At 36.1% G+C, this 109,474-nt stretch overlaps 1 protein-coding gene and 1 long non-coding RNA gene across 3 annotated transcripts; one reads left to right on the top strand and one right to left on the bottom strand.

Moving 5' to 3' along the window:
- The first annotated feature begins 4,614 nt into the window (after positions 1 to 4,614).
- Positions 4,615 to 8,406, top strand: LOC116417803. Its single transcript, XR_004228050.2, has 4 exons — positions 4,615 to 4,787; positions 4,923 to 5,995; positions 7,695 to 7,739; positions 7,833 to 8,406. It is a non-coding gene; the product is annotated as an uncharacterized LOC116417803 (long non-coding RNA).
- A 23,834-nt stretch (positions 8,407 to 32,240) lies between these two features.
- Cox7c (cytochrome c oxidase subunit VIIc) lies at positions 32,241 to 99,181 on the bottom strand. Of its 2 annotated transcripts, NM_001163460.1 has the most exon segments (3): positions 32,241 to 32,437; positions 53,072 to 53,190; positions 98,726 to 98,941. In NM_001163460.1, coding segments are annotated over 2 exon segments (219 nt in total). In that variant the 5' UTR covers positions 98,831 to 98,941; the 3' UTR covers positions 32,241 to 32,437; positions 53,072 to 53,076.
- Positions 99,182 to 109,474: the final 10,293 nt, after the last annotated feature.

Genomic DNA, 109,474 nt, shown 5'->3' with positions numbered 1-109,474 from the left:
AATAAGAGTCACAAGAGGTCTACAAGAGGACATTTGTAAACATTGGTAAACCATATAACAGTTGTGCACTTGCAGCAGCAGGATCATATTTTTTCTCAGTTTAATCACTTCATCTTACATACTATGTATCTTAATTCTTACGGTAGTTATTGTTTTTAATTTATTCTATTAGGATATTTATTTTTATTTCTTTAGGTTCACTGAATTATTTCATTTTATTTCTAGGTTAATTTATCAACAGCATACATTGTCAAAATCCAAGAGAGTTCGTTCTCCAGTGCTTAGTTCTTCATTTCAAACTTTTAATTTCAAAAAGGTTGCTGCTTAACGTGCTACTACATAAGCCTGATAAATTCATGCTGGTAGCAATTTTTCCTATAGAAAATTTAGGTGTGGAACTGTGATGTACTACCTATCTACTACTGGAAGTAGTGCAAACTTTTATCTGATTCGTAATTTCAGTACTGGGAACAAATTGAAAGTTTTAATTCAAAGTGCTAAAACTTTTGGATCAGCTGGACTGCAAAAAATTCTACAGAATAAGATCAATTTGAGGATAAGAAGGAGCCAAATATTCCATTACAAGGTTGGTTTTTGCATAGATTTTTCTTGGATAAACTAGTGAACGAATCACAATAGTTATCGATTGCTTTATAATTGGTATCATCTTATAACTATTCAAAGTGACATCGGATCTTAAGTCTGTATGGAAACATTTAACCTACAAAATTTATAGGACTTCAATATTTTTTACCAGCAAAAGGAAGTCTTTAGCAAGGAGTTATCATTGTAAACTTATCCAGACAAAAAAAATTGACAATTATGTACAACTATTATTACTTGAATTTGAAACTCTCTACCCTTCTGATGCTGTACCTTCCAGGCGCCTTAAAACTAGTAAAGCTACTGATATCATTGTGTGTGCATTCTCAAATATCTTGAGAAACTTGGATCAAGCTAACCAGTGTTTTTGAGTAAGCTCGAGATCCTTACAAAATTAAGTCAATGCCAAAATATTACAAAGTAAGCTGCATTTTATTTTATTTTATAATCGTTATTTTATTGAGTATAAAAAGTGTTACATAACAAACATTCCTTTTTTGCAGCTATCAGGAATGAAAATAAAAACTCAATTCAAGAATGAACATATGGATTTATTCAAAGTATGAGGATGCTATACATAAAATATAAGAATAATATAAAATAATTCAAGAAGTCAGCGAGAGCTTGTTATAAACTATCAGCATTTAATAAAATTAAAAGTTGAATCTGTTAATGAATTATATTCCGTACAAATAGCAAAATTATCAATTAATTTATATGAAAAATTCTTTGTAAATAAAATAAAAATTTGAAATGATATAATCGCATTGTATTTTTACTCATCTACTTATTTTTGGCAAATGATACAACTTTATAGTTCTCAGTTAAAATACAAAATTCAAATCTAAATCATAAAACATCTACGATTTTGCTGTTAGAGAGATCATAAAGAATTTTAACATATTATATATTAATACATGAAATGATATCCAAATATAACTTTTTGAGAACTAAATTCATCATTTTTACTGATTTTATTTTTTTCTCTAATGTACGCAGGCTGTTAATCAAAATTTATTATTTTTAGTATTGATTAGCATAAATTAATAAATAAAGTATTAACTATAATTTTCAAGTATTATTTTATAATAAAGTAAAAGATTAAATATAATGACATTTAATAGCCATGCATTTAGTCACACCTTTTATTGAAATATTTAGACTTCTTTAAATGCATGCATATTTTCTGAACTAATTTTTATTTTATTTTTCTTCTTCTTGTTCGTAATCTTCTTCTTCTGCTTCAGCCAACTCTCTCTCTCTCAACTCCCTTTCTCCTTCGAGCCTTGCCCTTGTGCGGTTGGTGCTTTCTTCTACCATGTTAAGAAATAGTTCTGCCACGTTTTTTAATCCTTGTTGATAAGGATTGAGTGGAATTTTTTTTCTTAGTTTACGACCACCCTAACTCCTCGTTTTCCACGTTTCATACTACAATTATAATGAACATAATAAGTCATTAACAATTCAAAAAAAAAATTATTCTGTAAATATGGGTTAATATTTTGGTATTAAAAATTTTACAAACCATTTTGAGCTGGTTTCTAAGAGGCAACTCTTCTCTAGCGTTTTCCTTGCACTGGCTTCCCTGATGATCTGCTTCATCCTGTTGTCTTCCTCCAGCGTTTCTTCCTTGTCTTTCAACACCATTATTGTTAAGGTTCTGTAGAGGTCTTCGTTCACCAGCAGCAGCTCTCTGGGGCTGTAATGGTCTTTGTCCAGCAAAGCCATTACGTTGACCCTGCATAGGCCTTCGGGCACCAGCAGCAGCTCTCTGGTGCTGTAATGGTCTCTGATTTCCAGCGATGCCATTTTGCTGACCCTGAATACGTCTTCGGGCACCATTAGCAGCACCTTGGCCCACTACCAATGGTTCCTGTTCAGCGACATCATTGCGCTGGGCCTGCAAAGGGCCTTGAGCTCCATCAGCAGCACCCGGGCCTACTAGCAGTGGACCTTGGCCACCAATGCCATTGCGCTGAGCCTGTAAATGTCCTTGAGCTTCATCAGCGACACCCTGGCCTAGAAATGGTCCCTGTCCAGCTATGCCATTTTGCTGATTCTGCAGAGGTTCTTGTGCATTACCAGCAGCACCTATGCCTAAGAATGGTCTGTGTCCAGCAATTCCATGTACTGACCGTGCAGAGGTCCTTGTAGAATAACTGACATAAATTAAAAATAGAATAGAATAATATAAATATAGCAAATCAACATAGTTAATAAATTGCAAAGTGTGACTTACAACGATCTGGAGGTTTTCTATCAACTCCTCCATTTCTCTCATTCTACGTCTAAATCAGCATCAGGACGATCTTGCTGGTTGCCATTTAAGCTATCATTATCCACTTCGAAGTCGGAATCATCAAGAAATTCTTCTTGATTACCATTCAAGTTTTCATTTTCTGTAAATTTAGATATCTTTTTATTCTTTTTGAATGATTTATAATTTAATTTAATATTAAAAAACGATCATCTAAAGGCTCTTTTTGCGTACGCGAAGAAACGACGGAAAATCAAGTTCAGAGTTCCCCAAAGGATTATTATTAAATGTTTATGTTCACGTAAAAAAAAATAACTCATGTAACTGTAACACCGCCCTTGAGAAACACCGAACTTGGTTTTCCCTTTATTTTACAGATTTTCTGTACGATTTTGCGAACGCGAAAAGGGCTTTAGACAGTCTGATCAAAAAACCATTGTTTTGATTGCAATAAAATGAAGAATCGCAATAAAGAAATTACAGAAAAATTGCAACTGGACAAGATTTTACACTTTTTTAAGAATACGTGCGTGCGTTTACTTTGAAATTGTTACTAATACTTTTATAAAAGGACCTTTTCTTACCTTCATTCCTAATTTTCAAATCAGCCATGTTATTCAATAGGCCTTGCCTTTCGCTCATTTTTCAAGAAGAAAACAAGAAGCTTCACAAATCTCTCAGTGCCGATATATGTGCACGTCCGAATCTTTTTTTGAAATAACGGCCGGATAGAGACAAAGGACAATGCGGGAGATCATCACGTGCGCTAGGTTGCCGGCTGCCGCGCCGATTTTATTACTATAAGGAGCAATCAGCGCCACGCGTGGTCAAAATTTGAATCATAGTTCCGCGTTCCGAGTTCCGGCCGTCGGACTTTCCCCCATGTACAATGCATGTGACGCAAGACACGGTCTATTCGGACCTCCGAGCTCCGCTTGAGGGCACTGTTGGGTTACTCTACAGTTTGTACTTGCAATAGTACCAATTTTCTTCAACAGATAGTTTAAAATAAACTGCTCAGAACTCAAAACTTAACCTACAAATATTGAATTTGAATATCAGTTTGTTTAATACCCCTCTAACATTCACATATTTGTTTATATTTACTTGAATGTTTGATATAATCATGATGTACAAATAAAAGAGTAGAAAAAAGAAGTCGCACGAATTTTGAACAAGGAACAATATTTTATTTATCAGATAAGTTAAAACTTTATAATACCTTTTTATTGATTATTATTATTGAACTGTAATACTTTGTGTCATTTTTATTGGTATTTTTTTTAGGATTGTAATAGGATATTCTAAAAGGTAATAAGTAATCAAATTCAATGACATAAATGCTGTATGCATTTTATAAATCAAAACGACAATTATTCAACAGCTGATAAATGTGTTCATGCGCAACTAAGTAATACAAAAAAATATAATTTGCATGGTGTTGTAACTACTGCGAGTCAAGTGGATAAGTTGACCTTGTTAGGTAAGGTAAAAACAATAATATTTGCATCATAACAAAGAGAAGCATATACATTTTTTATTCGCACACAAAAAATGATCTGTAAGGCTTATTGAGAATCAAATCATACAAGTATTTTTTCTTTCTTTTTTATGCATCGTGTATTTCATTTTATGTGTTTCATTATCGTTCAACAAGTTTATAAATTGTCACAATCATATTCAATTACTGTTTTCATCTTAACGTGCATGCATTTTTATGATAAATTCTAATTTTTATTTTTAAATTTGTTACAGTTGCTGGCAATAGTGAATAAAATACTGTTGGAGATTGTTGGAAAACTGATCAGTGATGCGTGTCTCATGCACTAACTTTGGATGAACTCTACAAAAATTGTATACGTTACTCATGATACTAGAATTTTTGTCAATGGAGATAGACGTTAATCTATTTTATAGTATTGTTGGGGTAAGGAAATAATGTCATGATTAAGAATGTTAAGCTTGAATAATCATAAAATAAATATTTATAATAATACTTATAAACAAAAATTCTTATATCTCACAACGATAATTTAAAATGTATATATTATTTTTCAAATAGATCACTCAGATGCGCCCTTCCCAGTGCTCGGATAATGACTGGATCAAATAAGAACAGGCTTTATTTGGTTGACGAATGAAGTAGAGAAGATTTTTTAAGTGAAGGGAACATTTGTATAATAATTCTTTATTAATTTTCCTATACTTATGTCGAAGAAGTTATAATAATAAGTGACAATAGTTTTGGTTATTTTTATAAATTGAGGAAATGATTTCAAAAGTGAATAATTTGAACAAACATCTTGCTGTAACTATATACAAGTTAATATAACAATTAATTTAAAATAATGTAACAATATATGAATTAAAACATTTTCTGATTTTTTATTTAAACATTTATTTGTGTACCATTCTTTTCATACGCACTGTAGCCTACTTAAGTGGACTATATTTTTTAGATGATGTTTTTTTTTATTTTCTCCTTACTCCATCATTTTTGTAGATACATAATATATATATCTTTACATATATTTTATTATATACATATATCTTTTCCATCGGTAGACATCATTTTAGAAAAGGTGCATCAGGTATTATTATTTTATTGATTTTTTATTTTAAAAAACTGATCTTACACAAATCATATATGTATCGTACGTAAATTTTAACTGGATTATTTTTAGATTTAATAGTCTTTTTTGTCTGCCTGTGTTTCTTAAAATGAGTATATATGAATTAAAAATTATAATATAATTCTGCACACATTACACATTACTTAGCTATCAATAAATATGTATACTAGTCTTCTCCGTCTGTCTGTGTTTTTTAAAATAAGTAGATAATGAAGTTGTTTAATTTACACTACAGTTGTAATCTATTTGAATTTGGCGCTCCCCTAGCAGATGGCGCGCGTGCAACCTTTGTTTGCCGGATCGCGGATAATCAGCTAATACATACAGGTATATATATAGTCGAATCTGGTGGATATACCTGAACGTAAAACTAAAATCGGCATGTTATTTTAATGGTGCCTATCGCTAGGTGCGGATCTCTTTGTTTCCAGAATCCTCCTCAACAAAAAATCGTGAGAAAACTCCTGTGCATGTGTGAAGAAGGATATTTCTTAGTATCAAAGTAAGTAATTATTATATAATTATTATAAGTCTAGTTTCTTTTTATTTTTTGAAAATTGTATATAAGCAGATTATGTGCTTTGCTAGAAAATTGAGGCTTATTATAAGTGCCCAAGTGTTAATTTTTCTGCTGGGTTGCTCGGTGGGATGATGGGCAGTATATATATCTCAATCAATTATTTCTAATTTCGAAAAAAACAAATTTGGTGCAGGTAGAACAACAATATGTTGAGGTTAGAATTTAAGATACGGACTAGAGTTTTGGAAAATCACCAACCATTCAAATAATAAGCATAACTTTTTGTTGTAATCTTGATGAGTATAATATATACATCATATACATGTATAATGTACTGTATATAATATCTTTACCTGTTATAATCCAATACTACCTATTTGACGCATATCAATTTGCCAGCTCCATAAATTACATTTTAACGTTAACCTCTGCTAATTCATCCATATATTTATTTATTTTATTAGAAAATAACAATAATCTACACGATAGTCGTACATTATCATTTTATAATTTAATAAATAAAGATTGATCACTAGGACCAGTTAAAAACATGAAACATACTGGTAGATTATAAGTACATACATTTTGTAAATATTGTGGATTAGGGTTACTTTCGAATGAAGAAAATTGACATTGATAAATTCGAATGGATATATTATCTGTGATCATTAGTTAAATGTTGTTTATTGACATACCTGTAGAAATACTGTAAAGATCGGGTAGTGGACTATAACAGCCTAACCACCTTAAATTATAAAAGTAATGTATATGTATATTATATATATACTAAATTATTTAAAAAATATATATTATCAACTATTGAATATACTCAGGTACACTTTAAAAAACTTAAAATTTTTATAAATGCCATTTACCAGGTAAAACATGACTTCAAAGGCAAAAATTCATAATTTTCATTTTTTAACTCACCGCATACTTTAATTCTGGGCATCGAAGAACACTAAAACTTTGCAGATAGGCATGAAATATATACATAATTCTGGTCCGAGTGTGGGAATTTGCAAATAAGTTCATTTTTAAAAAGTTATCTACACTTTAAACAAAATATTTGTCATTTTTAACATTTTCTTTAAATTATAGATAACAGAATTATGTGTGTTTCAAGCCTGTTTGTAAAGTCTTAGGGCTCTTCGATCCCAGAATTGAAATAAAAATAAAATAATACAAATTTAAAGTTTTTTTAAGTGTACCTGAGTATATTCAATAGTTTAATATATATTTATTAAATAATTTAACATATATACAAAAATAAATATCATTTTTTATTTTATAATTTATGGTTAGCTTTACTTAAAGAATATGTACATGTACAATAGGGTGTCCCTTATTTACCAAACCGCCTCTAGCGAAGAGCGCCGGGCTCAGATCAAAAAATGTTTTCAATTTTTTTGAAATTTTTTTGGCCCTTCTAACAGGTGCCTCTACGAGTCCTACTTTTCCCTTGAAAAAAAAAAACTTTTAAGTTTGAAAAATCCATATTACCAGGATTATAGTCGCTAGAGGTAGTTTTCTAAATAAGGGACACCATAATGTACAATGTAATTTATCATGAACTGTTTAATTAAAAAATATTTTGTCTTATGAACATTATAAATTATGTAGTTCTTTCGTATAAAGTAGTATGTCTTATTTCATTACATCATTCATAAAACTTTTACAGGAATACTTTGGATCGAAATAAACGGAAGATATCATTTGAGAGAAAGTAAGCTACTTTTTTTTTAATTTTCGCTCATAAATCCTTCAAAATAATCAATTGAATAATTTGTCACTACTGATATATAATTTATTTTTTCAGGGTTTGGATCGCCATCAAGTCTCTACCATAATCATTTTGGTAACTACGTGCATCCCAAACTTGGCAGCTTCGCGCGCCCCTAAGTTGGCAGCTTCGTGCGCCTCTGATTTGGCAGCTTCGTGCGCCTCTAAGTTGGCAGCTTCGTGCGCCCCTACGGTGGCAGCTTCGTGCGCCCCTAAGTTGGCAGCTTCGTGCGCCCCTACATTGGCAGCTTCGTGCGCCCCTATACGTTGGCAGCTTCGTGTGCCCATTTTTAGTTTTGTATGTTCTAAAATTTTAATAAATTTCTGTGTTTTTTATTATTTGAAATGGAAAAACAAAAAAAAATATTTGTTCTTGAAAATGATGAAATGTCAAGAATTCTTGATGGATCTCGGTTACAGGATACACATATTGATAAATTTCATAGCATGCTGTCTAATGAGACTATTTTTGAACCACGTTCTACGTTGTATCTTACAAATGTAATGCTTGATCCTAATTCGAGCCGTATAAAACCTATATCACGAAACGTTCTCCATGTCCAAATATTACATAGCTGTGATGATTTGTGTAATAAATGTATTAATGGTCATTGGATTTGTTGTTACTATGATACCAAATCTATTTTTATATATGATTCTTTAAATAAAAAGTATTTGCACGAGTGCAATCAAATATTTTTAAGAAAGTTATTTCCATATTTTGACCAAATTCCTATTTATTATCCTACAGTGCAGAATCAACCAAATTCTGATGATTGCGGTGTTTATGCAATAGCATTTGCAACGTCGTTGGTTTTCCAAAAAAATCCTGCTAAAATTTGTTATGATTCTCTCAAATTACGTAAACATCTTTATGAAATGTTTGAAAATAATCTCATTACCCATTTCCCTATAATTTTTGACAATAACAAGCATATAAGTTCACAACCTTTTTTGAAAAGACAAGCAAATAAAACTTCTTTATTAAAATCTCTTAGCACAAAAGCTGGTCAAGTGCAGAGCACGGTACTACAAAATAACACGTTTCAGAACAAATATTGTTCAGTAATGACTAAAGTTCGTCCTAATATATCTAATGATTGTGTTCATGTTGTTGGGCTACTAAATAATGATAGCGTATCTTGTTATGCAAACTCATCTTTACAAAGCTTATTGCACTGTAAACCTATAAGACTGAGATTCAATGAAACTTTAGATTTAACAGGGATTAATGTTTTTTTCAAAAATTATATCAGAAAAGAGATTGTTGATGTTTTTGCTCTTAGAGCATATACTCATAAGCAGTATACCATTAGAGCTCAACAGGATGTTGCTGAATTTATTATGCATCTGTGTGAGAAATCTATTATTTTACATGATCTATTGAATCATAAATTGAATACTGTTCTAAAATGTCCCGATTGCAATGAAACTAATTTTTTAAAACCTACTCTAAACTATATATTTCCTTTGGCACTTCCACAAAATGAGGAGATATTAAGTTTACAAGACCTCGTGAATTATAATGTAGGAAGTTGGAATGTTACAGACATTACTTGTAACAATGGATGTCAACATAAAAAAATTGAGAAGACGGAATTGACTACAGATAATGAGCTTTTAATTTTGCAACTGAACTTATTTAAAATTAACGAGAACGGTGAGCCATCAAAATATACTAATTTAAAAATTAAAAATGTGCCAGATGAAACAGTTTCAATAAATAATAATTATTTCAAAGTTATAAGTGTTATATTTCATCATGGCGACAGCCTTTACCATGGTCATTACACAAATATGCTACGTGACAAAAATAAATGGTTAAAAGTGAGTGATTCAGAACTGAAGCAATTCTTATGGCCTTTGTATGCCAAAGATGCATATTTATTGTTTTTAGAAAAAATAGAGGAACCGTCCATTAATGTAGTGCCAATTATTAAAGCTGAAAAACAACATGAACGGCACATTGACAATTTCTCTAAATCTAATATTTTCACTGTTAATAAACAACATAATGATACAAACGTAGGTAAGGCCTCGGTACATAATAACTCACATATTAATGAAAAACAGTTGTATGCAATTAATAATAAAATATGCAGTACACAGAAAATGGTTCAAGATAACCCAATTTCACAAAAAGTTGGACTAACAGAGAAAAGCATCTCTTCAAAATCAAATTCATTTTTTAACAACTGCAGTTTAAGACACTCCTTACCTGCTAATCAATCAAACATTAATTTTTCATCTGACTGTAACAGTTATAATGAAAAAAAAAGTCAATTATCTACTGTTTATTTGGATTTAAATTCAAAAAATATTGAAAGTGACGTTAATTATGAACCACCATTTTTAGAGTCTATTTCAAAAGATAACGGGCTTTCAAAAAAACGTAATCATTATAAGCAAAGCAAAGAAAACAAGTCAAAAAACAACAAAGCTTACTATGAATTTAAGAAAAATAATATCCGACAGAAATCAAAATCTCCTTCTGCTGTTTCACAACTTCTTCGTCAGTTTGATATTGACAGAGCTGAGAAATTATCAAGAAAACGTAAGTATTATCAAGAAAATAAAGAAGAAATTTTGAAAAAGCGAAGATTACATTATCACTTAAATAAAGAGAAACGATTAGCTAGCGTGAAAAACTATTACGAATCGAATAAGAACAAAATTTTGATTAGAAATAAAACCAAGAGACACGAAATTAGCTTAAAACGAAGCGTAGTTGCAAATAAAACTAGTATAGCTAAAAAAATAGCAAAGAAATACAAATCTATCATGATAAAGCAGTCTACTAAAAATTTAATACAAACAAAAGAAAAATATATTCAAAATGTTATGCAAAAATTAGATTGTACATCTGTATTAGATCGTAGGATAGAAGCTGATAAATTGGTCATGTCTGCTTTTTATGTTCGAGATAATCATATTTCAAAAGTAAAAAAAGAATTGCTTAATGTTAAGGAAAAAATTGAAGTTTCCTTAACTAGACTAGGTGGTGAACCAATAATAGATGACGAAAACTGTTCTTATGCACTTACTGCTTTATGTGGTTTACCTAAACATACTTCTTCTTCGGAAGGATATTTTGGAGAATCAACATACGATTTCACGAGTGGAAAAATTAATGATAAAATAGAAACACATATTATTGTGAACGAACAAGGACAAACAATGAATATTTTACCGACTATTGAATCAAATATTAAAAGTAAAATTTGGCAATGTAATGATTATTGTAAAAAAGTTGATCCGGATGTATTGAATGAACTTAACAATTTATTTCAAAATTTAATCGATGTTACATATATCAATGCTTACAATTTTTTGAAAACAATTGATAATTGTTCAGCACAATCTCATAATTCAGAGAAAAAAGGCCATCCGATTATTTGTTATAGTAAACCTTTGTCATGCACATCAAAATTTTTAAAATTAAACATTTTATCCGTCCATTATCCAAAACTCCGCACTATCAAACGATTTTTATATAAAATAATTGATAATTACAAACAAATTGAAAAAATCGAAAGTGCTTTGAATAATATTGATATCGAGGAATTGAAAAATATTGCATTAAATGCTGAACAAGCAGCAATATTGATTAATAGCACTAAGTATGAAATTTGCTTAAACGAAACTCAAATAAAAGACAAACATAGCGAGGGAATAAAAGCGTACACAAAAATAGATATGGATCCACCTAAAATTCCTTGCGTTTCTTGTGAAAAGCTTTGTTGTGAGCGCAGTATAGAATCTGTTGATAAATATTTCGATAAAACGAATTTGGTGGAAGAATTGCTCGATGTTAATATTCCTGAAAAACTAAATTACTGGAAAAGATTAAAAGAATTATACAATTCCCCAAATTTCAATAATGAATTTATTTGTAAAAGCTGTAGTGGTAAGTTAAAAAAATATACATTACCATCTACATGTGTTTTAAATGAACTTTATGTTAAAGAAATCCCTGATGAAATCAAAACTTTAAATACTTATGAAAAAATGTTGATACAACGAGCCAAAGCTTTCCAAACAGTTGTTAAAATGGGTACCGTGATGAAGAAAAATTTACTTAATTATTGCAAAATTGATAAAGTGACAGGTCGAACTTTTCATTTACCGTTACCTTTAGAGGAAACTTTGAAAAAAATTTGTCCAGATACCGATCCTCTAAACATTAATCATGAAATGTTTATTTTAATACGAGGTAATCCGACAAAGGGAAAAATTATTTGGGAAGATTATGTCGATGTTAAGAAAATTTGGCATGCTTTGCATTGGTTAAAACGTTGGAATCCTTTGTATTTTAATATACAGATACCGTCTTGTCCTGAACAAATTAAAGACATTCTTGAAAATCTTAATTTACAGTATGAAGATTTGGCTGCAGATAATGAAAATGATAATACACAAAATAATGTGCATGAGCACGATACTGAAAATAACAATATAGCTAATCAAAATGGTGACAAAATTGATCAGGAAACAAACATAAATGAAAAACCGCAAATAGCTGCATTGCTAACACAGAAGTTTCAGTCAGATCCATATTATGAACAGTATACTATTTATCCATTACATACAAAAAGAATTAATGAAACTGATTCAAAATTATATCAGATGCTCCAGATATATGCTACTGCTTTAGATGTCCGTGCCGAAGATTTAGATTTAAAATGTTTTCCAGACTTGTATCCTTATGGAATGTATGGGCAGCATGAAAAAAGATCTGTAAGTTTGAGGGATTATGATTATATAAGAGCAAGATTGACATCTAAACACCCACGGTTTAGATTGAATATTCAGTACCTATTTTATTTGCTATTTAATAATAACATAAGACAAATCAGCGCTGGAATCTTTCATAAATTGAATGTTGTTAATCCACGCTATAAATATACAGTAAAAGATCTCACAGAAAAATTAGAACAAGATCAATTAGATTCCAATTTACAAAGTATTTTTTCTCGTTTGCGAGGTACTGAAGCATATTGGAAACAGGTTAGAAATGATTTAGAATGCATGATGAATGAGTATGGACCAGCTACGTTTTTTATTACTTTAAGCCCTGGTGAGTGGATGTGGTCGGCATTAGCTGAATACATACGCGAAGCTAATGGTTGGGAAAACGATAAAAGATCTATTAGCGAACTTATAGCTGCTGATCCTGTGTCAGCTTCAAGGTATATTCAGAATAGATTCCAAGCGATGCTAGCTTATATACTTTCTTCGGCTCATCCAATAGGAAAAGTAGCTCATTATTATTATGCTTGTGAATATCAAGGCAGAGGATTACCACATTATCATTGTTTATTTTGGATTCATGACGCACCCGTTTACGGTAAAGCCCCTAATAAAGAAATCCAAAAATTTATTTTACAAAATATTACATGTCGAATACCTAATAAACATGTTTCACCGGAACTTCACAGACGTGTTATGGCTTATCAACGCCATACACATAATAACTATTGTATGCGTAAGAAAAAAACTAAAACAGGTTTCAAGAGCGCTTGTCGTTTTGGATTTCCCCGTCCAATAACGTCTAAATTAGTTTTAAGAGAAGTTTCTGTAGCTATTGCGAACAAAAGAAAATTAAGAAATAAGAGCAGATTCTATGATTTACCACGAGGGCCAGATGAACAATGTATTAACGATTATATGCCTGCTTTGTTGGTACTTTGGGAAGGTAATAATACGCGCAATTTATTTGTGAGTCTTCTCACCTGTTAACAAAATATGTATCCTCTTATGGAACTAAAGGAGAAAAAAGTACTGTAGATTTTTCCGATATTCAATCCAATAAGTCTTTGTGCAGTCGGCTTTGGTCTTTTTCTATGCGAGCCCTAAATCACAGGGAGTGCGGAGCAATAGAAGCAGCTGACACATTGTTAGGGCATCCTCTTCATGCTACAGATACTGATACTGTAATTAGATGGTTAGACGTTAGAATGATACGAAATAGAAAACTTAAACCATTCAAAGAAATAAAAAAACTATCACCGGATTCAACAGATATATTTTATGATTCATTAATTGACAGCCATTATCCAAACCGACCTCAGGAATTACATTCATTGTGTTTGTACGACTTTGCAAAATGGTTTGATATAATAAAAAAGAAACCAGTGTATAAGGCAGAATATTATGAGATGCCAGGAGGTCTCTTTTGTAAAAAGCGAAAAAAGCCCTATCTTATAAATCACTGGAAATATAATCCAATTAATCAACCAGAAGATTATTATCATTCACTACTACTGCTATTTCAACCTTGGAGAGATACCGATGAATTGAAAAATGGGGAAGATTCTTTTACAATGGCATTTCAAAAAAAACAATGCGAATTAATGGATGCAATGAAGTATCATGATAAATGTGAAACGATACGAGAAGCTATGGAAAAGATGAATGAAATTATTCAAAATCAATTGCTGGAAATGCAAGAAAATAAATCTAAATCAGATAATTTGCCAGAAGGCTGTGTTCCGATGGAAATAGAGAATGCCATAAAAGATTTTAAAGATATGGCCGAAAAAATCGTCATGAACGAAACAGATATAGAGAATTCTATCTCAAGGTTTAATATAGATCAATCAAATATTTTCAAAAAAATTACTTCTGTCTTACAGTCTAATGACAAAATTTTGAGAATTTTCATAAGTGGCCCAGGTGGTACTGGAAAAAGTTTCTTGATCGAAACTATTGTCGCATGGAATAAAATAATACGTAACAAAGAAACAGCTGTTACAGCCCCTACTGGGATAGCAGCTTACAATGTTTCTGGTTTAACTATTCATAGACTTCTACATTTACCAGTGGAGCATGGGTGTACAGCGAAATATAAAGAACTATCGCCTGCAGCTTTGAAACAAATACGGCAAAGCTTGGAAAATGTTGACTTGATTATTATTGATGAAATATCCATGGTATCTAATATTACATTAATGTATATTCATTTACGTCTTACTGAAATCTTCAATACTTCCGAATGCGATGATGGTTGGTTTGGAAAAATACATATTATTGTATTTGGTGATTTGCTTCAACTTCCACCTGTTCGAGAAAATTTTGCTTTCGTTGAAGTTGCGAAAAAAGATATTGAAAAATATATCGGAGCAATAAATTCATTTAATTTGTGGACTTTATTCGAGTACGATGAGCTGACAATTAACATGAGGCAAAAAAATGATAATCAATATAACGAAATACTCAGTAGACTAAGGTTAGGATTTTTGACTGATATAGATATCAATGTTCTACAACAGCGAACACTAAAATTTTCAAGTACAAATAGTCTTGAAATAATGCAAGAATTGTGCGCGGTATATGAAAAATTACCTACTGATACTGTATGTTTGTTACCAACGAGGAATATGTGCGATATTTTAAATGATGCTATGCTGCGTAGAATTGATTCTGAAGATATAAATCTTATAGCTAACGATTCTTTCAAATGTCCGAAAAATTTGCAAAAGAAAGTTTTAAAAATGTTAGATGAGGACAAAGATAATGCTTGTGGAATTGAGCGCGTAATCAAAATAAAAATAAATTCAAAAGTTATGATAAGGAGGAATATTGATGTCTCCATTGGATTAGTAAATGGCACTATTGGTACCGTAATTTCTATTGCTAAAGATAAGGGAGATGAAATTATCAGTGTCCGTATAAAATTAAAGGATGGTACAGAACATTCAATACCTAAATTAGAATACAAATTTGTCATTATGGATAAGGTATATATAATACGTCAACAATTTCCGATCTGTAACAGTTACGGGATAACTATTCACAAAAGCCAAGGCTTAAGTTTAGAAAATGCTATTGTAGAAGCAGGTAATTCTATATTTTGTTCTGGACAAACTTATGTCGCTTTATCACGAGTAACGAAATTGCAAGGCTTACATCTTATCAATTTTGATCCAACAAATGTTAAAGCTGATTCATCCGCGATCCTGCAATATAATAGATTAAGACAAAAATATCGCCCCGATCTTCAAAAATTAACTATTCCAAATGATTGCATGTTTAGTAGACCCAATCCAGTTCAAGATAGACGGTGGACGGTATCAAAACACACTTTAGACGCACAAACTAATAATAGTAAATTAAATATGTTATCTGACAGTAATTGGGTTATTCATGGTTTCCTAAATGAGGATAATGTATCTTGTTATGTTAACGCTTGTATACAGAGTTTGTTTCATTGTTCATCTGTTAGAAGGATTCTATTGGAGGTCAAAGGTTTTGATCTCCTAAAACATTCTTTTAATCAATATATAGTAAAAACACCTGTTAATATTAAAGCATTAAGAGAATATACAAACAAAAAGTATGCCGCTTGTGAGCAGCAAGATGCTGCTGAATTTCTTTTACATCTTTGTAATGCATCTATGTTTTTGCAAAATGTTATCAAACACGAAATTAATGTTGTTACAAGGTGTCCGAATTGCGATGAAAGGAGTTCTACCACAACATCAAATTACATTTTGCCACTTTGCCTACCTGATCCTATGCACATACATACGTTACAAGAAGTTTTTGATTATAATATAGATAATTGGAAAAACGTCGAAGGGGAGTGCAGTAATCATTGTGCATGCAAAAGAATACAAAAAACTACCGTTCATGTAAAAAATACAATTATAATTTTACAACTACTATTGTTTTTTGTTGACCATGACACGACAACAAAAATAACTAATTTCAGAATGAAAGATATACCAAAAGCTGTACTTAAAATCAATAAAAAAAAATATAAAGTAATTAATTGCATTTTTCATCACGGTAAATCTATTGAAACAGGACATTATACTAATGTGGTACGTCAGAATAACCATTGGTTTGAAATAAATGATATGTATATTAAACAAAGACCATGGCCTCGTTGTGCAAAAGATGCCTACTTATTATTTTTAGAAGAAATCACTGGCAATTAAAAAATTAAAGTTCTAAAATCTTTTTTAAAAAATCTTTCACGATGTAAAATGTTGGTTTTACTTTTCTGTTTCACCGTTGTTTCATAGTTAAATACTATCGATATCACCTTCACCTTAAACTAAATTTTAAATTAACGAATTAAAATTTATATAAATATCTAATTTCACTTCATTTTACGAATATTTTGTTAAAGTATAATTTAAGTTTTACAAAAATATCAAGAATATGTTTCAAAACGCTTTGAATCATTGCATTATAATTCAATTGCATATAAAATTTTTAAATTAAAAAAATGTTATCTTTATGCCTTTTCCCTTTATTATTAGTTTGATACTTTTCAAAAGTTGTGAAATCTTTCTAAAAAAAACCTTTTACAAGGTAAAAATGTAGGCAAGTATAATTTTCTCTATATACTCCCACAGTTAATTTTCTATAAAATTCGAGTCTATATTTTATGTATTGATATATTTTTATTCCAATAATTATAAAATTCAACAATGAAATCTAATAATAAATACGCTTATGATAGTTTACAATTTCAGGTAACAAAATAAGTGAAATCTAATTTCTACTTATACATTGTCAAGTATACTATAAAATTGTTTATGACGATGATAATTTTAAATTCCAGTTAAAAAAAGGTGTGAAATCTGTTGATACATTGTCAAGTATTTTTTTTTGCTTTTGCGTAGAAAAATGAAAGCTAACTCAAAATAATAATTATACCTTCAAGGTAATTTCAATTTCATACATTATTATTTTTATAAATACTTGACGGACCCGTCGTCTTATAGTTTTTCGGTGAAAAAAAAAATAACCGACATACTAATTTATATACGGTACTCTAATATTAATAATATTTTTATCAACAAGTTGAAATTATAACTAATTGTTCCTTTCAAGTTTTCAAATATTGAGTGAAATCTCAATGACTTTACTATTTTTTTTAAGTCGCGAATTATATATCAAGATTGTTGTATAAAGTTATGAAAGTATGAAACCGATTGAATGAATTACCCAAAGTGAATCGTGTTCTTATTATAATATTGTTAAAAATTGCAATAATTAAATAATAGTTGAGAAATTCTTTCATTTTTTACTCGATTTATAATTGATAAGGCCATGAGAATGGTTAATGATGACAAAATCTTTTTAAAGGCTCACTCATTTAAGTTAAAGTTTCAAATGCTTCAATAAACAATAAGACTGCTGTCCTCTCTTAAAAAAGAGATGACCGGATGTTGTGAAGCCTTTTAAAACTCGATTTGATTGGTTATGGCTAGCCATCCGGTCGAATGGCGCCAAAATGTATAATGTTTCAGTATGGTTTAAGTTTAATATCATGATTTTGGGTTTATTATTCAGTTGATTCTTTTTACGATCATAATTAATAATATGATTGTTTCGTTTATAATCATTCTAGCTTATTTTGTGTCATATATTTTCTAAGTTAGAATTTCTAACCTCAAAAACTATAATCTGCTTAGTTTTAGAAGATACTTCTTATCTTCTTAAGAAAAAACATCAAGCAAATACTAATGCTTACTTAATTGTGAAATATATGTTAGAATTTTGAATACTTTTAAGACATTATAATAAACAAACCGCGTGCATTAAAATTGAGCGCGCGAAGCGCGCTTGAATTTAGCTAGTTTGTCAAAAACGCTCGTCTTTAACATATAAACATACACCGTGAACTAGAAGACGACGGGTCCGTCAAGTATTTATAAAAATAATAATGTATGAAATTGAAATTACCTTGAAGGTATAATTATTATTTTGAGTTAGCTTTCATTTTTCTAAGCAAAAGCAAAAAAAAAATACTTGACAATGTATCAACAGATTTCACACCTTTTTTTAACTGGAATTTAAAATTATCATCGTCATAAACAATTTTATAGTATACTTGACAATGTATAAGTAGAAATTAGATTTCACTTATTTTGTTACCTGAAATTGTAAACTATCATAAGCGTATTTATTATTAGATTTCATTGTTGAATTTTATAATTATTGGAATAAAAATATATCAATACATAAAATATAGACTCGAATTTTATAGAAAATTAACTGTGGGAGTATATAGAGAAAATTATACTTGCCTACATTTTTACCTTGTAAAAGGTTTTTTTTAGAAAGATTATTGACACTTTAATTTGATTATCCTTAGCATTGTCTTTTGCTTTTTTATTGTTATCACTTTCAAGTGTTTATACTTAGCATTGAAAAAACTTTAGAAGAGTATATGTCTTCATTATTTATTAAAATTTTTACAAAAAATAAAGTGGTATCCCCGATAGGCCTAATCCACTTTTTCAAAAAATTATTATAGTTATAGATTCGAATTTAATAATATGGCCAATGCATCGATTGTTAATATTCTGCAGTATTGTTAATTTTAATTATTTTGATTGGATAAATAGTAACTGTTAAATTTTATTTTGTTGTTAAATTGATGTGATATACAATATTAGCAATATTCAAAATATATGCTACATAAGCATCAGGATCATTAATCAAAGATTATTTTATATTAACATAAGATTTTTTTTTCACGTAGTTTCAAAATACGTTAAATATTTAAAGTTATATCAGTAGGAATTTTATCTGAACTAGAAAAATGTTGAACAATTCCATTATTAAAAATTTCATAAATTTCAATCTTTCCATTGAATATATTCGATTCATTTTTGTCGTGTTCTTGTAGCAAATTAATCAAATAATTTTCATGATTTACCTCACCGCGTTCATGTTTTGTAATTTGATTATTTACTTCACGTAAAGAATCCGTATTGTCCATTTGGATCACAAAATTTTAAACCGGATTCCATTACATGCTGAAATTATTTTGCATAAAAAGTGGTAACATTAAACATATTAGTGCATCATTATTTTATCAATTTATGTTAAATTATATATTTGAAAAATCTCGTTGATAATTTTCTATGAATTAAAAAGTTTTTTTAACCAAAAATTTTATTCCAAACTATGTTTTCGATTTCTGAATCGTTTTCATCTCCAATTTGAATAAATAATTGATTAGGGTTTTTGGATCTAGATAAAACTACATACAATTGGCTATGAGAAAATAATGGTTTTTTAAGTATAATCCTACGTTATCGAAACTTTGACCTTAATATTTATTGATAGTTATAGCAAATGCTAAGACTAGAAGAAATTGTTTTCTATATAAAATAAATGGCAATGAAGACGAATTTCCAGTATTTAAAGTAATTTTAGGTATAAAAACTTTATTCCCAATTTTGTCTCCAGTTATAATTTCTGATTCAATATTATACTTTAATAATTTGCTAACTTTTAATCGTGTTCTATTACATAAACCATCTGCTATACTCAAGTTTCTTATTAACATAACAATTGAACCAATTTTTAAATTAAGTTCATGAGGGGGTAATCCTTTGTGAATACTATTTTAATGTCCCACGTTCATATATTCTTGGCATGTAAGTGTGTGTGTGTGTAGCGCCTGTATCACTGGATTTGTGCACTCGTGCAGACGACATATACTAGACCGATTGCGACAGTATGAGACCGATCGTCGAACATCCGAGCGAGTGCTTTGACGTGTCAGTCAGCACTTCTCACACGAGTATCACTGACTAACTTTTGTACATCATCCTTGCACGTCAGATGTTGATTGGTCGATCGTTGCCGCGTTTCAATTAATTTCACAACTCCTTGAATCGTCACCGAGGCTTTAAAAGTCCAGGAAACGATCCACGGAGCGCCTTTTGTACAAGTAACCTGTTGTCGTGCGGCTGTACTTGGTCAGCGAGTACGAGTGCTATTTCTCAGTGCACATCGCTTATTAATTGTGTGCAAACCACTCAAACTCTGCGTGCGATATATAGTAGACTCCTTGTTTTCTAGTTGAGAGTCTCCATAGTGCAATAGGCGAAGGGCCCGTCAATAAATCTGGCGTTAGTGGTAACTCGTAAAACTTGCCACGAGTAATCGTGTAGAGTAAGGCCAATCAGTATCTGACGTGCCACGGACTATCCAGTTCCAGGTCACAAAAGAGAACGAATATATAAATATATTGTAAGTTAAGTTTAATTGTACAAACGTCAAAAGTAACTATAAATAAACCACCGCACAACGTAATAACATCAATACTATAATAACTGAATTATACAAAACTGTAACATCTGCTGAGTTCCGGGTTGTCTCCAATAAAACAAAAACCATAACGATTAATCATTAGTGTATAATTATTATTAATAATTTATAAAACCCGTAAAGCAACCTAAAACCATCGAGACGAGAACAGAAGAAGTAAACACGCTTGCTGACAACACCATAAGCCACACCAGGTAAGGGTGAGCGAGATAATCGTGCACAGATCCTAGTCCGCGATACTACTGCGTGACTATACCGCTGGGACACTAACAACGTCCGCTTAGCAGGCACCGGGTCAGAATATCGTCCGTGCATAAACACGCGTCCGCGCAGACGCGAGACATACTTAGATCTTTGTGTTCGCATGTGACTCTAGTAACATAAGGCTCTCGAGCCGAAGGCTAGTTCCTTTTAATTTAAATAATTATTCGTAGACTCGCGCAGCATGTCCTGATAACTAGTACGGTCTTTACACTATTTAATATTTCGATTGGAAAATTTATATAAATATTGTCATCAGACTTATCGACACCTTTATACGTTGCAGTATTTATACTATAATAGGTTTTTGTCTCCCCTTCCATTTGATTTAAAAAATAAGTGTATTCATTATGAGAGGTGAGTATTACGCTATTTAATGAAAAATAAATCTTGTTTCCAAAAATTTTTGAACATATATCATTCGTTTTCCATTCTTTGGGAATTTTAAATGTTTTGATTTTCCTTCTCCAATTTATAACAATAATTTTGAAAAATTTTCATTCAATGACTGCATATTTATATTTAATTTTAAAATATGGAAATATGACCAAAGGTATGATGATTTTATAGTTTCTGCTATAATAATGCTTCTACTGCTATCAAGTGGCGCGGGAGCGCCACGAAGGCGAGTTTGAGAAGCAGACGACGCCTCGGCGCCCGTGACACTATTTACTTCTATATTGGTCTCTCGAATTTTCAATTAAGGAAATAAATTATTTATCATTCATGTAACCAGCTAATTTTGATAAATGTTTATACTGGTATGCCAAACTATGATTTTAAACCAAAATATCAGCAATAAACCAGCTTTAACATAATAAACAAGTATGCAGGTGAACAAAAATGCTGAAATCACTTGCTTAATTTTTCTTCAGCCCAAAAAGTGGTAAGACCGTTAAGTTAGCTGCGTGCAGTTTGACCGAGTGGTTAGACTGTGAAGTTGGCCGCACAAGCTATTGAGCCTACATTGTCTGCTCCTCTGCTTGAATTATAAATGTGTGCTCCGTAGTATTCGGTGTTTTGGTGTAAAAATCTTTCAAGGAAGGTGTCTAGATAAATAGGGTAGCTGATGACGACGTCTAGGTGGTGCGCTCCGTGATTTTTGGTGTTTAGATAAATAAATCATACGAGGACGGCATCTAGGTGTACAGGGCGGCCGATGGCGAGGTCTAGGTAGTTCGCACCGTGGTTTTTGGTGTCTAGGTGTTGAAATAATTCGAGGGCGGTACCTAGGTGTACAGGGTGGCCGATGACGAGGTCTAGGTAGTTCGCTCCGTGGCTTTTGGTGTTGAAATAATTCGAGGGCGGTGTCTAGGTGTACAGGGTGGCCGATGACGAGTTCTAGGTAGTTCGCTCCGTGGTTTTTGGTGTCTAGGTGTAAAAATCATTTGAACGCGGTGTCCAGGTGTACAGGGTGGCCGATGACGAGGTCTAGGTCGTGCGCTCCGTGGCTTTTGGTGTTGAAATAATTCGAGGGCGGTGTCTAGGTGTACAGGGTGGCCGATGACGAGGTCTAGGTAGTTTGCTCCGTGGTTTTTGGTGTCTAGGTGTAAAAATCACTTGAACGCGGTGTCCAGGTGTACAGGGTGGCCGATGACGAGGTCTAGGTCGTGCGCTCCGTGGTTTTTGGTGTCTAGGTGTAAAAATCATTTGAACGCGGTGTCCAGGTGTACAGGGTGGCCGATGACGAGGTCTAGGTCGTGCGCTCCGTGGCTTTTGGTGTTGAAATAATTCGAGGGCGGTGTCTAGGTGTACAGGGTGGCCGATGACGAGGTCTAGGTAGTTTGCTCCGTGGTTTTTGGTGTCTAGGTGTAAAAATCACTTGAACGCGGTGTCCAGGTGTACAGGGTGGCCGATGACGAGGTCTAGGTCGTGCGCTTCGTGGTTTTTGGTGTCTAGGTAAATAAATCATACGATGACGGCGTCTAGGTGTACAGGGTGTCCGATAACGAGGTCTGGATAGTTCGCGCCGTGGGTTTTGGTGTCTTGGCGTAGAAATAATTCAAGGGTGGTGTATATCAACAATCAGTGATCTCATGTTAGTGATAAAAATGTTACAAAAAAGCTTTGATCTAAAGGTGCTAAATATGCTTATATTTTATTTCTACGACGTCGAATATGAAATACTCAAAAAAATTTACTAAAAAGGATTGAAATCTCTAAAAAAAATAACTTTTAAAAAAGTAAAAAGTAAGGCAAGTTTAATATATTTCGCAACAAAATTACAGATTGAAAAGTACTAAGATCAATCAAACAAAGTCAAGTTTATTATATTTAATCGTGATGAAGCAAGGAACAACTCTCAAGATAATTACTACGTAACTTACCATGCCCGTTTCATTGTACTTATGGTGTTTGTATGACGTTCTAATACATAAAAGGAAATTTTAGTTGTTCACCAATAAACAAAATTAAACGGGCATGGCAAGTTACGTAGTAATTATCTTGAGAGTTGTTCCTTGCTTCATCACGATTAAATATAATAAACTTGACTTTGTTTGATTGATCTTAGTACTTTTCAATCTGTAATTTTGTTGCGAAATATATTAAACTTGCCTAACTTTTTACTTTTTTAAAAGTTATTTTTTTTAGAGATTTTTTAAAAAAGGAAGAATTCGCCAACAGTCTCCTCCTATAATTAATCATTTATTCCCAAAAGGAATTTCATTACCACATATATCACGATTATCGACTATTTCTAAAGCTTTTGTAGGAATCATAGAATGTAGAAGTCAACAATTATAAAATGAAGAAAACTGTTTTGGACTATGAAAAAACTGTTGTCTTCACTTATTAATAGTTATTGTCTTTGTATTTATTATTTTATATATTTTTAAAATCCTAAAATTTAATTCCTAAAAAAGAACAATCCAACTGAAGAATCTAGCTAACTAAATAAAACTGAACGTAACAAAAGATTACTGTTGTCTGTGTCTCAATTCCGACATTTTTCTGCTATCATCTGCAGTTCATAACTTTTTTCTTCAGTTGTTTTTATTTTTATTTTTCGCTAGGGATTTAAGATATTTTTATCAATTAATATAAAAGTGAATATTGTATTATGTATAACATTTCAGTACAGAGTATGAATGTTACGATTGTTATAATCCTACAATTTACATTATATTATAAATTTAAATAAAGATAAGTTCAATTTATATAATTTTATTGTTAGACTTTGTTAATATAATTAATACTGTTGTCAAATAATTACAAAGAGTTTAAAAACATTTTTTAATATTGAAAATTTGTTTCTAGTTTATTCCATAATTTTAAATCCGGTCCTGTGTACTAGTAGCTATAACTTCTTTTATAGAATGTTGGCTGTATTGAATATATTCATTTATACTCGACGGTAATTAATTTTCGTAGAACGTTTTTAAAATCGTGCTTTTGATTGGTTAGAATTTATTAATCTGGCAATATGATTGGAGCATTTTAAAAACGTTCCATAAGAATTAATTACTATCGAGTGTTGATCTAATATTTAACAGTATATATAATAATGACACGTCAAATAATTAAATGAGACGGCGGGTCCACCTTGCAGGTAAGAGACCAGCAACGGATAACTTGTCGATATCGTCAAGTTACCGACCATATGGCGTTAGCGTCGACTATGTATTAATCTACCTAAGCGCAGATGGCGTGCGAGTATAAAGCATTGGAGAGAGGGATAGCCCCGGGTATTAAAGGAGCTCCGCTGCGCTGGCGGAGTCATTCGCTCTTTTTATTGGGGGTCATTGAAGACTTGTTACTCAAAAGTATTTAGAAATCAAATTAAAAGTGGAGGCGTTTCAATGATTCCCCTGATACAATTACCGCTCGCGGAGCTGCAGATACATAAGCGACTCGACAACTTATGTGAAGCCATTTATGAACTAGCTAAACGCTATGATCGGCATCATGAATAAATCATTAAATTAGAACGCAAAGTGAACACTTGACACGAAAACGTGTTAAAACTAGACATTGGTGTCATCCGTCTGAAAAAAGAGCTAAGCGACTAACTTGAACGAGAAACAGAAATGATTAAAATAATCGAGAAACTATCACGACACACGGCTAAAAAATTCCAGAAAGTCAATGACAGGTTAGACTCATACGAAATCGAACTCTCGAAAATCACAGACGAAATGAGCAAGCTAACACTACGCGAAACGCCGTGTAACCTGTAATAATATTTCTCGAATATCATATGAAACTCCTTATCTATATGGCAATCTCAACAATCACAACATATAATTAAATCAAATATATAACATTTATGACAAAATTTTTGTTCTTACACTGAGAAAACTAGATATTAAAATTTACTACACATGCAGGAAAAATTACTATATTATATAGTAACGGACGGTTATACTTGCTTTGTATTAAATTTTACTATCTCAAATAGTAATTTCTATACTGAAATGAAATTTTTTTAAATTTAATTTTTTTTTGTGCTGGCCAATTTTACGCGCTTATTCGAATATTATTATTATTATTATTATTATTGATATTTAATGTTGTTAAGTGAAAGAAATAAACGAAAGAAAAAAATTTTTCTGCGGCGACGGGAATTGAACCTGGACCTCTGGAATGGGAGTCGAGCACGCTGACCACTTACCCAAACAGTACTGTTATGTACTACATTTCAAATCTGATATATTAATCACATTTACTCATGAGTTAATATTAATAATAAATTGACCAAAATTAATAAATAATAGCTGCGAATTATATTTTATCACTTAATAATACCAGATAAACAAAAAATTATAGATTTTGGTATCTGATTACTGCATAAATCAACTTTATAACCTCAAATTCTGGCACACGGAGAAATTCTTAAAATATTTTTTACTATATAATGTAGTAATTTCTAGTAAACACGTAACAAATTTTAATATAAGTCTAACAATTTTTACTATAAATATAGTAAAAATCGTCATGGAGCGAGTAGGACCTGCCGGTACTATCTAATATAGTTATTTTTCCTACATATGTAATAAATTTTAATATATAGTTCTCTCAGTGTAATACATATTACTAAACAGCTTATAAACCTTTCTTTAGCTTGGTCTGAGGTCTTACTATTTATTCTTCAAAATGGCTGAAGCCACCGGGGCAACCCGTAATAGACGTTCATTAGCTATACTGGAAGAAATCCAGAAATTATAAAATGATCATAAACCAGACACAGGGAAGAAAGAGTTTGAATGAAAAAGGCTAGGTCTATGAGCTTGCTATATTAGATAAGAAACCAAGCACACTTGAGGAACGACTAGATACTATAGAATCTAACGAGGAAACCGATTCACTCGGAGAGCTACTAGTAAAAACTACTTTTTTAAATACAAGTAAAGATCTAAGTAAAGATAATAAACAGTTCGATACGATTAAGCGCATAGATGCCTTGCCTCCACGATTGAAAAAATTAAAAAGAAAGGAGAAAATAATAAAGAAGAAATACGAAAATTAATCGAAACTAAAGCCTCTCAATCTTAACTATGCACACGGATGCAAGAAATAATCGAAGCTCATGCAAAAGAATCTACGCGACTCGAATATTTGATAAAACAGTAGCTCTTCGGACCCAACGACAGGTATCGCCAGACGGGTAAAAATAGTAACACCAAAATTCAAAGGTTCATCGAGCGAACGGCCAATGAAATTCTTGTCAGAATTAGAAAGATACATTAACATAGTAAAACCGGAAGACCACGAATTAAAGTATGTTATTTTTCAAGCCTTAGAAGGCGACGAGCACAACTGGTGGTGTCTGCTCCAAGCGCAAATAGATAGCTTTGAAACGTTTACGACGCGCTTCAGGGGACGATACTGGAATAATCAAATTGAAAGAATCAATGACAGAAAAGTTGAATTCGGTCAGTACAACCCTGGGCAGCGAAATCGGGTCAACTACGCTACATATATGTTCTGTCTATCCCGCGAGCTAAAATTCAATCTAGAAGAACACGAACTCGTGAAAAAGATCGCGGAGTATTTCGACCGATTCATACGGCGGAAGATAACGGGTCACGAAATAAAATCGGTAAATAAATTCTTAGAAATACTCGCCGATTGTGACAACGACGATACGAACCGCAACCAAGCCAACGCTCAAAATAATTCGAACACACAAAACAAACAAAACAATCAAAATCAAAAGCCCACCACCCCTTCCACGGGTAATAACGAGACAAAAAATTCTCAATTTAACAAGCCACCAGGCAATAACCCGGGACAGAAAAAATCGTGGATGGGACATAATATAAACGCCACTCAAACCGCGGACGGCACATCCGATAAGGGGTCGGGATCGCAAAACAAAGGCAAAAAACAAGGAAATAACAAATCTAAAAAAGATCCGTACGATATTGGTGTCTTGGATTGTTTCCAAGATATAACAAAATCAGCTTCGGGAAAGTTGCAGTAGCTGCGTCAAAAACGGATGCGCTTCCACCTCAATCACCTCAAAGGAAGACAGACGCAGCTACACAAATCGCGTCCATCACGGAGAACCCGCGTAATGAGCTTTGTTACACGATATTAATCCGGACGGTCGCGAAGTAGAGATATCACTTTGCCCAGAAATTAAGATATTTATTGAAAATATCGAAGTCGATGCACTCGTTCATACGGACAGCGAGGTAACGGTCATATAAGAGGAATTCTATCATCAAAATTATGAATCTTTCAAATCTTGTCCAACACTACCGGTATGTAGTAAAGTCATTAAAGGCGCGACGGGTAGTAAATCGCAGCGATTAAACATTGAATTACGGTTCAACACTAAGTTCGAAAAATTGTTTGAAAAAATTATTTTTTAGTAATTCCAAAACTAATCAAATCCTGTATCATAGGATTCGATACCATTAAATTATTAAAAATGTTGATTGACACGGTTCACGGACAAATTCTCTTTTCGATAAAAAACATCGACAGAGTAATATCGTACGTAGACAAAAAGATTGCGCGTAATGAATTCGTCACTTACAATCCAAGACACCGGTAAATACACCGAAAAAGGGTGTCAAATGGATCTTGATAATCTTTACGAAGATTATGAAAATAATTATGATAATTGTGAAAACCTCAATGAGGCGCGAATATCAATATTAAAAAATTTAATTATTAAAAGAAAAAAAGTATTTGAGAAAAAACCTGGTCTCTTAACGGCATACGAACATGAGTTAATAATAACAGACAATACACCTTGATTTTGCCACCCACACCCTATACCCATAGCCGACAGACAAGACGCGCTAGACGAATTCGATCGTAAAAAAACGCGACGGATCGGTAAGGCCGTGCCTCAATACACAAAAACTCAACATCGTTCTCCAGAACAATTATGAAGGACCACCGGGTATCGACGAAGTATTACAAAGATGCACTGATAGACCAATAACAAGCTTAATAGATTTCACAGCTAGTTACTGGCAAATCAAGCTGGCAGAAAACTCGCTTAAATACACCGCATTCAAAGTCGACAGTCACGTATATGAATTCAACGACGTACCGTTCAGAATAAAAACAAGCGCATCCGTGTTAATTCGAGGGCTTGCGGAAGCCACGTGGGACTTTAACAATTTTTTGATGCTATTTGTTCTCTTGTTCTCATCTTATGATCAAATCGCGAACTTTCGAAGAGCACATCGAGCATCTAGATAAATTATACGAAAGATTAATCGAACATAATTTACGGTTAAATTAAAAAAATTAATTTTTTTTTGTGAAGAAATAGAATTTCTCGGGCATTATATCTCCGCAAAAGGAATAAGACCGGATCCGAAAAAAATCCGCACAATTCGCAACTTCAAACGACCAATAAATCTCAAACTATTACAAATCTTTATTGGATTCATAAACTTCTACTCCAAATTCACAAAGCACTTTGCAGAGAGTTTAGTTCCATTGCTTAACTTAATGAGAAAAAATGTATTGTTCCATTGGACAACAGAGCATCAAGAAGCGTTCGAAAACATTAAAACGCATTTTGATGACAATATATTCCTTAAATATGCAAATCCAAAAAAGCCTTATATATTGACAACAGACGCGTCAGACTTCGCACTAGCCGCGGTTCTCTCTCAATTGTTGAATTTTCATATTTCACGACAGAGAAAGAAATGCTTGCCCTCGTGTGGTCAGTCAATAAGCTTGATACATACCTGAGGGGGGCAGTGGAAATAAAAGTTCGTACGGATCACGAGGCTCTAACATTTTTGAGAACATGCAAATTTAATAATCAGAGAATATTTATTTGTCTCTAGCGGTCTTCCCGAGGCAGGTTGTGTGGTGAGAGAGGAGAGAAAAAACTTTAAAACATTTTCTCTTTTCTTTTCAACGTTGCGACGGACAATGCCGCCCTCATAAGAAGAAATTATAGAGAAGAATAGTACAAAATTTTGTCACGAAGGCGCTTCCCCGCTACGCGGCGATATATACGAAACCTGTAGGTCACAAAAAACGTACCTCTCAATATTTCTCTCTCTCTCTCTCTCTCTCTCTCTCTCTCTCTCTCTCTCTCTCTCTCTCTCTCTCTCTCTCTCACGCGGGCGCATAATGTCAATAAAAATAAATTTTCTGTATAGAACCGAGACGATAGACGTTAAATGCTATTGCGTTTGCATGGGTCGGGTCTCGCGCTTCGTTGGTGGAAGCAAGAGCTTCGTGAGGGGCTGGTGCTACCAGACCCCTCGTCATAAGGGCAGTCATGAGTGCACGCAAGTCAATGAGATTTTACTGCCCGCCATACCGCCGTCCCTACCCACGCCGGCCGTCACCATCCCGCCGCCGCCAACACCACCGCCGACGTCTTCCCCGCCACAGCCGCCCACGCCTCAGCTAATAGACAGCCAGCTGATGACACCGCCACCACGTGACGCCGGGACTTTTTCCCCGCCAGCACACATACCCAGCCCCACTCTCGGTTACAACAACCCAGCCCGAGCAGTAGAAGCCGGGAACGGCTAGTGGGGACTGGAAGGAAGAGGGGAGACGGCTGTTAGCGGAGAAACGCCGCTGCATCACTCTGCCACTCACGACGCCACTGACACCTTCTCCGCCGATGGAGGCCGTAGAGGCCATATTAGAGGCCGTAAAGAAGGCCGTGGACGACGGAATGTGGGCGTTGGAAGAATTTTTTAAATTCATAGACGATGACACCGACGTGTAGGCTCATTTGTTACGTCAGGATTTATTTCTTTTTTGTTCGAAGGCATTGACGCCAAAGTTTTGTTCTTTCTTTCTATTAAGTGTAATAAGAGTTTTTCATGTTTTTTAAATTTTTATATCCGACCAATCGTCCGGATGCTTAGTATGCAACGAGCATAGCGCTCTCGAAAGGTTATCCGGGGGATTATCCCTCTCTCCACATAGTATATCAGAGCTGTTCAACCTGATTTTATTCACCTTCCACCCTTTCGTCTTTCTCTTTCATGGACAGGACTGCGGATCCCTGCCTTGACTGAGCCGGTACTAACTAGATGTGAACGTGAGATAGTGGTTCCTACCAAATCATCTCTTAATTTCGCAGACCATTGATGATCACCCGTAGTGTCGAATGATCCTTAGTCATTAACTACATTCGTTAGGTGTGCTTATATCTTCTCTAACAAATACTTGGGCACAGAACTTACACGCGGTTCGCGGCTAACATAAACCGGACCGTTTCATAAATATCATTACAATTAATTTGTAAATCGGGAGCGAAGAAAGCGTTTTTTGCTAGTTTTTAGTAATAAAGATTTGAAAAACGAAACTTACGTATTGATTTATGATAGAAGGTCAAATTTTGAAACTAAAAATATTAAAAAACTGTGACAATCAAAAAAATAAATTTTTAATTCTAAGTTTAAAACTAAAATACTCTGAACTCTTGTTATTTTATATTTACTAATATTTTAATTCAACATTTTCGTTTTAGAAATTGTTTAATTTTATAATTTCAGTTTCTTCAATTTTTGCCGCCAAGTTAAATTGATTATTCAATCACTGATTATCATGAAAATAAAGACGTTAATGTTTTAGTAAACAAGGGCGGTATCTAGGTGTACAGGGTGCCAGATGACAAGGTCGTGGTAGTTCGCACCGTGGTTTTTGGTATCTGGGTAAATAAATCATACGAGGACGGCGTCTAGGTGTACAGGGTGGCCGAGGACAAGGTCAAGGTGGTGTGCTCTGTAGTTTTTGCTACAGCACCTTGACGATTGGTCTGGCTTCACCCTGGTTAGTCTCTATGGCCGCTAAACGGGACGTGACCATCGGCTAGAATTGGAAAGAGCCTTTCTAATCTCTTCGCTTTATTCTATCTTTCCTGCTTCCACTTCTCTCTTTTCCTTGTAACGTCTCTATAGGCGTTGCCATGGCCAGCGCGCTCTATAGTCGCGCTGCTTTCTCTATTTTCTCGCTCTTTTAAGAAGTCTAACCTTACCTCTATGCTTTGCGTGCGACTCCTGCCGCTTCGATCATCGTCTCGTCGCGCGTGAGTGTGTGCGTTGTCTGTGTGTATGTGTGAGTGAATGTGTTGTTACGCGCGTACTGTGCTGGGCACATGCTGCGTAGTGTGTGTGCATGTGCACTATCAAGAAAACCTTTTCTTTATAACATACATCAAACAGTGTATTTTCTATTGTCACAGACGAATAATCATATACGGTTATGATTTGTAGGTTAGAGTGGTGTTGAAAAAATTAAAAACGGCTGCATGCATGCGAGACGTTTCCCGCATGAGCCAAGGTTCTGCTCCTCGACAAGAGAGAGGAACGCGGTTCCTTGATATGTTTTGAGTGCCTGCTCCTCGAATTTCGACTAGCTGCTACTCAAAGGTAATGGTGGAGCAGCTCCACGACTTTGGAAGCGCTGCTGCATGAATCTTCTATTAGTGTAGGAAAACAGAACGACAGATGAGAACGTCTATTTACTTGTCACCTGAATTTTTATTTCAGTAAACTTGATCAAAATGAAATTTTCGTTTGACAAAGCGGTAAATTCTTAACGTAAATTGGCTTAAAGTTTAAAAATCAAATATGCAATTTAAAAAATAATGTAATCTTTGTATATGTAGTATCAAAAATTAATTTCAATTGGAAAAGATGAAGACTAAAAATTAATTGTTCAAAATATAATTTATTTTTTTTCAGTGTATTTTGACAGTTTAGATAACATCAACATTGAATTTGAACAATATTAAAGATGACAAAGGTTATATTTTTATTAGCCATAGAATAAATTGTTTTATTACAACTTTGATGATCTTTAAATTAAATTTTGCTAGACTGGCATAGCTGACTTCCATTGTTCCATCTGAAAAAGTAGAATAATTATTAAGAATGCACGTAACATAGAAATAATACATAAAACATGAAAACCAAAACTTTATTAGTCTATTTGGTATTTTTTAAGTTATGAAATGACATATGTTATAAATGTGATAATATTTGTACTCAGGTCGCGAATGCGAGTGCGATCTCGACCTTAATACGAATATAATAGAAAATAAATTTTTACAATTTGAACCTGTTCAACAAATAAAAGTCATCGCAAACTGATGTACTAATATTGAATTTTTAAAGCGTACTATTAATTTTTTGAGTACCATATTTGGTTAGAGGGTCTAAGCTTGAAAATAAACTTGCGCGCCGTTAATAGTTCAAGGTTTGATGTTGCCAAAACAAGAACTAAAACCGAATAATATAGTATGAAACGGTCACCACTCTTCTTGGTCTTGGGTGCATTGATAATATGAATGATTTTAATGATTGATGAAAAGTATTGCACATTTTCTGACTTGCGCCGTAATTCTGACGCCAGATCAAGTATATTGAATTGATTTTAAGCTGATTTATTTTAATAATTATAAAGAGGCTCGGGATACCAGGTAATGGAAGATTATCCCAGCTGTGGCTAGCTGCTCAGCTGTGGCCCGGAATATCAGCGGAAAGAGTGGGGGAGCGAAAGAAGCGTGTGTATTTGCTAGAATAAAGTCAAAAGTATATAGTTTTTTTTTAAATTTAAATTAATGTACACTGCGGAGCTAGTGTGGGGTATTACAAGTGCGGGATTAGCAGCACGAGACGATGCGAGACAAGTTACCACAAGCCGTAGACGATTACTGCAACCGCGCGAGATTTAAAAGTCTGTCCATAAAAAGGATGACCTAACTACTAAGGAATGGAATAAAATTTATGAAATAAGCTAAATATTTGAAAAAAGCTTCTTGTACAAATGTGAATTTTCCATATTTTTAGATCTGAGGACCGAAAAAAAAATTATTTCTTTGTGCTCTTGGAATCAATGAAAAATCATGAAAAATAGCCATTTTTCACGAAAAATCAGCTTACTTAATTACGTGAGTGATATAAACGATTGTTAACATTTTCAAAGCATTTAATATTCCTTTTTTGATTAAAAATTAACAAAAAAGTCATACTTAAATTCTGAAAAAAATGTTCCGCCCCGAAAAATTATTAGAAACCCGCATTTTACACGAAAAATCTGCATTTCGAATAGGTAAAGTGATATAAACGTTTTTAATTACTTCCAAATCACTAAGTTTCATTTTCTTTTCTGTTAAAAATTAAGGGGACAATAATATTCAAGGGCAGGAAAAATTGTCTGTTTCGGAAAATCAGCGGGAACCCGCATTGTACACGAAAAATCAGTATTTCGAATAGGTAAAGCGATATAAACGATTTTAATTACCTCCAAATCATTAAGTATCAATTTTTTTTGTTAAATGATTAAAGGTCAATTATATACAAGGTCTGAGAAAATTTTCCGGCCTAGAAAATCAGTGTTAATCTGCGTTAATCCGCGTTTAAGGTAGAACGTCCAAAAAACAAAACACTAGATATATCCAAATAAAACTTTTTGAAGGCTATTTAAAAACTTTAAATATACCTTGTCCAAAAATTTCAGACCTGGTTACCGACCAATATTTTGAGAAAAAGTAAGTTAAAAATTCTTATTTTAACACAGGGCTTTATGCAAGTCGTATATATAAACAGATTAATATTCGCATTAGTTTACACAAACGTTACAGATCAAACTGGAAAACTAGAATGTAATAGAATGAATTTCGGTCTTCTGATGAACCGCAGATAAATATAGGAATCCGAACTTATTAAAAAATTACTTGGCGTGAAAATGAAAAAAGTGATTCTTTCCTAACCTATGAGTGTGACTCTCAAGTGTCATGCAGGCGTTCGAATGTAAGTTAAACGACGATAAAAATATAAGTTAACATATTATATCATATACTAGAGCTTGAACAACGCGCTTTGCGCGTCCTAACCTACAAGACGTTTAGGCTTTCTGACTTAAAGACATGCGCACTACATGAGCCAATCACAAAACGTCTATCTTGGCTTCACAACATCTGGTCATGACTTTTTCATATAGGGATTAATGAAAAAACGTTATAAATATTACTTAAATATTTTAAACAATATGCTCACATTTATTTCCACTCTCAGTTGACTAGAGATTCGCGTGCGATCTACCTTAACACGAAAAATCAGTCCTGTTGAAAATTTTATGCTCAGACATAAGATTTTACATATATATAGTACTCTTACATAAGATATTTAGTAAACTAGCAAAATCCAATCGCCATGCACGTCAAATATCAGTTTTATTTATGTAAAAAATGTTCAAGAGCTTTTTTTAGAATTTGAAGTATTGAACTTTGTTCATCTTAGATTGATAAAAAGATTTACCATTAATTTTTTATCTTCAGTCGAAACCTAGTGCGCAAGAGACTTTTGTAAGTAACCCCATTATTAAGTGTTTTTTTTTTGCAATATTTTATTAAATAATTTATACAAATTGCTCAAAATTCAGGTTTTTCTCTTTTTTATATCAAAATGAGTGCAACATTTAAGAAAATATAACAATTAAATAAAAAAGTTAAAATTTTTTGTAAAACCCCAACTTAAACTCTTTACCATTTAAATTTAAATATTAAATATTAAATGTTGGCACCATCGTAACCGAATATTTACATCTGTCGACCAATCACGTTGAGCACGGTACACAACCAGGGGCGAATTGGCTTTTTCAGACTCATTATCACCCTCTTTTGAAAAAGCCAACTTCTGCTTCTAGTTGTGTAATGTACTATTATTCTTAATGGGTAGGTAAGCTCCTGTATAAAATCATATCTTATATAAGAACTTGCTTAAGAACTTGTATAATATCTCGTGTAAAATATTGTGCAAGATATTACATAAAATCTTGAGTAAATTATGAAAAACAAAATATTTTTTCTTAATGTATAAGCAAGCTCCTTATATTAGATCTTGCATAAGAAAAAAAAGACAACAGATCTTTTATAGGATCGGTTGTAAGATCTTATATCAGAACAAAAAACCGCTGTCAATTCTTTGGCACGTAGCTTCCTTCAACGTTAGGTATTGATTCAATATCAATAGTACATTATGCTCGCATCGCTCGGACAGTAAACCCATCCGTGGAAATAATCTACGACTTCAGACCCGTGATGCAAAAAGTCCGCGTGCTACAAAAAGTACATTTTGTAAAACATGCACAATTTCCGTGTTTTTTAGACCTAAAAAGCGGCTCTAAAGCGACCTTTTTTCGATAAGGCTAAAAAAAGCAGACAAAATTAACCATTTGCCCACTTTTTGAAAAATTTGTAAAAATGATTAAAACATGTACTGATACACACACGCGCGCGCTCACACACACACACACCCATACACACATGGGCATGCGGAGACGCCGCTTTCCAGGAAAAAATAACAAGATGTAATGAAGGATTCGTACGCGTTAAGGTCGCAGTCGTACACATTTACAGCTGCTATGCTTCTCCTAACGCATCGATAGAACAATTCAGAAAACTGTTGGACCGGCTAGTACAGGATGCTGTAAAAAGAAAACCGGTACTGATAGCAGAGAATTTCAACGCCTGGGCAGTAGAGTAGGGCAGCCAAAGGACGAATGAAAGAGGACGAGCGCAATCGGAAGCATTCGCCCTCCTTGACTTGGTCTTAGTTAACCAGAGATGTTCCTACATATTTCAAAGAGGAGACGAAGGGTTTATCATAGATCTCAGTTTTGTTAGCAGCTGCCTGATTGGCTTAGTTAGATCGTGGAAGGCGAGCGAATATTACACAAATAGTGACTACCAAGTGATAATAATAGAGATAGGAATATCAAAACAGAGATCCAACGGGAGGGCAACGACGAAAAGAGTCAGTTGTAAAACGAAGGATTATGATAAGAAGACATTTCTGCTGGCTCTAGAAGAAATACAGCTGTTTGGATCTGCGAATGATAAGGTCGAGCGGGTAATGGGAAATATTACTTGAACCTGCGACGGAACGATACCGAGAAGGGCTCCCAATGATAGACGACCGCCAGTATACTGGTAAAATAACGAAATTAACGCTGCCCGCAGCGAGTGTCATCGAACCAGAAGACGGGAATAGCGGGTTTGGAAGAAATACTACAAGACTGATCGAGGTAGAGAAGTAGTAGACGCCCTAAACAAAGAAATAAAGGATGCTTAACGGATACTCAAGAAAAAAAATCCGAGAAAATAAACGACGGTGTTTTAAAGAGTTACAGGACGAGGTTGAGCTGGATACCTGGGGGCGACCGTACAAAGTAGTAATAAAGAAGATAAATGGAGGTTATATTCCCCCTTATAAGAGCCCGGAATTGCTGGACCGTATTGTGACCACGCTGTTTCCCCTTCAACTGGAAGTAACAGCAACCCCTGAAGCGAAGGCGAATGACGAAACCATTCCAACAATCACCACAGAGGAATTACTAGCTGCATGCGAAAAAATTGGGAACAACAAGGCTCCAGGCCTGGATGGCATACCCAATATTGCATTAAAGCTATACAGGCATGCCCCAATGTCCCTGTAGACCTGTACAATTCATGTCTCGAAGAAGGGACATTTCCTAAGAACTGGAAGAGCAACGCCTGGTAATACTACCAAAAGGAGATAAACCACCTAGAGAAGCTGCCTCATACAGACCACTCTGCATGCTGGACACCCCGGGAGAAATTTTAGAGCGCATAGTCGGCGTTAGAATGGACTAAGTCATTGAAAAAACAAGTTCGACTAGCGGAATATCAATACGGCTTCAAGAAAAAACGTTCCACGCCTGACGCCGTAAGCTTAGTAGTCGACACCACTAGAACTGCAATAGAAGGAAAGAGATGGAAAGGAGAAGCCAAGAAGTACTGTACTATTGTTACACTGGATTTTAAAAATGCGTTTTACTCAGCCAGCTGGGACAAGATACACGAGGCACTACGGAAAAAAGCATATATAAGAAGGATTATGTCTGACTACCTGAAAGATAGAAACCTTTTCTATCACACAGAGAACGGCACGAAAACCTATCAAGTAACCGGAGGGATCACACAAGGGTCAGTGCTTGGTCCATCAGCTGTCAAAAGTTTATAGGAGAAGTGCATTGCGGATCGCTTCTGCCTACCGAACAGTATCAGAAGATGCAGTGTGCGTTATCTCAAGTATGCCACCTATTGACCTTCTAGCAATAGAACGAAAGAATACATACGAAGAAAGCTGGCGTGGTGACAATACTCAAAAGAAAGTTTGGAAATTCGTGAAACAAACCCTAGCTGAGTGGCAAAGACCATGGGACTCCAGTGGAAAGGGGCGATGGATGCACCGCCTCATACCACGTATTGTTGGCTGGACCAATAGACGACACGGGGAAGTGAATTACTACCTTGCGCAGTTTTTGAGCAGACATGGGTGCTTTCAAGCCGCTTCAAGACAGAGGACAATCCAAATTGTCCAGTATGTTTGGAAGCAAACGAAGATGCGAAGCATGACTTCTGTGGCTATTCGCGATACGAAATGAAACGAGAATAACTCGAGTGTTACCTTCAGATTAGGGTGACTCCTGAGTCAATGATGACAGCTATGCTAGCGTCGAAGGATTGCTGGTTCACAGTAAACAACTACGTAAGGACCATTCTCAAGAAGGTTAGAAATGACGAAGAGAATAGAAGGGAAGGACAAGGCGAAACAGCTGAGTAGAACTGTTGCCAGAAGAAGGTCACTAAGTAGTAGATACGAAATGTTCCTCGGACTGATACAGAGGAACGTATCTCAGAGAGTTGAGCTCTTACTCCCCTGTCCGATGCAGAGGAATGTAGGTGTCGGGGTTGAGTCTGTCCAGAGGATGACCGGTCGATGCTGCTCGAAGTAGACGGCTGGACGATGCAGAATAAAGAAGACGGCAGGACGATGCAGAATGAAGAAGACAAATTTAATCCTGAACTTCTAATCACCTTAGTGGATGGGGGATGTATGGAAATGTCAAACTTCAAAGGAGAAGCCAAAAAGGCTAGTTCATGGGCCCCACAGAAGTATTGTTCAACGTTAGTATCTGTGGGGATCCAGTGTCGAAAGGCCACTTTAGCAGAGCTTGCTCTGCCTACGCCACATAAAAAAAAACACACACACATGCACAACAATATTTTATTTATTAGACCTATAAATTTAGTTAAAGGAAGCTACGTGCCAATGAATCGGCAGCGGTTTTTATGTTGTCATCGTTACTTTTATTTTTTTAGTGATGATTTTTATTTAAAAAAAAATGATTTTTAACCTTAAACTTTTACCCAAGCATCAACAATGTATTGTTGAGTTAATTTTCCTAAATTTAGGCAAGGATTAAAATCGTTTCTAATGCTGAATTAATGACAGTAAAATTGTAGCATTGATATATTGATTTTGTTACTTTTATTTTTCATCTTGGGCATCCATCCAAAATCTCTATTAGGATACATAAGTGGATGTTTACTAATGTACGGTATATTATTAGGTGCTTTATGTTTTTAATATGTACATACATCCCGATCCAGGTGGTTGACCATTTTCACCTACAAATACCACAGCTACTTCATCCCATTTAGCTGCGTTTAATTTACTTTTATCATGATTAGAATTGCGTGTTAAAATACATATTCTTTACTATTGAACTCAACGTTGTTGTTTTTCAAACGATTTTGTTCTTTCATTTCGACTTGGTGCATCATTTTGTATGATTTAGCGTCCATGTTTACTTGTCAAAAAAATTATCCAATCCCTTGAATAGCATTAAAGAACATGACACATTAGTTGATAATAGTGATTGCGAGGCGATTTCATTATTAAATATGTATGTTGCTTATATCTTCTGGCTTCGTTTTCGTCTGAATGTAAAGTATAAATATTGTGAAAAATTTGACTACTTATTCGAATAACTTGAAGGCCTTTCCCGAAAAGAGCGTTAAATCTAGCTCTAAAACTTGCGAAGGCAGGTGCGAAGTGGTTATTTTATTTAAGTCGCGAATTAAACTTTTCTCAATTAATTAAATATATTAATAATTATATAACTCTCTATCTTATGCAGAAAAAGTAGATAAACAACGAGGTTATTTTAAAGCGTTTGTTTTGCAGGTAAGAAATCATCTGATCACGCTATAAATTAGGATTTTAAAACTCCATTATAGTATGAAACAATATACCCAGGGCCGGTTAAATCAGCCTAATAGTTTTTGCAACAAAGAATTGTTAATTAAGTCCCACGAAAAAATTGACGTTATTTTCGCGTTCATGCCAGGCTTATAATTTTGAATTTTAATTGGCACCGATTTTTCTATACCTTCCTGGACCTCTAAACTATAATACACAATAGGTATAATAAGCAATTTTTCATTTTTATTAACTTTTTACACCATGAAACGGTCCGGTTTATGTTAGCCGCGAACGTTAAGTTCTGTGCCCGAGTATTTGTTACAGAAGATATAAGCACACCCGACGAATGTAGTTAATCTCCAAGGATCATCTGACACTACGGGTGATGATCAATGGCCTGTGAAATTAAGAGATGCTTCGGGAGGAACCACTATCTCACGTTCACATCTATGCATTACCGACTCAAGGCAGAGATCCGCAGTCCTGTCCATGAAAGAGAAAAGGGTGGGAGGTAGATAAAATCAGATTGAAAAGAGAAGAGAATCATTTATATATTTGTGCATAATGTACAGAAGATCGCAAACTGATATTCTATTTGGAGAGAGGGATAATCCCCCGGATAACCTTTCGAGAGCGCTATGCTCGTTGCATACTAAGTATCCGGACAATTAGTCGGTAGATGACGCAACCTTTTCGACTTAGCTGCCGGGGGCCACCACCTCTGTGCGGAAGTAGTGCCCATTTCTATCTCTTTTTTTACGACACTATATCCTATACCTACATTTTTTCCACCCTGAGAGACTTCTCTGGTGAGGACCATATTTTCAGACACGCACCTTGCTGGTTAAGCCAGCACTCTCTGCTCCCGAGAGGGCATCGGGTCCGTCTCTCAGTTTAGCTTTCCCCAGAGAAGGTCCCGTATTATAGACTAGCTTCACACCGGTATGGCCGGTGCTCCCTGCCTAATGCATCGAGCTGGCTACCTTAATTCCTGCCTTACCTTCGGTCCCTACCACTAAAGGAAAATTCCGGGGAAAAACCTGCCTTGAAATAGCCGGAGTCTTGGGAAAGAAACTAAGAAAAAATCCGAGTGACTTTACCGGGAATCGAACCCACGACCCCTTTAGCGAACGTGTTTCGGACGGCTAGGGCGTGAACCTTAACCAACTGAGCCACGGACGCTCTTCGGAGCTCCTTATATACCCGGGGATATCTCTCTCTCTAATGCTTTATACTCGCACGCCATCTACCTGCGGTCAGGTGGGTTATTAATAGTCGACGCTAGCGCCATATGGTCGAAAACTTGCCACTATCGGTGAGTTATCCGTTGCTGTTCTCTTACCTGCCAGGTGGGCCAGCCATCTCAGCCATTTCTAAAAGTTGAAAAAATTTTTCTTATAAATAACTCGAAACTCTCTTATAAATAAAACTCAAAGAAAAAAAGTTCTCGGAAAATCGCTTCTGTTAAAGAAAAATGCGTTTAATTTGGTAAAATAGGTGCTGAGATACTAAACGTCAAAGATCGAGATTGTTTGCGGTATAACTATGATTGTTGTAACAATAAAAAAAAAATACCACCAGATAGGTTTTTCCGAGAACTTTTTGTATGTGTTTTAAAATATAAGATCGCCCTTGTGCATGAAGTAGGAAAAATCAATGAATGTTGTAGCGATAGCGTTCGGCGCGTTAAATCTGAGGAGAGTAGGGATAGAGTACGAAACTTGAAATCGATGTTTCCAATTGAGAGCGGCGAGTAATAAGAGAAATTCCTTTTTCAGAGTGGCGTCTCGATTGACTAAAAAGACGAGGACAGCAAGGGCATATAGATTGGTGGGATAAAGTTCTGAATTTGCGTTCTACCGTAAGTATAATTATGTAACTGAAGAGCCACAGCACGTAGCAGTCGTGGACAAACATCATCTGTCACGTAAGGCTGACAAATACTGCTATAAACCATCAGCACTCTCGGTAAACTATTTGCAAGATTTGCCGTGCAGACAGAAATTTTGGGGGAGTTGTGTGGTAAAGCGATAAGCAGTGTTCTCGGAGTAAACATATTTACTGCTACTACTGGACAAAAACCATGTAAAATTCATCCGTTATCATCATTGTTATTGTTTTGTAGATTTACAAGATCTTTAGCAGACACCTAAGAAATAAATTTTTCAGGGTACCCCTTCCAACTCACAAAATACTTCTTCTTTTCTTTGCCCTACTGGTCGATATAAAAAACGTCGACATACAAATCTTTGCTCACTCTACTCAGCTGCTGTTCGTAAAAATAGCCGTCAATTTTTTCACCCTCTAGATCCTCCAGTGTGTAGACGGGTGTCTGTCTCCTTGTATCGACCTTTATAATCCTAAATAATTCCAGAGTCCAGCCACCTTCGTATGCTTTTCGAAAGGCTGTCTGAGCACGACTGAACTCGAACCAAGTCTTGAAAATTATATTTATGGGTATAGCGTGACTGCGTCATTTGCGCTATGCTACGAATTATTGTATGACTGTACAATACGGTCCAGCACGTTAATGTAGCGTCTTATATTGAGATGTGTGAAGTAGCCCCATATTCGCTCTTCAAAAGTTCTGATAAAACGCCCGGCGATTGCTGCCTTAACGTCGGGGTCTTGCACAGCACAGTAAATAATGTTTCTTTTTTTCAACAAATTCTGCACTTCACGTCCAATGAATTCCTTGCCTTTGTCCGTTTGAAAGTATATAGGCTGTATGCCATCGTTTCGCTGTATCGAATGCTGTATCGACCAGCCTGTCTCATGCTCCATCCACGTGAGTCATTGTGCTGCTTTGAGCGGTTGGTTATTGGCTCGACGATAGCCACCCGACGGTATAATATTGATTGTATATTTTTTCAAAAACTGTTTACGGTACACACGCATACACGACGACGCATAGTGGCATACTCTAAGAACGGATCTGTCAAGTCGCATTCGATAAATGTCTTTCTGAAGGCAAGACATGCTAGCCTCAATATCTTAACGTCCTGCTTATACTTGATGATATCGTTTTGAAAATCAAAAATGTAATTTTGTTCTTTTCTATCGGCGTACCACTCTAAGAATGTTTTTCGCTCCTCGACACCCATCGAGTCGGGTGAGTAGCTCTCTACAGGCGGCATCTCACCCACATAGTTCTGATTCTCCGATCTGTTCAATAAGTGGGGGAATGTTCCCTTCTCAATACCGCCGCCGCGTCCGTAAGCTTTCGTTAAAGCGCTCAAAGCCAAATAATTTAAACTATCGAGAAACTTTATGTGGGCAAACTTCATCATAATTATTTTTGACCTGTTTAGAATTACGGAAGGCATTTCACGGAAATCTTTGCGCCCCACTAAATATTTCAGCACGAACTCTGCGTCGAATCCTTAAGCATTGTGCGCGATACAGATCACGTCTGCAATATTTTTTCTAAGATTCAAGGCTAAATCTACTATCTGTTTCACCGGATCGTCCTTGAACACATGCTCTCGCACCCCGCAAAAATTACACGACTCAGAAATATTTTCGTTATCCAGACATGTACTACATACCTGCTGTACTACACACAGATTGTCAACGTGTATATGTGTCTGATCATCACCCAATACGGGCTCCGACTGTTGTGTCTCGAAATCGTAAAATAAGTATAAAGTCTGTTTTTTCGTGGTGGTACTGGCCGCCTGCTGACGCTTTTCAGCTATGGGCCGCATAAAACAAAGATGACCGATTGGCTGCATCAGCTTACAAACTTTTCAAAAGACTGTATCGCAAATATGAGATGTTGTATCATTACTGGGGATTCTAATCGCTCTACAACACTTTGAACAAATTTTTAAACTGACACATACTGTATGATTCTTATTGAATGACCTTGGTTTCAGATGATTCGAAAGACACATTTGACTGAAAAAGATTCTATTACAGTGTGGACACACCACATGCCTGTCGGCTTGGTCACGTTCACAAGGCGGTTTCTGCAGATAACTACAACACTTGTTCAGACACCTATGATTCTTTTCATTTGTTACTTTTTTATTGCAAGGTATGCAATACCCCCTACTGCCGGCCGCAGCTACCAAGTTCAAAATAGGCTGATAATGTCGGCTACTCTCGTAATACATAATACGCAGAGTATACCTAACAGTATTACCGACATTATGAACATATTCCGATTCATCGTGTATAGGCTTTTCACCTCGAGCAAAACCTTGAACTGAATAGACTACTATTGCAACGTCTAAACACGCGTAGTATTCTTGAAAAAGTTTTATCTTAGGTATACCACGACCGGTCTCGGGTATAACAACTCTAGCACTGTTAACGGTTTTATAGCCTTCTCTTTTTGCCATTTGCCATTACATTTTCTGATTCTGTCCCACATTTTCTGCAGATACCCCGTACGAACGTGACCGCGGATAGCATGCATATGCGCGCAAACAAGCGATCGAGGCAGACAGAGATTATCCATATTTTGGATGAAGAAAATAGACCGTTTAAAAGTGGTTTCAGAAATGAGCAAAACCCGAACAGCCCTTCGAGGCATTGACACACTATTAACATTGACTAACAGTGTATTATCAATCTCAAAGTCCGTGTTTCTCTGTGTTACACTCTGCATTATCTCTGACATTTCAAATGCGCTCAGTTCTCGCACTCATCTATACGAAATCCACATTACGCCCTGTCTGAACTGTCTCTGTTTATTGTTATACCGACAAAGTCATAGGGTGTTGTGGTTTCGCACACATACCTGTACAGATCATGCATAGTGAGCTCTAGCCACTCTACGACGTTTGCATTCTATGGTGGCCGTCTGATGATGATCAGTGCCTCACCATTATTCAGACGGTAAAACGGATTATATTTCGTAAACTCCCGATGAATAATTATGTGCTGTCTCGGAGGCTGTTCAACGCCAGCGCCCTCCTGCAACCATAATGCTAATTTATATTTTTTATTAATTTCCACACTTTACATTTTACTCTTGTGGTAATATGCATGTGAGGGGGCTCTTACATTCATCGTCATCATCAGTATCACAAGATACACCCTCTGTGCTACTGTGTCCTGATGTTTCATCAACTACCGATTCGGTGGCTGAGGTTGAACCGACTGAGAAGGAGCAGAAGAAAGTAGTAGAGTCAGACGATGAGGACGATGCATCAGAGACTTCTGTGTCATTGTCATCATTATAATCCTCGTTAATTCCCTCGTCATCTTTTTTTTAAGCGTGGTTATCGCATGCACCCTAGATGGCGCTGGCTCAACCTGCGATGTATCGACATCCATAGCCGTGGTAGCAGCATTCGTGACGATTGATTCTGTCAGTGTCTTAGCAGCAGTAGCAGCAGTAGCAGCAGTAGTAGCAGCAGTAGTAGTAGCGTCATTGGAACTACCTGTATCTGCTGAGGCTATGTCAGCTGATGTCTCGTCAGCTTCCATCTTGACAACTACGGCAGTAACACCAGTCGTGTCTGCTGCTACTGCTGTGAGGTCCAATGGCGTCTCATTGGCCTCCATTTCGACGACTGAGGGTTTCTGCTCCCCCTCCTCATCATCTAGTTGTACGAGCGCAATCAGCGCATCTCCTTCAGTGGCAGAAATCAGTTTATCAAGATCTGTGCATTCAGATTTCACGATCAAAAATACGCTCACAACGAACTCTTGCACATGCTTTACAAGAGAGAGAGAGAGAGAGAGAGAGAGAGAGAGAGAGAGAGAGAGAGAGAGAGAGAGAGAATCTTACCAAGAATTTGCTGATATTGCTGCACAATAGTTTGAACTTGCCAAGCAGTCTGCATGTCACGACTCACGATAGACTCGCCGAAAGCACGGATAATATCTACCTCGCTCTCCAACAAGCCACGATTAAATAAGTACATAATAGTACGCAGACCATATAATTTAGTACGTATAAACGCTTGTACTAGCTAAATATCAGCACTTTTCAAGATAAAATATCTAATCTAGTAGTATAAAGAGGGATTATCTGCGCATTTATACGCTGAATGTCTATAAAACTAAAATTTGTTAGTCTGCATCCGTCGGTTGGCGGATACGCTCGTTCTTCACTTATAAAGACTGTTTCGGTTTATATTTATGTAAGTACCTCGTGTAGATGTGTATGCGCGCTAGCGCGCGTGTGTGTCTGTGCGTGTGTGCGTGTGTGTGTGTGAAGCGTTGCTCCTACATAGTATATAGTATAAACTGATTCCTAAAATGTATTGTTTTGACTCGTGATTGAGTGCATCGTATAGCTATTGGACTGTACGTAAAAAAGTTGTTATGTTGCAAAAATATCTGATCAATAGTTTCACAGATTTGGCCCCCTCATTTCGGAGATTTGTACCTGCACGTATTAGGCTAGTAGAAGCCCGAGGAGGTGTACTCGAGATTATTTTTTCAAAGGCCATTATGTCGTAGCGAGAGAAAAAACCGCTGCCAATTCATTGGCACGTAGCTTCCTCCAACTAAATTTATAGGTCTAATAAATAAAATAATGTTTTAATATACAGTATAATCTGCTTGTTTGACTACATTGTTTTAGAGATATAAGGAATCAAAAAATTTTCAAAAAAAATTGAAACCTTGATATCTTAAGAACCATAGGGGTTTGAAAGCTGCGCAATGAACTTAGCCAAAACACATAAAATACTTACTTCTTCCCAAAATCTCAAGTGCAATAAAGCCTTTTTACGTCCGTAATCAAGGCACCAAAAAATTCATTTTTTCAATTTCGATTTATTATTAAAAAAATAAGTAGTCAAATCACTTGAAATTTTAATAGGATATAGTTTGATACATGACCCAACGACATGATTTTTTTTGTGAGGTTATAATATTTAGTTACAGAGAAATAAATTAAACAAAAAAAAACCTTTTTCATTTTATCTGCCGAACAAAGCGGTCGATCCCGAGGACCAAAGACGAATCCCGAGAAAAAATAGATACTTTTATTCTTTTTTAAATGCATTTCAGCTGAATCGTTAGTAACAATGGGATGATAAAAAAATGACCATAAAAAGAAAATAATTGAGAAAATAATATATAACTGTTTTGCCCAAATTCAAAATCTACAAATAGATATGCATGTCAAATTTTATTGATATTGTCGGAGTAGTTCCAGAAATATCACGGTATACACACACACCCACACGCACAGGCACATACACACACGCAAGCACGCACGCATTCACGCACGCACGCACCCACACATATACACACAACTCCGCTCAGAGGTGGGGAAGGAGGAGGGGGAGGAGTAGCAACCTCGTTAAAATAACCAAGGCTTATCTGGCCCGAAAGACAGAACCTTGTTAAAGGGCTTCTTCCTAGGATACAGGATTGGGAAAGAAACCCCGAATATAAATCAATCATGGACAGTGAGTTAATTAAAACACTGCCCCAAGCGGGTCGAGCTTTACAGCCCACTCTCGACGTTGGTTCCGATCGGGTGAAAGCCCCAGTGGCCGACGCAGGCTCCATGGATGTTGGGGGGAGCCAATTAACTAAAACAAGACACAAGGTTATAGAGGTGGGTCACTCGGCCCTCAAAGGAAGATTAGCCTCAAGTGATGCATCAGCATGTGATGGAGTCATAAACAGGGGAATGCACGAGGTATGGTCTAAAATTCAAACAGCAGATCGTGCAGAAGAAGAGTTGATGGACAAGATTCAGAACCATCTGGACAAGATGGATGCTGTAGTAGGTCCAGCCAAAAACATTCACAAGAGTGTTAAGGATGACATTAGGAAGGTCATGTCTTTCCGGAAACGGCTCATCAGCGTAAGAGAAGCGTCGAGCAAGACCAAATCTAGTTTCAGACTGATGATGTCAAATAGCTCACGGACCTCGCTAACCTCAGAAGAAAATCAGGAGGTAGAAACGCTAAGGAAGAGAAAGGAACGGTCTCCTACACAGAACGAGACCAATAAGAAAAGAAAAGAAGAGGACAGGACGCCAAGGCATGGCCAGAGTGCGCCACTAACGACAACTTCCAGCACTATTCAGTGCCCACCGCCCACACATTACCACCCTGGCAGAGGGTGGAAACAAGAAAGAAAAAGAAGAAAAAGGAAAAAGAAGACGATAAGATTAACAATGGTGTTGTAGATCAGAAAGGCACTAGAAAATCTAAGCCGCCAAGGGCAAGACCAACCCGACCGGAGGCTCTAATCATAAAAGCTACCGACGGGAAGTTCTACGCTGATATTGCAACTCTCGGGGACGGCGAACAGCAAAGTGGAACAGGTGATGGGTAATATCATACGAGCCTGTGACGCGGCCATGCCGAGAAGAGTGCCCAATTGTACACGACCACCAGTATATTGGTGGGACAAAGAGGTAGAGAGTGCGCGCAGCGAGTGTCACCGGACCAGAAGAAAAGAACAACGGACAAGAAAGAAATATTATAAAACCGGAAGAGGCCAGGAAATAGTAGATGCGGACAAGAAATGAAGGACGCTAAGAGGAAGCTTAAAAAAACAATCCGCGAAAACCAGCGACGGTGCCTTAAAGAACTACAGGATGAGGTCGAACAGGACCCTTGGGGTCCACCTTACAAAATAGTAATACGTACCCCCTCTAAAATGCCCAAAACTATTACACCGGGTAGTGACCACACTGTTCCCCAGGCAACTGGAAGAGCCAAGCGTCATCGAAAGAGGTGCGAATGAAGAGGCTGTTCCACCGATCACGATTAAGGAATTGTTAGCCGCCTGCAGAAGGGTAGGAAACAATAAGGACCCAGAGCCGGACGGCATTCCCAATATTCCATTGAAGCATGCCATCTATGCTCATCCAGTAGTCTTCGTAGACTTGTATAATGCATGTCTAGAAGAGGGAACATTCCCCACAAACTGGAAGAAACAGCGACTCGTGCTTCTGCCAAAAGGAAAGAAGCCACCCCAGGATTCCTCATTATACAAACCGCTCTGCATGTTGGACACCCCGGGTAAGATCCTGAATCGCATAATCTGCGTCGGAATAGATCATTTTATAGAAGGAAAAGGTGGATTAGCGAAACACCAATATGGCTTCAGAAAGAAGCGTTCAACCCTGGATGTAGTTAGTCTAGTGATTGACACTGCACAAACAGCAATAAAGGGGAAAAGATGGAAGTGAGGGAAAAAGAAGTATTGCGCCATTGTTATATTAGATGTCAAAAATACATTCAATTTGGCCAGATGAAATGAAATACACGAGGCACTCCAGAAGCAGGATGTGCCCTTATATATAAGAAGGATGATGTCCGACTATTTGAAGGACAGAATCCTATTATATGACATGGAGGACGGTACCAAGACCTATAAAATTATAGAAGGCGTACCCCAAGGGTCAGTGCTTGGCCCACCGACGTGAAACATCATGTACGATGGGGTACTAAGCCTACAATTACCTGAAGGAGCAACAGTCGTGGGCTTCGATGACGACATAGCAGTAGTGGTAGTAGCGAAACATTAAGAAGAGGTGACAGAAATAGCGGAAGAGGCGACCCGTATGATACACGAATGGCTAACGGGGACGGGTCTAGAAGTAGCCAGTCACAAAACGTTATTCTTATCTCTAGTAAGAAGAAGATGAAGGAAATTAAACTGATGGTAGATGGACATGAGATAGCTTCTCAACCAACCATCAAGTACTTGGGCATCACCATTGATGGGATATACGGAGCCCCAATATGGGCAGATGCGATGCGAGTGAAATCGTATGCACGAAAGTTGACTACCGTGTATAGGCGAAGTGCACTAAGAGTGGCGTCCGCTTACCGTACGGTATCGGATGATGCTGCCTGCATTATAGCAGGTATGCCACCCATTGACCTCTTAGCGTTGGAAATAAAGGACGTATTCGAAGCTAGGAGACGATCGAGTGACAAAAGCCAAAAGGAGATCTGGGATGCCGCAAGAAACAAGACGATGGCTGAATAGCAAACAAGATGGGACGCTAGTGGCAAGGGGCGATGGACTCATCGCCTTATACTAAGGATAGAAGACTGGATTGGAAGAAGACATGGGGAAGTTAACTACTACCTCACGCAGTTTTTGACCAGGCACGGATGTTTCCGGGTGAACCTGCATCGGTTCAAACTAGATGACCATCCGAACTGCCCAATATGTTCAAATGCAACAGGATGTTGAGCACGTCTTTTATTGTTACTAGAAGTATATTGGATAAAGTAACGCGGACAAGTAGACAAGTGTCCGAGGTTCATGTGGACAATCTTCTGTCCGTGGACGCTATTGGTGTGTCCGCAGTTACGAATTGGGACTCGCGGACTCTTGTCCGCGACTAGAGAATCTCGGAGAGTGTATCATCACGCTGTAGAATCACGGACAACAAAATTTCCGCGACTATGTTGCTTGCTCTTAACTTGTGAGGCTTATAGTGTAGATAGCAAATTTACTTTCTCCTTCTATTCTATTCTCAATAGTTTTATATTGTTTTAAGGATGTTCTCAATTATTAATAATAATTATGGAAACTGATTAAAATGTTACTGTTTTGTTTTATTGGAGACAACCCATAAGTCAGCATACGTTCAGTTTCTTACAAGATGTTTTCGATAGTTTTGTTTGTTATAGTTATGGGATGGCTTATTTGTGAATACGCTAGATTTCTTGTATAAATTAACTTAACTTACAATATATATGTTCTTTCACTGACGTGACCTGGATGTTGAAAACTCCTTCGTGGCACGGCAGACGTTGATTAGTCTTAATTTTACACGGTCATTCGTGGCTGATTAATGTACGGTTAATTTAACTTACTCTATGGTTTCCCATTAACGCCGATATGCTATCAACGATCCCTACGCCTATTGCACGATGCAGACTCTCAAACCGTAAAACTGGGAGTTTTACTATATCTTGCATGCAGAGTTTGAGTGTTTTCTACGCACTCAATAGGCGATGCGTACAGAGATATAGCACTCGTACTCGCTGACCCGGTACAGGTATACGACAACAAGTTACTTATACAATAGGCGCTCCGTGAATCGTTTCCTGGCCTTTGAAAGCCTCGGTGACGATTCAAGGAGTTATGAAATTTAATGAAACGCGGCAACGATCGGCCAATCAACATCTGACGTGCAAGGATGATGTACAAAAGTAAGTCAGTTATACGCGCGTAAGAAGTGTTGACCCTTATGTCAAAGCACTCGCTCTGATGTTCCGCGATCGGTTTCGTACTGTCGCAATCGATTTAGTATACGTCGTCTGTATGAATGCACGAATGCAGTTGCACAGGCGTTATACATATATATAAATGCCAAAGTATATATGAACATGGGATATTACGCTGTAAATTAACTTATTTATTGCTGTCAAAAGCTTTTGGGATGTTTACTTCACTTAATAGCATTTTCATGTTTAGGTATAAATACAACAAAAACCGTGGTAGCAGCGTTGCCGAGAAAGTACCTGAAAGCTACAGAGATTTTTTCAATCTACCAAGTTTCCAGGCTAGAATCTAGATGAAAACCCCGATAAATCAGACATGAATTCTAAAGAAAATATCGGTAGAATTTTTTTCCCACTTGCGACGTGTCGTTAGCATAACGACACGCAATTACAACACAACAAGTCTCGAGTGGTTGATTCTCGGATGTATTCGTAATGAATGCATCGGAAAATCAACAACATTGCATTGTATTTTCTGTTGTCCTATGCGCCTGGGGCTCCTAACCTCACCTGTCAGCGCCGGAGCTAGAGGTGGCTCCCCGCTGCTGACAGGAAGAGCATCACTCGCGACAACAGCGCCAAACCAGGAGGATTCGCGTCACCCTCGGGAATAGGCGAGGATCCGCGCGCGATAGCCACGAGGCCGCAACTGACCATTGCGCATCCGCGCCACGCATCTCTCTCGCGAAAGCAGTCATACGAGTAGGTAAGCGCCGAGCCGCGAGCATAGCAGCCGCGATAGTGTATAGTCAAACAGTGAGACAGCGATAGCCGCGGAGAGAGGGAAAGCGCGCGCGAGACTCGGCGAGAGAGAGCCGCGCAGCTGGCTCGCGTACAGTAGGCATAAATGCGCGTCGACACTCGCGAGCGCTGTTGGAAATTATGGCGCGTCGCCACTAGCAGTTCCACTTACTATACGTTATCGTCGCAAATGACCGCGTTAAACCTCGGTTATAAAAACGCAACGTCACACACTATGATTTGTTCATATAACCTTACTTTTTGCGCCAATAATCCTGCTCTACATTGAGATCGTTTAAAAATGTTTATAAATTGATAACCCGTCAAAATTCATCTATAATGTTTTTTGAAGGAGAGATATGATTTTCAAAGTGCGCATTAAGAGTGAAAACCTAACCCTACGCATGCATACTCTCATACATGACAGTATGTACAAAAATGCTGTACTGGCTGACTTTGTGATGTTTAAGTGCAATTACTGCGTAGAAAGTGTCATCGATGTGCTCAAAGTCACCAATGATGAAGTTTGCACTGGTATTCCAATCTCATCAGTATGCGAGCGCAGTCACTGTCAACCACCAAATCTCTCATAATCATGCTAAATCCACGATATTGAAGTTTGATGTATGTTCTTTTGCATTAGGACTTGTTAAATTATTTAGAAACAGCCTGCTATATCAGTTTTCACTTAACAGTCTTGGTTCGGCTTTTCACCCTGAACCCTATCGCTTTGGCGGCAAAAAATAAGTCAAAAAACACAAATTAAGTTGCAAAATTTCAGCTTTCTAAGTATGATAGTTTTCAAATGAGAGCAAAATCAAATTTTTATTGGTTTCGATTACTTGTTTCACAATTTTATTTTCACTCTCATTTGAAAACTATCATACTTAGAGAGCTGAAATATTAGTAACTTAGAGCATCAATGACACTTTTCACACAGTAATTGCACTTGAACAACACAAAGTCAGTCAGTACAGCATGCTTGTACATACTGTCATATATGACAGTATGCATATGTAGGGTTAGGTTTTCACTCTTAATGGGCACTTTGAGAATCATATTTTCCTCTTCAAAATAATTTTAGATGAATTAATAGGCTAAATATTCATCGTTCAACATTGACCGAAACTGTGAAAACTGTAGTTCTGTCTGCTAAGCTATTCTGCTGTATAACATAGCAGACAGACTCTACAATACGCGTCATATACTTCTAGTATGCCTGTACCTGGCCTGAACCGTACACGCATGCGCAAAAAATTAAGAGCACTTCTGCTACTCGGGTTTCAGCGTAGAAACTACGCATATTTCTCGACGGATTCTGGGTTTCATTTCTACCGAGTCGCTAGGGAACGGGCTTAGAACTTATCGGCCATTTGCTACCAGGGAAAGGTTGTATTTTTTTAAGACCCACAACTTTTTAATTTATTTATTCACTTATTTTGTCAAATGCTTAGATTTTGAGTTACAGCTTAGAATCTGTTTTTAGAAATTTTTGAAACTTATTCGAGACACGGTTTTAAAAAATAAAATTAATTCTTCGTACTTACTTAAGTTACTTCAACAGCTGATGACGAACTGCTAAAAATGGTATAGCCATCCCAATACTTATAAATGCAGTGTAAATTAACGTAAATTTGTATCTGTTATGAATGTCGAACGGAAGATTCTGAAATCAAGGCAAAAGAGTATTATTAAGTTATAAGTGAATATCTTCTATTTAAATAATATTAAAATATTATAATTCAATCATTTTTGTACAAATCTTCCAAAACTCATGAATTATGCGACGGAGTCGCCAGTCGATCAGCTCCCACTGACGGCTGGCTGCGTAACACTAACTCGAATGCTAGATTTATTATTTCCGCGGGTAGGTTCCGCGATAGTCACGCGCGTGGGAGCGCACGTTGGGCCGAGTGAGAATGGGAAGCAACTCACAAAGAAAACTCTCCGTTTCTTCATCCAAAATCTTACACTCTATTGCCTACGCCCTTTACACCGCCGAAGCCCTAGCGGCTAACGGCGCCACGCGGCAATGGCTGCTCGCTTTGTTTCTACGCTTTCGTGCGCTGCGTCCCGGTGCCGCTGCACCTAAACGCTGGCTGACGTAACACTCGCTCACTCTCGCACTCGCTTTTACACTAGCACACTCTTCTCCGACGTACCGCACCACTCAGAGCATACCGTCTACACGCACACAACGCTCTCTCTCTTTCTTCTTCTTCTTAGAAGCTAAAGAGAAGCTAAAGTGATCATTGCACAAGTAAAAATGCAATAAAAAGAAGACGTGAAAAAGCAAATAATTCAAGAATTAGCTAATAGTGAATCTGGAACTTTTGAGAAAACTATCTACGAAGATCTGAAGATCGCCTTACAAGGTAAAAATAAATTACTAGAAGAATTATTAGACCAAGAAAAACAAAAAAATACTAACTACCGCTAAAAATTTCATATTCGCTGAAATAGTATTACAGCCTAAACCTCAGCAAAAACGCATTCCGAGGATCATTGTTAAAAAAAAAAATAATGGAAAATGAATCCATTGACAAGGTGCAACAGTTGCTCATTACTTAATAAAAGAAAAAATCTATTTAGACAAATAGAATCAGTGTAAAAAAATAGATGAACAATACGTATAATTTGTAGAAGGAAGAAGCCAACCTTGGAGTCACGTAGATTCACGTAATTACGTGAAACTTGGTCGTCGATATTGAAACTCAAACTCCTACTTCTCGAACGGTTATAGAATGCTGCCAACTAAAGAAAAAAGCGCTAGCGTACTAGGAAAGTTGCACTCTCGAGCAGACGTTGCAGCTGGTTTTATAGGATTATTTAATTATTCATTTACGATGTATATAAATAAATTATGGATAAACTGATATCGGATGCCGTTGCGTATGCGAACATCTACAAATTTACATTGCTTAATTATTCTTTTATCTTTATTTATTATTCTTTTACCTTTATTTATTATAATTATTCATTTTTTACGCGCAATCGATCTATACTGGTCGCATTGTTAAAAATTATTTCCGGGTGCCAACTTCCAGAACCTAGTCCTGGAATGTGTTTTACACTGAGTAAACACAGATGATGACTTAATACATAAAGACAGATGATATTTCAATAAATTTTATCAGAATGTGTATAAGTGCAGTGTCCTTGGGTTATAGCACTAACCCTAAAAAAAGAAAAAAAGTGTAGTGCTATTTATAAAAGCAGAGGAGTAGTGTGATTTTGTTATGTTATATTCTGAAAGTTTTATAAACAATCTAGTGCTAGAAGTATTGTTAAGAAATGTGTGCACGTGAAGTTCTAAAGACAGGTGTGCAAGTACGCAAATTGGCAAGAAGTACTCTCGAGGAACAGGCGAGAAGAGGATAAGAATAGTCTTTGAAGAAACTTATCAAGATGAATCCAGTAAGAAATAAAGACCTCCAACTATTCAAGAAAAATCCAAACTCTAGCAGCGCAAGGCATTATTGAGGTCAGAAATAGAATGATAGAAATATTCTTTTTCCTGAGCTCGAGCAACTTTTGAGTTGTAGCTAACACAAAGTGCAACTTGTCAAGTCAGAAGTTCAAAGATTGTTTTGTAATTGATATAGTGCGTATTGAACATGGTCAGTTAAATGCTATAATCTTATGCTAAACAGTTTGCGCTAAAACTTATGTATGAGATAACAGTAGAAGAACGGTATTAGCATTTCGTGCTCCTAGCCTTGGACTTGCAGTACTCAAAGAATGAACAAAAGTTACAGTAATGGAAAAAAAATGCAGAGACTGATGTTCCTCGGCTAAACAATTTCAGCGGACCCTGGTAACGCTAACATGCTAGATCACATTGGTAGGTTACATTGATAATTTTCTTCAGATTCAAGTTGCAAGATTCAATACAATGACAAAAAGAAGGTAAGTGCACAGTTTTATCATCAGTCAGGATCAACTAACTTTTTTGACATTTCCTTTGATAATTCATGAAATGCCATTTTTTTTGTTTTCAGGTGAGGAAAGCCGTAGAATCAAGGTCTGTGTGTGCGAAACACTAAAAGCTTGGTCTTAAAGGATTTGGAAAGTATTAATTTAAGTTATACTTTCAACTATAATTATAAACTTGACACTTGATTTTCTCTAAATATAGTTTTTACTGATTTCAGCTCACTGTCCGTTTAAAATTGAATTAGTAGAAAATGTTTTATACACAAATAGGTGGCATAATAAGCGAAAAAGGAAAAATTTCAGTATTTTTATCGCCAAACAATTTCTAAGCATTCAAATCAAAATCCCTGCATTAATACCAAAACTACAAGTGTACAGAACATCCTTCTAAAATTTCAGCCCAAAAGAACCACTTATTCACTTAAAATCCTACGAATATTGACAAAATAGTCTTAACATTGCACTGAGTGTAACAATGGGTGAGTAGGTTAAAATAATGATTTAGCATGGTTAAAGTAGAGGTAATATAACCAAAAATAAGCAAAAAAATTATCTAGTTATTCAATAGAATTTTATTAATTTTTTTATAATATAATAAAATTAAAATATTTTAATTTTATTATATTATAAAAAATATTTTTTTATAATGTTTTTTCAGAGTTTTAAAGTATTGTTTCCCTTTAATCAAGCGAGATTGTTCCTGCCGCATCCGCCCTTCTCTCTCTCAAAATTTTTCCGTCTCTTATTTCTGTTACTCTTCTCCACCTTCTCATCTTCTGTCTTTTCATGATTGCTTCGACTCTATTTTTCTTTCCTGTTATCCCTTCTCTTTTCATCCATCTCTCTTTGCATACTTTTTATCTTCCCCTTCATCAATTCTACGTCCCTTCAGCTCTTAGAAATTACAACCTGTGAAATGCCGTCGCCTTCCCTTGCTTGGGTGTCAAAATGAGATACAGCGTCCGATGCATCCGATCTGAAAATCGGTAATACTCCCTTAGTAGCTATCTTACAGAACAGGTATTCTGGCTTATATGGCTTGCCCGACTATTCGCCGTCAGACGATGAGATAATGCTAGCTATCAGTAAGTTATAGATGAAGAGTGCCAGACCTACTCATTTACTGTTTCTGTCACGTCTGTATAGTATGTAATCATCTAGTAAAGGGATGGGTGTTATCTTGTCGTTGATCCAGATTTTAATTACAGCTATAACGTGGAAGAGGGAACGAGTGGACAAGAAGATCTTGATCATCTTAATATGACCAGTAAGGAAGGTCGCATTAAAATGACATACTCTTAGACCTACATACAGGGTTAATTTCGAAACGGATGAAGACGTGGTAAATAATTTGATGGTGGTTTTGGTCACATAATGTGCGTATGTGTTATTTCTTTTTATTGGTGGTTGGCAGCGTCCGGGCTGAAAAAGCATTCAGCTCTTCGTCAGTGTCAATGACGGTAACTCGTTCGTTGTCATCACTGGAGCGTACGTAAAGTCTCCCGTCTTTCACATACATACCGCATCCTCGTCTTTTCTCAGCCTTTAACCTGGCCTTAATGCGCAGCTTCTTAACGTCTGGAGAAGGCAGCTCCTTGATATTAATTAGCCCTTGATGGTCTGGGTTAAAAGCTCTTGCCACTTCCAGTAGGGCTACGTCGCTGGTGTGAAGCTTGCGCTTCCTTGATTTGGCCGCGATATGGAACGGGCTGGCACACTGGAAGAGACGGTGACAGCTAATGGTGATAGTCTGCTGTCACCTGTAGCGGTGCTGAGGTAAACTTATTAAAGGTGCTATGAGTAGGCTATACATTTTCTCAAAAAAAAAACTTGATTGTCATTACAAAATTAATGAAAGCATGTATAATAGGATTCGGCACTGTGAAGCTACTACAAATGTTCACAGATACGGTACATGAACAAATCCTCTTTTCAATAAAAAATATCAACAGAGCAATATCGTACGTAGACAAAAAAAATGCGCGTAATATATTCACGCCACAGACAGTCTGAGATGCTAGTACAGCGAAAAAGGTATCATTCGAATCTTGGTAATCTTTACAATGATTATAATAATAATAATCAAAACCTGTACAAACTCATAATCGAGGAGATCGATAAAAAAAATTAATTCTTGTGAAAACCTCAATGAGACACAAAGAATAATTGAAAAATTAAATTATTAAAGAAAAAGAAGTATTCTGGGGAAAAATTTCTAATAGTGTCCTTGTCAGAGAATCCAATATACTAGTTTTCGATGCTAAAGAGCTAAAGGTACTAATCTTAGCAGCAGAACTGCAAATGTATAATATTATAAAGCCTTCAACGAAAGTTCAAATATATATATATATATATATATATATATATATATATATATATACACACAGGGTGTTTCATTTTAATCCGACCACGACAAAAAACCATGGAAAAACTAATTTTAACGAAAAATGACCTGAACAAAAGTTGAAGGGGGTAAAGGGGGCCATCGAATGACACAAACACCTATGACCTTGAACTCGATTTTCAAGGTCATTTGAGGGTAATTGTGATTTTTTTAAATAGGAACCTCTATTTTAGACCTTGGAATCGGATGGAGCGGAAAAAATTACGTCGCAAAGGATATTTTAAGTTTGCTTTGGTGACCTTGAGAAGGCCAATTCAAGGTCAAATATAAAAATTCTGCTAAACAGCTGTTTGTCTGGTTTTATTTTACTGATGTCGAAAGATGACCTTGACAAAAGTTGAAGGGAACAAAAGGGGCCATCTAATGACACCAACACTTTTGACCTTGAACTCGATTTTCAAGGTCATTTGAAGGTCATAGTATTTTTTTAACGAGAACCCCTATTTTTGACCTCGGAATACTGAGCAGCGGAAAAAATTACGTCGGAAATGACATTTCAAGTTTGCCTTAGTGACCTTGAGAAGGTCAATTCAAGGTCAAATAAGAAGTATCAGCCTAAGATTGTTTTCCTTTCAATTTTTTCGTAGAATTATCATTTTGTTATTGTAATAAACATTAAGAGAATAATTGACTTAAAATGTGATTATGCTTTGCTGACTTCAAAGCCATTTTGTAAGGTCAAAAGTGCAAAAATGCAATATCAAATGTTATGTGGAGTCCATATTTATATCCTAACTTTAGTGTTGCCCAGGAACAACGACGTGGACGTAATAGGATTGTGTTCCCTTTGGGGTGCTTGATTAGAGTGAGTCTCCTTGCCTCTCACTTTTATTATGTACAGATTTGAATGTAGGTGCCCAAAGACACCACCATTTTTTTGGATTCTATTCAGTTCTTGGGATGTTTTCGTAAGCGAATTTTTATCCTATCTTTAGCGTTACTCAGGAACGACGTGGACACAATTGGCTACTAATTTTCCTCATTGAATTTTGCCTGAATTTATTGTTGAAATAAATAATTTATTTTGTATAGATGATTTTTCATGTTGAATTTTCCCGCGACTCATTGTTGAAATAGACAATTTTTCTAATAAGAGATCTCTTTTCATATGAATTTATCCTCTACTCATTGTTACTTACATTTAGTATTCAATAGTTTACTAGTTATTGAATAGTTATTGATTAGCCAAACTAATCAAATATCATTTGTTTAACATTTTCTCTTTTTCATTCATTGACCTTTATTTTTTCTATTAAAATTTATTACTCATCGAAAGCTATCTAATTTGTTCAGTTTGGTAAAAACAAAATTTTTTATTGAACTTGTTATAAATTTTTAACAATGGCTGATTATCCAGCCGCTGAAAGGGTTGATATTGTATTGATTCTTGGTGAATCTAGACATAATTATCGACAAGCTGCAGCCTTGTATCGAATTCGATATCCCGATAGAAGACATCCAAGTCATACAACCATTCGTGAGATTTACCGTAGAGCTCAACAAGGGCAACTAGCACGGGTTAGAGAACGTCGTAATTACAACGAAGATGATCTTCGTGTAATGGTCGTTTTAGCAATGGTTCATTTGAATCCCCACGTTAGTACCCGTGAAATTCAAAGGCAAAGTGGTATACCTATGGCTACTGCTTGGAGAATACTGAGAAGTCAACGTTATCATCCATATCATATTACTTTGACTCAAGATCTCACACCTGCTGATATGAGGTTAAGGCTACAGTTTTGCCAATGGGCACGACAAATGATTGCTAATGATCGTCACTTTTTTCAATACGTAATGTTTTCTGATGAAGCAAAATTCAAAAGCAATGGAGAGCTTAACCGACACAACTGTCATTATTGGTCGAATGTTAATCCGCATTGGTACAGGCAGATAGATAACCAAAATCGTTGGAGTCTTGAAGTTTGGTGTGGAATTGTTAACGGATACCTTGTAGGCCCATACTTTTTCGATGAAAATGTAAATGGCCATAATTTTTTACAGTTCCTGAGAGAACGTCTTCCAGTACTTCTTGAAGAAGTAGATTTATACACAAGAGCAAGAATGTGGATTCAATTAGATGGAGCTCCTGCGCACTATGCTCGAATAGTTAGACAATATCTTAATCAAAATTACCGTGACAGGTGGATTGGACGCACTGGACGTGGAGATTTGGGTGTTCGATGGCCACCGAGATCTCCAGATATGACATCACCCGATTTTTATTTGTGGGGGTATTTGAAAGATGTTGTTTATGAACATGAAACTACAACAAGGGAAGATATGATCCACAGAATTCAAACCGCTTGTGAAAACATCCCAAGAGCTGTATTACTCAGAACAGTAGAACATTTTCAGCAGCGAATTGAATTGTGTATCCAACAAAATGGTGGTGTCTTTGAGCACCTGCGTTGAATTTTGAGCAAAAGTGAGAGGCAAGGGGACTCACTCTAATTAAGCACCCCGAAAAGTGAGAGGCAAGGGGACTCACTCTAATCAAGCACCCCGAAAAGTGAGAGGCAAGGAGACTCACTCTAATCAAGCACCCCAAAGGGAACACAATCCTATTACGTCCACGTCGTTGTTCCTGGGCAACACTAAAGTTAGGATTTAATAAGGACTCCACATAACATTTGATATTGCATTTTTGCACTTTTGACCTTACAAAATGGCTTTGAAGTCAGCAAAGCATAATCACATTTTAAGTCAATTATTCTCTTAATGTTTATTACAATAACAAAATGATAATTCTACGAAAAAATTGAAAGGAAAATAATCTTAGACTGATACTTCTTATTTGACCTTGAATTGGCCTTCTCAAGGTCACCAAAGCAAACTTAAAATATCCTTTGCGACGTAATTTTTTCCGCTCTATCCGATTCCAAGGTCTAAAATAGAGGTTCCTATTTAAAAAAATCACAATTACCCTCAAATGACCTTGAAAATCGAGTTCAAGATCATAAGTGTTTGTGTCATTCGATGGCCCCCTTTACCCCCTTCAACTTTTGTTAAGGTCATTTTTCGTTAAAATTAGTTTTTCCATGGTTTTTTGTCGTGGTCGGATTAAAATGAAACACCCTGTATATATATATATATATGTATATACAGGGTGAGTCATTTTAATCTTTATTCTCAATTATCTCGTTGGCAAAGCATGCCAGCGAAAAAAGTTTCGGATAAAAGTTTTAGGATTTTTCCCTGGCTATCTGATGATGACCTTGAAAATGTTATTGAGCGTGACCTTCAAGGTCATTTGAAGGTCAAGTCGATTTTTTCAAATAGAAACCCCTACTTTTGGCACCAGAAATGGAAAGAGCGGGAAATTTTACGTTTGAATATGACCTTGCCTTGACCTTGAATTCAATGGTCAAGGTCATTGGTCATGCCGATAACAGTACAACTGGTTAGCTGAACTCGAATGCATTCAAGGAGAAAATGTTACCCACAAAAGTTTTCAGTTTTCTCCCCGGCTGACGAATGGTCATCTTGACCCTGTCGTTAAACAGGATCTTCAAGGGCATTTCAAGGTCAAGTTGATTTTTTGAAATGGAAACCCCTACTTTTAGCCCCATAAATGACAAGAGAGTGACATGCGTTCAAAAATGAACAAATTTTCAATATTTCCAGAAATTTTCAGTATTTTCTAAAATTTTCGTAATTTTCAGTATTTTCTAAAATTTTCGTAATTTTCAGTATTTTCTAAAATTTTCGTAATTTTCAGTATTTTCTAAAATTTTCGTAATTTTCAGTATTTTCTAAAATTTTCGTAATTTTTTCAGTTTTCAAAAATTTTCAGTCATTCCTTTATTTTGTATTAGTGTCAATTTTCAAAATTCTTGATGTAGTTGTCATTCCATTATTTTGTATTAGTGTCAATTTTTGAGAGTGAACTACTCTTAACAGTTATGTAGATAGCAAATTAGTGCAGAAAAGCTTAATCGTGTTTTTTACTTCTTGTAAATCGATAATTATTATTGAAAAAAATCTGTTTCCCTGTTTACTGGTCTGTAACAAATTATTTTGATTTTGATCATGGCTGATTATGGTCCCAACGAAATCGTTGATATGATCATGATTTTGGGAGAAAGTCGAAATAATTATGCAGCAGCTGCCAGACTTTATGCTGAACGCTATCCCAATAGGAGACACCCAAGTAATGTTACTATTCAAACCTTAACTCAGAGAGCTCGAAATGGAGCTTTTGTTCGTCAACGCCGTCATCATGAATACGACGAAAACGATCCTCGTGTTATTACCATTCTAGCGATTATTCATCTTGATCCTCACATTAGTACTCGACAAATAGAAAGAGAAATAGGTATACCTCAATCAACAGCATCCCGAATATTGAGAGCGAGAAGATATCATCCTTATCACATAACATTAACACAACAGTTAACTCCAAATGATATGATTTTGCGAGTACGTTTTTGTCGATGGGCAATACGAATGATTCAACAAGATCAAGACTTTTTCAGGCACGTTCTTTTTTCAGATGAATTAACATTCAGAAACACTGGAGAATTGAATAGACATAATTGCCATTATTGGTCAGATGAAAATCCTCATTGGTTCAGGCCCATAGACAATCAACACCGCTGGAGTGTTATGGTCTGGTGTGGAATCATCAATGGCTATTTGATTGGTCCTTATTTCTTTGAAGAGAACGTGAATGGGGTAAACTTTTTGAGATTACTTCGAGACATTTTACCTGAATTACTAGAAAATGTAGACCTAGCCACAAGGCTAAGAATGTGGATCCAATTAGATGGAGCACCACCACATTATGCACGCATTGTTCGTGATTATTTAAACACCCGCTACAATGGCAGGTGGATTGAGCGAGGTGGCCCAGTTGCCTGGCCCCCTCGTTCACCTGATTTAACCCCTCCCGATTTTTACTTATGGGGATATCTTAAGAATGTTGTTTATGCTCAACGGCCAACAACGCGAGATAATATGATCGAACGCATTCGTACAGCTTGTGCAGCAATCCCTCGAGATGTTCTACTTAGAACCATAAGACAATTCAGAGCTCGACTTGATCTTTGCATCCAACAAAACGGCGGTAATTTCGAACAATTAATCAATGGTTAACTCCAGTTAACATTCCATAAAAATACCAAAAAAATAACAAAAAGGGAAAAAATAAATAAAAAAAAAATAAAGCAATAAATGAGATACTAAATCCTTTTGACAACCTCCTCGATGGTGCATCCTGGGTTCGGCTGATGTCAAAGGTAATTTCCGCACAAAAGATGATTTGTTTCCAAAATCACATGTTCGAACGTAGAATTTCCCGCTCTTTCCATTTCTGGTGCCAAAAGTAGGGGTTTCTATTTGAAAAAATCGACTTGACCTTCAAATGACCTTGAAGGTCATGCTCAATGACATTGTCAAGGTCATCATCAGATAGCCAGGGAAAAATCCTAAAATTTTTACCCGAAACCTTTTTCGCTGGCGTGCTTTGCCAACGAGATAATTGAGATTAAAGATTAAAATGACTCACCCTGTATATCAACTATTAGAAATGACACCCTGTTACAAATATATAGGTTGGTAAATAAGATATTAGGTAACAAATGGAGGTTAATATCACTTGAAGCAATTGGTTAAACAATTATAGCTATGGGAGAAGAGAGAGAGAGAGAGAGAGAGAGAGAGAGAGAGAGAGAGAGAGAGAGAGAGAGAGAGAGAGAGAGCTGTGGATCACGTAAACAATAATTTTGGTTCGTAGCTTTTTTGCATTCTTTAATAAACTCGTTAACTTTGCTATCCAGAGAAAAACGACGTTTAATCACTTTTTGTTCAGAATGTAAAACGCGATTGGACAAATTTTCTTTCAATTTATATTTGTAATCTAACTGACTTTCTGCGGTGAACTCCTTCAGTGAGTCGTTCAGATCCGACATTTCTTTTACACTTTTCGATTATTTTTACAAGAGTACAACGAACTGGAATTTTGAAATCACATCGGATAAGCTTCATTTACGACGGTCACGGACAGTGGCGCGAGGCTAAATGATCAATACCTCGAGCTGGCTGAGGGGAAGAAGGAAAAGGGAGTGAGACATGTTAAGATTGCTGCAAAACCGCAGACTACGAAATTTACTAGGGCTCTTTATGTTTTAATTTTGCAAAACAAGTGATAAAATAAATAATCAGTAAATTTTAAACCTTAAAATGAGAGACACCAAATGTTCAATTTGGACTCCGGCTACTTTTTGGTAGTAAAAAGAAATGTATACTTTTTAATATTAAAAAGTAAATCATAAGTTTTAGAGTGAGTCTGACATATTACTAGAACTCTATGGTAAACGAACATGATATAAAGGCTGATGAAATGTTTTATCTGCAAATTTGACAATCATAACTTAATACATTTCATGTCTATCGATACCAACATAGTTATGCAGCTAGGTTCCAGTAGTAGAAGAGCAGTACACAACAAGCATTTTACAACTGAGTTAGGCCTGTAGCATCGTAATATAATAATAATTTATAGCAATAGGTGGTCTAAATCCGCACTTAGATCACGCCTTTCCGTGACTGAAGTAGTCCATTCTATTAAAAATACTCGTTACTTGAGTGATCTAATATTCGGCGTGACTATCCTCAAATGCGTTTGTTGCGAAAAATTAGAAAAACAATTAATGAATGATGGTTATGCGTAGAAATGTGGAAATAATTTAAGCTTTTGAAGCACTAACGTTTCTACTCAACTGCCAAAAATCGCATGAGTTTTAAGACTGATTCCTATGGTGAACTTTGCACCATACATAAATTATCAATAATTTCCATTATAATTCTAAAACATTATTGAAAATACTAAACACAATAGCTATTAATAGGAAAAATAGACAATTTATGATAAATAAGAGTTAAAACGAAAAAAAATGTCTGACCGTGGTTTAAACCCAGAACTTTGAGTAAAAATTCGAGCTATTTTCTTTCTTCGGTCGACAAAATATGAAAGCAACTCATTGTCACCTGGATTGGAATTCATGGCTATAGTGTTGAGTACTTTTAATTAATTAATCAATTGTTCGTGATTCGCGCAATTATCGCTTGATCATCGCTCGAAGTTCACAAGATTTTTGTCATATGGTAACTTTAAATTCTGTTTTGCAGAACAACAAATTATTATTTTATATTTAAAAAATAATCAAGGACACTTAATTCGTTTTTCTGATGCAAGGTACAAAATTATTAGTATTTAGGCGTAAACTAAATAATTTTACTAATTCAAATATACATAGAAGCTTGTAGGGCTTGGGTGGAACAACGCCTGTATGACTCAGTCAGCTAAGGCGCATGAGCGTACTTTTTTGGCATCATGCAGAGCGTGTGTTTAAGTCCCCGATCAGACAAGATCTTTTTGGATGCTAATAATTGTTGTATACTTTTCTTCGAAAAAAAACTCGAATCTAAGGCTGCTAGAAACGATTTTCCAGTTCCAACCTTATACCGCGATAAACCACGTGTTTGCCTCCGTTACTTTACTGGACCAACTACAAAGGGCAGTTTGTACATAGATACAAGGAAAGCAAATTGAATCCCAGAACTACTCAGTAACTAGGTTACATATCATTTCATTCTGAGAAATGGCAATAAAAAACATGCCAAAAATTGACTATTAAGTGGATTCAGATTCTGCCAGGGAACTTCCAGAATCGTAAAGTTTATAAGAAAACTCTAGACAAGCATATTATAAAATATTGGTGCAAAACGATACTTCCTATACATAAATAATTCTCGTTATTAAATTAATACAAATCATTTTGCATCATTTTATTAGCAAAAAATAATATTTATCGCAAGTATCCAATATTATAAATACTTGAACACATTATGATTATATTTTTTATTTCGAAATAAAATGCATGCATTAATTGAATTTATAAATCTTACCAAGGACTGAGTATACAGGTTCAGAAAAGTTAAAAAATTTTTTTTATAATGGCATTAAATTTATCTTCCACATTCTGAAAATAAAAATTAAAAAACACAAAGTAATTTGACACAATATGTTAAAGTGTAAATAGTTAATGAACTTATAGCACTATTCTTGATTTAAAACAAGTGTGTACTTATCTAATATTCATTTCTTGAAATAAAAAATTTCTTTTAATTATTATTTAAGCGTCATCAAATGTTTATCAATACCAAAATTTTATAATTTTAAGTTTATAGTTTTTTGAAAATTCAATAACCTTTAATTTTATATTTTGCTGATTATGGCATCTAGGGGTCGAGCCTAGGGACTTCGAGAAAAGTGTGAAAGGGTCAAACCGTGGTTAAATCCTGCAAAAAAAAAAAGATATTCTTCTTACCGAAAAATTTTTTATTTGATGTAATTTGAAAAAAAAAATTCTATCTAAAATATATAAAATATACACTATTTTTATCGAAAAAAACATGTATATACCTTGTAAAATCATTGACCAAAATTCATGACATTTCACTATATAAATAAGTGTTTTTAGTCACTTGCCACGGCTTTCTGGAAGACCGGACTGTCTTCTGATCGAGAGACATTTCTAAAAAATATGAATTAAATATTGCTAGCAACAAAATTAGATCAAATAAAAAATTTTTCGGTAAGAAGAATATATTTTTGTTTTTTGCAGGATTTAACCCTGGCTTGACCCCTTAAAAGACCGAGGTTTCAGAAAGAGTTCTATTTAACAACGCGATAAGCTTCCTACAAGTTTTTTTCCGCACATGGTCGTCTACTGATCGCCGAGCCGACTGGTACACGTCCTAGATATTACCCCTACATCTTTAATGTTTTGCAATGCAAAAATTGTTACCGTTTTGGCCATTCAGCAAGCAATTGCAGCCGAAATTCCGCTTGTGTAGAATGCTCTTTGGAGCATAATTCAACTTCTAACTGTTTTTTATCAAAAAGATGTATTAATCGCAAAAGGAAACACTCCGCCCTAAATAAATAGTGCCTTAAATACCTTGAAAAAAAAAAAAAAAATTAAATGCGCCATTGCGACTAAAAATATTTCTCTCAGTCACGCGAAAAGTTTATTCTACTCGGGATATCTTAATCACCATCGAAATGCGAAAACAGAAAGCTCTTACTCTCATGCTCTAACCAACAGTGTTAGTAAACATCAAAGTCTTGAAAGCAAGAATCTGCTGAATAATCTCGCAAAGATACACAAACGCAAAAGATTCAATTCGCCAACAGTTCAGCTAAGCGACGACGATACACAACTTCTCAACAACCGCACGGAATCGGGCTATATCCCCAAATATTCAGTAGCTTCGCAAAAACGAAGTATTGACAAATAAGACAGACTCATAGATTCTATCCACAATCTAGCCAATCAAAATGTCTCGATGCACGCGACGATTTTTACCTTAACCGAAATCCTTGCAAAAGAAAAAGGGAGATAACTGAATTCACAAATCAACTAACCATGTGAAATAGTAACCGTTATAATTGTAGAACAAATGTGATCAATATAGATTTTAACAAATTTTCTAACATTAAAATAATAAGTACACCTGTGGTAGATTTTAACAAACTTTTTAACATTAAAATAACAAGTATATCTGTGATATTATAGCACAGACTCATACATCTCTTTTAAAAAAATACGACTCCGAATTGCTTAAAATAAGATGGGACCTTTCGCACATACCATCACCACCAATTTTCTCTATTATAGACACGTCTCCGAACCATCCAATCAAAAAAACAAAGGCTCAGCCCAACTAACCCTTGTTATATTAATATTATAACGACTAACACAATAACTCTGCACACCTTTACTCTAAGGTGAGCCGTAAGACTCTGTCTCGATTCTCAACTAGATATGGAAAAATCTTCTCTACAGTACATTCGTAACATCTCAATTGCAGTACAACCCTAAAGCCCACTCCGATAATAAGACAATAAAATAGCTCTAGACAAGCATTTAAAAATTTTGCAGTGGAATTGTCGCAGCCTGAAGGGGAAAACGTATGAACTAGATTCATTACTAAATAATTACAATATTGCGTGCCTTCAAGAAACGTGGCTAGTCAAGATATAGTAAGACTCAAAAATTTCAATATCAGCCAAAGCGATCGTTTAACCGAAACTCATGGCGGTGGACTAATCACTGCAGTACGAAACAACTCAAGTTTTAAAAATATACCACTGTCCGAAAAATTCAACGGATTCGAAATTTGAATCACCGAAATAAAAAATTATAAAGAACTTATGACGGTTTTTAACCTATATAGGGATCATAGAATCAGAACAAAAATTAAAACGATTAAAAATCTAATCAAATATATTACAGACTTCAATAAAGTAGTAATATGCGGTGACTTCAACGCGCATCACTCTATGTAAAGTGCAGAATAAGAAAATCATATCGGCAAACATATTGCCTGCGAAATAACTCATACTAACCTCATAATTTTAAATGACCCCATTCAGGCTACGCTAATTCAGAAACCGCAGAATAAACCCGGATCCGCAGACATACCCGCTATATGCCTTAACCTTATCCACAAAACAGAGTGGTCTATGCTGGGAGATTCATTAGGTAGTAATCACCTCCCGGTTACAATCACACTCACAAATAAAAAAGCAGAATCTTCTACAAATAGAGAAAAACTAAATACTAACAAAGTGAATTGGAAAAAATTTAAATGCGCCCTGGAAGAAAAGACTTCTAACACTGAATTTAGTTCCTTAAACGCAATAGAAACTTACGACAAAATAAACTCACTAATTATTGTCACTATAATGGAGGCCAGAGCAAAAATATCTAAAAGCGACAAAGTCGTTAATCCCAAACCATCCTGGTGGAATTCAGAAATAGATCGCGCTGTAGAAGATAGAAAAACGAAATTAGATGCATACCGTGACAATAAAAACTCTTGAATTAATACAAGATTACTCTTGAATTACTACAAAATTACTCGAAATACGCCGAATCAGTGAACGCACTCAAACTACTAACAAAAACTACGAAATCCGAATATACGCAGAACTATATGCAATCTTTAGGAGTAAATACCCCGACAAATTCAATATGGCAAATGATTGGAGGCCTAAAAGGATTCCTATCTAGAAACCAAAATACAACAAACTTTGATTACGAAGACCCTAAAATAAAAGCCACTATAGAATAACTATGCACAAACACAGAGTCCGAAACCATAGATATCCCTTACACGACTTCAAACCATCACTTGGATTCCAAAATAACCACATATGAACTCCAATATGCAATTAAAAATTCAAAAATTAAATCATCCCTAGGAAAAGATTTAATTTCTATCGAAATCATTTCGAAAAAATTATCAAAAAACGCTTAGACTGGTATGTTGAAAACGATGATCTTTTGCCCAACCAAAATTTGCGTACGACTGCGCTCTAACTTTCCTCATTCAAACCCAGAAATAGTTAGTCTAAAACTGGAAGAAGGGGTAAAGGAACTAAAAAGATGGTTAAAAAACAGGAATTTAAACATAGCAGCACATAAATCAAATTTCATACTGATACATAATCGCAAAAAATTATCAGAAACATAACTCTTAAAATAGACAACACTATTTTGCACCCAATCAATCAAGTTAAATTTTTAGGAGTAATATTCGATTCAAAACTTAGCTGGACCCCATAAATATAATAAAAGCATTCTCTAAAAAATTTTGGGGCGCAATACCCACGATATTACTAAAACACTTACTCGATCAATTCTGGAGATCCACATGTTTTTCTAACGCAGCTGAGACTCACCTTAGTGTCAAAAAGTTATCTGGATATTAACATAAAATTTGTTACTTTTCAAAATGTTTCAACAATTTTTGTTAATTATTTTCAGAAAACTTTTTTAATTAATATTTTTTTGCAAAACCCCACATAAGTGTAAGGTAGCTGAAAAATGGAAATTCTGAATTTTGGCCTTCGAAGAAATATCATACCTGATAATATGGCACATATACACATTATTTATCTATTTTACATTATATCTGAATATATATAATAATTTAATTAATTTTTTAAACGATTTAGGAAAAATATAAACAAAAAATTGGATTTTTCATTTTTTGACAATTTAAGGTATATCCGTCCCCTTAAAAAATTAAAACCAATACACAATACGGGCTTAAAAAACTGCCTTAGGCTTCCAAAATTCGCATGCAACGATCTAACTCTCAATGTATCCCAGCAAACGTCTTTCTCATCGTAGATCTATTTTAACCCATTAAAAACCAGTCAAAACCTGGCAGAGATATCGAGAAACAAACTGTGCCATCCTTTGCATAACCAAAAAAAAAATACCCGTGTTTTTTCTTTTGTCGATCACAATTGTTTATAATAAATTATTTAAACAAATAACCCAAAATGGCATAATTTTGCAAAACTGAATGCGGATATCGATTCTACGGGCAAAAACACGACAAAAACCTATGTAACGTTTGTTTGTCAGAGTTTAATTTGTTAGTGTAAAATAAGGATAAACAATCGTGCGCAAAGTAGTAAAAGTTTCAATAAGTTTCCGAGTTATGAACCCAATTATGGCTCATTGCCGTGATCTTCTTTGTGTTTTCTGCAAATAGGTTTGCAACATTTCGTACAGAACCATTCAGTTCTCGTCGAACACGTACCTATCCCGCATTTTTTCATACTTCCTTGTTTCATGATGTGTTCTGAAGAATTTTCAGGCTTCCTCTTTTCCCTGGGAATACATACTGATGATAGCTTCCGAATGTAATATTCACAAACTTCTTGAACAATATCTTTCGAACCTTTCTTTTCATCCGGATGGAGTTTATTGTAAATCACCGTAGCGTTCGCTAAAGATGCTTGAATAAGTCGCATAAAAAGACACCATGTCCATTTTTTACCTCTTATCGACACAGAATAATGTGATCTATTTTTATGAAAAGTTCTATTCCTAAAGTTTCGCTTCGAAAGATAATTTTTTTTTCAATTGATGTACCACCGTTAGCCTGCCACTCAAACGTGATCTCTAACACGGAAGGTTTTGAAAAAAATAAGCTCATCCAATTGTAGCATGCAACACTACGGTATTCCGCAGGTCTACATCTAAGACGGATGAGAAGGATGATTTACATGTGAAAAGTTTGTTCCTGTTTTAGACTAATAAATTGAACTCTGACCAAAAAACGTTACATAGGTTTTTGTCGTGTTTTTGCCCATAGAATCGATATCCGCATTCAGTTTTGCAAAATTACAACATTTTGGGTTGTTTGTTTAAATAATTTGTTATAAACAATCGTGATCGATAAAAGAAAAAACACGGGTATTTTTTTTTGGTTATGCAAAGGATGGCACAGTTCGTTTCTCGATATCTCTGCCAGGTTTTGCCTGGTTTTTAATGGGTTAATTGACAAATATCTCTTAAAATCTGTTAGTTTAAGAAAACATTCTCTTATTCCAAAACTTCAATTACTGGTAGATAATACAAAAAACAATAAAAAATCAAAATCCAAATTTATAATGAAAACTATAATCAATAGATATAACCTAATTAAAAATAAATTTCCAAATATTTTCCAAACAGACCTACCTTTAACTTATGAATTCCCGTTACAATGTCAACTCTAGGATGCAATAGTGGCAACCCACGATACTTTAATATTAAACAGCGATTAAATTTCAGATCAATTCCTTAGGACTATACCACGATTTTAACCGATTCTACACCGACGCAACAAGGTCTGGTCACTCAAATACTCATGGGATAGCCTTATATTTCGAAAAAAAAAATATAATCTTAAAACAAAAAATTTCAGATCTATCTATCAGTACGGAATTAGAATTATACGCGGTCCTAATCGCGATAAGATACATTAAATCAAATAACGTAGAAAACTCTGTTATTTTCTCTGATTCAAACCAGGCCTTAGCCCTTATAAAATCAAACAATCCGAATGCTAAAATGCCTGCTTCCACCTTGGATTGAAAACTCAACTTAAATTTTATAACAAAGTCCGGTAACAATATCCAACTAGTCTGGATTCCGAGCCATAAAAACATAAGTGGGAATTAAATAGCAGATAAAAAAGCCAAAAGCGCCCTTAATTTATCATATCAGATAGAACTGAAACCCCACTGGTACCAAATTTTTAACTTGTCAATCTCTGAAACCAACACTGCTTGGCACAATGAATATTACCAAGATTCATTAAAAAGGTACAGAATACTTTTACAAAATCTCTTTCACTTACCCCAAGAGCCTGCTCAAAATTTTTAAAAACTTAAGTAAAATGCAACCAACTACATACACAAGAATCCTAACAAATTCCCAATGTACACCTAATAAATTGTTCAAATTCAACCTATTACTATCTCCGAACTGCGTTTGCGGACATGATTTCTGTGACCTCCGTCACATTATTTGGGATTGTAACCAATATATTATTATAGGACTAGAAATTGAGGATCAACTAAACAAAATTGGTCTCTGCCTACGTGATATAAACTCTATACTAGTATCAATGAACATACAAGCCATAAAACTTCTTTGCTACTTTTTTCAAAAGACTGGTATTTGAGTCTAACCATCTTTACAAGCGATATAATTATTTTTCCTAAGGGATTTAAACATGCCCGCCACGAGGAAGTGAGCAGATTTTCTTAGGTTTATGTACATACGCTACAACGCGAAGAGAACGCAGTGACACCTATGGAGACTATTTTAAACCAGATTATAAAACGCTCAACGAAACTTCTATACAACCTAACCATCGTCCGACGTCCATCGTCAGGGTTGTCAAGAACTTGTTCTCAATAACCACTCCAAGATCTCTTCCTCCAGGAGAAACACAAAGGCTTCTTCACAAAAAACGGGGTTTTGATTTCATCGCCAACAGAAAAAAAAGCAATTGGGTCGGCGTTTTGATCCTTGTGGTCCAGCCGAGGAATAAAGTAACATTCGCTGGAAACATTACAAAGAAAAAATAATATTCAGTTTACACGATTTGATTCTGGCAAACCCTTCCCCATCCTCGCTCTTTAATATCTATCTCTGTGGCTAGAGGACGCTAGCGTTTCATTTGTACGCAACTTGGGAATGAGTACATGCGGGCATCTGCATTGCGCAGGTCCGAGATAACCCTCACGGAGAAAAAAAACACATCAAATGCAAAAGATAATAAGAATAAGAATGTATAAATAGTTGATAGTAAATTCAACTATTTTTTCACTTTTTATTTTATAAATTTGCAGGTTATGAAATTAGACTTTTAACTATTAGAGGAATAAATACACTGTTCAATTATTAATAATATGCATCTAATTTATAGTTCGGCTTCGCCTTGGTTTCGCTAAAGTCGGGTGGGATTTCTCCACCGCGTTATGCAAGGTGGCTGGAAGAGTGCGCTGATGCAGGCTAAGAAAAAGAATATGGCCGCGCGCGAGCTAGCAGTCGATAATGCTACTGTATCAATTGATATTAATTGTTAAGCATACTTTTGGCTAGGGATAAAAAACATTGTATACGAGGTATCAAAAGTGGCTGGCTTTTTTCAACAGAAATCCGCTCACCGGTGCTCGTGAAGAAAGATGGGAAAAGAACAAGAGGAAGTGAGAAGAAGGACAAGGAGGAGGAGAATGAGGAGCGCGAACGCACACTCTTGGACGAGTCAGGCGGCGGCGGCGGCGATGATACGAGCACGAGGAAACGACTCTACAAGGACTGAGAGAAAACGGAATCGAAGCGAACGAGATTGTAATTTATAATACTTTTTTTCTTAAAAATGTAGCATTCTAATTATTAATATTTTTATTATTATAATTATTATTATTATTATTGTTACAGGGGCGATTCAGACGACGAGCATGGCTTGATGAAGGATTTCCCGTGCAAAAAGATAATCGCGGAACTTGCAGAACGGGAGATGGAGGGGAATCGGGGAATGGAAAGAATAAAAGCGGTTGAAACAAGAATTTAAAAAATGAGCGCTGACGAAGAGACGCCGGATAATACTGCAAATACCGACCAGTCAAGCACGGAGACACTCAAGGACCCAGGGTCGGGGGTGGTGGATAATTCCACGACGTCAATCGACAAAGTCGATGAAACACTCGTGGACGCAATTGCAGAAGAGTCCAAAGAGACGCCGGATAATACTGCAAATACCGACCAATCAACCACGGAGAAACTCAACGACCCAGGGTCGGGAGTGGTCAGCAGTGCGGAAAACGGAATTGTAGAAGAGATCGATTTCACCCCCGCCGCCTCGTCGACTATCAACGTCAAAAACGTGATGAGCCTTATGACGGACATTTTGCCAAAAAGCTTGGCGCAAACTGAAGGTCAAAAGCCACCGGAAAGAAACGTGGAACCCGTCCTTCCTGACGAGTTCGAAACCCATGAGGAAGAGGGACAAACTGGGTTCGAAACCTACGAGGAAGTGGGGCACACCCTGGGAGCCGGGGAGTCACGTCCGTCATCATCGCTCAGCCAAGTCACTCAGGGAGCCGGGGAGCCACGTCCATCATCATCGCTCAGCCAAGTCACCCAGGGAAGGAGCCAACAGCACAAGGCTGACACGCTCATTGTTGATGAGATATATCGCATTGACACCGCCAAACACAAGAATTAAGAAATCTGGGAGTATGGGATGTACATAAAAACGGTCAGAAAAAACAGAAAGGTCATGATGAAGTTCTACAGCTGCGAAGAAACGTCGAGCAACGAAGATTGCACCCCTTTATGTAAAACGACGAAAATAGTTTCGATAATCGGCGCCGGCAGAGGCGGGAATCACTCGAGCTTTTGTATTAGACGAATGTTTGAATTATTTAAGTTAAGCTTGTTTATAAGTTACACGGTGTGCTCCGATTATATTTTTATAAACAAATGAATAAAGGTATTATCTTTAATTCACGTTATTTTTCATTATACAACCCGCTTATATATTCGAAATACGCATGCAGCTATTTCAATAAAAGTAGCTGTACTATAATTCAAAAATACGTACAAAAAAAACCACAATAATTATTACAATACGCGTATACAATTCGCATATAATTATCATAATTGAATACTCACACGTAAATTCAAATACCAACTGTAATACCGATATTTCAATTAGAATAAAACACAGACAACCTCTATCTACTATAGTTTATCAGGATGTGTGTGTGTGTGTGTGTGTGTGTGTCCGAATAGCGTACGGATATCCAATTTAAAATACTCGTATCAAAGCTATATTCGACTGAAATTCCTGTAGTCTGCATCCGTATATGCGTATCGCGATTGTAATATCCATATATGATCCATATACGAGGATAGCTAGACCAGACCCCTGACTTGCGTGGAATTCCGTTCGTCGAGTTGGGTTTTTCCTCCGAAGGATCTTACTCGAAGTCCGGTAGAATCCCCCGGCCGCGTACGCGTACCAGAATCGCGTACCAGAATCGCGTACGAGTATTTAATTTAGAATACTCGTATCAAAAATGTATCGACTGAAATCTCAGTAGTCTACATCCGCATATGCGTATAGCGATTGTAATATCCGTATACAATCCATATAGGGGGGTGGGTTAGGTAGGGCAGTCCTTCGTAACTTTATTGAAAAATACACAGTGCGGCGATTACTCTTCGAACTCAGATAGGATCCCCGCTCGTACGCATACCCGATCCGCGTACGTATATTTAAATAGAATAAAATAATTTTATACTACTATACGCGTACGACATTTGGAATTGTCGTACATGATCCATATAATCAGATGATTAATATGAATGTTATTCAGAGTTATGGGTGAAGTTCGCCGTGTCGATATGTTTTTATTTTTTTTTTATTTTTTTTTCTTTTGGGGGTTATATAAACGCTTCCCTGACACAGGCAAAAGGCTCCAGTTGAAATTTTATCGGTGCATCGACAAAAATGAGTTCTCGTGGCTTTAGGGGGAGTTCGTTTCGTGGTCTGCCGATTTTGGCAAATAAATTGTGCGACACGTGGAGGCTCCTGTATGGACATCGTGAACGAATGCCCCGGCATTCGTGGTAATCAAAAACGAGAAAAGGATTGTGAATGACATTTTCGTCTCCCCGCTGCCGGTTGAAGAATCGCCATCGAGAGCCACCCGCCTGAAGAGAAAAAGCCTCGTAGAATTATTCAGCTTATACGAGTGTGCCATCGTCGCTAGGCTGAAACCGTGGACCACGGCAGTACCTTCACCTTTGGCTACGAGTGTTTTAAAAAGTAAGTAAACCCCCCCCCCCCTCATTTTTAATATATTACGAGTGAAATGTAATTACATAATTTTTATTTTGCAAATTTTAGCAAAAATCATCCTTTTACTATTATCGCTGACTCGTCTCGCAGCTTGCGTTGCAGACGTGTGCGTCTGTGACACCACCCTCCTTTGAGACGAGTCGTCCTTGGCTCGTCAACTACCTTACCGATCGGCGGTGCTGCTTCTGACGCCTCTAATGTGTAGCATAGACACTGGGCTGCAGACACTGAACTTAACTGCACAGATCAGAGGCCTGTTAACGCTTGATCGGACGTGGACCAGAGGCGGGCCTGACTGACTCTGAGGGCAAGATCAGAGGAGTTATTAGAGGGTATGGTAGGAATCTGTGAAACTCGAACATTCAGTAGATCTATTTAGCCAGGTTCAGAACCGGCGATATACCGCACGAAGAGATGCCAAGTGTAACGGACGGAGAGGAGACGAGTCGGAAAGCAAAAAAGAGTAGACGCGGGCTTGAACCGCGGACACCTATTACTGTTTTCAATCATTTTTAACTTATTAGCATGTTTTTATCCTAAACTATGATTCTACAAAAAATATTGGCAAAAAAATGTTTCATTTTTAAAATAAATGGATATGTAAAACCCGAATGCTCAAATCATCTCTTTATTCTCCAGACAAATGTCAGGACCGTTAAGTTAGCTGCGCATGTAGTGTAGTTGGATTTATTATTCATTATTGTTTTTCCGTCATTTAACCTGCTGAAAAAATTGTAGCTTATATCAAGTGGCTTATGTTTTATTCAGATTTCCAGTATAAATATTAGCAAAAAGCCGATTTTATTTGTGTAATAATGAACGTTGTTCAATTCAACCTAATGAATTTTTTGATGATTATCGCCTAATAATCAGCTGAATATCATTATCATTTTATCTCATATAAACGCATATTGATAACTTTAAGCTTAAAGAAAATATTCAACTTTCCGAATGGAAATTGAAATCATACGTTTTTGTTATATTACGGGACGCGACTGTAGATTTTTGTACGATGCCGTATATTCACGTGTGATCGCGTACGTTTTGGTTGAGATTCGAACATTTTATACAGCATATACAGAAATGTACGCAAACGTACGCAGCCGTAGGTCAACGTGTGAAAATGCAGTAAACTAAGAAAAATAATGATCGTTACAGACCCGCCCCTAGGTGGCGTCCGGTTTTTTCTTCTCGCAAACGCTAAATTTTTATATTGGTTAGTATATAAGACCGATCAGGTTACTACGAATTAAGATAATGATAGCAGCAAGAAATGAAGGTTAAAGGGATTTCGTCGCTAAAGCTTCGCAAATCCGCCTCGGGATATTTTGTATTTCTATTATGTATCTCCCAAAAAAACTTTTTTCAAAAGTGAAAACCTTGGCAAGAAAAAGACTAATAAACGTAGTGAAATCTCTAAATATTAAAATGTCAAGTAAATGTTTTATGCTATACGCATAGTCAGCGGTCCTGCCTTACACGCAAAACGCGAAACGTTTTGCGCGCCTTGCATCACCTCGCGATGCAAGGCGGCAAGTCACTGCGGCCATAAGGCCGCGTGTGGCGCGCTTGTTATCTATGGTTACAATCATTACATTTGCTACAGCATTTATTAAGTCACAATCAACTTTGAGAAATATAAGAATTGTTGTAATAAATATGTATGAATTGCTATTTGATTGTTATCCATAGTAATTTTGTGGAATACACCAAACTTGCCTAACCTTTTACCTTTTTAAAAGTTAATTTTTTTAGAGATTTCAGTCCATTTAGTAAATTTTTTTGAGTATTTACCACGCAGACTTTGTCATACTCTATACACCTAGACACAGTTCTCAAATGATTTTACACGTAAGATATCATTTTTTGGGAAAACTAATTAACTTTAATTTTATATCTTTATGCGTATAGCAAAAAACATTTACTTGACATTTTAATATTTAGGTGATTTCACTACGTTTATTAGTCTTTTTCTTGCCAAGGTTTTCACTTTTGAAAAAAGTTTTTTCTGGGAGATTCCACATATTTTACAAAGCATATCGTCCTTGCTATTGCACTTCATGAAATCTTGATCTATTCGATAGACAATAAGCTACTATTGCTTTAGACATAGATCGCATCGCGCATATAATCGTATAGCATTATTATATGCATATAATTGCGTGTGTCGCCGAGTAGCAGACGAATGTCAGTAAAGTAAATGAACCACTTTAACCACTGGTGTATAATACCTAATATAATACTCACCGGAAGTCACGTGACCGGAGGAGACGAAAAAAATCGGGAGAGGATGGAAACTCTGAACGAAAAGAAATATACCGAGCAAATTTTCAACTTGCAATATTAAGTTAATAACTTAATATTTTTGGATGAATCTTTTTAATCATGAAAGATTAGGTTAATATATTCAAGTAGATACCAACAGATTGCGCATACGCGCAATAGTAATGATTTAAATGCTCTCGAGATTTTTTTTAAGATTAAGAAAACCCAATTTCAAAGTATATAGAGTTGCGCCGTCGACAAATCGTACTTCGTACTTTTTCTTGCCAGCGCGGCGCTGTCGCGCCCCTTGATACTAAATCTTACACAAAGGTATTAAAAGGTATACCAACGTATCTAAACATACGAATACTTACTAAAACGTACGACAACTTACTAGAAGAAGCTAAAATTTATTTCCTAGATTATAAATTTACTAGAAATGCTAAAATTTATTTCCATAAATACCTGTTTTTTACTTGCTGCTCTATCATTACTTTTAAGTACATTTTTGTAAATTTCTGTATGATTTAGCACGATACCGTAGAATGGCTTACAATGTGTCTAAATGTTAACACAAATCTACTTGATTGAACCAGCAAAGCCAGAAAACGTACGGTAGCATACAGAAATTTGACTTTAGAAGGAGTTTTAACTTCTGCCAGGATAATTTTCATAAATTCAAAATATTCAGAAAATTACGTCATAAAACAACGTTATTTTTTGTTCCGATTTGTGACACGTCCAATCACGTCATTTACATCCAATGCACATCGAGGGGGGCGAGCCAGGGCAAGGATTTTTTATATAAAAATTAAACACATTAACCCACCTACCCCACTCTCCGAGAGTATCTATACGTCGGCACATCGAAGGGAGACGAGCCAGGACAAGATTAAACCTGAAACTAAAAAACATAAACCCACCTACCCCACGCACCGCGAGTATCTATACGTCGGCACATCGAAGGGGGGCGAGCCAGGGCGAGGATTAAATCTAAAACTGAAATACTTAAACCCACTTACCCTACGCACTACGAGAATCTATATGTCGACACATCGATGGGTGACAAGCTAAGGCGAGAATTAAATCTAAAACTAAAATACATAAACCCACCTACCCCACGCACCACGAGTATAAATACGTCGGCACATCGAAGGGGGGCGAGCCAGGGCGAGAATTAAATCTAAAAGTGAAATACTTAAACCCACTTACCCTACGCACTACGAGAATCTATATGTCGACACATCGATGGGTGACAAGCTAAGGCGAGAATTAAATCTAAAACTAAAATACATAAACCCACCTACCCCACGCACCACGAGTATAAATACGCCAGCACATCAAAGCGAGGCTAGCCAGGATGCGGATTTTTTATATAAAACTACAATTCTTAAACCCACCTACCCGATGCACCGCGAATATCTATTGGGACCTGACACTGGGGAGGAGTCGATACACTGAGAAATTCTTCGGAAAGCTGCTGCCCCGGCGAAAGTGAATGGTGCAATAAATGCGCTAGTTCATCTTACCAAAAATTTCGAGCAACTGCTGCCCCAAAATCGTGCAGCAGTGATCCTGTTTAGTGCTCTTTTCTCCCGTGTGGCGCTGCTGTCGCATCAAAACTGCTGAATTTCGGCGGAATAACAGCTCTCGGGGCAGTAGCACTCCTAAAATTGGGAGAGCTGCCGCGCGAAGCTCATAGTACAGTTGCTGTTTATGCTATGTGCAGCCACTACCCGAAGAATTTCTCAGTGTTGATATAGCTAACCAAGATGGCATCACCATTCCAGCGATTAACACGGAGTTAAATGGAGCGGACTTAGTTTTCTATAAAAAAAATATTTTCTATGTCAAGTATTTGCGATTAATAGTAAGATGTCAACAAATGGCAATATTATATGCTATATTGATCGCGTGTAAAGCTGGTCTAGGTGAAAATGTTTGAATGTGTACTAAATCGCCAGAAGATCACCTCACTTATTTCGTCTAAAATACCTTGCTTGCAAAAAAATCATGATTTTAAAAAAATCCAGCGAGCATCATTAATTATTCTACGTTGGTAATGTTTAAAGCAATTTTCTGTGCATTAATCACAAATTTTTTTAAGGGGTTTCCAAATACTCCTGCTTGTTTACACAGAAAAGCGATGAAAACTAAGATTTCAATTCTTGTTTTCTCTGCTCCTACAATTTCCCACTGTACAATAATTGTTAACGGTAACAATTAGTATTTTTTTTTTTACATTATGTGAACTTTCTGACGTCCACTGCACTTATACTATTAATAAAAATGACAAATTTAACTTAAATTGCTATGCTAAGCAATGCTTTCGCCTGGGATCGTCTAGTTCTGCTGCTCACCGTGAGAGGTCGGGGCAAGTCTGTCAGATCCCAATAAGTCGGCGCATCTAAGGAAGGCGAGCCAGGGCGAGGATTTTTTATATAAAACTAAAATACTTATGACATTGAAATAATTATGACATTCCCTTTTTTTCTTACCGTTTCGGCGATCAATGCCGCCCTCATCAGGAAAAATTACGAAGAAATTACTCAGTATAAATTTTCGAGACTTCTCGAAAATTTATACAGAGTAATTTTATTTAATTTAATTAACTAGTTAAAATTTTAAACGTACTAAACGTTTTCTAAGTGCCATAATGCCCGTGTTTTAGAAGCATATATAATAATATAAACTAGAGCATTAGATAATATTCGAAAAAATATCTGTGAATGATAGTGAAAGTGAAAAGCAAAGTTCTCGGACTTTCCTAACCTCTCAACCTTCTACAATTTCTATTATAAGAGCAGTACAGTGAATGTAAAAAGAAGAGCAGAAAATTAATTAAAAAAAAGAAAAAAGAAGAAAGACAAGTCGACAAGCAGCCAGTAAGTCAACGTGTTAACGATTTTGATAAATACAAGAGTATTTTATCCGCAAAAAAGAAGTGTCAAATTAAATCTAGTGTACAGTCAAATGATGTGAAAATCCCATGTAGTTATGTGAGCGAGTCTGTCATGGACGATAAGAGTTTGCTACCAAAATTTGAACAGTGGTTTGCTGAATACAATAACAATAACAACAAGTTGATCAACGAAGTCAGAGTATGCATTGTCACTGTCCATCATTTATTTTATTATATAAAACTAAATGTTCTTATTTCTCAACATTTTATGTTTGTTTTGGAATTTATATAAAAAAGTTTAATACATCTTAAACATGTAATTATTATCTCTATTGTCCTTTATTTATTTATTTTAATTACATATCCATTAATTTATATATATTTATAAACAATGTCTAAACAATGTCAATGCAGAGCAGGATCATTGGCGCAAAAAGTAAGGTTATATGAAGAATTCATAGTAAGGAAAAAATTCTACCGATATTTTCTCCAGAAATCATGTCTGATTTATTAGGGTTTTCATCTAGATTCAAACCTGAAAACCTGCTAAATTAAAAGAATCTCGGTAGCTATCGTGTACTTTTTCAGCAACGCTGCTAACAGGGTTATTCTTGAAGTTAATATCATTGCGTTATCGTTGAATCATTATTTATTAGTAGAATAACAACTTTGTTTTAAAAAACTTCTGTTTTTGGCTTGTTCTACAACAAAGATGTTAAAAATCATATCCGCCGTATTTCTAACATAAATTTATAAAAAAGTATGGTTCAAACATTTTGTACAGCATCATACAAAATGTACAAAAAGGTACAATATTCTGCAAAAATCTCCAAGCACAAAAAAATATTTGTAACAGAATATTTATTAATGAACGTAAATGTACAGACATGTACGTTAGCGTACAAAAATGTGCGCCAGGATACGAAAATGTATATAAATCTACACCACTGTGCTGTGTACTATAGTAACAGAAAATCAAGGGACGCGATAGCGCCGCTCTGGCAAGAAAAGGGACGAAGTCCGGTTCGGGGGATGGGTACGATTTGAGACACCAAGCGGAACGGAGCACTCCATTTGGGCCTGGATATTTGTATTAGAAGGACTGAACTGTTCTGTGATTTTGGACATTGGAGAATTCGAGTATCGGCGAGAGCGGAGATTCATCTTCAAACTTTAAGTATACTCGTTCCTTTTCTATCTTTCTTTGTATTTTGCTATTTTTTTTGACACAACTATTTGTAATTTAGAAAATAAGTTTGACGAATATCTGTACAAATATATAAAATATTTTTACGCTTAGATAAACGATTGCCTTGTTAATCTTTATTTTTAGATTGTATACTAATTCTTATTAAGGGGCTGTCGTCCCAAAAGCTTCGCGAACCCGCCACAGGGTATTTTGTATTTCCAAACTTCTAGAAAAACAAAAAGTCCGATCGAAATTTTCTGTCAGTAAAAAGATTCATTAAACTTAACACTACGGTGCCACAGATTCGGATTTTCATTTGCAAACTTTATTCAAAAAGTTTTATGTAATAGAATTAAGTAAATCTATTCGATGATCTACAACACAATATATATTAATACGGTATTAGCTTATTATTGTGATATTAGAAGAATATAATATAACATAATTCAATACTAGAGTGACATCGTTACGGCAGTTTGAAATTTTACGGTAGATTACCGAAGCGAGATTAATATAGAGAGAATCATGTATGATAACAAAAGAAATAGAGATAATATAGAATCTTCTAGTACGGAGAGCCTAAATAAAATTGAGAAAAATCCACGGTTGGACGAAACAGAGGTATTTAATATCCAGGAGTACGAAAAACAAATAAATAATAGATATACAGTAAATTCTGAAGCTCCTTATTTGGTATATATGTACGATTCTCGTCCGGAAAAGTGCTTAGAAAACTATCATATAATGCCAATAGGAGAATCACTTATGGAAAATAATATTCCGTAAGGAAAGTAGTTATTACATTTGAGGAATTCGGGAATGCGAATAAATTCGTGGAACCCCAAATTAGAACAGTGAACAAAGATTGGCGGACGTTTATACCATATGCGGATTTGTTTAATGTAGGCTTTATATACGATGTCGATATGGCAATGAGTAACGAGGAAATTCTGGCCGGAATTGATCAGATGTATAGACACCAAATTCATAAAGTTGAGAGAAATTATCAGAGAATTCGTACTGAAGAAGGAAATATATTACGGGCCTCTGACAAGGTAAAGATTCATTTCAAAGGTGAGGTTCCAAGTGGAATCAAGTTATTCTTAGTATATAGACCTGTATACTTTTTTGTTACGTCTGTTATTAGATGTTACCATTGTCAGAGGTTTGATCATGGTAGGGCCTCATGTAAGGGTAATTTCACATGCGAGATATGTGAAGATAACCAAAGGGACAACATTTGTACGGGGGAAGCTAAGTGCGCGAACTACGGTGAAGCTCATCGAGCCTCGGATAGATCATGTATATTTTTTGACTTGGGAGTCAAAGTCAATGAGGCGAAAAGTAAACTTAAAAAAAGCCCTGCTGACATTTTGTATTAGAGAGATGCAAGTCGTTGTGGGAAAGGGTATTGTCAAACACACAATCTAGGCTTTTACAAAGTTTTAGAAGAGTTAGGAATTATACTGGCGAATCTAAGAAATATTCAAACGAATCCTTGACTGGTGACAGTCAGAACCAAATTTTACACAGCATTTAAACGGATACAGAGCTGCTTAATTCGAATCAATTGGGGAATCTAGTGCTGTCTCAAGAAGAATTCGAAGAGGTAATTTGAATTGAAAATAGGGCAAGAGAGATGGTCCAGCAGAGAATAGAAGAGTTAAATGGGACACCGAATGCTTTGGTAGATGATCTTCCTAATCAACATCATAAATCCAAATTATCACAGGGGTGTAATAACAAAGAGAATTTAAACATGGAAGGAAAGGGCATGGAAGATAGGAGGGAAGATAAAGCAATTACGACGAATGGAAAAAGCAAGGGAATTGGAGCAGGGCCCGTAAACAAAAATAACGCTAAAAATAAAGTAGAAGTTCGAATTTTCAGCCTTAGTACATATAGAAGATGAATATGAATTTTAAAATTTTCTGCTGGGATTGCAGAGGTACAGCTAGAAAATGGGCTAAATTTTCGAATTTTATACAAGACTTTGATATTTTTAGTTTATCTGAGACATTATTAAACGATAATAATAGTATTGCTAATGTCAGGAATTATAACTATATCCGTAAGGATAGAATAACAGATACCTGCGGTGGTGGATTACTTTTTTTCATTAAAAAGAAATATTCGGTATAAACAATTTACATTACCCTATACCCCTCAAGGGGTCGAATTGATTGCAATAAAAGTCTATATAAATAACGATTTTCTAAATATTTTTAATTTATATATTCCTCCAAACATTAGGCTTTCTAGGACTCAAATAACAAAATTATTTGACAGTATTAATCAGTTTAAGAAAGTGATAATTATAGGTGATCTAAATGCTCAGAATGAAATATGGGGAAGTCGGAACACGGAATCAAGAGGTAAACAATTAGCTGACGTACTGGATGAGTATATAGATTGTTTGGTTTTGAATACGGGTGCTCCTACTAGAGTATGTCAAAACAATAGTTATCCGGATTTATCTATCTACTCGGCGGAATTGTTCGATTATATTAATTGATTCGATAGAGGAAATTAGTAAACTCGATTCGGAGAATTTTATTGAATGTTACGGGGAACTCGCTGAACTTGTTTACAAAGCCTTAGAAGAATCTAACGCGAAGATGAATAGGGGGGATGGTGGTCCGAAATTTCCCAGTGCCACGGTTTGGTGGACTCCGGAATGCTCGGAATTGATAGATAAAAGAAGGGAGGCAAGTTAAGAAGTAAGATAAAACTTAAATCGAGAAAATTATGAAAAATATAAACAAGCTTGTAAGAATGCTGCGAAGGAACTTCCTAAGATTAAAACTAAGAGTTTTCGAGATTTCTGCACAAATATAAATCCCAACCACTCGAATGTTCAAAATTGAAGGTTTTTTAAACGATTTTAAAATAGGACATAAAAGATATTCCTAAAACTATTCATTCTAATAAAATCCGAAATAACGTTAAAATCGAAGTTGTTAGTTATTAAAAAGTTATTAAAAAAATTACAGACTCGCCCCTAGGTAGCATCCAGTTTTTTCTACTCGCAAGTGCTATTGGTTAGTTTACAAGACTGATTACGCTACTACAAATTAAGTTAATTATAGCAGCAAGAAATGAAGGTTGAAGATTTATGCAAATAATCCGTAAAATTCTGGGTTTTAAATATTTATTTTATTCATACGTTCGTGTGCTTTTTCGTACATATGCGTACATTCGTGTACATTCAACGTACAGAGCAAGGCACAAACTTTTCGCGCGCAAACAGATTCTCAAACGAACGTAAGCGAACGTACGCGAATGTACTAAAATGCAACAAAGTTCTACGTATAACTGCCTTATCGTGCTAATGAATTTTTCCATTCAGGAAATCATTTATGATCGTTTAATGTGGTGGGTGGAATAAAAAGGAGTAATTCCCAGGAATTTCTCCGGATTTCGGAAGAACAAATCTTGCAATGATTGCTTCGCCAACCTTCAGGCAGATATTCATCTAGCAAGGATTAGAAAACTGTTTATGAGAAGTATTTTCTTGGATTTAACCAGTGCTTATGATAATGTCAATGAAAAATAAATGCTGGAGAATATAAGATTGTATTTGATGAGTTTACTCTTTTGAATGTTTTAAATGTTAAATATTTGGGCGCTTTCCGGTATATCAATATGAATTGGGATTTACACATTTCTAAAACAGTAGAAAAGTCTCGAAAATTAGTGACAATGTTCAAAAGTGTAGCTAAATTTAATTTGGGTTTTACCCCCAAACTTTACTTATAATGTACAGTCATAATCCGTCCTTGTCTAGATTGGGCATCTACCTATAATGTATGCAAATGCAACCAAACAAGTCTTAGATAAGCTAGACAAAATACAAAATTCGGCACGTGAGTGGCGCTGGGGTGCATGAAAACCATCCCGATTAATGTACTTTATCATTTAGAAGCAATTTGCCCTTTAGAACACAAGAGAATAGACTTGGCCACAAGATATATAGCTAAACAAAGTAGTCTAAGAGATAGCATGGTAATCAATAAGTACAAATAAATGTTGAGTGGCTTTGGGATATATGTGGGCAAATTTCACACTCCGTTTATGTATAGATTATGGATTAGAGATCCCTGGTAGCAGCGTTCCTGAGAAAATACCTGAAAGCTACCAAGATTTTTCAAATCTAGCAGGTTTACAGAATAGAATCTAGATGAAAACCCCGATAAATCAGACATGATTTCTGGAAGAAATCTCGGTATAATTTTTTCTCCACCATTTGTTCATATAACCTTACTTTTCACACCAATGATCCTGCTCTGCATTGACATTGTTTGAAAATATTCATAAATTGATGAATATACAGGGTGACCCAATTTAATCGGGCACCGCTCATAACTCGTCAGGGACAGCCACAATCGATAAAATGGTAGAGACCAAAGTTGTAGGATATCGAAGGGGCAACCCGATGGTGACCTTGGATTTGACCTTGAACGCGTTTTTCAAGGTCATTTGAAGGCCAACTTTGGATTTTTAAATAGGAACCCCATTCTTTTATTGCGGGAATGGAAAGAGCGGTAAATTTTACGTTCAGAATGGTATGTTCGGTTGCGGCACTGAAGGTCATCTCAATGTCCTGCAGCCAGAATGAAACCCCGCCTACGTAATTCCTCTAGCAACGCCAAATTAAAAAAAAGTGGTAGAGACCAAAGTTGTTGTATAGGGGGGGGGGGAGAATTGTGACCTCGAATTTGAGCCAGTCCTACAAGGTCATTTCAAGGTCAAATTATTTTTTTTCAAACAGCACCCACTTTTTCGACTCCGGATCCTGAAAGCGTGTAAAATGTTGCACTTTAAACGAAGTAGTAAATTTAAAATAGAAGAAAAGATTTTAATCATTTAGCGTACCATCTTTGAGGTCCTCGCCTCTCTCGCTGTTCAATTCTCTGGATCGTACTTCGAGATGGATGATGATTTCTGTTTGGGAAACGCCTCCGATATAATTGTGCTGCTGCATTATAATTTCTTCGACACTCTCCCAAAATCAATAAAATATCAACAATTTCGCTTCGACTATAGTCCGGCATATTTACTTAGATTATAAATATTACAAAAATAAAAAAAATGACTCAAATCACATATTTTCAATTATTAAATTAGTATTTGAAGTCGATAAATATCTAAGTAAATTTAAAAATTCTACTGCATTACTAGAACTTAGACTGTTTTCTGCAAAAAATAATAAATAAAAAACTACTTAAACAATTATTTAATTGCAAATAGTAATTATTAATTTTTTATTATAAAATAATTTATTGATTAGGAAGCTTTTATGAAATAGATAATAAATAAATATTTTGTAATTCCAAAAGTGTTAAAAGTAAATTTTAATAGATAACTTATAAAATAGTTAAAATTGTATTTTAGTAAAAGATTTATTTTAACTTATTAAATTTTATGAAGTGAAATCAAACTTATACATACATTTAAAATATGGGTAATTAATCGGAATATTTAGCTCTTAAACAATATTTTCTAGAATAATCGCTATGACTTGAAATTATATCAAACATTTTTTAATTTTAAGTAAATTGATTCTTCAAGAAATACCTTCATTACGTATTGCAGAACTTTTTTTATACAAGACATTAATACAAAAATTTTAATAGAAAATGTATATTCGTATTATTTTTAATATTAAATGAAATGATGTAAAAAGTACAATCTTCATTTGTTAACAATAATAAATATTCTGTTACGTTAGATAAAAATTTTTTTACATTAACATAACTTTAGATGCAATATTTTATATAAATATGTATGTTATTAATTAATTATTATCGTGTTAAATACAATATTTTACAGCTTACATATTGTACAAGTTTAAATAATGAACATACATTTTTTAGTGTTGTTGGTTGTTTATTATTACTTATCTAATAGAAAAGTGCAAAAAATTTAAGTACCTACCAATTTCTGCTGCAAAAATATTTCTAATAGAATTAAAATATTTATACAGTGGAATTATCACTAAATAATTATATTAACTGTTGCCAGTAATTGTATGTATAATCTGTGTGACGACATGGTATGTATTACAAACTTTATAATTCTGCTTATACATATGTATTTTCAACATGCGTGTTTACATGTATGTGTGTATAGCATATGTATACAAACATACGTATGTATGTATATCTATGTATACTTAAAACAATAATAATTTATGAATAAATTAAATGGAAAAACAACAACGTTATTTAAAAAAACATAATGCAATTTATTTCTGATTCAAATAATAAATGTGTGTAAAATAAATATAAAAACTTTTTTACTTTATACTTCGATGTTTTACTTTTTCTTTTTCTGTATCGATGGCTTTTTATTGTAAAATTCTATTCATATTTTGGCATTACGGTTTATCAATTTATGATTTTTTAAAAATAAAACATTTAATATTTTTTTTACGTTTTTATCAAACTTTGACGTTTTTCTACAATACTTCGATGTTTTACTTAATCTTTTTCTGTATCGATGATTGGCTTTTTAATAAAAATTTTCGTTAATATTTTTGGCGGAAGGCCGAGTGTGAGACTCTTTCGACAATTTTCGGAGGCTATTTTTATTTTTGCAAATCGAAAGTTCGGGCGGCAGGTACGGCGCGGGGCCGGGGCGCCTGCTTGAAAATCATTCGTGAGTTAAGCGTCGTAGGGGAAGGTTCGACGGAGTCGCGGTGGCAAGACTGAGCGCGGGACTTATTTTAAAAGGCTTATTTCGGGAGCCATTTTTATTTTTCGCACATCAGGAGTTCGGGTAGGTAGGTGGCGACCACCTAGAGGAGTCATTCGCAAGTTAACTGTCGGAAGGGATCATTCGGGGAATAGCGAGACTTATGTTTGGACGCTAGCGAGGGCTCATTTGCGTCTTGGCCGCTGGACAGAGAACATCTAAGAAGGGATTTCATCTCGGATACAAAGTAAAAGTAAAGTTTGAAAAAAAATAATTTGACCTTGAAATGACCTTGTAGGACTGGCTCAAATTCGAGGTCACAATTCTCCCCCCCCCCCCCCTATACAACAACTTTGGTCTCTACCACTTTTTTTTAATTTGGCGTTGCTAGAGGAATTACGTAGGCGGGGTTTCATTCTGGCTGCATGACCTTGCGATGACCTTCAGTGCCGCAACCGAACATACCATTCTGAACGTAAAATTTACCGCTCTTTCCATTCCCGCAATAAAAGAATGGGGTTCCTATTTAAAAAACCAAAGTTGACCTTCAAATGACCTTGAAAAACGCGTTCAAAGTCAAATCCAAGGTCACCATCGGGTTGCCCCTTCGATATCCTACAACTTTGGTCTCTACCATTTTTTCGATTGTGGCTGTCCCTGACGAGTTATGAGCGGTGCCCGTTTAAATTGGGTCACCCTGTATATATATTTATATATATACCCTATAAATTCAGCTACAATGTTTTTTGATGGAGAAACATGATTTTTAAGGTGCATATTAATAGTGAAAACCTAACACTACACATGCATGCTCTCATACATGACAGTATATAAAGTCACCGATGATGAGGTTTGCATAGATATTTCAATCTCATCAGTATGCGATCCAGTTACTCTCAACCACCAAATCTCTCATAATCATGGTAAATCCATGATATTAAAGGTGAATGTCTGTTCTTTTGCGTTAAGATTATTTAGAAACAGACTGCCGTATCAGTTTTTACTTAACAGTCTTGGTTCGGGTTTTCACCCTAAACCCTATGACTTCGGCGTCAAAAAATGCAGGTGTAAGGTTAGGTTTTCACTCTTAATGCGCACTTTGAAAGTCATATTTCCCCTTCAAAATAATTCTAGATGAATTAATAGGCAAAATATTCATCATTCAACATTGACTGCAACTGTGAAAACTGTAGTTCTGTCTGCTATGCTATTCTGCTGTATAACATAGCAGACAGCCTCTACAATACGCGTCATATACTTCTAGTATGCCTGTGGTTTCAGCATAGAAACTACGCATATTTCTCGATGGATTCTGGGTTTCATTTCTACCGAGTCACTAGGGAACGGGCCAGAACTTATCGGCCATTTGCTATCAGGGATAAACCAATTTTTAATAAAAGTCGGAAAAAACTATATCCTATTGTATTCCTTATTTTTCTCATTTTCTGTTGGACATCTATGATGATAAGATAGGTTTAGATGCCCAAACATATTCGAATTTCGAGGAAAAGGTTATGGGTAAATTTCCCGGTTATAAAGCCCTCATACTGACGGATCAAATAATGTAAATATGGGAAATTGTGGGGCAGCGGGATTCTCTAACTTTTTTGAAGATAAATATTTGTTCAATAAAAGAGTATCAGATTTTAGTGGTATTTATACGGCAGAGGCTTTTGCAATTCTTAGCATGCTTGATTTTATCGAATGAAATGGAATAAATGATAGTATTTTCTTCACTGACTCGTTGAGTATAGTGTCTTGTTTGAAGAAGTGATGATTAGACTAAAAAATGCATCCATATATTGGTATTATTAGAGGTAAGCTATACGGTCTTATAAACTCAGGTCATAATTTGAAAATTATATAGATAAGAAGTAATAGGGGTATTATTGGCAATAAAGAGGCTGACGTGAGAGCTAAATTAGCGGGGGCAAGTAATTCTGTTGATATCGGCGAACGTTGGTACGCCGATCTCTGATCGCATTTTGGTAAATTTTTTAAAAAAGAATTTAGTAAATACTTATTGAATTGCAAGGTGTGGGAAAGAGGCCTGATAGTACACCTAAACAACTGGACGGAGGAGGACTTCATAAAGGACTGGCTGGAGGATATAATGGAAGGAGTGGAATAGGCGCTGGAAGACACAAGGACAGAGAATACGAAAAAGGTAATTTTTAAGAGGAAGGAAGATATGGAATTGATATGGGAGAAGAGAGGCAAGATCAGGCTAGAGCAATGGCTATCCTTCGATGAAAGAAGGGCCAAAGCTCTCGTAATGAGGGAGATGAGAAGGAGAGAAGAAGATGAGATTGAAGAGGGAGAAGTCTCATTTAAGAAAGAGTGGGTTGCAGAAATAGAAGGCAAACTTTACAAGTGGGACGACCCTTCTAAAAATATGCGATTGAATTCGATTGAAATCGATTAAAATTTAATTGAATTTAATCGTTTTAAATCCATTCAATCGATCAGCCAAATTTCGTCGATTAAATTCCTATCGATTTAAATCGTTTTTAATTACAATCGGTTTTATTACGAAAAATACGTATTAAATTTAATACATTTTTATCGATGTTTATGTAGTAATTATTTTAGTGCAGTTGAATTGTAATTTATTTCACTAATTTTAATCGATTTTAAAATCTCTAATCATTACTAAATCGTCTATCGATCTTAATACAAGTTTTATGAATAGGTTTGAATATATTTTAATCGACTTTAAAAACTAAAACAATTACTATTCTTGTTATATCATATAAATGTTATTTTGTCAATCAATTTAATCGATTTGAAAATCACTATTCATTACTAAAAAGTTTATCGATCCCAATACTAGTTTTATGAATAGCTCTGAATATAGTTTAGTAGACTTTAATAATCAAAACGAATACTATTCTAGCAATATCATTTAATTTTTATTTTATTAGTATATATGAATCTGTTTGAATAGTACGTTATTAGTAAAATATTAAATCTATCCCAATCTATCTTTCAAGGATTAGCTTTTAATGTTACTTTAATCGATTAAAATGATCACAACAATAATCATACTTTTAATATTTATTTTTAATATTGTCAAAAAACTTGAATCTTTTTGAATGGTAATTTATAAGTATAATATTGAATCAACCCTAATCTTCGTTTTTTAAGGATTGGTTTTAATAGTACTTTAAATTCAAATGATAAAAATAATAATCATTTTTCTAATATAATTTGTTCGTGATTTTATCAATAATTTTGAATTGATTTATAAGGTAATATCGTTTATATAATATTTAATCGATCTCGATACTTTTGTACGGTTAGATTCAATTATACATCAATCGATTTAAATAATCAAAAAAAGAATCCTTGCTAAAAATACTAGATTGATTTAATCGACGTTTTAAATTATCGATGTGAATTAGTCCCAATAGCAATCTAAATCTCAAAATGACGATATTTTTATCGACTTTCACGCGATGATTATTTTAATGCAGTTTCATTGGGATTCTTTCAATAAATATGAATCAACTTATTAGTCTATATTAAATCAGTTCAATTTTACAAATAATTTTGATAACAGTTTAAGTGACCTTATTGATCCAAGTTTTGCAATATCCCTTATGAAAAAAACCTTCACATTTCGATTAGAATCGATTAAATTCATTGCGAAACTAGTCGATTTTAATCGACCTTATGTTTCTTAATATAACCGCTTGGTGTCGCTTCAAGTGTTTATACTCGCAAGTGACAAGAATACAGAATAGATTTATTAACTACAATCGATTTGAATTGAACACACACACTAAAACAAGAAAAGAAGGAGAGCACACATACACATACGCAAAAGCATACGAACCTAACCCACAGACAGCAAAACTCAAATACACAACATTAGGCTAAGTGATTAAAGCAAGAGGCTATAAATTAAGTAAAGAAAGTATTGTTAACACCAAAAGAGTATAACAATAAAGTTATTATTATATTATTACTTATTGAATTATAATAAGGGATTGGATTATTTGAGGAATAATCCTCAATTTGTAGTTGTTGTTCAACCATTGTTTTGGAATCGGAGTATCGACAAACGTCGGATTACGCTTATTAACAGAATGAAAGCAAATCATAATAAATCTATATCCCACCTTTTTAGAATGCATATATTGGATAATGATAAATGTGATTGTGGAGCAGGTCCTCAGACTCTTTACCATCTCATATGGAGATGTCTGACTTTTTGTAAATATAGGCAATAGTTTATAGCGTTTACAATTAAAAATAATATTAACATTGACAATGATAAATGTGATATCTGTAACACTAAGGCAATGTTTATTATCTTAAGAATAACGGCATTTGTGATACGAGTAAGATTGATATTTAAGTGTAGGGATTTTGTGTGGATCTATATATTATATTTTATATATCCAAGCTATTTTAATAATATGTGATTGAGATGTAAATTTATAATGTTCATGTTCCTGTTCTTATTAAGCTAATCCAACCCTCCTTACGAGTGTTTAAACTGTGTAACGAAAGATGGTAGTATTGAACAAGCCAAGAGCTCAACTTGGAGAATGAATGAAGATGGGGACTGGGACGTAGCTGGGTTCCGATGGTTCCCGGCTGTACCCACAAGGAAAAAAAAGTCGGCTTCGGGACAGGACAACCCTATATACTTTAAAATTTGGTTTTCTAACCTCCAACAAAAATCTCGATTGCATTAAAATCATTAGTATTAATCTGTTGGTATCGATTTGAAATATATTAACCTAATCTTTCATATTACTGAAAAAAGGCAGATGACAATCAGCTGATTATTAGATGATAAACAGCTGATAATCTACCTACCTCACCCCAGCCTGCTAAATAATGATATTTGCAATAAAAAATGCTAATCGATAGAATTTTAATAGCTCAATTCAACTACGTTGTCCTTTGAAAAAACTCACATCAAATTATTTATTTAAAAATCAATTAAATCATTGAAAGAAAATTCATTTATCCGTATTTTCAAACTTCCGTATCTTTTAATATATATAATATTTTAAACTGCTCAAGTTGCATTTATAATTGCTCAAGTAGAGTTGTTACCAGTTCCACTTTCATTGATTATTAAATAATAAAAAATAGTTGTAACAATTTTAATTTAGGTTAAATGAGCGTGCGCATGCGTACCGCACATTGCCGGTCAGCGTCAGCGGGCTCGGCCCGCTCGGATGTTGATCTATGTATTCCTTCCCGAAGAGTTTGCCTAAGCGTGTATTATTGCTTTAGCATATTGATGTATTTGCTCAGAATTGTGCTAAAGCAATCATACATACTCAGGCATACTTTTTTATTTACTATGAAGAGGTTATGAAACACTTTTAAATTGCGGTGCGACCGCACGTGACTGTTTGCGCACATGAGCAACGCTCAACTGACTACGTTGAAACTATCTTTATTTATTTAACAATTAAGGAAAGTGGAGCTGGCAAAAACTTTACTTGAGAATTATATCAAGTGGCGCGGTAGCGCCACGAAAGCGAGTTTGAGAAGCAGACGAAGCCGCGGCGCCCGTGACACTATTTACTTCTATATTGGTGTTCGGATTTTTCATGATACAGAAAAAAATGCTTATTGTTACTGTTCGTAAGATTTTTTGGCTTATTAGTATGTTTTCTCAGCTAAACTATGATTTCCAACAAAAATATTAGTGAAAAGGCTGCTTATTTTTATAATATGTGAGTGTATAATCCACAAATGCTAAAATTACGTTTTTCTTCTTCAACCCGAAATGTGAAAGGACCGTTAAGTTAGCCGCAAGAAGTGTTAGGACCGTGAAGTTGGCCGCAAAGCTATATACAGATGAGAATTGCTTTCTCAAGAAAATATAATAATATATTACGATATTTTGAATTAGGAGGTTGCCAGTGCATACTGCCAGGGATAGCCGATGACAAGCTCTAGGAGGCGCGCTCCGTGGTTTTTTGTGTCTAGGTGTAAAAATCATTCAAGGGCGGTGTCTAGATGTACAAGGTGGCTGATGACGAGGTCTAGGTGGTGCGCTCCGTGGTTTTTGGTGTCTAGAGGTACAGGGTGGCCAATAACGACGTCTAGGTAGTTAGTTCCGAGGTTTTTGGTGTCTAGGTGTAGAAATAATTCGAGGGTGATGTATATTAGAACAATCAGTGATTTCATCTTAGTAATAAAAATGTTACAAAAAAGCTGTGGTCGAATGGTGCTAAAGATGCTTATATTTTATTTTTACGACTTTGAATATGAAATACTATAAACAATTTAAAAAAAAGGATTGAAATCTCTAAAAAAAATTAACTCTTAAAAAAGTAAAACGTTAGGCGAGTTTGATATATTCCACAACAAAATTACAGATAGAAAAGAACTGAGAGCAATCAAACAAAGTCAAGTTATTTAATCGTAATGAAGCAAAGAACAACTCTCAAGATAATTACTACATAATATATCAAACTCGCCTAACCTTTTACTTTTTTAAGAGTTCATTTTTTTTTTAGAGATATGCAACTTAAGCAGTTTTTTAGCACTTTGAGCAGTTAAAAATATTATATACATCAAAAGATATGGAAGTTTAAAAATACGGATGAATTAATTTGTTTTCAATGAATCTGTTGATTTTTAAACAAATAATTTAAGGTGAGCTTTTTCAAAGGACAACGTAGTTGAATTGAGCTATTAAAATTCTATCGATTAGTATTTTTTATTGCAAATATCATTATTTTGCAGGCTGGGGTAAGGTAGGTTGATATGATAATCTACTGATAATCGTGCCAAAACATCAGCTAATTATCATGTGATATCAGCTTAATATTTTTATAAAAGCTGATAGTTACAAATATGTGTTTATATGAGATAAAATGTTAATGATAATCAGTTGATTATCAGTTGACAATCATCAAACAATTTGTGACGTTGAATATTTGTACTCCAAGTTATTTAGAATTACTATAATTCATAAAATTCACATAATGCGGAACTAGTTAGGTGTTACCATCTGGATGATAACACCAAAACACTGGCTGTGAGCTCAAAAATTTTTTTGTTTAAAATAATTATTAAAAAATAAATATTTTGGAGCTGACAGACAGAATTTGGTGTTATCATCCGATGGTAACACCTACTTAGGCTCTCATTAAGTGAATTTTATGAATTTTAATAATTTAAAACAATTTAGAATAAAAATATTCAATATTACAAATTGTTTGATGATTGTCATTTAATAATCAGCTGATTATCATTAACATTTTATCTCATATAAACACATATTTGTAACTATCAGCTTTTATAAAAATATTAAGCTGATATCACATGATAATTAGCTGATGTTTTGGCACGATTATCAGTAGATTATCATCTAATAATCAGCTGATTGTCATCTGCCTTTTTTCAGTAGGGTTCAAAATGATTCATCCAAAAATATTACGTTATTAACTTAATATTGCATGTTGAAAATTTGCTTGGTGAATTTCTTTTTGTCAGAGTTTCTTCTGTCGATATTTTGTCTCCTCCGGTCACGTGACTTCCGGTGCGATGTATTATACGCCAATGATAATACAGCAGTTATAATCTACTTTACCAACATTCGTCTGCTACTCGGTGACAGGCAATTGTGTTATTATATATTATGTATGTACAATGATGCTATACGATAATATGCGCCATGGGATCAATGTCTAAAACTTGTTGTCTATCAAATATATCAAGATTTCAAGGACAATGTGCTTTTAAAAGATGTGTAATATACCTATAAAAACTTTTTTCAAAAGTAAAATCCTTGGCAAGAAAATGACTAATAAAAGTAATAAAATCTATACATATAAAAATATCAACTAAATATCTTTTTGTAACACATGCACGATTTTCGCGTTTTTTTGACCTAAAATTAGGGACAAAAGTAATCGTTTTCCGACCAGCGGGCGTAAAAGTACTTTTGCGCCCGCTACTCAATTCATTGGCAAATCTTCTAAAAACACGAAAATCAGTACATGCCTTACAAAAAATATGGTGTGCACCTAGGGCTAAGCGGGCATTTTGTCCTCGTGTGGTTGCAGTACTTGTCTGCGGCTTGTACTGCAAACTCCACACTCGGCTTAAAAAAGCCCACTTTATGCCCTTGGTACACAATATACTATTATAGCACTGTGACCTAAGTGTGTGTTTATGTCAAGCCTATCCGTGACCTAAGTAGTCCTTAGCTACACTTGGACGCTAACCTCATGGTGCAGTACAGAACTGCTTATTTCACGGATAGTTGTGACATAGGGGACTTAGGGCAGGCAGATGCTATAAAATAGTATACGATACTTGTAACCTAAGTTGGCATTTTATTACATGGCGCTGCGGTATCGTTCTCGCTATGCTCAAGTGCTATCTACACACCGTGTAATAGAGTGCCACTTAGGTCACACATATCGTAATATACTTTTTTTGCTATACGCATTTGATAAAGTGCAACATTTCTATGTTGATTAATGATACAAATATGTGTAAATGTCCCATGGAATTTAAATATTATTTTAACCAATATTTTATTAATTTTAAAATAACTTTTAGATTGTGGGATTTTGTACTTATTTGTACAAACGTTTATATATCTGTAAATAATCATACAAGCACATACATTTCGGTACATTCCTAGAATATTTAAAAGTATACCTCTTTGTATGAATGTGTATATTGCAGCAATTCTTTGTACTGTCGTGAATATTTACATAGGTTCACGTATATTTACATATACGCTAGCTTATGTTTTTATATATTGCTATAATGTTTTAATCGTACTCAAAACGTACGCCAACTTACAGGAATGTACATTATCGTGCATATGTCTACAATAACAACAGAATGTATCAAAATCGTACAATGATTACTATTATACTACAGTCCATTTTTTCTAATGAGGATCTACAAAAAACTTAATCAAAAAATCAAATGACAGTTGAATCAACTCTGAAAAAAGATAACCACGCTACCCAAACACTAATCTGAGAGATTACAGACTCATTTAGTTGGTTTAGACAAACCAAGTGGTTAGAGTAATCCCAAATCCCCTACTGAAACGAGTTATTTATATGCAAACTTGAAACTTTGTAAAATGATTAATAATTGCATTACGGAGACCAACTATGTCATGGTTTACCATAATTTTGTTTTAATATTTGTTATAAGCAAATTAGTTTCTTTTGTCGTCTGCTATTTTATGGCACAAAATCAGGATTTGAATTGATTATGGGACCCCTTTGAACTCTTATAGTTCATGATTATGATAATTGCACTAATCTTCAATTATTCCACCATCATTTTTTTGTACTTGTATCAATAAATATTTAAGAATAAAATCAACCATTTAACTAAATTAAATGCGACCACCAAATTAATGCAAACCTTGCACAACTGATATCAATATCATTTCATGAATACAAAAGTTCACAATTAATAAATAATGCATGTAAACTCTTAAAATTAAAATATTATAGATGGCAGAACTTATTCTTTAGAATGTTACAAAATTAATTTCATACATATTTAAATACAGGTTTATCATTTTCTGAGATCTAAAATAGTTACGCAATTTCACATACTTTTCCTGGCTCCCCTCCTAGATCATGCTCATCTTTGCGAATAGCACTTTTCATAAAATTTCTTTTTGGAATAATGTTCCTTGAAATTCTTTGTAAACAAAACATTTTTTTACAAAAATTTGAAGCTTAAATGTGTTTATTATATTATTATTATTCAATAATTCTGATTAGTTATTAGTATCTAATAGTATTCTGACTGCAGTAGACTGACGTAATAAAGATATAGTCATGAAAGAGATTACTAGAGAGTAGAGACTTAGAGAGATTGCCCGTTGCCGATGAACATAGGCAAATGCGTGCCGTGCGATATGGAACTATGGAGGCGTAAGTTAGCGCCGCTCTGTGGTTTTCTCCCCAAACAATAATTATCTTGAATCAGTGTATAAGAATAAGTACGATATAGGCCCTACACGGAGAGAAGTCGTCAGCTACGGCAATGCTGCCAGCAGAGTCGGCAGCGCTGCGCGCAGCGCCACAAACGATGCCGACTAGCAGCTCAAGCCATCGTTCCCCCCACCATGTGGCAGCGTGCGAGTCACGAATTCGGGCGCTGTGTCGCAGCGTGTTTTGTTCTGCCCGGCACTAGTTTTTCCATGCGCGAAGTCTGTGGACGGACTCTGATTTGCAGGATCGCGTGTGCACCGCATTTTGCTGACATCATGAGTAGTTTAATGGAAACACACTCTTGCTAAATGGAACTGCAGTCAGGGCTGTTAATCCACGTTGCGTAAGTATACTATACGTATAATACAGGTAGAATAAACTTGGCCGCCGGGCGATAGCCTCTGATACACTGTTTCACGTGTAATATATTATTAATGTTTTTGGTTGATTAAAAGTGAACAAATATCATTAACAATTGCATTGTACTGTATCAACATTTGTTTGAATTCGTGTAAAGGTGAGTATGAAAATTTTTATTTGCAAAACGTGTAGTCGTGTACTCAATATAAAGGTTATATTAAAGTACACAAATATTTAATATATCCTTATAATTTATACTAAAATGTATAAAAAATCAGATATTTTAATTAAATTTGAGAGTTGATTTATATTTATAAAATACTTATTAACGTATTATTTCTTTAGATATAATAACAAAAACTGCATTACACGAATATTTTCTTAGTGGTAATTTATAATGAGTCACTGGCTATAAAAATACAAATAAATCAGAATAAATTATTGTACATAGAATTTATTATTGCAAATGCGCTAAAGCAACCTGACTTTGCTGCATGCATTCGTATTTTAGTATAAATCTATATCGTAATAAAAAGTATAATGCATAATATAACTGTATAACCTATTATTCGTATTACAACCTGCATGAAACAACCAAAAATGTTTAACCACTTAATTTTATACATTATAATATACGTAATATAAACTTTTAAGTACAAACTAACAATTTGATACATACAAGCATATCAAAAGTATCATAATTGAACAGATCTGTGCACTTTTAGTGCTCTTCGATACCCAATTGGATAAGGTATATCAGTGGCAAGTGTCAACCATAAAATCATAAAAAATGTTAACCTTTAAAAATCATATACGAAGTGTGTATAAAAAATAGTTTATTGTTTCTTTAATAACTATACTGACTTTGATCCATAGTTTCATTAGTTTTTTCACTTCTAAAAAACATGTCTAACAAATAATTAGTTTTAGAAATTACATTAAATCATTATATATATATATATATATATATATATATATATATATATATCACTCTCTCCCTCTCTCTCACCCTTATCCTTATCCTTTCTCTGCTTCACATTCACTGTCTCAGCGCTCTGGCGCTGCGATCACAACTGCTTTACCTGCTATCTCCTGTTTTCACGTTGTTTTACTGCCGCACGCTGCCTCCGGGCGTCTTCTTTTATAGAGTGTTGCACGCTACTAATTGCAACCTTCAGGCCAATTAATAAATTGCTGGAGGCTGCACTCTACTCTTGCCTGCTTTTCCCGAGAACATCTGCCGTAATTTTCTAACCTCAAAACACCTCGCACGGCTTGGCTCTTTTCCTGCACGGCTTTCTCTCAACGTTTCAACCACCTGTTGCCATCTAGTGAGCAGACTGAACACCATCGCAGCGCCACTCAGTTTAAGGTCGGTAAACGCTCTCTCTTCTCTCACCATTGCTCCACCTAGGGGTCAGATCACCAACTACGGTGAGAAACATCGAGATGAGCACAACGAATGCGGGAATTGACGATGCGGGATACGAGACCTGCGGAAAATGCAATAACAGCATTAAGAGCAAGGCCCCTAAGAAATGTGATATATGTAACACACATTACCACTCCAGGTGTGTTACATTCACATCTTCAAAGGTCAGGGGTAAGGCGGTCCTGACCTGCGACGGCGCGATTTGTATGGAGGAAGCGGAGAGGGATCAGGCCAAGAAAAGGCTCAACTCCTCGCAGCTCAATCTATCGCTGGCAGGGCCCAACTCTACATCTAAGCAGGCAAAGACCAATAATATCTTCATCCGACGGGATCTGGACGGGAAAGCCAGGCTACCCGGAGTATCTCTTCTGTGAGATCACTGCGAAGGGAGTCCCACCTATTTTCGTGGCGCTTGTGTATCGGCCACCACACGCGCCCTTCTTACAAGGAAACAATTTCATTGAACAGCTCAATAGTCACATGCACAACTACTCCACGAAAGTTATAATGGGAGATTTTAATGCAGATCAACTCTCCTCCTCAGAAGATGCCAAGTTCATCAAGGCCCTCATAGAATAGAACTCCCTCAAATCGGTGCCCTATGGTGCTACGTACCACAAGCAAAACTCTGACACATGGCTTGACCTCTGCCTGGTCGACGAACAGGATTGCCTAATTTCACACTGGAAGACTGACTCACCATTCATAAACGGACATGACCTCATTACGGCTAAACTCGACGTGAAAATTTCACGACAAGCACCTAGAACATACTCCTATAGAAATTACAAAGGCATCAGTGCTGAAAAACTAAACAACTACCTCAACACATGTGACTGGTCTACAATCGACACATCATCCCTTGACGCATGCATCAACACTCTCAACACCAACCTAACGAACGCCATCAATCAGCTCGCCCCATTACGGACTGTAACGCCAGGACCCACACGACACCCGTGGTTCACCTCGGCTCTTCGAGACCTTGTGACTGAGCGGGATAGACTATACATGATATTTCACAGGACACGTCATCCTCGAGATCAACTTCTTTATACACTAGCAGTAAATAACGCACATAAACAGGTCGAGGAAACCAAACTGAACTACTATCACTCACGACTATCAAACATAACAGACGTAGGGGAAATCTGGAGAGAACTCGAGAAACTTGGAATCACCACCTTCAAGGAAACCACTCCATTTCGCTTCTCAACAGATGATCTTAACAGATACTTCAGCGGGATATCCAATGATCCACTCGCCCCTTCTGTCGACGAACAACTGCAATCACTTGATAGTCTGGAATATCCTGTCCACTTTAGCTTCAGTGAGATTACGGAATCGGACGTGTTGGCCGCAGTTCAGCATTTCACCTCTCAGGCCAGGGGAACTGATGGCATCCCACAGGTTGTTGTCTCCAAGGCCATGCCAGTACTCGCGCCCATATTATGTCGTATCTTTAACCTGTCCTTGAGCGAGTCATGCTTCCCCTCGGACTGGAAAAGGTCACTGGTGCGTGCACTCAACAAATTCAGTTCTCCAAAATCCACCACTGACTATCGTCCGATCTCACTCTTATGTTTTCTATCCAAGGCGCTGGAGTGGCTGGTACATAGGCAGCTTTCTCATTACCTGGAAAATAGGCTCTTCCTTGATGACCTACAGACAGGTTTTCGTACCGGTCACAGCACACAGTCCGGCTTAATAAAGCTGACTGATGATGTCAGGCTTGGAATAGACAAAAAGAAGGTCACACTTCTTCTTCTTTTTGATTTTAGCAAGGCGTTTGACACTGTGTGTCACGCCAAGCTCCTTAGAAAGCTAACCTCTTTCGGCTTTTCTAAGCAGGTCATCCGATGAATTACATCTTATCTCACGGGCAGACAGCAGGCCGTCATTGGTGACGACAATCAACTATCCTCATACCTTCCGCTCAATACGGGAGTCCCTCAAGGATCCGTACTGGGCCCTCTACTTTTTGCACTGTACGTCAATAACATAAGCCTCTGTCTGGACGTGGATATTGCACATCTGATCTATGCGGATGACCTGCAGATCTACATCCAGTGCCACCTCGAGGAGCTTGACTCCTGTTCCGGCAGAATGAGAGCTAATGCCGAGAGGATAAGGTGCTGGGCTGAGCAAAACAATCTAAAACTCAATGTCCTCAAAAATAAGGCGATCGTCCTGGGCTCGCCCTACTATATCAATGCTCTACCTACAATGGCTAACACTTACATCAATATAGGGGGAGCCCGGGTCGATTTTGAATCTTCTGTGCGCAGCCTGGGGGTCGTGCTTGACTCCAAACTAACCTGGAAAGAGCACGTAACACAAATATGTAAGCGTGCTCACTCTCTTATGTATAGGCTATACTTTTTCAGGAAAAGCACGAACCTCGGTCTGCGCTAACACCTCGTGCAAGCACTCCTATTTCCGATCATCGACTACTGTTCTCTTGTATACTGTGATTTGGCGCAGGAACTCGACTTAAAACTACAGAGGCTCGTGAATACAGGAATCCGGTACATCTATGGTGTAAGGAGAGATGAGCACATCTCCCCTTACAGGCGCGAGCTGCAGTGGCTAACCACTGACGGACGCAGGAAGTTCTTCACAGTATGCTTCCTTCGTTTTATGTTTAACTCGGTCGTACCATCATACGTACTGGCCTTTTTTGACTTCCGCGTCTCACTCCGGCCTGTGAGGGGCGAGGTGACACCTCTGGAAATACCTGCCTTCGCGACTGAGACGCTGAGGAACTCGTTTCATATCTCACTTCCACCCTTATCCTTACTCTCCCTCACATCCTCACATTCCCCCCCCCCCCCCTCTCTCTCTCTCTCTCTCTCTCTCTCTCTCTCTCTCTCTCTCTCTCTCTCTCTCTCTCTCTCTGGTGTTGTGTTGGCTGCAGTATCGCACTTCGACACCCAGGCCAGGGGAAACGACGGCATCCCTCAGGTTGTTATCTCAAAAGCACTGCCAGTTCTCACTCCTGTACTATGTCACATTTTCAACCTGTCTCTGAGCGAAACCCATTTCCCATCTGCCTGGAAATTGTCACTTGTGCGTGCACTCAACAAAGTCAGTTCACCAACAGCCCTGACTAACTACCGTCCGATTTCACTTCTCTGCTTTCTCTCCAAGGCCCTGGAGTGGCTGGTGCACAGGCAAGTTTCACAATACCTTGAATCAAGGCTCTTACTAGACAACTATCAAACAGGCTTCCGCACTGGCCACAGCACTCAGTAACTGATGATGTCAGGGTCGGGATAAACAAAAAGAAAGTGACACTCCTTCTACTCTTTGATTTTAGCAAGGCATTTGACACTGTATGTCACGTCCGGCTCCTGAGGAAGCTATCCACCTTCGGCTTCTCTAAGCAGGTTATCCGCTGGTTTGCCTCCTATCTCACTGGGAGAGAGCAAGCCGTCGTTGGTGACAATAGCGAGCGTTCCTCTTCGCAGTGTCTTAACATCGACGTTCCGCAGGGCTCCGTCTTAGGTCCCCTGCTGTTTGCATTGTACATCAACGTCATCGGTTTCTGTCTAGACTCCGATGTTTCCCATCTTATTTACGCGGATGACTTGCAAATTTACAGTCATTGCCACCTCAAGGAGCTCGATTCTTTATCAAATAAGATGAGTGCTAATGCCGAGACGATAATGGGCTAGGCTGCGCAAAATAAGCTTAAACTTAATGTTACAAAAACCAAAGCAATTGTCCTGGGCTGCCCATACTACATAAATCTACTTCCCTCAACAGCTAACACATTCATTAATATCGGGGGTTCCCAGGTCAGCTTTGAATCCTCTGTGCGTAATCTGGGACTGGTGCTTGACTCTAAACTCTCGTGGAAGGAGCACGTTACACAAGTGTGTAAACGTGCTCACTCACTAATGTACAGGCTTTACTTTTTTAGAAAGAGTACAAATCTCAGATTGCGCAAACATCTCGTGCAAGCACTCCTATTTCCGATCATCGACTACTGTTCTCTTGTATACTGTGACTTGGCGCAGGAACTCGACTTAAAACTACAGAGGCTCGTGAATACAGGAATCCGGTACATCTATGGTGTAAGGAGAGATGAGCACATCTCCCCTTACAGGCGCGAGCTGCAGTGGCTAACCACTGACGGACGCAGGAAGTTCTTCACAGTATGCTTCCTTCGTTTTATGTTTAACTCGGTCGTACCATCATACGTACTGGCCTTTTTTGACTTCCGCGTCTCACTCCGGCCTGTGAGGGGCGAGGTGACACCTCTGGAAATACCTGCCTTCGCGACTGAGACGCTGAGGAACTCGTTTCATATCTCACTTCCACCCTTATCCTTACTCTCCCTCACATCCTCACATTCCCCCCCCCCCCCCCTCTCTCTCTCTCTCTCTCTCTCTCTCTCTCTCTCTCTCTCTCTCTCTGGTGTTGTGTTGGCTGCAGTATCGCACTTCGACACCCAGGCCAGGGGAAACGACGGCATCCCTCAGGTTGTTATCTCAAAAGCACTGCCAGTTCTCACTCCTGTACTATGTCACATTTTCAACCTGTCTCTGAGCGAAACCCATTTCCCATCTGCCTGGAAATTGTCACTTGTGCGTGCACTCAACAAAGTCAGTTCACCAACAGCCCTGACTAACTACCGTCCGATTTCACTTCTCTGCTTTCTCTCCAAGGCCCTGGAGTGGCTGGTGCACAGGCAAGTTTCACAATACCTTGAATCAAGGCTCTTACTAGACAACTATCAAACAGGCTTCCGCACTGGCCACAGCACTCAGTAACTGATGATGTCAGGGTCGGGATAAACAAAAAGAAAGTGACACTCCTTCTACTCTTTGATTTTAGCAAGGCATTTGACACTGTATGTCACGTCCGGCTCCTGAGGAAGCTATCCACCTTCGGCTTCTCTAAGCAGGTTATCCGCTGGTTTGCCTCCTATCTCACTGGGAGAGAGCAAGCCGTCGTTGGTGACAATAGCGAGCGTTCCTCTTCGCAGTGTCTTAACATCGACGTTCCGCAGGGCTCCGTCTTAGGTCCCCTGCTGTTTGCATTGTACATCAACGTCATCGGTTTCTGTCTAGACTCCGATGTTTCCCATCTTATTTACGCGGATGACTTGCAAATTTACAGTCATTGCCACCTCAAGGAGCTCGATTCTTTATCAAATAAGATGAGTGCTAATGCCGAGACGATAATGGGCTAGGCTGCGCAAAATAAGCTTAAACTTAATGTTACAAAAACCAAAGCAATTGTCCTGGGCTGCCCATACTACATAAATCTACTTCCCTCAACAGCTAACACATTCATTAATATCGGGGGTTCCCAGGTCAGCTTTGAATCCTCTGTGCGTAATCTGGGACTGGTGCTTGACTCTAAACTCTCGTGGAAGGAGCACGTTACACAAGTGTGTAAACGTGCTCACTCACTAATGTACAGGCTTTACTTTTTTAGAAAGAGTACAAATCTCAGATTGCGCAAACATCTCGTGCAAGCACTCCTATTTCCGATCATCGACTACTGTTCTCTTGTATACTGTGACTTGGCGCAGGAACTCGACTTAAAACTACAGAGGCTCGTGAATACAGGAATCCGGTACATCTATGGTGTAAGGAGAGATGAGCACATCTCCCCTTACAGGCGCGAGCTGCAGTGGCTAACCACTGACGGACGCAGGAAGTTCTTCACAGTATGCTTCCTTCGTTTTATGTTTAACTCGGTCGTACCATCATACGTACTGGCCTTTTTTGACTTCCGCGTCTCACTCCGGCCTGTGAGGGGCGAGGTGACACCTCTGGAAATACCTACCTTCGCGACTGAGACGCTGAGGAACTCGTTTCATATCAGCGCCTCATACTTATGGAATAGCCTGCCATCTCACATCAGAAACACCTCATCTACTGTCATCTTCAGAAAACTTGCTAAAGATCACTACTTTCAACTCGAAAACACATAACTCATACACACTCACGCGCACGCACACACCTACTCATTCTCGCGCTATTCATTTCCACCAACGGTACACTTTTACACTATACATAATCTAAACACGCCTCAACTTACTGCATTCTACTTTCACCTCATAATGCTGAATCTTATTATTGTACAACATAATGTACGCAAATAAAAACTATCTAATCTAATCTAATCTAATCTCTAACGCTCATCCTTTCTCTCCCTCACATTCACGCTCTCTCTCTCTCACCCTAATTTTTTCGCCCCCTTACACTCACGCTCTCTCTCTCTCTCTCTCTCTCTCTCACCCTTATCCTCTCTCTCCCTCACATTCACGCTCTCTCTCCCTTATCCGCTCTCTCCCTCACATTCACGCTCTCTCACTCTTATCCGCTCTCACTCTCACACATTCACGCTCTCTTTCAGCCTTATCCTATCTCACCCTTATCCTCTCTCTCCCTCACATTCACGCTCTCTCTCCCTTATCCGCTCTCTCCCTCACATTCACGCTCTCTCACTCTTATCCGCTCTCACTCTCACACATTCACGCTCTCTTTCAGCCTTATCCTATCTCACCCTTATCCTCTCTCTCCCTCACATTCACGCTCTCTCACCCTTATCCGCTCTCTCCCTCACATTCACGCTCTCTCACTCTTATCCGCTCTCACTAGTAGTAAGTAAGCCGGTATGGGGAGACATAACAAATGACGTCATCACTGGCGCATCCTTATCTTATCGATGTAAACAAGCAATAAAGATAAGGTATCATGTTTGTTTATACAAACAAGTAATTAACATTATCTTTATTACATGTAATATAGATAATTTTAATTAATTATTTATGTAAACAAACAATACCTTGACTTAATTATTTGTTTATAATGATAAGATAACGATACGTTAGTAATGATGTCATTTGTTGTCTCCACACACCAAGTTAGTAAATAAAAAAATATCATATCTTACAATATATAATGGTTTTTATTATAAAAACAAAAATTATTTATTTGAATTATCATAAACAATGTAAATCCAATCACACATCTATACACATACGTACACTTACGCGAGCGCGCGCACACACACACACACAATCGTGACGACGCTGTGTCGTTCGTATTGTATAATTTTCGAATGTATCGTATCGTCTGCTAACGCACGAGGGACACTAGCTTCTTACATTGCGCTCTCTCTCACTCACACGCACACACTTTCTTACGCACACGCTCTCTTTTCTCCCTTTCTCCTTCTCTCTCTCACGCACAAGCTTTCCTTTTCTCTCTCTCTATTACGCACACGCTCTCTCTCTCTCTCTCTCTCTCTCTCTCTCTCTCTCTCTTGTATCCCTCTCTCCTTTCTCCCTCTCTCCTTCTCTCTCTCTCTCTCTCTCTCTCTCTCTCTCTCTCTCTCTCTCTCTCTCTCTCTCTCTCTTAATTATACTAATCTAGTCGTGTGACTAGATTAGTACACACACACGCGCGCACACACGTACGAGTAAATATAATTAGCGATAAAACGCGTTCACTATACACTATACACTATCACACAAATACAAAATATCACTATACGACGTCAACTGTCTCGTCTTCTTCACTTGCTTCTATCTTCATGACGACAGGCTTTTCCATGTCAGCTAAGTCATCGGGAGATGCAGGCGAGTCAAACTGAAAAAATTCTTCTCCTATTTCAATTTGCAGGAGCTCAGTAGTCATGAGAGTAGTTGCATTAAATCAAGAGCTCGCAAGCATGTATAACGTAGCCGAGGAGTCTTTACGCAGTGTAGTGCTTCGCATCGCGGGCAATCTTCAAGCAAATAGTGTTGTTAGACGCAGATGTACAAGAAGCTGGTGTCTACGCGTGAAACGCATGGCAGCGTGCCAATTATGCCGCGAGTTTTCACGTCTTTTACGATGCTATGGGCCACGGAAAATTGCACAGCTTCATAGACGCATTTTTAAAAAATGCAACTTAGCTGTGCGATGCGCAGCAGAATTTTGTATGCATCAGAATTTTGCGCATTTACCTGTGTTGACGCGGTTAATGACAGCATTCGAGGAGAATAATGGTGAGTACATTTTTATTGATTGCAATTTTTCTGCACTATATCGCGTTGTCATTAAAAAAATCAAACAGCACTTGTACTTGGCAACGAGGTAAACGGTGCCACAGCTGATAGCGTCGTCTGCTGCTGCTACAAGCTCTGTTTCATTCACTCGCGCGCATACACACATTCGTAACGCAGTCTCTTCTGCTCTTGCCGTAGAACGCGTCGACTGCTACGTATGACGCCTAGTGTTTTCAAGTCGTCTGCTTCAGAGCTAGGGATATTAGCTTCTTACATCTGTCATATTACATAGCATGCGATGCGTATCTGCGTATCATTACAGTAATATAACGTATAATTATAAAATCAAAGAATATACATCCGCTATATTCTATGACAGTGAGAATACTCTTTTAAACAACTGTTTTTCTCACTATACTTCTTGCTTTTTTTTTATTAAAAAAAATGTGTAATCAAATATCGGTTAATATTTTGTTTTAATTCATTCGACATCAAAGAGATTTTAATATTCATGTGTTGTATGCATCACTACCTTCGAATACATATAACGTTTATTATA

Source organism: Nasonia vitripennis, assembly GCF_009193385.2.
Source record: "Nasonia vitripennis strain AsymCx chromosome 5 unlocalized genomic scaffold, Nvit_psr_1.1 chr5_random0002, whole genome shotgun sequence".
Classification (NCBI taxonomy): domain Eukaryota; kingdom Metazoa; phylum Arthropoda; class Insecta; order Hymenoptera; family Pteromalidae; genus Nasonia; species Nasonia vitripennis.
Note: the sequence above shows the minus strand (reverse complement) of the source record. Positions and strands in the feature narration are given on the sequence as shown.

What these genes read in the sequence shown, in the direction of transcription:
- Cox7c (XM_031932829.2), bottom strand. Translation starts at nt 98,830, where the DNA reads ATGTTTTGTTTACAAAGAATTTCAAGGAACATTATTCCAAAAAGAAAT. An exon ending in TAGGAGGGGAGCCAGGAAAA is followed by an intron (nt 53,191 to 98,725) that starts GTATGTGAAATT and finishes CCTTGATTTCAG; the next exon opens with AATCTTCCGTTCGACATTCA.